The sequence below is a fragment of the Oncorhynchus tshawytscha genome, linkage group LG22 (assembly GCF_018296145.1).
Source record: "Oncorhynchus tshawytscha isolate Ot180627B linkage group LG22, Otsh_v2.0, whole genome shotgun sequence".
NCBI lineage: Eukaryota > Metazoa > Chordata > Actinopteri > Salmoniformes > Salmonidae > Oncorhynchus > Oncorhynchus tshawytscha.
The window spans coordinates 15,340,228-15,482,938 of record NC_056450.1 but is presented as its reverse complement, the minus strand read 5'-3'; the positions used below and the strand labels follow the sequence as shown (position 1 = coordinate 15,482,938).

General features: G+C 44.4%; 5 protein-coding genes and 1 pseudogene across 18 annotated transcripts in view; 2 read left to right on the top strand and 4 right to left on the bottom strand.

Annotated features, from left to right (window-relative positions):
* The window catches only part of LOC112221920 (rap1 GTPase-activating protein 1), a 113,681-nt gene extending 72,810 nt beyond the window's left edge, over nt 1-40,871 (bottom strand). For 6 of the 11 annotated variants that reach the window (XM_042303836.1, XM_042303831.1, XM_024384357.2 and 3 more), the window contains exon 1: nt 13,568-13,717. In XM_042303836.1, coding sequence (XP_042159770.1) covers nt 13,568-13,611 — 44 coding nt within the window. In that variant the 5' untranslated portion in view covers nt 13,612-13,717. Of the gene's footprint in view, nt 1-13,567; nt 13,719-40,769 lie in introns of those variants that run through there. The other 5 variants (XM_042303830.1, XM_042303832.1, XM_024384359.2 and 2 more) reach the window with 2 other exon arrangements.
* Nucleotides 40,872-41,320: 449 nt separating this feature from the next.
* Nucleotides 41,321-56,072, bottom strand: LOC112247169 (5'-nucleotidase domain-containing protein 2). The gene is made up of 14 exons (XM_024415872.2): nt 55,519-56,072; nt 51,446-51,630; nt 51,243-51,317; nt 51,095-51,150; nt 50,925-51,018; nt 48,652-48,780; nt 48,077-48,137; nt 47,844-47,946; nt 47,282-47,383; nt 47,112-47,193; nt 46,938-47,024; nt 42,461-42,601; nt 42,223-42,287; nt 41,321-42,081 (listed from the first exon to the last, which is right to left on the bottom strand). Exons 1-14 carry the CDS (start codon nt 55,874-55,876, stop codon nt 41,820-41,822), a joined length of 1,800 nt encoding a protein of 599 aa, XP_024271640.1. The 5' UTR covers nt 55,877-56,072; the 3' UTR covers nt 41,321-41,819.
* An 8,497-nt stretch (nt 56,073-64,569) lies between these two features.
* On the bottom strand, nt 64,570-89,430 carry LOC112247135 (protein bicaudal D homolog 2). Of its 2 annotated transcripts, none has more exons than XM_024415814.2 (10): nt 89,214-89,430; nt 87,774-88,107; nt 83,481-83,693; nt 83,079-83,231; nt 79,698-80,162; nt 76,403-77,323; nt 75,816-75,992; nt 70,705-70,856; nt 67,453-67,780; nt 64,570-66,322 (listed from the first exon to the last, which is right to left on the bottom strand). In XM_024415814.2, the coding sequence occupies exons 2-10, from the start codon at nt 88,020-88,022 to the stop codon at nt 66,317-66,319; spliced, it is 2,664 nt and encodes an 887-aa protein (XP_024271582.1). In that variant the 5' UTR covers nt 88,023-88,107; nt 89,214-89,430; the 3' UTR covers nt 64,570-66,316. The 2 variants fall into 2 exon arrangements, with proteins under 2 accessions (XP_024271582.1, XP_024271583.1); XM_024415815.2 differs by having other exon boundaries at nt 89,355-89,422.
* A 3,129-nt stretch (nt 89,431-92,559) lies between these two features.
* On the top strand, nt 92,560-103,939 carry LOC112221915 (sodium-coupled neutral amino acid transporter 3). 2 transcript variants are annotated; one of them, XM_024384350.1, is made up of 17 exons: nt 92,560-92,754; nt 95,770-95,859; nt 97,776-97,911; nt 98,103-98,187; nt 98,362-98,477; nt 99,534-99,607; nt 99,799-99,891; nt 100,043-100,124; nt 100,263-100,345; nt 100,492-100,550; nt 100,766-100,924; nt 101,082-101,161; nt 101,284-101,384; nt 101,590-101,714; nt 102,033-102,177; nt 102,419-102,522; nt 102,650-103,939. In XM_024384350.1, the coding sequence occupies exons 3-17, from the start codon at nt 97,823-97,825 to the stop codon at nt 102,752-102,754; spliced, it is 1,500 nt and encodes a 499-aa protein (XP_024240118.1). In that variant the 5' UTR covers nt 92,560-92,754; nt 95,770-95,859; nt 97,776-97,822; the 3' UTR covers nt 102,755-103,939. The 2 variants fall into 2 exon arrangements, with proteins under 2 accessions (XP_024240118.1, XP_024240117.1); XM_024384349.1 differs by having other exon boundaries at nt 95,770-95,887.
* A 197-nt stretch (nt 103,940-104,136) lies between these two features.
* On the top strand, nt 104,137-110,639 carry LOC112221916 (annotated as a pseudogene).
* On the bottom strand, nt 109,831-139,399 carry LOC112221914 (semaphorin-3F). 2 transcript variants are annotated; one of them, XM_024384347.2, is made up of 18 exons: nt 139,013-139,399; nt 137,834-137,958; nt 132,562-132,722; nt 132,160-132,222; nt 131,881-132,000; nt 131,585-131,678; nt 131,334-131,453; nt 130,986-131,131; nt 130,640-130,754; nt 130,441-130,510; nt 130,079-130,223; nt 129,705-129,927; nt 129,496-129,584; nt 129,327-129,368; nt 129,080-129,237; nt 128,175-128,242; nt 127,883-128,010; nt 109,831-111,279 (listed from the first exon to the last, which is right to left on the bottom strand). In XM_024384347.2, the coding sequence occupies exons 2-18, from the start codon at nt 137,943-137,945 to the stop codon at nt 110,809-110,811; spliced, it is 2,325 nt and encodes a 774-aa protein (XP_024240115.1). In that variant the 5' UTR covers nt 137,946-137,958; nt 139,013-139,399; the 3' UTR covers nt 109,831-110,808. The 2 variants fall into 2 exon arrangements, with proteins under 2 accessions (XP_024240115.1, XP_024240116.1); XM_024384348.2 differs by lacking the exons at nt 137,834-137,958; nt 139,013-139,399 and adding an exon at nt 133,195-133,410.
* Nucleotides 139,400-142,711: the final 3,312 nt, after the last annotated feature.

Genomic DNA, 142,711 nt, shown 5'->3' with positions numbered 1-142,711 from the left:
GTGAGTGTCATTATGTGTGTAACCATGGTGACAGGTGTGCACCATAATGAGCCTGGTGACCTAGAGGCCCGGAGAGGGAGCACACGCAATATCCACAGCCTTATTTAATCATGTACTGATATTTTGTTCCATTTGAGGAAAGACCCATGTGGTCACTTTACAGAACTAATAAAATCCTTAAAGCAACTACCTCTTTCTCAGAATATACTGCCTCGCCTCCCGCGTGGCGCAGCGGTCTAAGCCTGGGTTCAATCCCAGGCTGTCACAGCTGGCCGCGACCGGGAGACCCATGAGGCGGCGCACAATTGGCCCAGCATCTTCCGGGTTAGGGGAGGGTTTGGCCGGCCTGGATGTCCTTGTCCCATCGTGCTCTAGCGACTCCTTGTGGCGGCCCAGGCCTATGCACGCTGACTTCGGTCGCCAGTTGTACAGTGTTTCCTCCATCATATTGGTGCAACAGAGTCGTGTTTTGGAGGACGCATGGCTCTTGACCTTCGCCTCTCCCAAGTCCGTACGGGAGTTGCAGCGATGAGACAACACCGTAACTACTAATTGGATATCAAGAAATTGGGGTGAAAAAGGTACAAAAAGAAAAGAAAAAGAAAGAAAATATAGCCTCACTAAGGGGAAAGGGACAATAATCCAGAGGGGTAAGATGATTGGTAAAGGTACTTTCACTAATCACTGTCCTTCTCATTCTTAAAGGAGGACTATTGTCATGTTGTGACAATAGTCCTGAGGGTGCTCTATGCCTGACATGTGTGCTGTAGTTATAACAGTGTATACAGTACAAAAAATACATACATTTCCTTTGGTAGAATAAATTATTTTAAACTGCTTGGAAGGAGTAAGCATTAACTGCATCGGGATAGTATGTTAAGAATTGTAGTGCAGGCTTCATGAGCATCACAAGCATAATATTTTCCAATCTTTAAAAATTGTGGGTCCCACCCATTCTCAGGTTGCCTGGAATTCCCATAAAATGAAATCAAGCCAGGGTGCGGTTAGATTCTTGGTCAATGCAGGCTCCAACCTAAAATACCTGCTGGGAATATGTTCTGTCCTGTTCTATTTTCCATCAGAAAGGGGGTTGCTCAGCTTAACAATGTGAGGAGACGAACATGGGTTGCAAAGCTAGTGCAAACACAAGCTTTGGTTCACTTCAAAACAAGACTCTGACCTCTCTCTAAACACTAAGCTACACACTGTCAAACATGTCGCTAGGCCTACACTAAATATTTGTTAGGCAACATTTGACAAACTGAAGAAGACATGTTGACAGATAAGGACATGAAGCTGCTCATTTTCATTCTTGTTATTGAAGTGTGAGGTGTATGGAGGGGGTGTGAGTGTTTGTGTACATAGCGTGTACTTATGTAGTGTAAGGTGTAGCCTACTTTACTTGACAGGATAATTGCCCTAGTTTTATTAACTGGGTTGAGGGTGAGGCCAATACAAAGGGAATGAGAAACTACTCTGGAGAAGAAACTGTAAACATTTGTTTACTATCATAAATGAAAATACTCGTATTAATATATGATAACATTATAGCTGACATAAGGCTATCATTATGTTGGAGGTATAATGTTATCAACTGAAAAAGTGTAAATGTTCCCACAATAATGAAACCTGACCTTTTATCTGATTCAATATCACTGCTACCAGCACAGAGTGGAATTCCACTAGCAACACAAAGCTAGCCTTACCTTGGGCTGGGTTTCGAATAGAAAAGTGCTGACACTAAATCACATGTGTCAAACGCATTCCACTGAGGGCCAAGTGTCTGCGGGTGTTTGCTCCTCCCTTGTACTTGATTTATGAATTAAGGTCACTGATTAGTAAGGAACTCCACTCACCTGGTTGTCTAGGTCTTAACTGACACTAGGCCCTCCATGGAATGAGTTTGACACCCATGCACTAAATGGTGATACGTAGCCTTCACCTTTATCAGCAGGACAACAGTACTTTCTGTTTGTCTCTCTGACTCCGAGCAGGATGGAGTGTTTTTGGCAAGGCAGCATATGCATTATAATACGAGTCTGAGTCATACTGTATTTTCACATTCTCAGCCCGTTTGCCTGGCCATGTCCAACCTAACACGCTTTGCACCACATGGCCCCCAAGCAAAGATGTACTGTGGCTTTAGTTAAGTCTCTTGTTAAAGTAAGAAGTCATGGTACTGTGGCTTTAGTTAAGTCTCTTGTTAAAGTAAGAAGTCATGGTTGAGTAGAGCTCAGGTAAATACACACATGGACTGCAGATCTGCAGGTGGTGTGAAACAGCTAAGAGGGTGAAAAATACACCTGATCCAAGCAAGAATACTGTTTCTTCATGCCTCTCCTCCACAGTTCGGTATCTTAACCCAATGAGTCCCACCATCATGCTGGTGTGATTTAGGACTTCTAAACCGTCTAAAACATGGGTTGTACCATTAGATTTGTATATTTCTAGCATCTGTTGGTACCAACCAGTGGTACAGTTCAAGTCAGAAGTTTACATACACCTTAGCCAAATACATTTAAACTCAGTTTTTCAAAATTCCTGACAAATAATCCTAGTAAAAATTCCCTGTCGTGTCAGTTAGGAACATCACTGTATTTTAAGAATGTGAAATGTCAGAAAAATAGTAGAGAGTGATTTATTTCAGCTTTTATTTCTTTCATCACATTTCCAGTGGAACAGAAGTTTACATACACTCAAATAGTATTTGGTAGCATTGCCTTTAAAATGGTTTAACCTGGGTCAAACATTTCAGGTAGCCTTCCACAAGCTTCCCACAATAAGTTGGGTGAATTTTGGCCCATTCCTCCTGAGAGCTAGTGTAACTGAGTCAGGTTTGTAGGCCTCCTTGCTCGCACACGCTTTTTCAGTTCTGCCCACAAATTGTCTATAGGGTTGAGGTCAGGGCTTTGTGATGGCCACTCCAATACCTTGACTTTGCTGTCCTTAAGCTATTTTTCCACAACTTTGGAAGTATGCATAGGGTCATTGTCCAGATGGAAGACCCATTTGCGACCAAGCTTTAACTTCCTGACTGATGTCTTGAGGTGTTGCTTCAATATATCCAAATAATTTTCCTGCATCATGATGTCATCTATTTTCTGAAGTGCACCAGTCCCTCCTGCAGCAATTTTTTTTCTGAGGATTTGGCTGATTTCTTTTAGATTTTCCCATGATGTCAAGCAAAGAGGCACTGAGTTTGAAGGTAGGCCTTGAAATACATCCACAGGTACACCTCCAATTGACTCAAATTATGTCAATTAACCTATCAGAAGCTTCTAAAGCCAATACATAATTCTCTGGAATTTTCCAAGCTGTTTAAAGGCAACTTAGTGTATGTAAACTTCTGACCCAATGGAATTGTGATACAGTGAAATATAAGTGAAATAATCTGTCTGTAAACAATTGTTGTAAAAATGACTTGTCATTCACAAAGTAGATGTCCTAACCGACTTGCCAAAACTATAGTTTGTTAACAAGAAATTTGTGGAGTGGTTGAAAAACGAGTTTTAATGACTCCAACCTAAGTGTATGTAAACTTCTGACTTCAACTGTATGTGTGATTAGTGGGGGCTTAGCAAGAGCGGTGTTTGTGAGACAAGGGCGGATCCCGAAGGGGCCCGGGGAAGGTTCTTTTTTTTTTTACAAAAACATCTGTAGAGTCAGAATGGTTTGAGCTACAAACTACTCAAATCTATGAAAAGCTGAGACTCCCACGAACATGCACGTGTAACATGTTTTGTTCTATGATGCTCACAAACTACATAAGAGTCATTAAAAGGTAAGGAGTTCTTCTACATAGAAGATCACAGTATTATAGTGCCTATAATACTGTAATAAGCTCACATAGTTGCTGTCACAAACTCCACACAGTTGTCACTGACTAGTTGGATATTCATTTTCCACTGAGAAAACTATTTTTGTACTTACAGCATTCATATAAATACATTTTTATCAGGTTTTTGCTTTGGCAGACCTCATGTCAATAAAATCATGAATGCAACTGTTGATGTCAAATTGTCTTGTGTTCTACTTGTAGCCCTGGTTGTCCTGAAAAGAAAATAGTTCAACACTTCATTGTGAGGTTAAATATTAAGGCTGGACAAGCAGATAAATGAAAGTCAGATAAATGAAAAGCAGATTTTTGCTGGGGTCTTGGGACTGATAGTGAAAGAACAGCCCTTAGCCGTGGTACAGTATATTGGTCATATACCACACCCACTCAGGCCTTATTGCTTAAAAATAAGCTAGTCGTTTCCATGGAAACAGCGAGGAAAAGACAGCTTGAAGCTAGTCTCACAGAGCGACACTGGCCCAAACCTTGAATGGCGTAGCATCCAAGAAGTTGTCAGTGTTAAAGTTTAGCTCTACATGTCCTTCAGATTTCAACTGACCATTTCCCACCTTGTCTTATATTTGTGAGATGATTCACTGTCCCATAGAGAAACACAGGAGGAGCACAGCAGGACCCTCACATTGCTTCCACCGTGACATGGGATGTCACTTCAGGCAACAGCGTAAATCACACAATTCCACTTGGCAAAAAAAACTGCTTTGCATATCTCTGTCAATTTTTTTAAAATGCAAGAATATAAATGTCATTTTCTAAAATAACTTATGCCAACACTTTATTATAAAGTCAATTTAAGCAATTGAGTCACCGGGCAAGATTGCAAAGGAGGTCGTGAGGGGATTGTAAGAGAATTCAGCTGAAAGCTCAAACACCGGTCTTCCTCTAGCTCCTGTGTATTGGTTACCGAATAGGAACACTACCAGGACTTGTTCCATCTATTTTTCATTTGATGATCATTTGAAATGCAGAATAACATTGGAATAATGCAGTAGTGGTGCATGGGAAAATCACTGGGGAAGCTAATCCAGAAAAAAAGCCATATTACAACCTGTGTTGTGAGAACTGCGTTGTTTGCTCTATAACCTGCTAGTGATATATAGGCCTATAAGGCCGAGACAATAAGAAGACACAGTGGCAGAATAAATTCAACCACACATTTATTTTAGTACAAAATCGGAGAGCAACATCTTGAAGTGAAGTCCACAAAACAGATCGCTTGTAACAAACAGTTACATGACCTACAGCATGGTCAAGCAAGGTAATGTTTCCCACATTTTTGGACTACTAAAACAACTATTGATTTTGAACAACAGAGAGTTACCGCAAGTCGCAGAGAAAACAGGAGCTGCCTCCACTATTCCAGCACCATTTCAACATAAACATAAACAACATTCTCTGTTTAAACATAAACAACATTCTCATAAAAATAGATTGGAAAGAGAAAAAAACACAAAAAGCCTCTGGACAAATGGATGCCACACCATCCTCCCATTCAATGTCTGACAAACAAATATTAGCCAACAACAATAGCGAAAGAGCCCAGGTCCAGGGCCAGCAGGCTGACTGTACTGTATAATGTGGGCAGCTGAATGAGCCCATTGACGGAGTAAATGAGAGTGAAGTGGCTGAATGTGCACATTGATGCTCCAATACAGTGGAGTACAGTGTAGCTGGGACTGTGAACACACAATGGTACCAGAGCAGAGCATGGCGATGCTGATATGGCAGGGCTAGCGACAGCACAGACTAACAGATCAGACCAGTCACCTTTGAGACAGACAGAGAAACACATGCTCTGTTCATCTTTCCCTCTATCCTGACAAGTCTCCTAGTCCCTGCCGCTGAAAAACATCCCCACAGCATGATGCTGCCACCACCATGCTTCACCGTAGGGACGGTGCCAGGTTTACTCCAGATGTTACGCTTGGCATTCAGGCCAAAGAGTTCAGTCTTGGTTTATTCAGACCAGAGAATCTTGTTTCTCATGGTCTGTGTCCTTTAAGTGTCTTTTGGTAAACTCCAAGCAGGCTGTCATGTGGCTTTTTACTGAGGAGTGGCTTCCGTCTGGCCACTCTACCATAATGACCTGATTGGTGGAGTGCTGCAGAGATGGTTGTCCTTCTGGAAGGTTCACCCATCTCCACAGAGAAACTCTAGAGCTCTGTCAGATTGACCATCGGGTTATTGGTCACCTCCCTGACCAAGGCCCTTCTCCCCTGATTGCTCAGTTTGGCCGGGCGGCCAGTTAAGGGAAGAGTCTTGGCGGTTCCAAACAAGAATGATGGAGGCCACTGTGTTCTTGGGGACCTTCAATGCTGTAGACAGTTTTTGGTACCCATCCCCAGATCTGTGCCTCGACACAATCCTGTCTCGGAGCTCTACGGACAATTCCTTCAAACATCATGGCTTGGTTTTTGCTCTGACATGCACTGTCAATTGTGGGACCTTATATAGACAGGTGTGTGCCTTTCCAAATCCTCTCAAATCAATTGAATTTACCACAAGTGGACTCCAATCAAGTTGTAGAAACATCTCAAGGATGATCAATGGAAGCAGGATGCACCTGAGCTCAATTTCGAGTCTCATAGCAAAGGGTCTGAATCCTGATGTAAATAAGGTTTTTTGTTTTTAATAGATTTGCTGTTTTTGCTTTGACATTATGGGGTATTTTGTGTATATTGATGAGGATCAGTTGTTTTATTTCATCCATTTTAGAATAAGGCTGTAAAGTAACAAAATGTGGAAAAAGTCTAGGTGTCTGCATACGAATGCACTGTACAACCAAAATTAGTTTGACATCCCTGCCCTAGAGGCACCATTTCATCCAATTTTGGAGCACCTTGGAGATTATTCCAAAAGAAGGTGCAAAAAAACTCAAATGAGATTTACCTAACTCAGTGGAGATAGAAGGGATCTCCAGAGTTAGCCATCCCTGAGGCCGGGTCTGGTATCTCGTGTGTCTTAAAATTATCAATGAAGTAAGGTACGGCGGAAGTTTATGCTGTATAGGGCTTTTACAGTATAACCAAAAAGAGTGCAATGCATCGATCGACGAGACTTCAAAGAGGGCCAGCCTATTTTCTAATACAGAATTCAGGGATGTCTACTGAACCTATCGCCCGTATTAAAGCATAGTGTGATGAACTGCATCCAATGGCTTCAATACAGTGGCAGCTGAATTCATATAGACAATATCGCCATAGTCTATAACCGGTATGATTTGGCATGACCTATTCCTATGACATAATCCCCTTATAAATAATAATTTCTTAACTAACTCATCAATATTCTTTCTGAAAGATAGATTTTCGTCAATCCAGATGCCCAGATATTGATAAAAGGGGGACACGATCAATGAGGGCACCATCTAATGTACATATGCATAAATCATCAGTTGAACAAAGGCTTTCTGCAAAACAATAAAGGCAGATTGAAGCTCTGAAAGAGCCTGGTCAACCTTGGGGACAATAGTGTACACAACAGTGTACACTGCATACAGGTGTATGTTATACTTTTTTTTGCAGATAGACCAACATTGTTTATATACATTTAAAAGTACAAGACCTCAAATCAATCCCTGTGGGACACCTTTCGTAAAATCAAGGAAACCTCAACACCATCAGAAAAAGCATGTGTCCTTTCTGTCAAGTCATTTTCAAACCAATTACATGACCAGATCCATTTTTATGTTTTATTTTATTTATCCGTTATTTTACCAGGTAAGTTGACTGAGAACACATTCTCATTTGCAGCAACGACCTGGGGAATAGTTACAGGGGAGAGGAGGGGGATGAATGAGCCAATTGTAAACTGGGGATTATTAGGTGACCGTGATGGTTTCAGGGCCAGATTGGGAATTTAGCCAGGACACCGGGGTTAACACCCCTACTCTTAGGATAAGTGCCATGGGATCTTTAATGACCTCAGAGAGTCAGGACAGCCATTTAACGTCCCATCCGAAAGACGGCACCCGACACAGGGCAATCACTGCCCTGGGGCATTGGGATATATATATATATTTTTTAGACCAGAGGGAAGAGTGCCTCCTACTGGCCCGCCAACACCACTTCCAGCAGCATCTGGTCTCCCATCCAGGAACTGACCCGGACCAACCCTGCTTAGCTTCAGAAGCAAGCCAGCACTGGTATGCAGGGTGGTATGCTGCTGGCATAATCCATACTGATTACAGACAATCTTTGAATCAATAAAGAGTAGTCAAAAGCCTTTGATAAGTCAAAGAGGGCAGCACTTCCTCTTATCCATACCCTTTACCACATCATTTAACACCAAAGTCACAGCAGAGATGTTGCTATACATCTCGTAGCGAGGAAGGGTCTAAGCTGACAGTTGATTAATGATTCAAAAAGGTTTTGGCTAGGCAAGACAATTTCGAGAGGGCGCACACGGGCCGCCTTCCAAACCCCAGGGAGAGCACCTGAGATTCAGGTTAAAAATATGTGTCACTGACTCCACAATCAGGGGAGTAGAAAGCTGCAGCAAGATAGAATCAAGCAAATCAGCCCCAGTGGATTTTTTCTTTTTTTACATCAATCTTAAGCAAGGAATCTAGCCCTAAGGGTAGCCTACTGTATGCACATCCTAGTTCAACCTATGCTTCCCCCCTTTTCTCCAAAGCAGGGTAGCTTTCCATTGTGAATAAATATGTGAATGTCAGTGTGAATATGAATACTGTTCACAGTGTTTGAATACAGCCCTCTTGTATGGCCTAGATATCCTGTTTGTTTTGCCCCTGCCCTGAGAGAGCCACTTGAACAGTCTCTAAAACTCAAGAGGCCTTGCCTTCCGGTGTAATCATTGGCTGAGCTTTTGTCATGCAAACTTGACCATCAGGACAAAGAAAAGACGCCCACTCCATGTTGTTTTTGTGTTCTGTAGAGACTAGACAATTTAATAATTTAAAACCCACAAGGTTGGATACAACCCTCTCATAAGGAAGAGACAGGGTGTTCTTGTACTGTAGATGAGTATTGCTCCTAAACAACATTAAATTGTAAGGCATCTGTTCATCAACTGACTGGGAATATCATTGGAGGAAGCTGCTCTACTCAAATCAGCTGACTGCTTAGAATATCATTTGCTGTTGGTCTGATCCACATTCACAACAATGACCCTTTCCACTTGTTTGTTCTTGAACAGAGTCTACACCAGGGATTCTCATGTGCATACATCCACGGGCAGTTTTTTTATTGTGCGGATGATCGGGGGTGCATAACAAAATTACAAATAATTTGTAGACTGCAAATTGACCACAAGAAGCCCAAACGGATATAATATTTGACTAAAGCATATTATAAACTGGGTGGTTCGAGCCCTGATTGGCTGACAGCCATGGTATATCAGACCGTATACCACGAGTATGAAAAAACATGTATTTTTACTGCTCTAATTACGTTGGTAACCAGTTTATAATAGCAATAAAGCACCTCAGGGTTTGTGGTATATGGCCAATATAACATGGCTACGGGCTGTGTCCAGGCACTCCACGATGCGTAGTGCTTAAGAACAGCCCTTAGCTGCGGTATATAAAACGGCCATATACCACACCCCCCCGTGTCTCTTTATTATGTGTGGGAATACTTGCTGCTGATTTTCTGGTGTTTTTACAGTCTTTTATATCCAACAAGGAAAATTCACAAGACCACCAGTTGGAGAAACCTGGTCTACACACACACACTAATCCTTGTCTTTTCTTCCCTCAGTGCTTTACATTGCACTGTAGACAAGCGAACAGGAGAGTAAAAATCCTCAGTGAGTGCATGCAGCCTTTCTGTCTGTGGTTCTGTGATCTTGGGCCATGGGAAGATGACGCACTGGGCACACACTGGTTGAATCAATGTTATTTCCACGTAATTTAAAAATGTTGTTTCCACGTCCTCTTCTGTTAATTTCAATGAAATGATGTTGAACCAACGTGGAATAGATTATGAACTGATGTCTGTGCCCAGTGGGGAGAGAGTGTCCTGATCTGGGACAAAGCCATAGTTCACCGTTTATTTCATGAGTCCCATTAAGACTGTATGTGGAAGGGCCCTTCAAGATGTGTGCTGGAGGTTGAGACCATGGAGGAGACAACAACATGGAGGAGAGTACAGAGAGACAACAAATGTAACTGTCTCTCATTTAGGATATGATTGACGCTCACCATGGCGGGTGTGGGATATATTGTTGGTTTAATTTCTAGTAAGGTAAAGTTTTTACTCAGTTCTGTGTCCTGCGCCTCACTTCGTCCGACCCAGTCACGTCCTGACCTTAGAGAGCTTTTTATGTCTCTATTTTCATTTGGTCTGGGTGTGATTTGGGTGGGCATTCTATGTTCATTTTTTCTATGTTTTGTATTTCTTTGTTTTAGCCGGGTATGGTTCTCAATCAGGGACAGCTGTCTATCATTGCCTCTGATTGGGAACCATACTTAGGTAGCCTTTTCCCACCTGTGTTTTGTGTGTAGTTGTTTTCTGTTTAGTGGTCGGCACCTGACAGGACTGTTTCGTTTCTCATTTTGTTATTTTTGTTCTAGTGTTCAGTTTTCAATAAAATCATGAACACTTACCACGCTGCGCATTGGTCCGATCCTTCTTCATCAGACGACGACCGTTACAGAGCCGCTACACACTGACACTTGACATGTATACTGTGTCATGTACAGCTGAAGTTTACATACACCTTAGTCAAATACTTTTAAAAACATGTTTTTTTTTTTACAATTCCTAACATTTAATCCTAGTAAAAATGTCAGTTTTTAGTTTTTTTTTTTCTTATGTCAGTTAGGATCACCACTTTATTTAAGAATGTGAAATGTCAGAATAATAGTAGAGAGAGAATTATTTCAGCTTTTATTTCTTTCATCACATTCCCAGTGGGTCAGAAGTTTACATGCACTCAATTAGTATTTGGTAGCATTGCCTTTGAATTGTTTAACTTGGGTCAAACATTTCACATAGCCTTCCACAAGCTTCCCACAATAATTTGGGTGAATTTTGGCTCATTCCTCCTGACAGAGCTGGTGTAACTGAGTCAGGTTTGTAGGCCTCCTTGCTCATGCTTTTTTAGTTCTGCCCACAAATTTTCAATAGGATTGAGGTCAAGGTTTTCTGATGGCCACTCCAATACCTTGACTTTGTTGTCCTTAAGCCATTTTGCCACAACTTTGGAAGCATGCTTGGGGTCATTGTCCATTTGGAAGACCCATTTGCAACCAAGCTTTAAGACTGAGGTCTTGAGATGTTGCTTCAATATATCCACATCATTTTCCTGCCTCATGATGCCATCTATTTTGTGAAGTGCACAAGTCCCTCCTGCAGCAAAGCACCCCCACAACATGATGCTGCCACCCCCGTGCTTCACGGGTTGGTGCTTCACGGGATGGTGTTCTTTGGCTTGCAAGCCACCCCCTTTTTCCTCCAAACATAACGATGGTCATTATGGCCAAACAGTTATATTTTTGTTTCATCAGACCAGAGGACATTTCTCCAAAAAGTACGATCTTTGTCCCCATGTCCCCATTTTTTATGCCGGTTTTGGCGCAATGGCCTCTACCTTGCTGAGTGGCCTTTCAGGTTATGTCAATATTGGACTCGTTTTACTGTGGATATAGATACTTTTGAACCTGTTTCCTCCAGCATCTTCACAAGGTCCTTTGCCGTTGTTCTGGGATTGATTTGCACTTTTCGCCCAAAAGTACGTTCATCTCTAGGAGACGGAATGCATCTCCTTCCTGAGTGGTATGACGGTTGCGTGGTCCCATGGTGTTTATACTTGCGTACTATTATTTGTACAGATGAATGTGGTACCTTCAGGCGTTTGGAAAATACTCCCAAGGATGAACCAGAGTTGTGGAGGTCTAAAAAAAAAATACTTAGGTCTTGGCTGATTTCTTTTGATTTTCCAATGATGTCAAGAAAAGAGGCACTGATATCGAAGGTAGGCCTTGAAATACATCCACAGGTACACCTCCAATTGACTAGAATAATGTCAATTAGCCTATCGGAAGCTTCTAAAGCCATGACATCATTTTCTGGAATTTTCCAAGCTGTTTAAAGACACAGTCAACTTAGTGTATGTAAACCTCTGACCCACTGGAATTGTGATACAGTGAATTATAAGTGAAATAATCTGTCTGTACACAATTGTTGGAAATATGACTTGTGTCATGCAAAGTATATGTCCTAACTGACTTGGCAAAACTATAGTTTGTTAACAATTTGTGGAGTGGTTGAAAAACGAGTTTTAATGACTCCAACCTAAGAGTATGTAAATTTCCAACTTCAACTGTAGATTTCTTCCCAATGCCATAAACATAGTTAATGGGGAATCCTGGTGCTGGCTCCACTCTAAATCCGTTAGATTGTGAACAGACCGGTTAAATTCTGAGAGGATAGTATATCAATATCAGTAGCCATGAAATGTACCTCAAAAAATATCTTACATGAAGTTGCAACTAAACACCTCTACAGGATGGGTGTGACAACTGGTGTTGGAAGACCTGGTTTTGAGTTGAGAAGCTGCTCTTCTGACATTTAAATGAGACAAAGTCGAGTCACGGAAATACCACTCTGTAGACAACAGAATAGTTTAATTCCTCACAGTGAATGCCAATGGGATGCAAGCGCCAGGATAAGCTGATGCGGGAAATCAGACAGGCCTATCAAAATGCCAAAAGTACAAAGTGCAAGGCCAATACCAAAAAGAACTATGCCAAGTCATTTTCCTGTCATAGCAAACAGATCTACAGTTAAAATCCTCCTAATTCTTTCCAATCTGTTTTTGACAAGCAAGTGGAATAATCTCTACTCCTCAGGGTTGCCCAGACTGAATGACACACCCCCACAACTTGTCCTTGAGAGAAGCTATTCATACATACCATAGAGCACCTGTTGAATGTGGTGTAAATTCCTACATAGTCTCTGTCTATAGGGGAGTATCCAGTATAGTCAGAGGGGAGACTACAGTCACCTGAGAGCTCGATCTACACTTAGCTGCTATTGGGAAGGATACTGTACAGTACAACACAGAGACATAGAAGACTTTACAAACACACATGTCGACACACAAACTGCATACAGACTCTGTAAGTGAAGCAACGTTTTGCATAAAGAGAGTCAATCAAATGAAGATCGCTTGATAGATTGAGTAAATACACTCTGATTTGTTTACAGTTAACAGCCTGTCCGTGTGTGTGCGTGTTTAACTGCAAAGTGAGCCACACCGTCTACTCTAATTCAATCCAAACTCAATCATACCCTCAGCTCTCATGGGCCTGCCTGCCTCCCTGTTCTTTACACCGTCTTATTCTATCAGAGTTCCTGTCTGTGCAGCTTCTAGTGAAACACTGTTCTCTCCCTCCTCACCACGCTGCACCCTGCCAAGCTTCCTGGGACTATCAGTCAGTCTAGGGTTTAGCTGGTGTTGAGTCTGTCTGTCATAGCTGATGTTAAATAATGCACAACCAGGGTCAACTGCATTGTAATGTACATGGGAGCACGGGATGGTTTTTAACAAGCACAGAGGAAAGACTAATAATCTATTCAAGCAGAAATCACATCCCTCTGTGAAAAGCAGGCAGGCTGACACATGCCCACACACACACACACACACACACACACACACACACACACACACACACACACACACAAAAGTGCTGTGCAGAGGTAGTTTGAGCAGCTCAGCTCTGTAAATGAGAACCGTATTCCCTCTTACCCGCCATACGCTCCAAAAGTGAAACTCCTCTTTCTCTGCGGCATGCCAGCTAATGGGGCGGGAAGTAGACCAACAGTGAGTGAGTCAACTCAGCACTGAATGGAGCCTCTACCTCTGTCACTCACTCCCTCACGCTGACTGTGTGTTAGAGAGAGTGAGTGCGTGTGGCTGTCCACTCAGCTCCACTGCCCCTCCTTCCCTCTCTCCCTCGTCCCCTCTCATGCCTCCTTAACAAACAGGGGGGGGGGATAATGAACAATTCAATAATTTGCTTATGGGTAGAACTAATGAGAGTACTATTTACACAAGGTAGATGAGGACAGAAAATGAGTTTCATTGGAGGTAATGTGATAGATGACAGAAAACAAGAAGTTCAATGTTGTGAGAAACATGATGCAGCTATTTATCTTCACAATCTACTGGGAACTTGTTTTTCACTCTTCTCTCTCCCTCCCTCCCCCTCTCTCTCACCCCCTCTCCCTTTCTGTCTCGCTCTCTCTCTGAGGCAGCTGGTCAAACAACCCAGTGCCGGTGGCTGTACTGATAAGGCCAAACAGATCATTACTCTTCTCACAAAGAGACACCACACACCAGCTCCAGGATATCAACTGTTCCAAGAGCTCCAAGTTACAAGATATGGGTCAAAGCTAGCAAAGAAGAAGTACCATTCTCTCTTACTACTTACTTACTACTACTAGTACTACTCACTCAACATACAGTAACTTCCCTTAAAATGTATACTATAGTACAGGGATCATCAAGGAGATTCAGCCTCAGGACAATTCTTTCTTGAGCGGATGGATGGTCAGGGGACCAGATTTAATCATTTGTAGACTTGAAAATTGTTCGCAATAAGGCCAAACAGATGTAATATTTGACTAAAACATAATAATTTCAAACCTTGCTTGCATTTGTATATACGATCACATCTACAGTATATCTCTCTATTATGTGCAGGAATACTTTGGAACAGTTTTACCAAATTAAACTGATTTGGAACGGATTTGCTGTTGTTTTTACAGTCTTATACGCCCCGCAAAATAAATGTAATCATTTGTTTATATTATTATTTCATTTTTTTGTGAAAACTTTGGGGGTGAAGTACAGTCACTGCAGGCCAAATTCAGTTGGGGAACCCTGCTTTAGTACAACCCTAGTGATACAGAAGGGCTGTTTAGAGTGGATACCAGCCAGTGTTAAAGCCTGTAGCACTGTGTCTCTGTATCACTATAGTGATTGGTTTCATTGATTAACTGCAGTAAATATTTGGCCAGAGTAGCCACCTCCTCTGGCAGACAGTGGCAAAGCAGGATCATTGATACCACAAGAATAGAGTCAAAAACATAACTTGGATCATTATATACACGCAACATTCAAGTTTTGGACAGTATAGAACACTTCATTTTTAAATATGCTTAAGACAACTACATGTACTGTGAATTACCTACAGAATTCAAAAAGCCATCATTGTAAGTGAGATACAGAGACCTTTTCTGTTTGGAATAAGATTCCATCTGACTGTAACTAATTCCATCATGAACCATTTTCCCCTTAGGGCCAGTGAGGTCCAACACTATAACTGTAGAGCACTCATTGTAATTGGATGGATAGGCACTTAATGCATCAATGTAACTGATCAACAAACATAATCAATTAGATAGTTACACCATCTGTTTGCTCCAATAGCGCACAGTGCCTTCAGAAAGTATTCATGCCCCTTGACTTATCCCACATTTTGTTGTGTTACAGCCTGAATTCAAAATGGATGATATAGATTTGTTTTCTCTCACACTTCTACACACAATAACCCACAGTGACAAAGTGAAAACCTGTTTTTAGAAATGTTTGAATAAGAAATACATAAATATCTCATTTACATAAGTATTCAGACCCCTGAGTCTATACTTATGTTTGGCAGCAATTAAAGCTGTGAGTCTAAGAGCTTTCCACACCTGGATTCTGCAACATTTGCACATTATTATTTTCAAAATTCTTCAAGCACTGTCAAATTGGTTGTTGATCATTGCTAGGCAAACATTCTCAGGTCTTGCCATAGATTTTCAAGTAGATGTAAGTAAAAACTGTAACTCGGCCACGCAAGAACATTCGCTGTTTTCTTGGAAAGCAATTCAAGTGTAGATTTGGCCTTGTGTTTTAGGTTATTGTCCTGCTGAAAGAAGAATTAATCTCCCAGTGTCTGGTGGAAAGCAGACTGAACCAGTTTTTTTTTTGCCTGTGCTTAGCTCAATTTTGTTTATTTTTTATCCTGAAAAACTCCCGTCTTTAAGGATTACAAGAATACCCATAACATGATACAGCCACCACTATGCTTGAAAATATGGAGAGTTGTACTCAGTGATGTGTTGTAATGGATTTGCACCAAACATAACACTTTGTATTCAGGACAAAAAGTGAATTGCTTTGCCACATTTTTTTGCAGTATTACTTAAGTGCCTTGTTGCAAATAGAATGCATTTTTTTGAATATTTTTGATTCTGTACAGGTTTCTGTCTTTTCCCTCTGTAAATTAGGTTAGTATTGCGGAGTAACTATATACAATGTTGTTGATTCATCCTCAGTTTTCTCCTATTACAGCCATTAAACTCTGTAACTGTTTTAGTCACCACTGGCCTCATGGTGAAATCCCCCAGCGGTTTCCTTCCTCTCCGGCAACTTAAGTAGGAAGGACGCCTATATCTTTGTAGTGACTAGGTGTATTGATACACCATCCAAAGTGTAATTAATAACTGCACCATGCTCAAAGGGATATTCAATGTCTGCTCTTATTGCACACAGAGTGGATCCATGCAACTTATTACATTTGACTTAAGCACATTTGTACTCCTGAACTTATTTAGGCTTGCATAACAAAGGAGTTGAATACTTATTGACTCGAGATTTCTGCTTTTCATTTTGAATTAATTTGTAAAAATGTCTAAAACATAATTCCACTTTGAAATTATGGGATATTGTGTGTCGGCCAGTGACAAAAAAAATCTAAATCAATTTTAAATTCAGGCTATAACACAATGTGGAAAACGTCAAGGGGTGTGAATAGTTTCTATATTTTGTTGATTCCGAGTTTCCCAATAATTTCCCAATTTCTTTAATTGACGGTTGAGCTACACTAACAGTAATGTGCAGCACTATGGCTGTAAACATTTCACAGTGTAAACTGTAAAGCCAGTGTGAGTAATGACCTCTGTCTGGCACGACAGCACAGAACAGACTGCTGAAACTTCCTCTGGTTTTTTATCAATTCAGCAGCACTACAAGATTTTTGCGAAGTTCTGGTACTCATCTGCTTTTCAGACAATTGTATTAATCTAAGCAGTGTGTGTGTGTGTGTGTGTGTATATGTGTGTGTGTGTGTGTGTATGTATGTATGTATGTATGTATGTATGTATGTATGTATGTATGTATGTATGTATGTATGTATGTATGTATGTATGTATGTATGTATGTATGTATGTATGTATGTATGTATGTGTGTGTGTGTGTGTGTGTGAGAGTGATAGACAGAGCGTGCTATCACAGCAAAAGCAACAGGGCTGGAGCCCCAAAGGTCCTCTGACTGGCTGCTCTTTTGTCTTGAAGCACAAAGAAGCACCGATCCCTCAGTGATAACCAACCTCTCCTTCAGACTCACACGGCAATTGATTCGCTACACTGATATCACCCTCTAGCAAAACAACAAGAACGAAAAAGAAATACAGTACGTTTGACAAAATATAGAGTTGAACTTCGAAACTAAGTGGTGAGCCAGACACCTTAAACTTTGAAGTTAGAATAATGCAATTATAACTTAATCTCAACAGCACGCATTGATCAATGAATACCTTATTAAACAAGTATAGTGTGAACACACTGCATAGACGGTCTTATTACAGTACATCCACTGTTGTAAATGGAGCATCCTGTCTCCTCCTTCAGACTGGCAATCTGTTAATGTGTAAATAAGGCCACATGCATTCAATAATGTATCTCCAATCTGGTCTGGCTGTGTGGAGCAGATAGAGGGAGGCAGGGAGGGTTGAGGCAGATTGGGCGCCAGTTTCAGCAGGCAAGCAGGTCATGTGCTCTTGAGCAGAGTATGTGAGCGGAGTAGAGATGGAGCGGAGTGTGCCCAATTTGACTGGAGCGTGGCACGAGATTCCCAAAAGGTTAGAGCGTTGGCCTTCACGCCCACTCCAATTTCGCTCCAGTAGCGCACACTTCATGAGCTCAGTGCATTCCTGTCCCAGCATGCACTTGTCTGTTGCTATAGCCCCTTGCATTAGCTACTGTCATGGAGTTCGCTAAATATTTTCATAAAGAAACTAATAAAAAACACACAAGTGCAAATTCAAAGTGACTAACAAAGATGAGCAGGACTAAGCGCAAGCAAGGGAGTGCGGTGACGTGGTCTCCACAACTAAATAATAATTGTGAAAAAATCTGAAAAGACACGTATAAAATCAAAATCAAACGTTATTTGTCACATGCGCCAAATACAACAGGTGTAGGTAGACCTTACCTTGAAATGCTTACTTTCAAGCCCTTAACCAACAATGCAGTTCAATAAATCCTGTAAGCATGATGGTGTAATCCTACTTACTATGTGCTATGTGCAGAAAGGAACGAGGTGGGTAGATAAATGACATGCTGACCACAGCGTGCGTTGCAAAATAAATGTACACATACATGTTATTCAATCATTGCACCCACACTGCTCGCAAGCGTCTGCGTAGCCAGGTGATAAAATAGAAGTTGGTTCTATTTGTGATGCTTGAAGCGCTGCAAGTCCCGCCTCTCCCATCTCCTCATTGGTTTTTAGGAGCATTTACCCACATGGGTGAATGAAAGATGACATGGGGTCCACACTCCAGACCATTTGGTGGTGGTAATGCACTTTAAAGTTGGTTGCAGCCTGAAGGAGGAGATATTACTAGAAACAAACTCAGTTTACCATTTTATCTGTGGATTAATTGTCAGAGTAGAGGACCTTGTGCATTTCAGGTAAAATAACAACCCAATGTTTATATCCCAGGACAAATGATCTAGCAACAGCAAGCTAGCTAGCTAAATTGCCATAAATGTTTAATGCTTTTCGACCTGTCCCCAAATTAATATAGCTTTTTCAGAGTTTGTTTTGATATTTCAACCTGCGTGTCCTGATTGTGTCTGGTATGGGAGGACAAAATCAACATGCGATGACACACGTGGACACAAGCGCACAAGCGTTGTGGTCAGCATGTAAGTGTGTCATTGTAGCAAAGTATTTATAAACAAAAAAATCGGATCTCTTAAAAGTTTAGTTTATTTTGTTCTATTATCTATACAATAGGTCATAATTGACTTTGGCCCAATAGGCCTGGCATATTCACACTTTCAAGGAGATTTTCATTTTGATTGGGTTATTTTTGCCTAAAGACCATTAGGACTACCGGCTCTCCAGGCACCGTCACTGCTGGCTGGCTCTCCAGGCACCGTCACTGCTGGCCTCCTCTCCAGGCACCGTCACTGCTGGCCTGCTCTCCAGGCACCGTCACTGCTGGCCTGCTCTCCAGGCACCGTCACTGCTGGCCTGCTCTCCAGGCACCGTCACTGCTGGCCTGCTCTCCAGGCACCGTCACTGCTGGCCTGCTCTCCAGGCACCGTCACTGCTGGCCTGCTCTCCAGGCACCGTCACTGCTGGCCTGCTCTCCAGGCACCGTCACTGCTGGCCTGCTCTCCAGGCACCGTCACTGCTGGCCTGCTCTCCAGGCACCGTCACTGCTGGCCTGCTCTCCAGGCACCGTCACTGCTGGCCTGCTCTCCAGGCACCGTCACTGCTGGCCTGCTCTCCAGGTACACTCACATGAGCCTGAAGACAGACTGGCCAAACCTGTGTTTCTAAAATTGAATTCCAAGGCATTGTGGACTGAACATAATAAGGCATGTTTTGTTTAATTTGCATTTAATTCTAAGCAAGCAACAGCCGTTATGGCCAATTTAGAGACTATAATGATTTAATACAACAAAATGTGGTTTAAATGCTGAGAGCTTGATGTCCCTGCCAGCCTATTGTGTCGCACTCACAAATGCTTTACAATATATTTCTTTGTAGGCTTTAGCCTTGACATAATTGAAATAATATAGAATAAATAATTCATTTTTGTTGCTTTTTAAGCTCCCTGTCTGGCTCCTGACCTATTGTATTTATATGCTGTTTAATATGACATGTAGTTTATTTGAAATTATATGCGCTTCTTACATTCACATTTTCATGTTTATTTCAATACTTTTCACTCAAACCATGTAGTTTGGTTTCAATACTTTAAAACCAAATGGTAGGTCCAGATAGTCCCAAAAATACATGGGTGTTGGTTAAATTGTTATTTTAATGAATGGAGCAAATTTGGAATGACAGTTTGTTTTTTGTGAGTGCGGAGCGGTTTTTAGCAGAGCAGTTGGAAAGGACATGGAGCTCCATTACCGATGAGCGGGATTTCTGACCACTCAACTCTGCTCACATACTCTGCCCTTGAGGAATAAATCAGCATAGGCCTGAGCTGTAGAGAAGCGGACGCTAAAGAAACGAGCAGCTGTGTGTGTACAGCGCCTTTATATCAGGAACCTGCATTCATCATTTCTATCCCTAAGAAATCCAATTTTCCCTGTGGAGACGTTTAATGTGTTAAGAGGCAGGCCAAACAATATCAATCACTTGGGTTCACAAACAAACTTTCAGCACTAGGCTAAACAGGGCAGGCCTGCTGGGACCATTGCATCATTGAATCCTTTAGCCAACAACTTTTTATGTTCTCCAGGTTTAAAGAGTCAAATAGTTGATACATAGACGCATGGGCTCAACACTGGGGACCAGGGGACATGCTGCCCCCCACCCCACATTCTGAAATTGCATTTATACCCCCCTCCCAGTTTTATCATTGGAATGTGATGCAAAACGATGCAACGGTGCGCTTTAGGACCATGCGGACGCCGACGAGCGGTCGGGTAGGCTGTTTGGAGTGTTTATCCAACTGAAGTTATCCAACTTCTAAAACCAAAGTTGTTCCCCTGCACAGACGTATCTTTTCCGATAACCTCCTGAAGTCCTTTTGCCACCAATTTCAACCCAACAGAAGGGTCTCTTTAAAGCACTTCACACAGGGAGCTCTGTCTCATTAAACTTCCTCTCTGGACCCCAGCATGAAGTGGTAAAGTAAGACTCAGCATTACCCTTTGAAGAGTGAGGTTGGTTAATTATTCCAAAATATTGGCCCTGTATCCTGATGAATACACTTGCCTATAGCTGCAGTATAGGCCTACCTTGAAATATTTTCAGCAGTGGCCTGGTAGAACAAGGTGTACATTCTGTATGTACTTGGTTATTTGGAGAGTGGAGGGGGTATTTAAATATTTGAAAGGAGTAAATATTCAAACGGTAATTGTGCTGAGAAGCCATTTGGCCATTTCATTTTAATTACACTTTCATATTTCACAAGCTGCATTTCACTAGCTGCATAGCCAGCAGCATGCCAGCCTGCATCCCACTGCTGGCTTGCTTCTGAAGCTAAGAAGGGTTGGTCCTGGTCGGTCCCTAGATGGGAGACCAGATTCTGCTGAAGTGGTGTTGGAGAGCCAGTAGGAGGCACTCTTTCCTCAGGTCTAAAATAAATCCCAGGGCAGTGATTGGGGACACTGCCCTTGGTAGGGTGTCGTCTTTTGAATGGGATGTTAAAACGAGTGTCCTGACTCTCTGTGGTCACTAAAGATCCCATGGCACTTATTGTAAGAGTAGGGGTGTTAACCTCGGTGTCCTGGCTAAATTCCCAAGCTGTCCCTCATACGGTCACCTAATCATCCCCAGCTTACAATTGTCTCTTTCCTCTCCCCTGTAACTATTCCCCAGGTTGTTGCTGTAAATGAGAATGTGTTCTCAGTCAACTTACCTGGTTAAATAAAAATGTAGGGTGGGGTGAGTGACTTGCTGCATCCATTGAGCAGAGTAGTGCTGAGAGATGCCACCGTTTAAAGCAAAAGTAAACTGTTTGTAATATGACTGATCTTTTTGGGGTGATTCCTATTAAAAAGTGCCAAACCACAACCTGGCGCGATGTCATGTTGGATGAGCCACATACATGTCATTCAAAATAAGATCGATCCCTTCCATCTCTACTGTATAACTACAGTCTCATTTAACATTGTGCATTTGTGACTCAATTCAGGAATCTAGGCATATGTCGCACGTCACTACACTGTGTACAGAATTATTAGGCAAATTGTATTCGTCAGGATTCATTTTATTGTTGAACAAACACAATGCTCTCAGTCAATCCAAACCTGAATGTTTAACAAAGGAAAAGTGAATTTTGTCTTTCTCATGGGAATATAGAAGTGTGCACAATTATTAGGCAATGAAATTACAAAAATCATTTCTCCTAACTCACTTGCTTATTCTCAATTTTTAGAGTAAGTGTAACAAATAAGTAACACAAAATGACAAATAAAAATGTTGCCTTTCAAAAATATTCAGTGACCAATATACTAGCCACCCTTCTTTTCAATAACTGCCATGAGCCTTCCATCCATGGAGTCTGTCAATTTCTTGATCTGTTCACAATCAACTTTCACTGAAGCAGCAACCACAGCCTCTCAAATGCTGTTCAAAAGAGGTGTATTGTCTTCCCACACTGTAAATCTCACGTTTAAGAAGGGCCAACAAGTCCTTAATAGGATCTAAGTCAGGTGAGGAAGAGGGACAGGTCATTATTCAGGCATCTTTGAGGCCCTTGCTGCCAGGCCAAGCAGTAGAGTACTTGGATGCATGTGATGGAGCATTGTCCTGCATAAGGATCATGGCCTTCTTGAATGCTGAGGACATCTTCCTTGAAGAAAGAATCTTCCACAAACTGGCAGTAAGTTTGGGAGTTGAGTTTCAGTCCATCTTCAACCCGAGAAGGTCCAACTACCACATCCTTAATGATAGGAGGCAATATCAGTACCCCTCCTCCACCTTGCTGGCGCCTGACTTGAAGTGGTGCCCTGTGTCCATTACTGATCCAGCCACGGTCCCATCCATCTAGTCCATCAAGAGTCACTCTCATTTCATCGGTCCATAAAACCTTTGAAAATTCTGGCTTCAGCTATTTCTTTGCCCAATCTTGATGCTACAACTTATGAATCTTATTCAGTGTTGGTCGTGTTTCAGCCTTCTTGACCTTGGCCATGTCTCTGGTTGGTTGCAGTTCTGACACCTTGGTGGCACTGGAGGACTGGGTTCCAGGTTTAATTGCAGTTCTGGAATATGGTGCCACTGGAGGATAATGGGTTCCTGGTAGCTTGACATTTAATTCTTCTCAGTTCTGGAATATGGTGGCACTGGAGGATAATGGGTTCCTGGTAGCTTGACGTTTAATTCTTCTCAGTTCTGGAATATGGTGGCACTGGAGGATAATGGGTTCCTGGTAGCTTGACGTTTAATTCTTCTCAGTTCTGGAATATGGTGGCACTGGCGGATAATGGGTTCCTGGTAGCTTGACGTTTAATTCTTCTCAGGTCTTTTGCAGTTAATTTGCGGTAGCTTTTTCTTCTCCATTTTGCAGTTTTTGCGCCTTTTCTTCTCCACCCCTCACAACCAAACGTTTGTTGACTACTCACAAAGGCATTTTAGTGTCAAAATCTCTTTTTTGGCGTTTGATTGTCCACCTTGATAAGTGGTCATTACACAAATACATATCGCCTGAAATTTAAATCCAAAAGTCAAGTTTATATGGTTTGGCGTTGGAAAATGTGCATAGAAATAATGATAAGATCAGAATACTCACTTGCCTGTTAATTGTGTTCACAATGTACTTCACAGGAGAGCCATTTGAAATGTGTTTTTTTGGGGGCAGAAATGCCTTCTGGAACATGTGAACTTTCATGTGCCTTAATAACAAACTTGTATGCAATCTGTAAATACGAATAAAATGGTTAAATTACGAGTCTAGTTGGTTTAGCCACAGAAAGTCAGCAACCTTCCCACTAGCCATGATTGGCTGAGATAATGAGTGGGCTGGACATGCTGAGAGAGGAGTTCAGATTGGTCTGCCATGTAGCACGCTTTTGTCTATTTTAGCTGGTCAGTATGTGTATGCAATACTGTCTAACACATTTTTTTTTAAACATATTGCATAGTAGAACTGCAAAAGTGTTGCTCTCCACTTTCTGGAGGACCGAGTTTTGAAATCAGTGGAATTAGAGTATGATAGCTAAGGAGATGGATTACATCTTCAAACTAAGTAAGGGCAACCACGTCATCCATGATAGGGACAAGTGTCTATCCCATGTAAGGTAGCTAACTATATTTTCAGATATTGCACATTTCTAATTCTGGCAGAAAGTCGTTTTCATTTCAAGTTAAAAGTGTACTGTTAGCTAGATAGCAAACGTTAGCTGGCTTGCTCGCTAGCTAACGTTAGTGTATGATCTGTGTAGTAATATTATTTGTATCTCAGAGCCATTTGCTTTGTTAGTTATAGCCTAATGTTAGCTAGCTAATATTGAACCTGGTTGGTTAGCTTCCTGCAGAGTCATGCAGGGTGGTAACGTCATGAGTTGGGATTATGGTTCATTGTTTAGCTAGCTAGCTAGTGGGAGAGAGAGAGTGTCTGGAAGTAGCTAGCAAGCTAGCCAACATTAGCCAGTTAGCTTGGGAGCTTGGGTGCTTGACTGCTGTTTTTAGGATAGAATGCTCGGATCAACGCTTAATGGGTGGGGCTAAAGCTTAAGAGGGTGTGAACGATGCTGAATGGGTGTAGACAAAGAAGTAGGTCCCAAAACATTCAAAGGCCATTTTCTCAAAAGTGAGGATACAAGTTTAGTAACTTTTAAAGCAGTACTTTCTCATTGTTCCTCAACTATAGTGTATGATTTACAATTTTCTAACTTTTTTAGTCTCTACTTTTATCCAATGTTAAAAACACAATTTCAAATGTTGCTATATAAGACCGAATCGAGCCGGTCGGTCATATTTGTCTTGCCTGAATTACTGAGTGTTCTTAAACATAAAAGGTATTCCAAGGCAGCAAGTGCATAGCTGACCCTTGTAAAAGCAGCCATTTGAAATTAGCTCATGTGTGGCTCTGTGTGTTGTTGACAGTTTGACATGAGTGGTGTTGAGCCCGCTGGGCTGTAAGTGGTGTTACAGAGTCCCACAGGCCCCTCTGAGCTACACACACGGCCCCATGCACACACAACTACAAAGACACACACACCCTTGGCACATGCTCCACACACCCTTTCATAGGGTCTAATTAGAGGGGCAGGATATTATGGCTGACACAGCAGATGAAAAGGAGTGTTGTTCAGGCTACCGTGTGGAACGCTCTCTCTCTCGCTCTAGAAATGGGGGTGAATAACATACAGTCTGAAGTTTACATACTCTTAGGTTGGAGTCATTAAAACTCATTTTTCAACCACTCCACAAATTTCTTGTTAACAAACTATAGTTTTGCCAAGTCGGTTAGGACATCTACTTTGAGCATGACACAACTTTTCCAACAATTGTTTACAGACAGATTATTTCACTTATAATTCACTGTATCACAATTCCAGTGGGTCAGAAGTTTACATACACTAAGTTGACTGTGCCTTTAAACAGCTTGTAAAATTCCAGAAAATTATGTCATGGCTTTAGAAGCTTCTGATAGGCTAATTGACATCATTTGAGTCAATTGGTGGTGTACCTGTGGATGTATTTCAAGGCCTACCTTCCAACTCAGTGCCTCTTTGCTGGACATCATGGGAAAATAAAAAAGAAATCAGCCAAGACCTCAGAAAGAAAATTGTAGACCTCCACAAGGTTCATCCTTGGGAGCAAATTCCAAACACCTGAAGGTACCACGTTCATCTGTACACACAATAGTACAGTATAAACACCATGGGACCACGCAGCCGTCATACCGCTCAGGAAGGAGACGCATTCTGTCTCCTAGAGATGAACGTACTTTGGTGCGAAAAGTGCAAATCAATCCCAGAACAACAGCAAAAGACCTTGTGAAGATGCTGTAGAAAACGGTTACAAAAGTATCTATATCCACAATAAAATGAGTCCTGTATCGACATAACCTGAAAGGCCGCTCAGCAAGGAAGAAGCCACTGCTCCAAAACTGCCATAAAAAAGCCAGACTACGGTTTGCAACCATCGTTATGTTCGTCGTTATGTTTCGCTATGTTTGGAGATAAAAGGGGGAGGCTTGCAAGCCGAAGAACACCATCCCAACCGTGAAGCACAGGGGTGGCAGCATCATGTTGTGGGGGTGCATTGCTGCAGGAGGGACTGGTGCACTTCACAAAATAGATGGCATCATGAGGATGGAATATTATGTGGAAATATTGAAGTAACATCTCAAGACATCAGTCAGGAAGTTAAAGCATGGTCGCAAATGGGTCTTGCAAATGGACAATGACCCCAATCATACTTCCAAAGTTGTGGTAAAATGGCTTAAGGACAACAAAGTCAAGGTATTGGAGTGACCATCAGAAAACCCTGACCTCAATCCTATAGAACATTTGTGGGCAGAACTGAAAAAGTGTGTGTGAGCAAGGAGGCCTACAAACCTGACTCAGTTACACCAGCTTTGTCAGGAGGAATGGGCCAAAATTCACCCAACTTATTGTGGGAAGCTTGTGGAAGGCTACCCGAAACGTTTTACCCAAGTTAAACAATTTAAAGGCAATACTACCAAATACTAATTGAGTGTATGTAAACTTCTGACCCACTGGGAATGTGATGAAAGAAATAAAAGCTGAAATAAATCACTCTACTATTATTCTGACATTTCACATTCTTAAAATAAAGTGGTGATCATAACAGACCTAAGACAGGGAATTTTTACTAGGATTAAATGTCAGGAATTGTGAAACACCTTAGCCAAATACATTTTCTCAGTTTATGTAAACTTCTGACTTCAACTGTATGTTAACATCCTGTATAGATCTATGATTTAGTTTATTAAACTTCAAGATGTGACATGAAAGCAATTAGGCATCATATACGGTATTATATCTGCATTCAGAAATAATAATAACCTCTCTTGGACTGACTCATCGAATTCACTTACTAAACGCTTTCCTATGGGGAAGAGAAACTTCTTCAAAGTAGCCGTCTACTGATCAATGAATTCTGCTTGTCTTGGTTACTTCAGACAAAGACTTGCAAGGCAGGTCTGTGATGAGGTGAGGGCGATCGGGACACATTGCTCCCCGAGCCTGGATCGATCGCAGAGAGAGATCTATTTCAGTTCTAATGGCTCCTCAGTACTATGATATCTCTCCACTCTGGCCCGGGCAGCACTGTAATGGATGGCTTTCTGTGGCCACAACCACTCTCTCTGCCACGCGATCAATAGAGACCCAGCCCAGTGAGAATGGACAGGACAGAACAAGTCTACTTGAATCTTCATGACAGAGGAAAAACAGCAAGTTTTATTCTTTTTACTATAATAGATAGGATGGAGTAGAATGGAAGGGCTGAAATGCCTTGTGTTGGAATAATCCATTCAAAAGGACTTGTTTGGAGAAATTAATAGGCATGCACCGTGGAAAGATCATAATCAGATTAATAATCATTTGCCTAACATTTCATGTTTTATCAAGTGTGACTAAATCAGGATGTACTTTATCTAATTGACCAGTGAAGATGTCCACGGGGGACAGGGCAGGTCAGAGTAAGAGTGTCCTCTGCTGGACAATGGAGGGATTGATACACTTCATCAGCTCTCAAGGAGCTGCCAAAGGGGTGACAGTGGTCAGCTCTCACGTGAAAACCATATAAAAACTAAGGGTGTTTTCACACTTGGTCCCTTTCAGACAATTTTTGTGAACTCAGTTCGCAAAAACTTTTTGTGCAGTGTGAACACTCCAAGGGAACTCAGACCCTCTCAAAAGAGCCCCTGAAGCGAACAAGTTGGGTACTACCAAAGCATCTCCAGAGGGCATAAAAGGAGACTCAATGGTCACGTGGAATTTTACTGCGGTCATGACTCATGATTTGCCCGGTGTACAATTTTCAATCACAGCATTGTTTCATCTGCAGTTCTTCTTCTGCTAGTTATTCCGTGACCAATAATATGTACCTGTTAATAGTATCTTCTTATTACAATTATTATACATTTTAGCCATTTACACTCCAGAGTGACTTACAATTAGTACATTAAGATAGCTAGGTGAGACAACAACACATCACAATCATATTAAGTAAATAAGTACGTTTTTAATCAGCAAAGCCAGTGCTAACGGGAAAAGAGAAGTGCCTTTTTTATGTCTCATCTCTTAACTAAATGCAATCTATTAGCTTCCAAAATGTAAGTAGGTATATCAAGCTGTCCGATAACACAATCTGATGGAATGGCTTGCCCTGCACTTTGTAAAAACCCAGAGTTCATTGAGTGAATGTTGGAATGTTGTGCCGAATGCAGTGAAATGTTTACTTACGAGCCCCTAACCAACAATGCAGTTAACAAAAACTAATACGGATAAGAATAAGTAATTAAAGTAATAAGTAATTAAAGAGCAGCAGTAAAATAACAATAGCGAGACTATATACAGGGGGTACCGGTAAAGAGTCAATGTGCGGGGACACCGGTAAGTTGAGGTCATATGTACATGTAGGTAGAGTTAAAGTGACTATGAATAGATGATAACAACAGAGAGTAGCAGCGGTGTAAAAGGGCAGGAGGGGGGGGGGGCAATGCAAATAGTCTGGTAGCCATTTGATTAGGTGTTTAGGAGTCTTATGGCTTGGGGATAGAAGCTGTTTAGAAGCCTTTTGGAACTAGACTTGGCGCTCCGGTACCGCTTGCTGTGCGGTAGCAGAGAGAACAGTGTATGACTAGGGTGGCTGGAGTCTTTGACAATTTTTAGGGCATACATCTGACACAGCCTGGTATAGAGGTTCTGGATGGCAGGATGCTTGGCCCCAGTGATGTACTGGGCCGTTCGCACTACTCTCTGTAGTGCCTTGCGGTCGGAGGCAGAGCAGTTGTCATACCAGGCAGTGATGCAACCAGTCAGGATGCTCTCAATGGTGCAGCTGTAGAACCTTTTGAGGATCTGAGGACCATGACAAATCTTTTCAGTCTCCTGAGGGGGAATAGGTTTTGTCGTGCCCTCTTCACGACTGTCTTGGTGTGCTTGGACCATGTTAGTTTGTTGGTGATGTGGACACCAAGGAACTTGAAGCTCTCAACCTGCTCCACTGCAGCCCCGTCAATGAGAATGGGGGCGTGCTCGGTCCTCTTTTTCCTGTAGTCCACAATCATCTCCTTTGTCTTGATCACGTTGAGGGAGATGTTGTTGTCCTGGCACAGCCAGGTCTCTGACCTCCTCCCTATAGGTGGTCTAGTCATTGATCAGGCCACTGTTGTGTCATCTGCAAACTTAATGATGGTGTTAGAGTCATGCCTGGCCGTGCAGTCATGAGTGAACAGGGAGTACAGGAGGGGACTGAGCATGCACCCTTGAGGGTTCCCTGTGTTGAGGATCAGCGTGGCAGATGTGTTGTTACCTACCTTTACCACCTGGGGGCGGCCCGTCAGGAAGTCCAGGATCCAGTTGCAAAGGGCGGTGTTTAGTCCTTAGCTCATTGATGGTCCTTAGCAAGGTCCTTAGCTCATTGATGAGCTTTGAGGGCACTATGGTGTTGAATGCTGAGCTGTATTCGCAGAACTCACATTTTTGGCACATCATGTCTAAACTATCCCTTAAAGTCCCGTTGTAATATGTCCTGAGCCACAGATCTAATGGAATACTTTATGAACTCAATTATTTATCTATTCAGGAGGTTAACATATGTTATTCACTCCCATCCCCTTTATATTAGTCCCCTGAGAGAGAGATATATAAGCATAGACCATTTTATAGCAGGAAAGTGAAAAGACAGTACCAGCTGAAGGGGCTGCTACAGCTACTAGCTATTTATTGTTGCATAAAATAAAGAAGTTGGAGAAACTTTCTCTTACACATTTTATATATGGTCATCATGGTCATAATATGGTTTATGCGTGTCCAATTATCATGATACATGTACCGTCACTTATTAAAACCTCTTAGGGATCCCTTAAGCTCGAATCCCGTTACCGGGATAGATTTGACAACATCCGGTGAAATTGCAGAGCGCCAAATTCAAACAAAAACATAAATATTTAACATTCATATAAATACACATGTAATACATCGAAATAAAGCTTACCTTCTTGTTAATCTTTTTGCAATCCCAAATGTCTCAGTGACACAATGAATGGTTGTTTTGTTTGATAAATCCCTTCTTTATATCCCCAAAATGTCCATTTATTTGGCGCGTTTGTTTCAGAAATACACTGGTTCCAACTCGCCCAACATGACTACAAAATATCTAATAAGTTACCTGTAAACTTGGTCCAAACATTTCAATCAACGTTTCTAATCCAACCTCAGGTACCCTAAAATGTAAATAATCAAATTTAAGACGGAATAAACGGTTTCCAATACCGGAGAAAAATAACGAGGAGCCTGTTCACGCGCTCCTGTTCACACGCACCAAAAGACTTGAGTCCATCTGAGTGACACATGGGAAGAATAGGACTACTTCTTCATTTCTCAAAAGAAAAACATCGAACAATTTCTAAAGACTGTTGACATCTAGTGGAAGCCATAGGAACTGCAATCTGGGCCCTAATAAATCAGGTTTCCCATAGAAAATCATTGGAAAACACAATGACCTCTAAAACAATTTGTGTGCTTAGTCTTGTCCTTTGCAGAAGCTTGAATTGTTTACAGCGTGCAAGCATTTCCTGAGTGAGTGTTTGAGACTTAGTGTGTGTTGTTTTTCAAGTGTACTGTGATCCTGCGGCTACCGTTTCTCAGTAAACTATTATGTTTATCCTTAACCAATGATTCCTCGTTTGGTCTCTTCTCTACACCTGGGTCCAACCTCACCACGTCACACACACAAATTCACAGAGGTTTGGTGGTGAGCTACGTCAGCCAACAGAGTATAATTGTATTACGTCATGACTATTGATGGGACTCACTACAGGGGTGTAGGGCTGGGAATTGCCAGGGACCTCACGATATGAGATTATAACGATAGCTAGAGCCCACAGCATGCAGTCAGTCAGCTAGTATAACGATCTGTTATTCGATCGTTATGCATAATCTTTTCCAGCATGTCCATGAATATTTACACACACTCCACATATATGAATAATCCAGTAGAGGCAATTAGTGGTTGCTAAGATGTAAAGATGTAGACATACTTATGGATGCCTAAATGTGTTAGCTAATGAATAGTCTTCAATAGTACAAAATCCATAAAGGTCTTCAATATTTCAGCACCATGGACAGCTGAAGCTATGCAGCAGTGGCTGTGAGGTTGTATGGTTTACTAGTCACTAGTATACAGTACTGCTCTCACCTGTACAGTATTCTCTTCACAGTCAACTAAAATCAGACAACCATTGACCCCTAATTATGGACCCCTTTATAGTGACACTACCACTCTGGCTGCTCAGTGTGCAGTGTCACCATCGTAGAGATAGTCTGACTGTGTGAGGGTCCATAAGCATCAGAGCTCCGCTAAATGACTTTCTTATCTGAAAGACTCCAGAAGCAGCTTGCTATAGGGCCAGCACAGTCAACACTCTTTACCACACTCTCTCTCTCTGTCTCTCTACCACATGTGGATGCTATGCATAATATCTTTAGCAGAGAGGAGCAAGAGGTCCCTCTTCCTCTAGACTACCAGCATACAGGAGAGGAGATATGGCTCAGAGTGGTGACTTCAGACTCGTACTCTGCTGCTGTGCTATGCTGAGGGCGAGGATAAAGCTACTAAGTAGGTGTAGTAAACATGCAATCCATGCAGTATGAAACGCTTGGTTTCAGGTCCACATCACTGGGGCGGCAGTGTAGCCTAGTGGTTAGAGCGTTGGACTAGTAACCGGAAGGTTGCGAGTTCAAACCCCCGAGCTGACAAGGTACAAATCTGTCGTTCTGCCCCTGAACAGGCAGTTAACCCACTGTTCCTAGGCCATCATTGAAAATAAGAATTTGTTCTTAACTGACTTGCCTGGTTAAATAAAAAATTTAAAAACTTTGTCGTACCTTAAAAATCAAATCAAATTTTATTTGTCACATACACATGGTTAGCAGATGTTAATGCGAGTGTAGCGAAATGCTAGTCTCATATTCAATGTGAGAAAGGTGGATTTTGAGGTTTGCAAGTACTATGTACAAACACCCTTGCACAGACAGACAGACACTTCAGTAGGACTTTATGTTTAACCTTCCCCACTCTAAGACACCCTGTCTCCATGACCACACAGAGGAGAGGTGGTCACGGCCATCAACCCTGTTCACATTCTAGCAGGATAAAAACACTTCTGCTTCACTGCTCTCAATCTACACAGAAGTCTTATGCTAAACACACAGATCAGGTGACAGAAACACATTTCATGCTGTGCTATTTCCGACGAGCAGTCTTCCATCAAGACAACTCCTTTTGAAGTCACCTCAGCCAAGTGACAGGGTAAACATGGGGGATATACTGATGATGCCGAGACACATCCATTTACACCAGAGGTGTCAAACTCTTTTTGTGCCCGAGGTCGCAGTCGGTCTTCAATGAGGTGTGGAGGGCCGTACTGAAAACAGTTTTGATTTCCTCACCGTAAAATGTGCAAAATATACTTCTCTATTCATAGTTTTTAGAATTTTCGATGCTCCCTGCCTGACTGTCTAGCTTTATTTCGATAATTATCAGCGAGCTGGACCCAGTCAAGAAACTGTATGAATGTAGGTCCATGATCATTTCTACACCATTGAGTTTGTTTCTCTTCCCCGAATTTGTTTTATTTTTTTGTATTACATTTTTTACTCAAACCACCCGCGGGCCGAATCTGTCCCGCATGTTTGACACCCTTGATTTACACACTTAGGAAACAGCTAGAATACATGATGGGTTATGTTTTTCATAAGGTCTGTGTGCATAAATTACTTTGCAGGGGACATGGTATTTTGATTAATGTATAGGCTATTCCCTGGGGGGAAAAGGGCGTCAGTTTAACATTGAAAGACCAAGTCAGATATGTAAATATATCATTTCATATGTATAGGCTCAGCAGGAATCATGTAATGAAACCAGGCAAACAAAAATAAAAGGCCTGACTCAAAGATTAGCATGTATCCCCAGGAAACACACCTGAATAAATAAGCACCCACAGAGCTAAGCCAGTGATGCAAACATTAGGTAAATATAGCAGAATTACAGAGGCAGAGAGGAGGGTGGTAGTGGTGGGTGACTCATTCCAAAGCCATAAAAGAGAAAGTACTATCTCGCACTCTAATAAGCTGCTAGCTCTAGTCCAGTTGACATCACATCTGCATCCCAAACACTATTCCCTACACTGTGCACGATGTTTGACCAGAGCACTATAGGTGCACCATATAAGGAATAGGGTGCCATTTGGGGCACAGGCCACATCTTTAGCAGTTGTTGAAACAGCAGCACACAGATGCGGTCTCCAGATAAATAATTAATTGCAGAGGAAGCGGATGCATCCATCCCTCATGCCTTCAAAAAAAGCATTAGTACCAACATCCACCTCTAAACAGTGTTTGTGCTACAGTAACTATCTGCCTGGCCTGCAACATCTACAAAGAACACTGGACTATAATTACCACTGCATTGATACCAGTTTCCTTCCAATAACATAGTTATCAGTACACACATGTAAATTACAAACAGGAATAGAAAGATAAAAAAGTAATACAAATGTAATGTTAATCCAGTGTGTTCTACCATTTAGCTCCTGAGCATCCTTGAACAACACTGATCCTACTAATTACAAGCATGTAATTGAGACAACACTGACAGTGCTATAATTTAGATGATGTTCATGGAGAGAGAGAATGAAGGAGAGGGCGTGAGGAAGTGAGAGAGAATGAACATTTTAGAACAAGAGAGAATGAGGGGGGGGAGAAGAGAAAAATATTATGATGTACCCCGACTTCCACAGGACACAGTGTGCTCCACACACAGTGCAGTCAGAACAAATTTGATTTGATTTGAACACAAGCAGCATTATGAAAGAAGCAGAAATCATCATCTCCTGAGCAGCCAGCCAGCCCAGCAGCCTCACACAAACTACTAGCTACCGCATAAATAATTCATGATATAAGATCTGGCGGAGCTTTAGTGGAAATTGACTGGGAGAAGTTCAGAGGCTTTTCTCTCTCTCTCGTCAGCTAGTCCTGATGCACTGGAGGGAGGATAATGAGCAGCACTGAAGGGCTGACTGTCTCCCTGTTACACACACTGAATGTAGGTCTGCTGAATGCTAACTACTGTACTGCTTAAGTTGGAGATAATGGGGAATGGTAGGTTTTATCTTTTGGATATCAATTTTGTAGAGTGCAGTTATATCATTCTACTTGGTAAATAACTATATAGTATTAGTACAAAGCTAACATTATTCCTGTTCTGATATTCTAAATCATTGGCTTTATGCCAACAAAGGTAAATGAGGTCAGGGAAGGGCCCATTAGGACAACGAAACAAGGTAGGAGGTACACTGGTGCCATCCATTAGTGAAACATGAGCCACGAATCAGGTTAACCTTTTTGACCACAGAGCTCCAAAAAATGTACAGTGTGAAGTAGATGAATCAAGATGTTGTGGATTTGGACTCATTTACTGTACATGTAAATACATCAGGAGACCAATAACACTCTAAAACCCATCATGTGCTTATTGGCCTTGTAAAGTTAAAGGGATACTCTGGGATTTTGGCAATGAGGCCCTTTATCTACTTCTCCAGAATCAGATGAACTCGTGGATACAATTTTTCTGTCTCTGAATGCAGTTTGAAGAAAGTTGCTAACTAGTGCTAGCGCAAATGCTAACTAGAGTTAGCACTATGACTGGAAGTCTATGGGTATCTGCTAGCATGCTAATAGATACCCATAGACTTCCAGTTATTGTGCTAATCCTAATTGGTCCACAAAAACTCTCTAACTTCCTTCATACTGGACACAGAGACAAAAACATTGTATCCACAAATTCATCTGACTCTGGGGAAGTAAATGAAGGGTAAAAATCCTGAAGTATCCCTTTCATGTACCACTATATTCAGAAACCATACCACTAATGACATTCAGTTAATATTTAGGTGAGGGCTACATAATTCACACACAAGTCCTATGGGATCTTATCAATAAAAACATCCCTACCTATATATGCAGTGGCACCTGCGGGATATGTTCCCTAAAGTCCCAGATCCCTAGAGACACAGACAGCCAGACAGACAGACAGACAGACAGGAGTCTATTAACAGCTGGCCTCAGGCTACTGTCCCCAGTGTCCGTGTGAATCCACAGGATCCAGGGTGAGAATGGGATTTCCAAGGACACGTTCCTGCAGCTGAGCTCATAGGGAAAGTGCATTTTAAAGAAGCCTTTGTTCCTTTAAGGGGCCAGATAGAACATCCTCATGAATAAACTGAAAATCTTCCCACACAGTGACCATGATGATGACGATAATGATGTTGCTGAGCTGAGCCATAACGTAACTATGTTAAAAAATAATAGAAGACAGTCTGTTTGGAGGGAGTGTCAGAGTAGAGCGAACCCACTCTGCCTCCTCCTGAGTGTCCATACAAGCTCCCAGTGCCAACACAGAAACAGAACAAGGAGAGCAGAGCAGAGTCATTCATCTGGAAGCATAAGGGATGGAGGGACAGAGGATGGAGGGAAGGAGCAAGGGATGGAGGAGTGGTGGCCGGTAAGGTTACTGGGTAGAGTGGCTTAGGGGAGAGATATTTCAGAAACCCTGATATGCAGTCACTGTATTCTATTAGCTCATCAGAAAATAAAAAATAAATTTAGGCAATGGCAAATGCACTTGTTACCCCAAAGGACAACCTTGCCCAGGGATGGGTTGGGACCACAAAAATATGAACTCATCATAAAGGGCCACAGTTGCCAAACTAATTTTATGCAATTCTACAATTTTGCCATGGGGTGGAAAGGAAAAAGAGCTGTTTTATTGCTAATTTCCTGCAATTTGACACATTATGCCATAGGGTGGAGAGAAACATTTGCAGAATGATATCCGAGTGAGACTGACTAACAAAACCGATTGTGGCCCCTGGGCCGGTAATTTGACCATGATAACAAGTTTGGATAGCTGGCCACTAAACGAACTTAGAAATCTAAAAAATGTCAGCTGACATGGGCTAATTAACTGACTATCAGTGACTGACATAAGAGAAAAACTGCTGATGCACAACCAAAATTGTAAATTCTACTTGTGTATTCTACTATTCTACTTGTGTATTCTACTATTATAACTCGCAGCATTTAGTTAAGACCCCGATCCCTGCCCTAGCCAAAGAGACACATGATGTGCACTTTGTTATGTCATTAACAAAAAGCCTCTCTAATTTAAAATTGCTTTGGTAAATCAGGTCTGGGTAGCCTAATTCTATAGATGATAAGATTTAGGGAAAAGAAAGATCTTCTTTATGCAACCAGTGTTGCCATCTGGTGCTCCTGGAACGGATGTGTAGACTTCCCTGAGGACATAGGGTTATGGAAAGGGTCAGACATGCAGTCAGCCCTGCGGCCACACAGAACCATGACACTGAGACCATAATACATATCCTGAGTGTAAAAAAACATTATGTACATCTGCTCTTTCCATGACATAGACTGACCAGGTGAAGCCAGGTGAAAGTTATGATACATTATAGATGTCACATGCTAAATTCATTTCAATCAGAAGGAGAGGTGACAGGTTAAAGAAGGATTTTTAGGCCTTGAGAAAATTGAGTCATGGATTGTGTGTGTGTGCCATTCAGAGAGTGAATGGGCAAGACAATAGATTTAAGTGCGGGGTGTGAACGGGGTGTGGCAGTAGGTAGTAGGCGCACCAGTTTGTGTGCTGCTGGGTTTTTTCAGGCACAACAGTTTTCCGTGTGTATCAAGAATGGTCCAACACCCAAAGGACATCCAGCCAATTTGAGTCAACATGGGCCAGCATCCCTGTGGAACGCTTTCAACACCTTGTAGAGTTCATACCCTGACGAATTTACAACAATTTCTGCGATAATTAGATACTCAAACTCTTTCTTTCACTTGGATTTCAATCAAAATAATCCTTGCCAAGAGAGGAAATCACAAATCCAACTGTCAACAGCGAGATACTGGGGAATCTGTTTTTAGACGATGCCAACCAACTGTCAACCGACACAGTAGGCCAAGGGGAACACTGTACTGGCAGCCCATTACCTATGCTGGAGGGTCAACCTGGGAAAACACACACTGCTCAGCTCTGAAGCAGCCTGAAGAGGAAACATTCAGGATGCTTCCCAAATGGCACCCTTTTCTCAATATAGTGCACTGCACTTTGTAGGAAATAGGCTGCCATTTGGGACGCACACCCAGTTCTTCACTCGGAGTCTCACAGAAAGAGTCTCACATGGTCATCATGGATCGATAAGACACCGAGACACACAGAAAATGTCACATCCAGAAAATGCCACATTTTCTTCGGTCCTATACATTGAGCACAATTATCCATGGCAGTGTATGGAAGGAGACATTAAGTCATTTAGTCAAGGAGACGTGTCCTACAATGGCGTGTATTCATGGATGCCAAGGGAAGGGTTACTCCCCAGAAAATGGACCAATAAATTGTTTTCAAAACATGTAAATCATGTATATTTCATCTCTCTGTGTTTCACAATTTTCCTACAATTCGTAAGAGGCTGAGGAGAAAGCATCCAAGCGAGCGAAACAGCGCCCCTCTGTCTCTCTACGCGTAGGCCATCTATCTGATGTCTGGTCCAAACAGGTATGACATTGTTGCCGTCCCTAGCATTGAATGCAAGGGAAGACAGCGAGCATCTGGCCTACCTTGACAAAAAAAGTATAAAACATTAGCCAATCAGCGTTGAGCTAAACTGAGCAAGCTGTTGTTATCCTCCGGTGGCTAGCTACTGTAGCTACTGCCATGGATGAAGATAGGGATTTGGACTCCATACTGGCCATTGATTTTATAACACGATTCTGAGCCAACCTTTGTTGTGCCCCTGGCCTGAGAGGATGGAAGTTCAATATGTAGCTAGATGTACAGTAGAAGGCTAATGTTAAGTAGCTAACGCTGCCCATGAATGAAAGTTTGGCTAGCGAGCAAGCGTTTTAGCCAGGTAGCCTAGGACAACAAAAAATGAAAATGTGTACTGTATGACAGAGTGATAGACCGTTTCGTCAACATGAAAGAGAGGAGGATGACATTGTAATTTCTCAAGAAGTAGGGTGAGTCAACATATTTTTCTACTTACAAGAACGCACACACACACACACACACACAGAAATCCAAACCATGAGGCTCATCATATTTAGCTTTAGTTGATTGGTGATTTGTTGATGTTGAAATGGTGCTGGAATAGTGGAGGCAGCTCCTGTTTTCTTTGCGACTTGCGGGAACTCTCTGGTTCTAAATCAATAGTTGTTTAGTGGTTCGAAATTTCGGAAAAATGCACTTGCTTGATCATGCTGTAGGTCATGTAACTGTCTGTTACTGTACAGCCCATGTTGCATCAATGAGTCAAACATTTATCCTACTGTTAAAATTGACTACACAGTGTAAATAGGATCATTTTTGTCACAGTCAGTCTCATCCAAAACAGAGTTTTGTGAGACTTTACGTCGTGACTGCATCACAAAGTAAATTAAGGTTGGGTTTGTTTCAATCCTGCCCATATGCCCACAGCTGGCAGCACACAAGTAATCATCAATTCAGAGTGCAGCTGCAGGCGACCCTATCGTCATGCCTGTGGTAAATTTGGGTTGACTTTAAATATCCCTATGGGGCTAATAATGGACCGTTGGTAAATTTCACAATGTACATAATGTACAATAATGTACAATGTACAATATGTTAAAATTCCAATAGCTCCAAATTTCAATGACTTAAAAACCTCAAACCAACGATAAATTTTAGAAATTCATATCAAATATTGAAAACATTTAATGAGACAACGAAAAGATACTGTCCCATTTACATTAAGTAAGTTATTGACGGTCCCTAACATAGCCCCGGAAAGTCAGTCAGGTTGCACACGAGCAGGCTGAAGCTAATTGGCTAAATACTTTGGCTAACTCTTCCCATGTGCGAACACACACACACACACACATCAAACCTCACCCCGAAACCAACTCGCGTTTGAATTCAGTCATAGTCGCTAGCATTTCTTAATGAACCAAATCTAAAACATGCCAAATCAGGAAGTGCAGTCGCCCTTTTAAACAAACTAATGACATGTTGTACCTCTACCTTGCTACATTGGGGATGAGCCCAGGAGGAGGACAGATGAGAATAGCAGGCCAGTGGATCACTTAGGACAGCAACAGCCAGTGGCAACTTTAGGGATGAGGATGATTTAGGTGACCCAGACACAGGCCCAAAACAAGTTAAGCTAACCCAGTATCCCCTTGACCGTTTTGGATTGAAAAACTAAAGAGACACACCAGATACAGAGACAGTAACAGAAAAGTAGATGATGGAAAGAGACACGAGACAAGACAAAGAGATAGCAACAGAAGATAAGGATATGATGGAGAGACACCAAATTAGACACAGAAAGTGGCACAAGAGATGGAGAAAGAACAGAGGTGGGTTGAGCACACATTAGACTGTATCACTTCAAGCTGTTCTATAGATTCTATTTCATTTTATTTATTTGCACAAATTATAACAGGTGAAATACAGACAGTGAAAAATTTAAACATGGTTTACAAAGAATTTACAGGTGAGGTGAAAAAGCCTTTAAAATTACTATTAAAAACAATTGTTAACTTTTACACTTTTTACAACCAGGGCAAGATGAGAGAGGGGGATAGACAAGAGACAGCAACAGAAGAGGGCAGACACGAGGGACAGCAACAGACGACATAGAGAAAGTGATGGAGAGAGGCAGAGTAGGAGTGAGCACACAGCAGACTGTATCACTTAAAGCTGCTCTATGGATTATAATTACTGCACATCTAATCTCTCAATGTTAATTTCAAAGTGCTCCAAATTCATGCATTTAGCTGTTTAAATACATTTTGCCAGGGGAGGATGCCCCCGAACCCCCCTACTGGCTTTGGTGAACATGATGAATGGCCTATAAGCCAGTTTAGTTCCATGATGTACAGCCCCTGTCAGCTCCATGACTGGGTCAATTCCCTTAGAACAGCTGAGACAAGGAGAATATCAATCAATACATCATACATGTCAGAGGAGATAACCTACGCATAACATGCTGCTACAGTCAAAATCAATTTAACCGACATGGGACACAATTAAAAGGCTAATGTGAACAACCCATTCTGACAGATACACCAGCTGGGTAACTACAGCAAGAGTCTTGGGGAATTAAATCAAGGAATAAAATGCCTCTGCTATTGAGAGTTCTGCTTGTGACAGCTCCTCCTTATATTGGTTTACTGGCATGCAACTTCCTAAACCACACCCTGATGTATGTGTTTTCATAAAGTTGTTGTTTACATTCATCTGACATTAATGCTACATGCAATATTTTTGCAGTGTAATTTCAGAAAATTTCCTTGATGCATCTACAGTAATAGTGGAATGATGTTGTGAAACACTATTTTACCCCCACAAATATTTTGCCCCAAATTGCGTTCTAATGGTGCAGCCTTCTTATTGGTCAACAGACCGGCTCTGGTTTTCAACTCAACAACAGACCAGTGAATTCGACAACAAAATATTTTCTGGCCCCAGTCAATTTGACAACAATAGTTTGTTACATTTAGTACCTTTAAATTAAGCTTTAAAATTTATATTTCTCTTAGCTTTCTCCTCTGTGGTAGAAAATATTAAAATAACTGCGACTCCCATTCTCCTTTGCTACAATTCATACACTCAGTATTAGAACTAGCATGATATTTAGTGGCATTTATGAATACAACTTGGCTCCATGGCTTTTATGGAAATGTTCTAGCAGTCTACAGAAGTGAAAACTGAACAAGAAATGTCGCAAAAAAAAAAAAAACATTTCAATGTTCAAACATGTTCACTTTCTAATTCTCACTCCATGCCCGTTTAAACTACACAAACACTGTCAAACGAGTATGTATCCAAATAAACCAGATTCAATACGCAATAAAGCTTTAAATAAGTATCAAACATGCATGTTTTTCAGCGTACCTCTTTCTTTGACAGGAGTGGCAGCCAGGAGTTCGCGAGCTTGCTTGGTCTGTCTCGTGCGCAGCTGAGGTGGCACTGGTACCCTCACGCTGGTGGTGAGGTGCTGCCTAGCGACGTGCAACCACCAGCCAATGAGATCATTATGAAGAAAAATGTGCAAAATAGCCTATGCCTTCAGTTTATATCATACTAGGAGCTTCGAGAACATATGCCAGCTCTTGCCTGGGAACCGTTGTTTTTTCTCGGAAGTTCTGACTGATGACAGCCGTGAAATTAAATGTAAAAATGCATTATGGAAACATTTCCTGGCAAAGTGCTTTCATGATAGTAAGCAGCCTAGACCTAGCCTATGTGATAGCTGAGGAAGTGGTAGACTTGGGAAAAGCTCTAATCCATTCAAATAGATGCCTACCTCAAAGGTTCATACACATTTCTTGATTTATATATTTCATTCTCACGATGCATAATTCCATTTTATGGACATTCAACAATCATAGGCGACACATGCAACATCACGACAAATGAAACTACTGGCCGCCTCGTGTTAGATCAGTGACAAATGTATTTTAATTTGGTCATATACTCTATTGAATGTATACAGGCACAAAAACAGGTTTTAAAAGCAGCTACGGTATTTTCAACATACATAATGAACAACATACATTACTAGCTATGTCTTCTCCATAGAACAGACAGTGTCCATTATGGGCACATGCTTCGTCTGTCTTTGCATGCCGGTCATCAAATGCAACCAGCTGTATTGTGTGCCAGTCTCACAGAGATGGGTGTTACCCATTAGTTAATAACTAATAATGTACAATGAAGGGTGATTAAGGTTTATAAAGTGCAAACATATTCTTTTGTGTCTATGATTAGTTAACTTATATCAGGTCTGCCACAGAGTAACTCCTATATAGGCCATGATAATACTCACAGTGTTCACTTACAGTAAGAGCAATGACCTAAATGTATTTAATCTACAGTTCCCCCTAGTGGTCTGTTTTTTTTATGTCCATGTTGAGAACCCAGTTCTGAGAACCCATTGTTGGCTCAGCGAATGTGGGCCATCTCCTCCAGGAAGGGGGTCTTCATGCAGCCAGTGCAGAGCTGGTCCATCCACAGGGGCGCCTCATGCTGCAGAGGGGTGCGTCGGGGGTAGAAGGTGTAGGAGAGGTCGTAGTTCAGCAGACAGCTGATGGAGGCCATGTAGACGTCTGAGAAGCGACACAGGCGGCGGGAGAAGTAGGTGGGGTTGTGACAGGTGCGGAAGATGCTGCCGAACTGGGGGTTGAAGAGGTTCTTTGTTCTTAGTCTGTAATAAAAAGGGACAAGAGAGGAAGAGAATACAAATACAAGTGGGTCATTTTCAGGCTCTGCAGATATGAAATCCTAATCACTTCAATGTCCAGAGTAAAAGGTACTCAATTAGTACCACTAAATCCATCTGACCAACCTGAGCTCCTCTCTCTCCTTCAGCCAATCCTGCAGAACCTCCCTAGACTGTGAATCCCGATGCATCTACAAAAGGACATGAGAAGAGTCAGCTACTGTATGGGAAGAACTTGACAATCATCCTTAAGATGTACAGATACCGCTCCTTATCAAATAATGAATTCAAAAGAGACCTTGTATGTATGTTAATATGGGGAGAAGGGAAAACATGCCAGTGTCTATTCCCCAGAGGAGTGTACCTGCATGCGTTCCAGCAGGCCTGTGAGGGCCTGAAGCCATGTGAGGCTCTGGGCATATTGTTCTGTGTTCACCACCTTGGTCTCCAGATCCAGCTCAGGCACAATGGCTCCCGTACGCCACCCATGACGCAGCATCAGATCCTTGAAGAGGGAGAATACCATGTAAAGGACAGTAAACCAGCTCCAAGGTTTAATTAGTGAGTGAAAGAATATAATCTTTTGTTCACCAAAGAGTGAGCTTGGGTTTCACCTCTCAGCAGGCAGCATGAACACACATTTAATAATTGTTATGATTGGGTTCATAGGAGTTCAATATGTGTGTAGTATATTGGTTCCTAGGTTATCATTATCATCATTGAAAAATATGGACTTTATGAGCCGGAAGCAATACCTGCTAAAGCCCAAGGATGGCAGTCACCAGAGAACAACTTCCACAAGTAATGTTTCGTCACCTCCATCAGACTCGCTCTCCAAATTGTCTAGTCGATTATGAGGTAAGCTACGAGTCAAGGAAGAGAACACCATACAGACCACCCCAACGAGGGACCACGAGTAGAGGTCACAGTGGGAGGAATTACTTTCTCTCACAACCAGACCTGCAGCAGCTAAACTCCTACAAAAGATGAGAGAAGCACCCGCTCTTCTTCCAGAATGCTCACAACGTGCCTGAAGCTAACTGAAGAGGAGAGTGACAAGTTGAGATAATGGAATTATTAGGAAGAGCTAACCTCATCCGCTTCAATGAGTATCCAGCAGTTCAATTCCCCTCCCAGGCTGTGTCGCAACATTGAGGATGGAGCCTCATTCTCATCGGTTGCCAACTCACCAGCACCCCACAGCAGGCACACCCCGACTCGAGGTCATCAAGATCAACGTCAGCCTGAGCTGGCATAGCTGTTGACAACCAGAGAGGACACACTGAGGTTACAAAGGCAGCGTGATATGATCGAACAGCTCATTGAAGAACTCGGGATCAGAGAGCTCCCCGACCCAAACCAGTCATCATCATTGTCATCATCAACTCAATCAAATCCTCACTAATCGTGAGCCATCGCCTACACCTGACCGCCGCCAGCCGACACCTGACCGCCGCTGTCAGCCGACACCCGACTGTCGTCGGCAGCCTACATCTGATCGCCGTCATCAGCCCTCAACTGATCGCCGCCACTGCGACTACTCTCCTGATCGTCGTTGTCACGCACCTGTCTGCTACCGCACACCTTCTCCGCCCAGCTGGGAGCGCACCTACCGGAACCAACTCCTAACATCCCCAACTTCGTCAAATAAGACCCACGGGAGTTAGCCCTCGAGAATGTGCTGCCCGTAGATGCAACAGATTGCTTCAAGTTTCATATACTTGTTGACCACCTGAATTTGGAAGAGGTGTTGCTAAATGCAGACTCCTACAGCAACAGCACGTACCCATACAGAACCACCTTGGATTCCCTCACAGAACTGAATTGGCCAGCCCCACCAGTTTGCCCTCCAGTGTATCACAGGATTAATGGACAGTGATGACACCAAGGTATTCTAAGATACCCATTCCAACCCTACTTCACCTGGCAGAGTGGCTTGAGTACGAGGTGAGTGTAACGACCGTTGGTGGAAGAAGGTGAGGACCAAGATGCAGCGTGGTAAGTGTTCATCATTATTTTAATAAACTGAACACTAAATATAACAAGGAACAAAAGAAACAACTGAAACAGCTCCGTCAGGTGCAAAACACACTAAACAGAAAATAACTACCCACAAAACCCATGTGGGCAAGAGCTACCAAAGTATGGTTCTCAATCAGAGACGACAGCTCCAGAGTGAAGGGCGGCTCTGTCAGCTCCAGAGTGAAGGGCGGCTCTGTCAGCTCCAGAGTGAAGGGCGGCTCTGTCAGCTCCAGAGTGAAGGGCGGCTCTGTCAGCTCCAGAGTGAAGGGCGGCTCTGTCAGCTCCAGAGTGAAGGGCGGCTCTGTCAGCTCCAGAGTGAAGGGCGGCTCTGGCAGCTCCAGAGTGAAGGGCGGCTCTGGCAGCGCCAGAGTGAAGGGCGGCTCTGGCAGCGCCGGACAGGCGGGAGGCTCTGGCAGCGCCGGACAGGCGGGAGGCTCTGGCAGCGCCGGACAGGCGGGAGGCTCTGGCAGCGCCGGACAGGCGGGAGGCTCTGGCAGCGCCGGACAGGCGGGAGGCTCTGGCAGCGCCCGGACAGGCGGGAGGCTCTGGCAGCGCCGGACAGGCGGGAGGCTCTGGCAGCGCCGGACAGGCGGGAGGCTCTGGCAGCGCCGGACAGGCGGGAGGCTCTGGCAGCGCCGGACAGGCGGGAGGCTCTGGCAGCGCCGGACAGGCGGGAGGCTCTGGCAGCGCCGGACAGGCGGGAGGCTCTGGCAGCGCCGGACAGGCGGGAGGCTCTGGCAGCGCCGGACAGGCGGGAGGCTCTGGCAGCGCCGGACAGGCGGGAGGGGAGGCTCTGGCAGCGCCGGGCAGGCGGGAGGCTCTGGCAGCTACGGGCTGGAGGGAGGCTCTGGCAGCTACGGGCTGGAGGGAGGCTCTGGCAGCTACGGGCTGGAGGGAGGCTCTGGCAGCTATGGGCTGGAGGGAGACTCTGGAGGAAGGAGACGGAGAGACAGCCTGGTCCTTGGAGGAGGCACAGGATAGACCGGGCCGTGGAGGCGCACTGGAGGTCTCGAACTAAGGGCCTGCACAACCCGTCCTGGCTGGATGGTGATTTTCGCCTGGCACATGCGGGGCGCAGGTACAGGACGCACTGGGCTGTGCAGACACACGGGAGACACAGTGCACAGCGCCGACGCAGGATATCCTGGCCCGAGGAGACGCACTGGAGGTCTGGAGAGCAGGGCTGGCACCATGCGGGGAGCTGGGATGTAGCGCACCGGGCTAAGAACACATACTGGAGACACCGTGCGCTCCACCGCATAACACGGTGCCTGACCAGTACGATGCCCGCCATGGTAAGCACGTCTTGGAGAGCTGTAGCGCCGAGCTGGCACAGGACATGCAGGGCTAGGGAGGCGCACAGGAGGCCTGGTGCGTGGGGCTGGCACAATCTTCACCAGACGGCTAGCACGCACCTCAGGACGAGTATGGAGAGCTGAATCAGGTGACATCAAATCCCAGACACGCTCTGTCGGGCGGATGTCGTGCCTCATGCACCAACACAGCAACTCCCTCATTCCTCTCTCCTCCAATCTCCCCATTAACTCCTTCACTGTCTCTGCTTCTCTTCCGTCGCTCACCTCCAATTTCGCCCTGACCGGCTCTGGTTCCATCCTTGGCTCCTTACGATAAGCACGGGGAGTTGGCTCAGGTCTGCCACACTCCCTGTGTGCCCCCCCACTCCCCGTGTGCCCCCCCAAGACATTTTTGGGGCTGCCTCTCAGGCTTCCTTGCCCAGCTGTGCCAACTCCTCATAGTGTTTCCTCTCAGCCTTAGCTGCCTCCAGTTCCTCCTGTGGACGGCGATACTCCCCAGCCTGTGCCCAGGGTCCCTTGCCTTCCAGCTACCAAAGTATGATTCTCAATCAGAGACAACGAACGACACCTGCCTCTGATTGAGAACCATACTAGGCCAAACACGTAGAAAATATAACATAGAAAAAGGAACATAGACAACCCACCCCAACTCACGCCCTGACCAACACAAAGACATAAAAAATAAACTAAGGTCAGAATGTGACACTGTCGCTCGGCTTATTCAGCTGTCCACCTCAAGAAGCTACTGACCCTTAGCTGGCTTTTTTAGTTGAAGCAAATTCGTTCAACACATTTGGGGGCGGCTGAAAAAACAGCCAGCTTTGTAGCACTCCCTTCTGGTTAGTTTAGTCAGGCAGTTTTCAGACCCTAACCACCTTTAGTTTTCTTTTTGACCAAGGTCACCCCAGTCATTCTTATATTAACCAATCAGCAGCCTCTATTGCCAAGACTTTCAGGTTAATTCATTTAGGACCCCTAGCATGGCAGGGCATAAGCCAGATAACATGGCTTTCCATCCTGACAAGCACCAGCTTTTTCACTCAGCTACCTTTTTCCTCTTGTGGACAATGTCCTTGCTATCTAACATTTTATTATGCATGCATCTAAAATGTAAACGCCTAAAGATCTTTATGTCCGTTGGTTTTGGAGCTAAGTATTTCCTGTTGTTGTATTTTGACATTTATGTTGAGTTTGTTAGCTAGCTTGCGCTCCCGCTAGCATTAGTGCTAGCTTTAGCATTTACATTGAGAATGCATTAGTATGCCTAGTAGCATTAGCTATTTGTTAGTGTTTTCCATTTGTGGTTGTGTGTGTGTGTGTGTTTGTTTGTTTGTTTGTTTGTTTTCTGTCCATTACAAACCCTCTAAACTGGAAATACTGTCTCCTCATTGTTTTGGATGGACATTGCTGTAGTGGTTACTACCAACCTGGAAACTGAGTGTTTTTTATGATTTTGTAACCAAACCATATTTTCAATCATAGTGAGATAAAATAGTCACTCACAGCCAAGTCACTGTAGAGATGGTCTCCAAAGTATAGCACACTGGACCCTCTCCAGCCTGTCAGCCTCAGGAAGTCGTACAGGTTTCCCTGAAACACAAACTAAATGCCTCAGTATTCTGTTAAGGGGGAGATGAGGTCATGAGCATTGTAGTTTAATATTGAAGGTGTACACACTTGTTTGTAGATCTGTCCTTTGTCCAGACTGTTTATTTTGTCCCACTGGAGGTCACCATTTCCATCCAGGCGTCTAAATGGTCTGTAAAAGGGGCAACATTGGAGAGCAAATTGAATATGGTCCCAATAAACACATGACAACCTGGTCAACAAGAACACTCCATACTCACTTGACACAGTCATTGAAGAAGTGTGGTTTGTCTGCCTGAACGATGACCACATCAAAGAAGTCCCTCCAGTCCTTCCCAACCATGTACCTCATGCCTTTATCCCTACAATCAGAGATATCAGAGTGACTGGACCACAGGAGGCTGCTGAGGGGAGGGCGGCTCATTATAATGGTTGGAACGGAGCAAATGGAATGGCAATCAAACACGTGGGAACTATGTGCTTGATATATTTGATACCGTTCCACTTCAGCCATTACCAATCTTACAGAGAAAGCAACAGAGGTGTGGCTCATTCCATTCACCAAAATATACTGTGCAGACTGACTGTGAGTGCTTCTGCCCACTCTTCCCATTCGTCAATAGTGTTCTGACTGAATGATACGTCAGTGTTTGTGCTTCCTCTGACAATCATGTTGGGTAACCATGAAAACAAGTAATGGACATTAGAAGAATGACTCATCCTCTTCCACGATCCATCGTAACTGTTGTCGATTTACCAACCAATCAATATGTCATTCAAACCAACATGACCCTGGGTCTTCATCCTTAGATGGACACTCACACAAAGCTGAAGGGGCTGTTGGTGATGAGGAACAGTTTCTTCCCGTGGCTGACCAGGCGATGCAGAACAGCATAAGTCTCATCCCTTCCCAGAATGTACTTCTCTATGGGTGGGAAATGAGGGGAAAAATAACAAGATTAACAAAAACAACAACATGTCAAACTTTAACATTCTGCAGGCTTCTGAAAATAAGGTATTTGACTGGACCACAAACAGAATCCAACATCGCTCACCCAGATCTTGCATGATCCATTTGTACATGTAGCCTTTGATGTGAACCATTCCAATGGCTTCCTGGGGATAAAAATAACATACATTATGCATTATGCAAATAACAAGTGCCAATGAATCTACTTAAATTCAGTTACAACATGTATCTACAGATAAGGATAAATTCAACATGCTCATAGTGCATTTAGTCAGGTTCTGAATATCACACTCTCTACTCCAACCCAGTCTAACAGGCAGAAGAGCTTGGTTACGAAAAGGACGAGGGAGGATAAAGTCAAAGCTAGATCACGTCTGTTTCTTCTGGCAGACAAAGTGAATCTGAAAAGGACAAACTGTAAGCTAAACCCTTTGACCCCCAGTGTGGAATGAGAACAGCTATTGTTCATTAGTCCACATATCTGAATACCTGGCAACCTCGATCTAGGAGGAGGACAGAGATCTGAACCTAGTGCTGAAAACCCCCACTGTGTCCAAACGGTCAAATTAACCTGGCAGAGGGTTTGGAAAACCAGCAAGAGGGAGGGAAGGAACATTACACAAGGTGATAAATGACATGAGAGTGTGCTGAGACACTCACTGAAACGTCTTTGTAGAGGTGCTCGGGATCGTACTCGATGTCGTTGGAGATGAAGAAATCATTGGCCACAGCCAGGAGGGTCATCTCTGGGATGGAGAAGATGTCCATGAACTGCTTAACCTTGGGTCCCTGTGGATGATAAATCAGCTGCTTATTGTATTCTTATTAAAAAAAATATACAGTATTACCATGACTCTAAATTGGGTGTGATTAGAGAAATGCGGTTTCAAAATGTACATGAAATAATTATTTATAAACATTATATTACCACCTAATGCTTCTAGCTCAAATGAGGCACCATGTTTAGAACCAGTTACATTCCATGGAGGAAAAATTTAAACCAGTGTCCACAGGGAGCAAGGCCTGTACACAGAGCTAATCCCTAATTTATAAAGACAGGGATCCCAGTGCCAGACCCAGAGGATTGTGGGTAGTGGGCGTATGTTTGTGATGGAAGATTAGAAGGCAGGGGAGGCATGGTGTGCTCCCTCCACAGTGCTGCATTCAATGTAGAAGAATGTAAAGAATGTGAACCTGTGTGAAAACATCAAAGCCCCTGGCCCTACAGACTGAACCTGATGAACAAACACTATGCCACAGTCAGACTGTCAGACCACATCTAGAGATGTATTAAGATTTGTGCAATAATAACCAGTCATTTTCTTTTAAACTACAAAAAGGCTTTAACGTTAACATCCTGTAGCAGATTAGCTCTTTTAGATGATTAGTGAAATGTTGCTTGTCAGTTGCTAAAAGAGTAATGACAAAAGTCGAGCTTACAAAATACAATGCTTATATCAAATCAAATTGTATTAGTCACATGCGCCGAATACAACAGGTTACAGTAAATGCTTATTTATAAGCCGTTAACCAACAATGCAGTTAAGAAAATACAACAACGACAGAAAAAAGTAAGAGATAAGAATAACAAATAATTCAAGAGCAGCAGTAAATGCTCGGTCTTCCTTTTCATGTAGTCCACAATCATCTCCTTTGTCTTGATCACGTTGAGGGAGAGGTTGTTGTCCTTGCACCACACAGCCAGGTCTCTGACCTCCTCCCTATAGGTTGTCTCATCAATGTCAGTGATCAGGTCTAACCACTGTTGTGTCATCAGCAAACTTAATGAGGGTGTTGGAGTCGTGTCTGGCCGTGCAGTCATGAGTGAACAGGCAGGACAGGAGGGTACTGAGCACACACCCCTGAAGGGCCCCCATGTTGAGGATCAGCGTGGAGGATTTGTTGCTACCTAACCTTACCACCTGGGGGGCGGCCCGTCAGGGAGTCAAGGATCCAGTTGCAGAGGGAGGTGTTTAGTCCCAGGGTCCTTAGCTTAGTGATGAGCTTTGAGGGCATTATGGTGTTGAACGCTGAGCTGTAGTTAATGAAAAGCATTCTCACATAGGTGTTCCTTTTGTCCAGGTGGGAAAGGGCAGTGTGGAGTACAATAGAGATTGCATCATCTGTGGATCTGTTGGTGTGGTATGCAAATTGGAGTGGGTCTAGGGTTTCTGGGATAATGGTGTTGATGTGATACATGACCAGCCTTTCAAAGCATTTCATGGCTACAGATGTGAGTGCTCCTGGTCAGTAGTCATTTAGGCAGGGACTACGGTGGTCTGCTTGAAACATGTTGATATTACTGGCAAATGTCAGTGAAGACACTTGCCAGTTGGTCAGCGCATGCTCGGAGTACATGTCCTGGTAATCCGTCTGGCCCAGCTGCATTGTGAATGTTGACCTGTTTAAAAGTCTTACTCACATCGGCTGCGGAGAGCGTGATCACAGTCGTCCGGAACAGCTGATGCTCTCATGCATGTTTCAGTGTTACTTGCCTCGAAGCGAGCATATAAGTTATTTAGCTCATCTGGTAGGCTCGTGTCACTGGGCAGCTCTCGGCTGTTCTTCCCTTTGTAGTCTGTATTAGTTTGCAAGCCCTTCCACATCCGATGAGCGTCGGAGCCGGTATAGTATGATTCGATCTTAGTCCTTTATTGACACTTTGCCTGTTTGATGGTTCGTCGGAGTGCAAAGCGGGATTTCATATAAGCTTCCCGGAAATCAGGAGGATAGAGTTATGGTCAGATTTGCCAAATGGAGGGCGAGGGAGAGCTTTGTATGCGTCTAAAGCTAATGCCATTTTAAGGACCTGTCCTCATAACTGTTGGCGGCAGATTAAAACAAAATACCTTGATCCTGTCAATGGACTCAGAGTGAATATTTTAACAGGCAACTCCAGAGGTAATATATTCTTCAAGGACACAGTGACTGACCTTTCCATAGAAGCCGCTGACCTGTTGCAAGGGGACATGGTGCGTACCCCCATAGAGCCTCAGGACCTCCTCATCTGGAACTGGGTTCAGTCCCCTATAGGGTCAACACAGTTTTAGTACACTGACTGATATTGCAGAGTGTTATTCACCAACCCATAAACAAAACTCACCGATACACAGTCCCCAGCTGAATGTAATGGAAAGCATCTATCTTCATCAGGAGGCCCTGTGGGAAGACAAAACATATAGTACTGTAAACGCACTGCACCTTGAGATTGGATGTTTAAAAGAGGGGCAGAACTGCTTCATGGGGTTTACCTTTTGAATATCATAGTGAAGACCCCGTGCAGCAAAGTTGGGGATGTAGTCATATTTGCGGATACCTTCAGGGTACTGTCAAACAACAGCAGAAGATGCTCAGATTAGAAGGGCCCATAACTGTACTCATACATGGAATTATCAGGAGAACTGAATATACAATATGTGCTAGTCTATTGGCGGGTTAGTTAGAGAACACACACCTTGAAGTGCTCGATGAGGAAGTCTCGGGCAGTGTTGTAGATCATAGTGTTGAGGGCATCAGAGTAGAGGGCCAGGGTGTAGTCATAGTCAAACCCATAGATGTCCACCTCTGCTAGGCTGACCTCGTTGTTGGCGTAGATAGTGGAGGAGTTGAGCAGGTTACACACACTTGGTGGGATCAGGTCTGGAAAGAGACAGCACAGAGACATACATTGTAATAGAGAGACAACATAATAGACTGATACTATGTTTATAACTACAGCTTTACACCATTTGGGACTTCAATGTTAAGTACTAATGTTTTTTTTAGATGATGCCAATTGCACAGCAGCAGTGCACTGTACCTGAAGCAAAGTACTGAGCCAAGTGAGGCAAGCAACAACAGGATTACAGGGAATTCATAGGGGGTAAAAAATGTGAAACACTGAACAGGATTTAGAGGCAAATTAACTTTTGCACACACACACACACAGCCAAATGTGTTTATAATCTAAATCACTGGACATAAAGATTTAGCAAAATCCCTGATTTTCATGTGAATATTCTAAAATCAGCATAAAAACAATATGCCTATTTCCATCAAAATGACTTGTTGCAGATAAAAGGCTGTGTGTGATGACCTAGGCCTAGCACACATGCAAATACCTTTTGAGGGAAAATTCCCATGGAACAAATAAAGAAATACAAGTTAAATGGGTTTCCATCGAATTTTCAACTCTACGGATGGTTTTCTCACAATGTTTTATAGCGAATGTGCCCAGTCTGGTATTGGCACGTGCGCTCTAACCAACAGCGCTATCTGCGCTTTGTTGGCTACAGTGCACAGATAGCCTACATGATGAGATTATTATTATGGACAAAAGAGCGAGATTATTTTTATTTGTCAAACTGCTGCCAAGCATCGATTATCATGTCACCAGAATAAGACCCTCGATATTTATTGGAAAGGAGCGTCAAGCTCATCACCGTGCACTTTCACCACCCAGTGAAGTTTATCATAATTGATTGAATCTCTAGCCCTCTCGCAAAAAAATATTTTATGGAAACATGGTCAGTGTCTATTTGTGATTGCTCTGCGTGTTTACAACCCGGTTCTTCCAAAACAATCGTAACAGCCACACAGCAAACACACAGACTCAGATTAAAAAGAGGATCACCAACGGTTTCCCAATCTATCACTAAATCCCTGGAATATGACGACGCTACCGTGTTTCATTTTTTAGCTGACAGATAAGTGGGCCAAGGTCTTTTGGATGAGACAAGTGACGGCAGCTGGCCGTCAACGTGATAGATTGACCATATCTAGTTTGTAACCTCATTCTCAAGAGTTGTGTCTCTCCTCTAACTCTGCTTCTACCTACATTACCAAGTACGATCCTTCTTATGTCTTTATAGTGGAGGTTATGGCCATGTGTTTGTGTGCTGACATAATGATGACAATCTAAAGAAGGAGTAGATAATGAATCAGAATATGCAATCGTGTGGCTAGTGGGTAAATGAGAAAGAGTGTGTCAGAGACCATGGCCTGTCCTGTAGGGGTTTGGGATTGGTTCTGAGATCGTTTTTTGAATATAGCCTGTAGAATTATAGAGTATGTTGGCTACAACAATTTGTCTCACTTTCATTTTTTCAAAACAAGACCAATGACAGGATTGCCATCCAGCTGTCATGCTTGACCCACTTTCAAACCTTGGGAAGGGATGAACTGTTACAGCACTGGTCTAGAAGAGGATGAACTCATATAATCCCTGTGCATACGGTAATGTCTTCAACCAGGACATGACAAGACCATCAGTAGCAGATGGGGAGTAGTACTGAATCACTCCCCATCAGCACCCATCACTATAAGTGTACACACATCACAAATTATGGGAATCCTTTGAAGTTTACCGTGCTGACATTGAGCGTATTTGTATGTTGTATTTATTAAGGATCCCCATTGGCTCCTGCCAAGGCAGCAGCTACTCTTCCTGGGGTCCAGCAACATTAAGACAGTTATATACAATTTAAAATATTACATTTCCTAACACTTTTCACAACACATTAAGTGTGTTCCCTCAGGCCACTACTCTACTACCACATATCTACAATACAACATCCATGTGTACGTGTTTGTAGAGTGCGTGTCTTATCATGTGTATTTGTGCCTGAGTGTCTCTTCACAGACCCCACTGTTCCATAAGGTGTATTTTCATGTTTTTTATATCTGATTCTACTGCTCGCAACAGTTACCTGATGTGGAATAGAGTTCTATGTAGTCATGGCTCTATGTAGTACTGTGTGCCTCCCATAATCTGTTCTGGACTTGTGGATTGTGAAGAGACCTCTGGTGGCATGTCTTGTGGGGTATGCATGGGTGTTCGAACTGTGTGCTGGTAGTTTAAACAGACAACTTGGTGCATTCAGCATGTCAACACTTCTTACAAAAGCAAGTAGTGATGAAGTCAATCTCTCCTCCACTTTGAGCCATGAGAAATCTACATGCATATTATTCATGTTAGCTCTCTGTGTACATTTAAGGGCCAGCCGTGCTGCCCTGTTCTGAGCCAACTGTAATTTTCAGAGGTCTCTCTTTGTGGCAACTGACCACACAACTGAACAGTAGTCCAGGTGTGACAAAACTGGAGCCTGTAGGACCTGCCTTGTTGATAGTGTTGTTAAGGTAGAAACTAGGGCCTGTAGGACCTGCCTTGTTGATAGTGTTGTTAAAAAGGCAGAGTAGCGCTTTATTATGGACAAACTTCTCCCCATCTTAGCTACTGTTGTATCAATAGGTTTTGACCATGACAGTTTACAATCCAGGGTTACTCCATGCAGTTTAGTCACCTCAGCTTTCTCAATTTCAACATGATTTAGTTGAGGTTTATGGTTTAGTGAATGATTTGTCCCAAATACAATGCTTTTATATATTTTTTTAATATTTAGGACTAACTTATTCCTTGCCACCCATTCTGAAACTGACTGCAGCTCTTTGTTAAGTGTTGTAGTGATTTCATTCGCTGTAGTAGCTGACGTGTATAGTGTTGAGTCACCCGTATACATGGACACACTGGCATGTCATTAGTAAAGATTGAGAAAAGTAAGGGGCCTAGAAAGATGCCCTGGGTAATTCCTGATTTAACCTGGATTGTGTTGGAGAGGCCTCCATTAAAGAACACCCTCTGTGTTCTGTTAGACAGGTAAGTCTTTATCCACAATATAGCAGGGTTTGTAAAGCCATAACACAATTGTTTTTTTCCATCAGCCGACTATGATCGGTAATGTATGTCAAAAGCCGCACTGAGGTCTAACAAAACAGCTCCTACAATCTTGTTATCATCAATTTCTCTCAGCCAATCATCAGTCATTTGTGTAAGCACTGTGCTTGTTGAATGTCCTTCCCAAAAGCAATGCTGATAGTTTGTTGTCAATTTGTTTACAGTAAAATAGCATTTTAAGAAAAAGGTTTACTAAGGGTTGATTGGTCAGCTATTTGAGCCAGTAAAGGGGGCTTTATTCTTGGGTAGCAGACTTACTTTTGCTTCCCTCCAGGCCAGAGGGCACACACTTTCTTGTAGGCTTAAATTGAAGATATGACAAACAGGAGTGGCAATATCGTCCGTTATCCTCAGTAATTTTCCATCCAAGTTGTCAGACCCCAGTGGCTTGTCATTGTTGATAGACATTTTTTTCACCTCCTCCACACTCACTTTACAGAATTCAAAATTACAATGCTTCTCTTTCATAATTTCATCAGTTATACTTGGATGTGTAGTGTCAGCGTTTGTTGCTGGCATGTCATGCATACATTTGCTATACCTCGCCAAATTATTAAAGTAATTGGCAACATAAGTGGGTTTCGTAATGAATGAGCCATCTGATTGAATGAATGATGGAGCAGAGTTGGACTTTTTGCCCAAAATTTCATTTAAGGTGCTCCAAAGCTTTTTGCTATCATTCTTTATGTAATGTATTTGTTTCATAGTGTAGTTTCTTATTGTTATTCAGTTTAGTCACATGATTTCTCAATTTGCAGTAGGTTTGGGGGAGGAAATATGACAAAGGACGTCTGTGAGGTCAGTCTACTACTTACCGTGCACAAGCCGTTTCATCTCATTATAACGTGCCCATAAGTACGTCCTATGATCTGCTTTTGGGGCAGTGGAGGAGTACGATCGTCCAGACACTGTCAACGGCTCCTCGGGACCCTTCTTGCCCCCAACCTGATGTCTTTGAGCGGCAGGTGTAGAGGAGCAAGCGGCAGGTAAAGGCATCGACGCCGACCTACAATTGGATTCACAGCTTTGATCTTTACATTTCTTCTCTCCACTTTTCAATTCCCTGCTTGTTGAAAAGTTTATAATTTTCGAAGATCTTGAAAGGGGTGGTGTCCTGCTACCGTTTTGCCACAATGCACGGCCCAGTGTAGTACCCACTTTTTTGCAGGCCATTCTAAGAAAAAACTGCGAAACCAATGCGTAAAAATATACCCGTAGAGTTTACAATTGCTTCAACGGAACTTGACGAATGAACTTGGTACCTGCTTACATAAAATAAATAACATGCAGAGATGAAAGGCCTGACTTCTCACTCTCCAAGTACCCCTGACTACAGTGTGCAGTTTGGGCAGGGCTCAATGTGGGCGGAGTCAAACGTTTGACCCCGCCTACCTTTTTTTGTCCATCTGAGGTTTGACAGTCAGACACTGAATAGGAACACACACCTTCGTGCAGGGCACACGTTGAATACAAACGTGTTTCATTTTTGAAGATCGTAAGAAATATTATATAAAGTGGTACCAGCACATGTGTTGTAACACTTTTTGCTTCATGCTATATTTGAGACAAGCTACTGATAGTGTTGCAGTGAACAACATACTTGTTATGTATGTCATGTACTGTTAAAATTGTGTTGATAAATGTTAGAACTTTGTCATTATATTATTCCATTGAGTGTATATACACAGTTACTACCGATCCTGATTTATAATGCTATTTACTTTCCTTATGAGAATGGAGACAGACTATACCAAATAGACATACTGACAAGCTGAATGTGTTTTGTACATTAAGTTATACCAGCTCCAGTACAGAGACCAGAGACTCGGGTGACTTTACATCATCTTTACTAAATAACACAATTAACAATTGAAACAATTAACACAGCAGACAAAAACAAGGTTTGACCACTCCTCAAAAATGGCTTCACTCCTGCTCCTCTAAAGAGGCAAAAACAGTCATTCTGCCTCCACATAGAACATCTCATAATCTCTCTCTAAGTGGAACGAGAACATGAATGGTTCCTTGAGGAGAATATGTTCCTCTTCATCCAGGCCATCATACAACCGTAGTTCTTTAAGGGTTGTAATGCGGTATTACCCATCCATCCCAACACACTAGGGAGGGAAACGGTGCCTTTAAATGTTTGGCGTTCGCACCACCTTGCTGCCTCTAGGGTGTCCCTTAGAAGAACATCTGCTTTCTTGAAGAAAAAGGAAGAATAAATATTAAGACTAGTGCCTCATTGGGTGATCAAGATAAATTACACCCCACTTTCACAATACCACCATGCAAACAAAAGCCACTATTACTAAAGGGGTTTTCAGTGATATCTATAACTACTCAACAAGTCATCACAACTGTTATATCTTGCCATGCATCAAGCCTTCAGCATTACACACAGTAGACGACATACCCAGTCAACAGCTCCCAGTTCGCCGTGCATTTTGTTTTCAGTATCGTCGAGAAAGGACACAGATTGTGGTCATTAAGTAATGTAAGAGAACCTCTAGGGATGTGTGTACCTGAATGCACTTTACTTTAGCTAATAGCCTATACAGTACCTGATCCTGCAGAGGGCCTGTTGTCCGGGCCTCTGGCAGTCTCTATGAGGGTGCCACGGGGTTCAATTCTTGGACCGACTCTCTTCTCTGTATACATCAATGATGTCGCTCTTGCTGCTGGTGAGTCTCTGATCAATCACTACGCAGACGACACCATTCTGTATACTTCTGGCCATTCTTTGGACACTGTGTTAACAACCCTCCAGACGAGCTTCAATGCCATACAACTCTCCTTCCGTGGCCTCCAATTGCTCTTAAATACAAGTAAAACTAAATGCATGCTCTTCAACCGATCGCTGCCTGCACCTGCCCAACATCACTACTCTGGACGGCTCTGACTTAGAATATGTGGACAACTACAAATACTTAGGTGTCTGGTTAGACTGTAAACTCTCCTTCCAGACTCACATCAAACATCTCCAATCCAAAGTTAAATCTAGAATTGGCTTCCTATTTCGCAACAAGCATCCTTCACTCATGCTGCCAAACATACCCTTGTAAAACTGACCATCCTACCAATCCTCGACTTCGGCGATGTAATTTACAAAATAGCCTCCAATACCCTACTCAATACATTGGATGCAGTCTATCACAGTGCCATCTGTTTTGTCACCAAAGCGCCCCATATACTACCCAGCACTGCGACCTGTACGCTCTCATTGGCTGGCCCTCGCTTCATACTCGTGGCCAAACCCACTGGCTCCAGGTCATCTATAAGACCCTGTTAGGTAGAGTCCCCCCTTATCTCAGCTCGCTGGTCACCATAGCAGCACCCACCTGTAGCATGCGCTCCAGCAGGTATATCTCTCTGGTCACCCCCAAAACCAATTCTTCCTTTGGCCGCCTCTCCTGCCAATGACTGGAACGAACTACAAAAATCTCTGAAACTGGGAACACTTATCTCCCTCACTAGCTTTAAGCACCAGCTGTCAGTGCAGCTCACAGATTACTGCACCTGTAATAGCCCATCTATAATTTAGCCCAAACAACAACTCTTCCCCTACTGTATTTATTAATTTATTTAGCTCCTTTGCACCCCATTACTTCTCTCTACTTTGCACATTCTTCCACTGCAAATCTACCATTCTAGTGTTTTACTTGCTATATTGTATTTACTTTGCCACCATGGCCTTTTTTTTGCCTTCACCTCCCTTATCTCACCTCATTTGCTCACATTGTATATAGATGTATTTTTCTACTGTATTATTGACTGTATGTTTGTTTTACTCCATGTGTAACTGTTGTTGTACGTGTCGAACTGCTTTTGTTTATCTTGGCCAGGTCACAATTGTAAATGAGAACCTGTACTCAACTTGCCTACCTGGTTAAATAAAGGTGAAATAAAAAATAAATAACTAAAAAGGTTTGATTAAGATTCGCTTTCGTTGACACCTTAGATGTGAACCTCAACTTGGGTGACCTTGAAAGAGACTAGTGATGGGTTCTAAGAGCCGACTCTTGTAGGTGAACGTTGGGAGCCAGCTCGCATATCAGAGCCGAATCTAGAGTTGAAGTCGGAAGTTTACATACACCTTAGCCAAATACATTTAAACTCAGTTTTTCACAATTCCTGACATCTAATCCTAGTAAAAATTCCCTGTCTTTGGTCAGTTAGGATCACCACTTTATTTTAGAATGTGAAATGTCAGAATAATAGTAGAGATAATTATTTATTTCAGCTTTTATTTCTTTCATCACATTCCCAGTGGGTCAGAAGTTTACATACACTCAATTAGTATTTGGTAGCATTGCCTATAAATTGTTTAACTTGGGTCAAACTTTTCGGGTAGCCTTCCACAAGCTTCCCACAATAAGTTGGGTGAATTTTGGCCCATTCCTCCTGACAGAGCTGGTATAACTGAGTCAGATTTTTAGGCCTCCTTGCTCGCACACGCTTTTTCAGTTCTGCCCACACATTGTCTATAGGATTGAGGTCAGGGCATTGTGATGGCCACTCCAATACCTTGACTTTGCTGTCCTTAAGCTATTTTGCCACAACTTTGGAAGTATGCTTGGTGTCATTGTCCATTTGGGAGACCATTTGTGACCAAGCTTTAACTTCCTGACTGATGTCTTGAGATGTTGCTTTAATATATCCACATACTTTTCCATTCTCATGATGCCATCTATTTTGTGAAGTGCACCAGTCCCTCCTGCAGCAAAGCACCCCCACAACATGATGCTGTAAGTAGATGTCCTAACTGACTTGCCAAAAATAGTTTGTTAACAAGAAATTTGTGGAGTGGTTGAAAAACAAGTTAATGACACCAACCTAAGTGTATGTAAACTTCCGACTTCAACTGTGTTTATACAAATATTTAAAAAATTAAGATATGAATAATCAAAAGATTTAAATGAATAGAATTAACTAATTCAAAGAACGAAGAAAAAAAATATAGGCCTAAATGCTCAAGCGCGCACACATACAGCCTCACTTGTTGTTCCTGTCAATTGGACACGCAGTGTCAACCAATGAACCAACGATGCGTGAGGGAGGGCCGAGCCAACTCACTCACAGTCACACACTTAGCAGCCAAGGAGAGAGAGGAAGGACAGCTGCGAAAACAACAGCTGGAAAATGTGTCGGCAGCACAGTAGCATGTGGATTCATTTTAATAATGTAGACAATGTTAGAGCACAGTGTAGAATCTGCCAAAATCAAATGTCACATAAAACCAATTCTACACACAACATACACCGGCATATGGGAACTGTGAAGCTAGCTGTAGCAGCGCTTCGAGAAACTAGTGGGCCTGCTAGTGATAGTGGTGGAGCCAGCACCTCCACTCGTGGAGATGTATCCACTCAGTCAAGTAGGCCTACTCCGCGACCCACAACAACGCAGTCTTCTATGGACCAGTTTATGCCAAACGTCTATGTCTGTAGCAAAACAAGGCCAAATTGATATTGCATTGGCTAAAATGATTGCCACTGATTTCCAGCCATTTTCGATTGTGGAGGACAAAGCTTTTAGAAATTATAGTAATAGTCTGAATCCAATGTACACAATTCCGAGCAGGAAAACCCTTTCGAAATCCCTTATTCCTGTACGAGAGCACACAGGCTTCAGTGGGGGAAAGAGTCCAAAAAGCTACTGCAGTTTGCCTTACCACTGACTGCTGGACATCAAGAGATAACCACTTCTTACAGGTCAGTTACACGTCACTTCATTGAAGATGGTTTGATGTCTATCTGTCTTCTGGTCTGCTTTAAGTTCAGCGACAGACACACCTCAGAGAACTTGGCAGAGGAACTGTTGAGAGTGGCCAGAGGATGGCAAGTAAATGGAAAAGTGGCCTGTTGTGTTAGGGACAATGCAGCTAACATAACCAAAGCCACAAACATTTTAAAATGGACCCATCATCCATGTCTTGCCCACACAATCAACCTGATTGTAAGATATGCTCTGAAGGTGATGAAGCCCACTATGGACAAAGTGAAAGCAGCTGTGGAATACTTCCACAGGAGCACAGTAGGTGCTGAAAAACTAAAGTCTACACAACGCCAGATGGGGATGCCTGAGCTGAGGCCTAAACAAGACTGCACTACAAGGTGGAATTCAACATTTTATATGTTGAAGTGGTTTGAGTCAAAGGATGCCATCATCTCTACCCTGGCCATTGTCAATGCACCTGTTGATGCTCTGACCCAAGAGGAATGGGAGGTGGTGGAGGAGGTGTGCAGAGTCCTGGAACCCTTTGAGCAGGTCACTGTGGAGATCAGTGGAGAGAGGTACAGTAAGCAGTTATTACTACATCATTATTTAATCCAGTATTATATGTGTATGAGCAGTAGATGAGAATGTAGTATCAGTAGAGAAAACATGAACCTGAACTAATAAGTTACTGTTCTCTCTTTTCAGCTATGTTACAGCCACAAAAATGATACTCCTGTGTAAGGGTCAGCAGCGAATCACAGCCAGCCGTCAGAGAGAAGCAAATGTAACCACAGGACACGTGACAGAGTTGATGGACACCCTATGCTCATCAATGGACAGAAAGTACAACAGAATGGAATATAATCACGTGCTATCAGAAACCGCTGCACTTGACCCCAGGTTTAAGAAGTTAGCCTTCAGTGTTGCCAGAGAGATTGATGAGGCTCTTCAGGGAGCAACAGGGAGAAGAGGGATCAGATAGAGCAGAAGCACCAGCAGTAGTGCCACAAACGTCTGCTGTTTGACAAGAGAGCAACTGGGGATGCAGCACGAAGGAATCCCTCAGCAGATGTCATAACGGAGGTCCGATCCTATTCAGATCCTCTGAGCTGGTGGAAGAACAAGGCCTCTGTCTACCCACTGCTTATTAAAGTCATGACAGGGAGACTGCATAGTGGCCACATCCGTCCCCTCTGAGAAGGTCTTCTCGAAAACGGAACAAATAATTACTGAGAAGAAACCGCATCAGCCTCTCGAAAGTGAAGCAGCTTGCATTTTCTGAATGCAAATCTCACATAAAAGCAAAATATGGTCAGCATTTCTGTGTGCTGCTGGTTATAACATGGCAACAAAGAGAGAGGAGGGACCAGTTTAATGTTTTAAGTGGGATGCTGCAGTTTTGCACATTATTTATTTTTCTTTGATATGGTGCAATATTATATTATGCTGTTCAGATTGTATTCATTTTGGATGGTCAGACTTATATGTACTGTTTATATACATTAAAAGGTTTTTATATGCAAATGATTAATAGCATTCTTTTTCATAACAAACCAATGCATTTTTAAATACATTGTGGTTAAGGTAGAGTATGATTACATTTAATTACAATTGTTTTAACACCAATCATAGTCAAACACGAACCACTGCTTTTAACCAGGGCAAGGTGACCCGAAACATGACCGAATACAAACAGTGTAGCTATTCCCTCCGTAAGGCAATCAAACAAGCTAAGCGTCAGTATAGAGACAAAGTAGAGTCGCAATTCAACGGCTCAGACACGAGGTATGTGGCAGTGTCTACAGTCAATCACGGATTACAAAAAGAAAACCAGCCCTGTCGCGGACCAGGATGTCTTGCTCCCAGACAGACTAAACAGCTTCTTTGCTCACTTTGAGGACAATACAGTGCCACTGACATAGCCCGCTACCAAAACCTGTGGACTCTCCTTCACTGCAGCCGAAGTGAGCAAAACATTTAAACGTGTTAACCCTCGCAGGGCTGCAGGCCCAGACAGCATCCCCAGCCGCGTTCTCAGAGCATGCGCAGACCAGCTGGCTGGTGTGTTTACGGACATATTCAATCAATCCTTATCCCAGTCTGCTGTTCCCACATGCTTCAAGATGGCCACCATTGTTCCTGTTCCCAAGAAAGGTAAGGTAACTGAGCTAAACGACTACCTCCCCGTAGCACTCACTTCCGTCATCATGAAGTGCTTTGAGAGACTAGTCAAGGACCATATCATCTCCACCCTACCTGACACTCTAGACCCACTCCAATTTGCTTACCACCCCAATAGGTCCACAGACGACACAATCGCAACCACACTGCCCTAACCCATCTGGACAAGAGGAATACCTATGTGAGAATGCTGTATATCGACTACAGCCTAGCATTTAACACCAGAGTACCCTCCAAACTCATCAAGAGACCCTGGGTCTCGACCCCGGCCTGTGCAACTGGGTACTGGACTTCCTGATGGGCCGCCCCCAGGTGGTGAGGGTAGGTAACAACATCTCCACCCCGCTGATCCTCAACACTGGGGCCCCACATGGGTGTTCTGAGCCCTCTCCTGTACTCCCTGTTCACCGACGACTGCGTGGCCATGCACGCCTCCAACTCAATCATCGAGTTTGCGGACGACACTACAGTGGTAGGCTTGATTACTCCTAACGGCGAGACGGCCTACAGGGAGGAGGTGATGGCCCTCGGAGTGTGGTGTCAGGAAAATAACCTCACACTCAACGTCAACAAAACAAAGGAGATGATCATGGACTTCAGAAAACAGCAGAGGGAGCACCCCCCTATCCACATCGACGGGACAGTAGTGGAGAGGGTAGTAGTGGGAAGTTAAGTTCCTCGGTGTACACATCACGGATAAATTGAATTGGTCCACTCACACAGACAGCGTGGTGAAGGCGGCGCAGCAGCGCCTCTTCAACCTCAGGATGCTGAAGAAATTCAGCTTGTCACCAAAAGCACTCACAAACTTTCACAGATGCACAATCGAGAGCATCCTGTCGGGCTGTATCACCGCCTGGCAAGGCAACTGCTCCGCCCATAACCGTAAGACTCTCCAGAGGGTAGTGAGGTCTGCACAACAAATCACCGGGGGCAAACTACCTGCCCTCCAGGACACCTACACCACCCGATGTCACAGGAAGGCCAAAAAGATCATCAAGGACAACAACCACCCGAGCCACTGCCTGTTCACCCCGCTATCATCCAGAAGGCGAGGTCAGTAAAGTTGCATCAAAGCAGGAACCGAGAGACTGAAAAACAGCTTCTATCTCAAGGCCATCACCACTAACATTGAGTGGCTGCTGCCAACATACTGACTCAACTCCAGCGACTTAAATAATGGAAAAATGTATGTAAAATATATCACTAGCCACTTTAAACAATGCCACTAAATATGTTTACATACCCTACATTACTCATCTCATATGTATATACTGTACTGTATACCATCTACTGCATCTTGCCTATGCCGTTCTGTACCATCACTCATTCATATATTTGTATGTACATATTCTTCATCCCTTTACACTTGTGTGTGTATAAGGTAGTTGTGAAATTTTTAGGTTAGATTACTTGTTGGTTATTACTGCATTGTCGGAACTAGAAGCACAAGCATTTTGACTTGAAAAAATGCTAAACATATATATTTTTTTAAAGAGCCGTCTCTTTTTGGTGAGCTGAGCCGAACGAGCAGGCTGACTGAAAAGAGCCAGGATGCCCATCACTAAAGGAGACGGGAACGGTTCAGGTTAAACACGTTTTACATCGCCCACATTGGGAACAGCACACTGCAGTCAGGGGCTTCTCACTCTACGCCCCCTGGTGTAGGGGGAAGAGCCTGGACTTCATTCAACCAATCACAATAAGTTGCGTGAATCCAAGGGATGAAACATCAAATGAATTGGCTACATAACGTGCTTCAAAAGTAGCATTACCTCAGCTTCTGAATTGCCAAGTCATTAGGGGAAAGCACTCGAAATACATTTTAAAAAAGGAAAACAGTTTGATATAGAATACCACATGCCCAACGATTACAGACACAGACAGTGGCCTTCCTTAATTCTCCATCACACAATAAGTGGTGCACAGGTCAATAAAATTAACTTACTTTACATACGCAGAAATTGGTGAACACCATTTGGGTTCTATTGACACAAAATCAATTTACAGATGAGACACATTGTCCACATAATACATACTGATGTTGTAGGATGATCAGTTACATTTACAATACATGTACAAACACATTGGTGAAAGAGTGAGAAAATGAGGGCTCAAAGAGCAGAAAAATGTACAAGCTCATACTACTCAACGATGCACCAAAAAAAAGCCTATTAGTTTCCTCAAAAGCAAACAAAGAAAAGCTCCATAATCTTACAAATAAAATACACTACACACATCATCAGTTCAACAGTGTTGAATAATACGGTTCGTCTTTAAAAAGACTTCGTCTAAAATCTACTGACTGGAGGCAACGGAGGAAAAAACCAAGGCACTATTTCAAAAATTACAACCACCAATTAGCATCATGTATTGACCTTCACTAAACACAGGACGGAAACCAATTGTACAGAGTTGACCTCAGCCATTTTTTAGAATATTTAAATAAGAAAGAGAGGCCATCTCCAAAAAACATTTAGGTTAGGCTACTAGATATGATCATATGTGGGTCTGCTGCTCAGATCCTGTCATCCCATTGGCTCTGTACTGAGGCTGGCAGTGTGGTTCCTGCAGGGCCCCTGTAGAAGAAGACCCAAGACCACGGCAGCTCTGCTGCCAGGAGAGAGAAGAACCTTCCAATACAATTAGAATGAATAGATGCCTGTAGTAATAATGACATTTCTATGGAACCATCAGGCTCAGAGGCCCAGCCCTCACGAGGTTATGAAGAACAGATATCTGCAGGGTCTTCAGTCTCAGAACAGCAGTGATATCACACAGGCTATGCGGAACCATGTGCGCAGTTTGGAATGAAGCATGCCAATCACATATCGCCCAAATCTTTTTCTGAGCTAGTTAATTCAACTGTGATATTAACCTTGAGTCCTGAGACTATGGCTTTGTAATTTCAAATCAGCGATATTGATCTCCTGACTGAAGGGCGTGGCTGGTAGGCCGAAGCCGAAACAGTGAGGTACGTCAAAGAAAGACAAGGATTTAACAGTTATCGCCAGTAGGAAATGCAAAGAGCTAGAGGAATAAATAAACATCAAGACAAGAGCGAGACAAGACTCTTCCCTGTGCTTTTAGTATTTCAATATGGTTAGTAAGGCAGCCATTTCTACAGGGGGGAATGCCCATGAAACCTGTGTTGATATGAGGCACGTCCGAAATGGCACACCATTCCCTACCGCCTGCCCTACTTTCGACCAAATCCCTATGAGCCCTGGTCAAAAGTAGTGCACTAATGTAGGGATAGTGGTCAGGAGCAGTTGTCTAAGGGGGATGCGGTCTGACACCACTGGGAGAAGCCCGTTCCCTGTCATGTTGCCAGGCTAAGTCTTCACTAGTGTTAAAAAGACATGCAGCAGCATCAAAGTGGAATATAGAACCTTGCATAAATACACATCAACAGCAGGACAAATAAAGGGTAGATAATACTGTGCCGGTCAGGAAAACAGTCCTTTACTTCATGAAAATAAAATGAGCTTTTTTGCTTCTTTTACAGTCTTTTACTGGTTGCATGCAGGTAGGCATCTTTGGTCGGTACAGAAGGTGGGGAGCAGTGTTCGGAGCAGCCAGTCCACTGGGTCTGATGAGTAGAGTAAGAGAAGGTCTGGGATGAAGAGGATGTCTTGGGAGGAATGATGACATCAGGAGGTCGACATGGTGAACACAGGGGATTGGGGTGATCAGGATGGCTGACTGGTTTCACCGCTGCAGAGACAGGGGGAGGCAGATGCATAAAAACAAAAAGGACATTTAGTAATAAACCAAAGGACCAGAACAAACTGAAAAAGGATTCGGTCACCGATCCAAACAGCACACCAAAACACAACAAATGATTAAGACAACAGGTATGAAGAGGTTGGCAATTGACAATAGTTTCTGGGACTATGTGGTGCTATTAGTACAAAACCTATGCTGAGGCTGGGTGTATTGCATTATGCTAGTTTACTTTCTCTAATCTGGGCAAAATTCTTCAGCACTGCTGAAGGTGTGCAAAGGTAGTTGGTTAATGGTTACGACTATTTGAGACTAGCGAAAACTCATGTTGACGAAACGTCAAAGTGTCATTGGTTGCATGAGCGTGATTCACTGGGCTGTGACCTACGACACCTGGCTGGTTGTGGATCACTGGTGCCTCTAGAACCGGGCCTACTCAAACTACTCTGTGATTCTTCAGTGTTTCTATGACCTGGGGCCTGTCTGGTCTTTCTACCAGCTCTACTGGTCTGTCTAGGGGGAGAGAGGGGAGCTGCTGTAAGGCACCTTGAGGTTGGAGCAGAATTTGAGCGGGAAGAGCTTGTGGATGTCATCTCTGAAGAAATTGATTTGTAAACAACGTTGTGTTGTTTTCTACCAACAGAAACCTCCAAGGTTGGCTTTAACACTGGCTTAACAGTGTCCTGTTGGTCCAATATGTTGACAGAAGGGACACAGCAAGACCTGGAAGAGGCCAGATTCTCTATCGATCTGGAATTGAAAGACTTTACTCTGGAGGCAAAGGACGAGGAGCACAAAGTACGATTGGAGAAAAAGGTGCCTTCACGATTAGGGCCTAAAGCCCCTCTGGCACCACTTACAAAAGCACGGCCAAAGACGGCACTATCCAGGGAGCTGGACGACCCTCTACGGGAGTCAGACTGGGTGTCATCCTGCTCCTCCCAAAGACTCAGCCCTGCTCGGAACACATCAGTGACACTACGACTTCTAATGAACGTGGCATCCCTGGGGAGCTTGGCTGCTCTGCGTGGTCGGGGAGCGGTACAAGAGGAAGAGGTATGTAGGGGAGGAAGAGGGTCAGGATGGAAGGAGGTAGTGGTGGAGGAAGACCGGGTTCTTACAGGGCTGGTGTGGATGCTGCGGGTGAGGGCTCGGAGGTGATGGGTGGCGGTGCTGGGCACATTGTTGGTGAGCACCGGGCTGGAGCGGGGGCTGTTACGGCGGGGGCTCCGGCCCGTCTTGGTGCCTAGCTCCTTAGCCCTGGCGCGGCGGGGGCTGCTGCCGAGGCCGTGGGGGGACAGAGGGGCCTCCAGGTCCTCCAGGCGCTGGGTCAGGGCCAGCTTCTGCTGGATGGCCATGCGGAGCAGGGAGTTCAGGGTCTTCTTCTCATCCTCCGCCACCGCTAGCTGCCTCTGCATCTCGTCCAGCTGGGTGACATACTGGTCACACCTGAAGACACATGCATGTTAGAGCAACACAATCACACATTTAGTAGACACGTTAGACAGTTAAGTATGTTATAGGAACTGTGCAATTAGACAAAACATATCTGAATTATATTTTGTATATCTCAACAGCTATGACGAAAAGACAGAGAGAGGAAGATGACAGACACAGAGTACACAAAACATTAAGAACACCTGCTCTCCCATGACACTGACCAGGTGAATCCAGTTGAAAGCTGTGACCCCTTACGGATGTCACGTGTTAAACCCACTTCAAATCAGTGTAGAGGAAGGGGAGGTGACAGGTTAAAGAAGGATTTTTAAGCCCTTGAGCCATGGGTTTTTCGTGTGCCATTTAGAGGGTGAACGGGCAAGACAAATGATTTAGAGTGCCTTTGAACGGGGTATGGTAGTAGGTGCCAGGCGCACCGGTTTGAGTGTGTCAAGAACTGAAACGCTATTAGGGTTTTCATGCTCAATAGTTTCCCTGTGTGAATCAAGAATGGTCTCCCACCCAAAGGAAATCCAGACAACTTGACAACTGTGGGACGCTTTGTCGTCAACATGGGCCAGCATCCCTGTGGAATGCTTTTGATACCTCATAGTCAATGCTCCAACGAATTGAGACTGTTCTGAGGGAAAGGGGGGATGCAACTCAATATTAGGAAGGTGATAAGACCGACAGTAAGCTCACATGAGACAAACCCAAGAGAAAGAGAGAAAGCCAAGAAAATACACAAAAAAAAGCTACGTTTAGTTTCCGAATTCATTGAATAAGTGTTACAATTTCTGTGTGAGGTCAACATGACACTGTGGGGAAGTTGCTCTAAATGTCCACTTGGTGGCACCATTACACAAAGTTCACCAAGTCATTTCAAGAGGGTCTGTGCTCAATGCAGTCAGTCAGAATCAGACAGGGTCTTTCAAATGCTAGGTCTAATCAAACGTCAGCGCATTTACTGCCCCTAGAGAAGAGACCGAGCTTATTGTAGTGTCCATGCCCCAATGAATTGAAGCTGTTCTGAGGGCAAAAGGGGGTGCAACTCAATATTGTATGTTTTGTACACTCAGAGCATTATGCAATTCTATGATTAAGCACATAAAAATGTCAAGTGCACGCGCGCACACACACACACACACACCACACATAGGTCCCGTACTGGGAAGAAATCTACTTGTACCCCAGCTAAACACCCACCCCTACTTAGGCCAAACCTTAGAAATACAGACACCGTAGTCCCGAACAGTGTAGCCAACATCAAGACACAAAAAACAAATCCCTTTGTCCTGCCACACACTAATTAAGGATATACATGCCAACACTCAAATACTGTATCTGCCTACCAACACACAGAGCACCGCAAGTGAGTCAGGGGCATAGCCTGCATGGGGAGGGAGAAGGATCCCTACACAGAGGGGTGGGGAGGGAGAAGGGAACGTTGCGTGGAGTGGCTGTCCCTGTCCCGACACAGGTCGGTCCAGGGCAGTGCATGTGCGTGCTAATCTGCACGTGAGAAGATGGATTGTTGCGGACTGCAGAGTGGTAAAAGGCCTCTAATCTGATTAGACGACACTGTAGTGACAATGTCTAGTACGCGTCCCAAAATGGCAGCCTATTCCCTATTTAGTGCGCTCCTTTAAACCAACGTCCATAGGGCTCTGGTTAAAACGTAGTGCAGCATAAAGGGATAGGGCTCCATTTGGGACGTAGCCAAACTTTAGTCTACCATGTCATGGCACATCGGACTGTCTCATCTAAACAAGAGCCACAGGAGCACAGACACTAAGCATGACGATTAACTTTAGCTGATTTAAGCTGGAGAACAATTAGTTCCACTGGAGGGAGCCTGTCCACTGCTAGGTCTACATCTGCTCACAGCAGCAGCGGTAGGATAGTCTGGATGAGCAGGCCGAGTGGAAACGAGGCCTAGAACGGTAATGCAAAACAAGGCTGACCACAGGACTTTGGACAAATGTCACGCAATGTGTACATTTTTGATTGTAGCGTAACACTAATTGATGCAGAAAGTGTAAATACTTTTTCCTGTGTTTTCCTCAGAGATTTGAAATGGAGCGTATCCACTTGCCAGGCTGAATTCTGTTTCAGAATTGTCAAAAAGAAGAAATTAAAACAGTGCTTCTCCAACTCAGGTCTCTAGATTGATGTTATTCTCTGTGATTGTGAATATATACTCAACAAAAATATGAACACAACAACTTCAATGATTTTACTGAGTTATGAGTTACAATAAGGAAATCAGTCAATTAAAATAAATAATTCAGGCCCTAATCTATGAATTTCAGGCCCACCCACTTGGGACCCAGGCCCAGCCAATCAGAATGAGTTTCCCCCCCCAAAAATGGGCATTATTACAGACCGAAATACTCAGTTTCATTAGCTGTCCAGGTAGCTGGTCTCAAGACAATCCCGCAGGTGAAGGTGGATATGGAGTTCTTGGGCTGGCGTGGTTACATGTTGACAGTGGAGGCAGCTTATGGTAGAGAAATTAACATGACATTTTCTGGCAACAGCTTTGGTGGACATTCCTGCAGTCAGCATGCCAATTGCACGCCCCCTCAAAACATGCGACATCCGTAGCGTTGTGATGTGACACAAAACTGCACATTTTAGAGTGGCCTTCTATTGTCCCCCAGCACAAGGTGCACCTGTGTAATGATCATGCTGTTTAATCAGCCTCTTGATATGCCACACCTGTTAAGTAGATGGATTATCTTGGCAAAGGAGAAATGCTCACTAACAGGGATGTAAACAAATCTGTGCACAAAAAGAGAGAAATAAGCTTCTTGTGTGTATGGAACATTTCTGGGATCTTTAATTTCAGCTGATGAAACATGGGACCAACACTTCACATGTAGCGTTTATATTTTTGTTCAGTATGAAAGGAGAGTATATAAAAAGGACTGTACCTGCTGGTGAACATGACCCTCAGTGAAGAGAAGGTGGCAGCGTCCTCCTTCAGGGCCTTAAGCTCGTTCCTCAGCTTCACCATGGTCTCAGACACCATGCTCTTCTCCGTCTCGTACTTGGTCTTCAGGTTGCTCAGAGCCAACTCTGCCGTCTGGAATAGAAACATTATGGCTTGTTTGTTTTGTTCCCCAGCTGTAATATCAAGAACAAAACACACTTCAAAGTTGACCTCTCATCTGTCAGTGCAACTGAACAAAGAAAACGACCATGATTGTATGGATGGGGCACTGGTCATTTTGGCATTCTATTTAGATGTAGTCTAGTCGTAGTCATTTTAACTAGATAAGTCTGTCAGTTGAATACTGATTTAGTCCATTTGCAGTCAAACTTACAAAAACAGTGGGCCATTTTAGTCAACTATATTCCCTTTCATTTTAGTCGCATCACATTTTGCATTGCCTCATTAACCTCTAGTAAACAGAAATCACTGACTGCCATGTGCACAAATCTACATAACCTTGTCCTACCAACATATTGTTCTGCATACCACCCTATTTTCTTCCCATCAGCAGAAATATGACAATCGTATGAAAATCATCTGCCGATGTAAATTCATAATTCAGCCTACAAAGATATTGCACATTGCATACAAACCAACCGCGCGTAAGAGAGAGACAGCGTCGCAGTCACCAGATGGTGCCGCAAAGTATTATGGGTTGCACCTCCGTCACTAAACTTCAATTCCGAATAGAGTCCAAAGTCCCCATGCTTGAGTCCAAGTCATGAGTCCCTATGGCTGAAGTCCTGGTCCAAGTGCTCGAGTCTGAGTCACTAGGTCCACATTAACTCAAAATAAAAGTCATATACCCAGTCAGATTAGTGTAGAATCAAGAGGAATTGAGTCAAATTGTTTGCTATCCTTTTCCCTTTCTGTGCCACCAAATGTTTGCATATAGGCTACTGGTAATGTCACCAGGGTCACGTTCAGTTGCATAACATTTTCCAACACTGCAGACAGAAATTCAATGAATCGAACCAACGTTATTCCTTATTCAACATGTCAGAGAGGCATGTTTGTTCTACATAGCCTATTTCTATCTGAATGTTCCAAAACGTTGCGTCCCGCTGAACGCGCCACAGGTTGTTATCTGTAGCTAGCTAATGACGTAACATTACTGAACAAGGTGTAGCCTAAACATATGGTTAAACGGTCCAGTCCGCAAGTAGCCTTGTTTTAGGAACGGCCCGCGATATGCTTTATGAATGTAAAATGCAGGCCTCCCGAGTGGCACAGTGGTCTAAGGCACTGCATCGCAGGGCTAGCTGTGCCACTGGAGATTCTGGTTCGAGTCCAGTCTCAGTCGCAGCCGGCCGCGACCGGGAGACCCATGGGGCGGCACACATTTGGCCCAGCGTCGTCAGGGTTTGGCCAGCTGGGATGTCCTTGTCCATTCGCGCATTAGCGACTCCTGTGGCGGGCAGGGCGCAGTGCACGCTGACAAGGTTGCCAAGTGCACGGTGTTTCCTCCGACACATTGGTGCGGCTGGCTTCCGGGTTAGGTGGGCATTGTGTCAAGAAGCAGTGCGGCTTGGTTGGGTTGTGTTTCGGGGACACACGGCTCTCGACCTTTGCCTCTCCCAAGTTCGTATGGGAGTTGCAGAGATGAGACAAGACAATTGGATACCAACAAAATTGGGGAGAATAAAACCGGGTTAAAAAAATTTAAAAACAAATTACTAAACAAAATTAGATTTGAAAAAATAAAATAAAAAATGTAGTGCCGGTATTACGGGTTCTATCTTTTGAACGGTAAGGGTTAGAATCAATCTGTTTTCCTGAGGCTTGGCTACAGAACCTGGCTATGAAATGCAGTGGGGAAAGTGGGAGGGCTGAGCGAGACTACAAATTACAAGACTGTTTTTCTCTCCCTTGAGCATAGAAAAGCAGGCAGTCTTTTCACATTTTTTAGTCTTACTCTAAAATGGATTAAATCATTTCCCCCCCTCAATCGACACACAATAACCCCTTATGACAAAGCAAAAACAGGTTGAATTTTTTGCAAGTGAAATTCAAATAAAAAACAGAAATACCTTATTTACATAAGTATTCAGACCCTTTGCTATGAAACTCGAAATTTAGCTCCAGTGCATCCTGTTTTCATTGATCATCCTTGAGATGTTTCTACAACTTGATTGGAATCCACCAGTGGTAAATTCAACTGATTGGACATGATTTGGAAAGGCACACACCTGTATATGTAAGGTCCCACAGTTGACAGAGAATGTCAGAGCAAAAATCAAACCATGAGGTCAAAGGAATTGTCCGTAGAGCTCTGGAGACAGGATTGTGGCGAGGCAGATCTGGGGAAGGGTACCAAAACATTTCTGCAGCATTGAAGGTCCCTAAGAACACAGTGGCCTCCATCATTCTTAAAATGGAAGAAGTTTGGAACCACCAAGACTCTTTCTAGAGCTGGCTAGACGGAAGCCACTCCTCAGTAAAAGGTACATGACAGCCCACTTGGAGTTTGCCAAAAGGCACTTAAAGGACTCTCAGACCATGAGAAACAAGATTCTCTGGGTCGGACTCTCTGCAGCATCATGCTGTGGGGATGTTTTTCAGCGGCAGGGATTTGGAGAATAGTTAGGATCGAGGGAAGATGAACGGAGGAAAGTACATAGAGATCCTTGCTGAAAACGTGCTCCAGAGCGCTCAGGACCTCAGACTGGGGCGAAGGTTCACCTTCCAACAGGACGATGACCCTAAGCACACAGCCAAGACAATGCAGAAATGGTTTCGGGACCAGTCTCTGAATGTCCTTGAGTGGCCCAGACAGAGCCTGGACTTGAACCTGATCGAACATCTCTGGAGAGACCTGAAAATAGCTGTGCAGCGACGCTCCCCATCCAACCTGACAGAGCTTAAGAGGATCTGCAGAGAAGAATGGGAGAAACTTCCCAAATACAGGTGTGCTAAACTTGTAGCGTCATACCCAAGAAGACTCGAGGCTGTAATCACTGCCAAGGGTGCTTCAACAGAGTAAAGGGTCGGAATACTTATGTAAATGTGATATTTCCATTCTTTATTTTTAACATATTTGCAAAAGAATCTAAACTACAGTTTTTGAAAAAGTCAAGGGGTATGAATACTTTCCAAATACACTGTAGTGATACTTGTTTTACTATTAAACTCAATCCACTAGGCACAAATGTCAGTTCAGCGTCTAGTTTCGATTTGGTTGTCAACGGGAATTCAACAAGATATGAACCAAGAATTTCACCGCGTCATTGGATTTAGGTTAAATGTTGGGTGAAATACTAAATTCCCTTATGTTGATTACTTTTTGCAAATCCTATCAGTTTTCCACATTGATTCAACGTCATCACATTGCATAGTTTGGTTGAAATGACGTGGAAACACTGGTTCAACCAGGTCTTGCCCAGTGAGAATGCTGGGATTGTTTTTTAACCAGGTAAAGGGTAGCTAACTAGAAGGCAGACTAGTTAGCTACGGGGAAGCAAGAGAGTCGTCTGCGATGTGTAAAATCAGAGGCGGAGCCTGTCCGTCTGTCTGTAGCTCACCAGCTGATGTAGGCTGTGGCGTGGGCTGCGCATCGGTGCTGCTCATTAATTGTGCTCATCACTGGAAAGTTCTCAATCTCTGCAAAAACTCTTGTCCTGTCCACTTAGTACTCAGATAATTTGGTCTAGTCTCATTTTAGTCAACTGAAATGAAAAATAATTTTAGTTTTTTTCTGGTTCTATTTAGCCAGTTATAGTCTTGTGCCTCTGAAAAATAAGTGTTTCACGAATATTTGTCACTATTTTTATTGACAAAATTAACACAGATGGGACATATTTGTAGCGATGAAAATATCAACCCTTTAATTCAACAGAAGCAAGAACTACAACATGTACCCCGTCAAAGCTTTACTGAATGAAATGACTTTTCTAGCAGTGTGCCACTGTGGGGAACAAAGAAAGCTTAAGCAGAAGTGTAATCATATTAAGTTAATAAATATTATAGTTCTGTCTACATTTCTCACAGCAGAAAAGGAGAGAGCCAGACATCTGAATTCAGTGGCTAACCCATGACAGAGGCTACCCTAATCGAGCAAAGATTAGCCTTACAGTGTGTGTTTGCGTGAGAGCGAGACAGAGCAAGACAGAGCGAGCGACAGAGCAAGCGAGAGACAGAGAGGCTACCCTAATCGAGCAAAGGTTAGCCTTACAGTGTGTGTTTGCGTGTGCGTGAGAGCGAGAGACAGAGAGCGAGAGAGACAGAGTGAACGAGCGAGAGAGCGAGAGACAGAGAGCGAGAGAGACAGAGCGAACGAGCGAGAGAGCAAGAGCAAGCGAGAGAGCGAGCGAGACCGAGAGAGTGAGGAGGGGTTGACAGCAGAATCAGGTCAGCCATGTCGGGATGCATACAGAGTAGAGGGGAGAAAGGAGCAGTGTACTGGAAGATCTCTGAGGAAAACGTCATCCTTCTCCAACTACAGCTCTCCATCTCTACACTCAGACCGTCCAATGACGTCTAGCCTACCCCTTCCCCCTCTTCTTAGGGAATATCATTTCAACGGTTCATGGAAAAAATAAATATTGATCTAAAAAAAAAAGATTAAAGAGTGAACTGAACAGAGGAATGTGCCCTGCAGGCAGACTGGTGGATCTAGCAGTCAGAAGGGGTTTATTGACAGAAAGCTGGAGCAAAACTTTACTGTTGTTGCTATGGGTCAGATACCCAAGGAAATAGAACAGGATTAAAACCTTCACAGCAAGCAAAACAATGGAGAAAGACCAGAGGAAGTCCTGTTAAATGTTCAGTTGTTATCAAGTGAGAATGTTCTCTACAGACTTTGGTCTGAGGATTACAGGTCAGAGTGTGAATGAGAGTCATTCAGCCAGACAAACCCTGAATGGAAGAATAGATCCGCCAGGGAATTAAACTTATTTTCAACACTAAAAGAGACACCACTCATTGATGACCGATTTCAAGATCAATAGTGATTTACAGTGACCTTTCGGAGTCTGACTGGTTGTGTGTGTGTCCTGTGTGTGTTCAACTTGGCGTGCCCATTGAGTGATTTGTCTGCAGTGCTGTCTGTACCTGTTTGTTGGCTTTGAGGACCGTCCTCAGAGTGGCGATCTGCTCTCTCTTGGTGCTGAGTAGAGACTTGAGCTTCAGCACCTCCTCCATGAGGGCCTCGCTTTCCAGCTCCCCTCCGCAGCTGATCCCTCCCGAATAGGGCAACGTGCCCCTCTGGCGACACAAATCCACCGCCACCTGGGGCAGGCAGTTCACAAACCATGAGTGATTAGGCTAGTATCGTTATTAGCTATTACTTTCAGTTTCACTAAAGCAATGGACCACTCAGCACAACATGTGTTGGAATTGGTTATCGTCCCAGCCTTTATCAACCCAAAACAAAGCAAGGATTCCAAAATGATCCTCATAAAGGAAGACAAATAACCACAATTGAAATATTATTACATATGTAGTCTTAGTGGTCTACAATCTACAGATATCCGCTTTCCCGATCAATGCCAAGCGCCAGACAAGCTGCTTAAAAGCTTTCGGAGGCCAAATAACACATTCTGTACTGTGGGATCAGAATTCAGCATACTACGACCTTACTGAAGTGTCCATTAAATATGTATGTTGAGTGGAAGACAATATGGCGGCCGCACTCGTACCTGGAGGTGTTTGATCTGGCAGCGGATGACAGCCACCAGGTTGCGGACGTTGGAGGGGTCCCTGAAGTCCATGGTGGGGGAGCTGGGGCAGACTGGGGCGGGGGAGGAGCAGCGTGGCGTGGGGGAGTTGTCACGGGAATCCTGGGGAGTACCAGGCCTGCTGTCTCCATCCCCTCCGTGCACTGCCTTCGCAAACAACTCATTGGAGCGTCGCTTGTTACGTCCGTGATGGGGATGGGGGTGCAGGTGGTTGGACTTCCCTCCACTCCCCCCTGACTGGCCCCTGGCCCCGTCGCGGTAGTAGTCCAGGGTGACGCGTTTGGGCGTGAGGTTGTTGCACACACAGATGTGGTGGTAGAGGTTGGCCAGCTCCTCAGAGAAGGCCAGCAGCTCCTCCTGTGCCACGCTGAGATGACCCTCAGAATCAGTAGCCACTTTCCTCGTCACGCCGATCTCCTTCTCCAGCTCACTGATGCGCTCCTGGTCCTGCCGGCTGGACTTGATGCACTGGCGGATCTTCTCAGCCAGCTCATGGGCCTCTCCCCTCCACCGCTCCTTCTCCTGCCGGCAGCGCTGCTCCAGGGCCGAGTAACGTTTCCCCGCCTGGGACAGCTCCTCACGCAGCTTCAGCAGCTCCTCGCCGGCCGCCTTCATCCGGGCCTCCAGCACCTCTGTGCTCTTCACGTCCAGCTCATAGTCGTAGTCAGCCAACCTGTTCTCCAGGGTCCTGGTGCTCCCGGCCCCCTGGTCTCCCGCTGCCTTCCCCTGGGGCAGGATGTGTTTCTGCAGATGCACGGCCTCCAGCTGCTGGGTCAGGGAGCCCACCTTGTCTTCCTGCTCACTGAAGGCCTGCTGGGACAGCTCCAACTGCCTCTGGAGGTCCTGGACCGTGTTAGCCAGACCAGTCTTATCCCTCTCAGCCTGGGGAAAGAGACATGGAAAAACAGAAAATAAGACAAAAACATCTTTGCTTGAAAGAGGCATTATAGATACAGTACCAGTCAAAGGTTTGGACACACCTACTCATTCAATTGACTATTTTCTACATTGTAGAATGATAGCGAAGACTCAAACCTATGAATTAACACATATGGAATCATGTAGTAACTAAAAAAAGTGTTTAACAAATCAGAAAATATTTTATATTTGAGAATCTTCAAAGTAGCCACTGATGGACATTTTCTACATTTTTCTTATAATTTCTTATTTTACTTGTGTTCTATTTATGTGCTGTTCTATAAACCAATTTCTGTGTTCACGCAAGTGGCTAACTGAACAAATCCTCACTATGAGTAGCTGCAAATTGGCAGTACGCCCTATTTGGTAAAATATCAAGTACATACTATGGCAAGAACAGCTCAAACAAACAAAGACAAACGACAGTCCATCATTACTTTAAGACATGAAGGTCAGTCAATCCGGAAAAAATTTAATTACTTTTAAAGTTTCTTCAAGTGCAATCTCAAAAACCATCAAGCGCTATGATGAAACTGGCTCTCATGAGAACCGCCACAGGAATGGAAGACCCAGAGTCACCTCTGCCGCAGAGGATAAGTTCATTAGAGTTAACTGAACCTCAGATTGCAGCCCAAATAAATGCTTCACAGAGATCAAGTAACAGCCACATCTCAACATCAACTGTTCAGAGGAGACTGCGTGAATAAGGCCTTCGTGGTCGAATTGGTGCAAAGAAACCACTACTAAAAGGACACCAATAAGAAGAGATTTTCTTAGGCCAAGAAACACGAGCAATGGACATTAGACTGTTGGAAATGTTTGATTTTTGGTTCCAACTGCCGTGTCTTTGTGAGACGCAGAGTAGGTGAACGGATGATCTCCGCATGTGTGGTTCCCATCGTAAAGCTTGGAGGAGGAGGTGTGATGGTGTGGGGGTGCTTTGCTGGTAACCCTGTCAGTGATTTATTTAGAATTCAAGGCACACTTAACCAGCATGGCTACCACAGCATTCTGCAGCGATACTCCATCCCATCTGGGTTTGCACTTAGTGGGACTATAATTTGTTTTTTTTTACCAGGACAATTATCCAAAGCACACCTCCAATCTGTGTTAGGGTTATTTGACCAAGGAGAATGATGGTGCTGCATCAGATGACCTGGCCTCCACAATCACGTGATCTCATTTCAATTGAAATGGTTTGGGATGAGTTGGACCACAGAGTGAAGGAAAAGCAGCCAACATGTGCTCAGCATATGCGCGTACTCCTTCAAGACTGTTGGAAAATTATTCCTCATGAAACTGGTTGAGAGAATGCCAAGAGTGTACAAAGCTGTCATCAAGGCAAAGGGTGGCTACTTTGAAGAATCTAAAATATATTTTGATTTGTTTAACACTTTTTTGGTTACTACATGATTCCATATGTGTTATTTCATAGTTTGAGGTCGTCACTATTATTCTACAATGTAGAAAATATTGATATTTTTTACTAAAGAATAACCCTTGAATTAGTAGGTGTGTCCAAACCTTTGACTGGTACTGAAAATATAAATGCAATTTTCTATTATCCCTTTTCCAGGGCATTTCAAAGTGGCAATTATGCGTCAGATTACTCCAGCAAGCATTTGGGTGGCTGAACTAAACGGCACATTCAATACGCGACAAATGTCAGTAATACATTTCTCCAGGTTGATCCATCTTTGCTGAGACAAAAGCAGAGGTTCTCTCTGAGACGGTACACACACACATTTCACCATCCAGTGCCTTCAATCTCACTGCATTATTCATGACGTGGAACAGCACTCGAGACACACCGCCTCAACATGCTCGTTCAGTAGTCCTGACATCTTCTGGGCCAGGGCGGCAGCATACCTACTCCCGGCTAAGTGCTTTATAAATTATACATTTACACAACTGAAATAGGACAATAAATTATTGGTTGGGACAGAGCATACTGTGGAGCTAAAAGAAGTGTAGAAAAGTGGTAATTGAATGCGCAATGTGGTGTTTGATAGGCCGTTTCAAACAGTTACTGACAGTACAGTTACACGAAGTGATCCAATGATATCTGTAGCAGGATGTGGTCTGTAGCAGGAAGCTTACCTGACTGAAACCTTTACAACTCATATATAGGACATCGCCATGGCAAGAAGTACTGCTGATCAGAGACCTAAATCTAGACATTGACACACGTAACTACTAGTCTACAGACCATCTCTGTTACAATCTTTTTTCATTCCAACAATTACTTACTGAAAGTGAAGACCGATGATTACTTGAAATGAGTTAGTGTCCATAGAATATGTACCAGTACGTACATGGTTTTGATCCCATTGCATACCTGCATGAGTTGCTGTTTGAGTTTCTGTCCGTCAGAGAGGTGCAACTCGCTGAGCAGGTCAGACACCAGGCCAGGGGCAGGCCTCAGGAACACGTCACTGTTCCTGGGGGTGGAGAAGCGTTGGACGTGCCCATTAGCCTTGGGATTAGGAGGAGCGCAACCAGACCCCGGGCCGTCGTTGCAACCGCTATCCTTTTCTTGCTCCCGGTCCCCTCCGCTGTCCCCACTGTCATCCAGCTGCATCTCCAGGTGTGTGACCGAGTCGAAGGGGTTGAGGGCTAGGGCCGAGAGCTCCCTCCTCAGGGTGTTCTTCTGCTCCCGCTCCTCCTTGAGGGCCTCCAGGGCCTCGTCCAGCTGACGCTCGGCGATCTCCCTTAGCTGCGCCGCCTCCTCCAGCTGGGCCCGGAGAACATCGTCTTGCTCCTCCTTGTGGGTGAGCTCCAGCTTCACCGCCTCGAACTCCACCTGCAGATGACAAGACGAGAGAGAAGCCATGTGATTACAGAGACTCGGAGTGTAGGACTGAGTGTTACGGGCAGGGTTGGGGATTACATGTACATTACAACAACAAAAAATGGTAACTGTAATCTGTTACGCGACCAGCAAAGATATTTTAATCAGATTAGAGATACTTTTGAAAATCTTGATTACTTAAGAGTATTACCTTTAAATTCAGAAAGGATCTTTGCGGAATTTGTTGTTGTTGACAGTTTCTCAATGACATTCAAATCAGCATTGAAAAAAGGAGCAAGTTTAAGTTTGTTCCACCTGACCGAGTCGGACCACAAATCAGAGACCACTACGATGACACACTAAATACGTTTGATGGATTGTGGGAAAAGAGCAGAAATAGGCTTTTGTAGGCTACAGTCCAAGCTATGTCTTCCAATGGTGGGACTGCTGTCGGCATCCATAGATTATACAACTTAAATAAACGCTTGGAGGTAAGGATGACAGCAGTGGTGTAGTCTACGGCGATACAGATATTACTTATTGTTATCTACATAGCGCATTGATGTGATTCACACTGCTGCTCTCTCATTTAGCTATTTACGCCTTACGGATTGTGGTTGTTGTAGGTGGCTGTTCACAAATCTGTGTATTTGAACCCAATAATGTTTGAATTAAACTAGTTTGAGCTGCCTATTAATCATTGTTTCTGAAACCAGTGGACAGCCAAGTGAACAATGTGCTCTTGTAACAGCTGCACAGTGCGGATCCCAGCCTATGGAATAAAAGAGGGGCTTTTATTGCTCAATTTAATTCAAGCTGATAAAAAAAAAGAAACTCCATAGGAACTTGCACACTTTTGATAGACTTAAAAAGGGTAATCTGTAGTGGCTAAAACTATTTTTGAACTTACAAATTATATATTAATTGTTTCTTGAAGAATAAGTTATATATGCCTCATGAGCTTAGTTCAAATGTCACACTCCATGAAAACCCAAAATATAAGATGGCTTTCCTCCAATGTTTATAAACATTGTAAATGTAAACATTGTCAATGTATAGCCTCATAACATGGTTAAAAAAATAATGTTGATATCATGGATGGTCATTCCTTCCATCCATAGCTGTCTATTAATCGGAGAGTGGTTACATTTCTCCAGGCCCATCCCTCAGCTTTTTGTTGATGAGTAAGATGAGTTTACATCACATTTACAGTATGCTTGTGCGTGACCAGGATGAGAATCAAATCTGTCCCGATTGTTCATAGAGACTTCCCACATCAGAGATGCCTCCCCAACAATGAGTGTGTGTGTCAGACCGACAGGGGAAGGAACTGTCAGCCAAACCCAACACACAAGGCTAGCCCTTATTCATGAACCACTTGGAAAGAATCCTCATCACACACCCTCAGAGTCTAAACCCAGTAGGAGACAGAGACTTAATGGACAGGAAGAATAGAAGCCTACCAAACACAATATAGTGCTGAGCGATTAACAGTTATGTTACCTTTATTTTTTTTAATTAAAATTATATTCAGCTAGTTTATTTCCTGTGAGCTCAAGGTGCACATTGCAGTTTCTATAGAGAGATCAGATCCAGCCTGAACTGTGTGATGTAGTAGGGAGATGTAGTTTCCAACAAGCCAATATTCTACATAATTACCACATTTTATGCACTAAACTAACTACAATGACCATAATCCATTGCACATCTACTTGTCCGTTCTGTGTTTCTTTTACGCCTGTTATGAGAGACAAGAATGTGCGATCATGAGGGATATAGAGAGCAAGTGTCGCTTCGCAAGGTATCTCTACCTGAAAATACATGATCAAAGTGATTGCTAGTTAATATTCAGTCAAAAGTAGGCCTTATTTACAAAGTACTGATTTTGTCAGACAGCATGGGTAGCAGCTCTATAGAGATGAGATGAAATAATAAAGTCATTAAATACAACAAATGTAATATACACAACTGAAATATTTTATTAAAGTAACTTGAATAAATGGTTAATAAGTGATAAGCAGTAATGGGCAGTCACTACCATCATGGGAATGCATTGTTTTATTCTGTGTTACAGCATTAAACCCAAATAATCAAAACAAAAAACAAATCTTTTTTTTAAATAATCGAACCGACCTATAAAAATAAAAAAAATGTTTAAACACTAATTGCTCAGCACTACCACAGAATGATCTGAAACCCCCCATTAAGAAACTAACACACTCCAGGGCCTCCCGGGTGGCGCAGTGGTCTAAGGCTGTGCCACCAGAGACTCTGGGTTCGAGCCCAGGCTCTGTCGCAGCTGGGAGGTCCATGGGGGGACACACATAATTTTCCTAGCATCGTCCGGGTTAGGGAGGGTTTGGCAAGTAGGGATATCCTTGTCTCATCACGCCCTAGCGACAACTGTGGCGGGCCGGGCGCAGTGCACGCTGACCAGGTCGCTAGGTGTACGGTGTTTCCTCCGACACATTGGTGCAGCTCTGTGTTAAGCACCAGTGTGGCTTGGTTGGGTTGTGTTTCGGAGGACGCATGGCTCTCGACCTTCGTCTCTCCGAGCTCGTAAAATTATATTTTTTTAAACTAAAAACACTTAACGTTTGTTATGACGTTGCACATTTTTCAGCGGTTACACAAGGTACTTAGTCATTCGAGGTAGACATTCCATGACCCTTTTGAGAAGAATAGGAGTATTTTGGCCCAACTACTGGCTGTTGTACTGGAGGTGCTGATGGGAGACAGGGTTGTGTTCAGTAGGGCACACTGTAGCAAAACTTCATGCAATAGAAAACTAAAAGCAGTGTTTTTACTGGACAGGTTCAGCTTTTTCCTCCCAGTTTCAAAAACATTCTCCCTACTGAACAAGGCGCTGTTGTGTTAACTGAGTATTATTATCAGTGAGGCGAGTGGTTAGAAGGGAGGAGCTCTGACCTGGTTCTCCTTGAGTACAGACACCTGTTTCTGCAGACAGGTGTTCTCCTCCTCCAGCTCACTGTTGTCCTGGAGCTGACGGAGCTCCCGCACCTTATACTCCTTCATCTCATTCCTCATGTGGCCCTTCTCCAGCTCTGAACACTCACACTCCTGGGAAAAACACACACTCTCAGCATACAGTTGAACTAATAACACAATGTTATGGAAGCACTGCACACTGCTCTTGACACACAAGAGACTAGCAGGAAGTAGAGTGTAAAATGAGCCTATTTAACTGAGACCTATATTTCTCTGTTAGATGGAGAGACGTACAAATGCTACTAAATAGTTACATTCTTCCATAAGTGAATAGTGGTGTGTAAAGCATTAGGTATGTCAGTGAATGATAGCTATTAATACCTTCTTCAGCTGGGAGGAGAGGCCGGCCTGTCGGTCTATCTCAGCGTGAGCGTTGCCCAGAGCAAGGCGCGCCTGCCGTAACTCGGCCTGCAACTCAGCCATGCTGGTTGCCATGGCAGCCTCCTTGCTGGCAGTCTCCTCCAACAGGCACTCCTCGCGGGTCTCCCCATATGCTGTTGCACGCTTGTGGCAGGTCACCGAGTCTGACAGAGCCTAGTTGCACACACAGACAAAGCAAAAAGAGCGGAATTTACTTGGGCGTCATCCAGAGTCTGCCAGAGACCAGACAGACAAAAAAAAAAAAAAGTGCCATTTATTTGGGTGTCCAGTTGTTCGTGTGACCACCATATGGTGGTATGTAAGGCACATGGGTCATCAGTGGGGTGCACCAGGAAAGGCAAGCTGGAAATTAAAACACGGTGCCAAGTGGCACATCTACTTTAGACCCAAGACTACAAAGATGTATATCGGTGGCACTGGTAATAGGACTCCACAGACCAGCTGTCGAAACCTGAGCAGTCTTGAAAATTAAGTACATCACATGCATATCTTATGCCTACGTGTCATCAGTTGAGAATGTGGTACAAACCAGTTTCATCTGAGACAAGTCAAAGAGGAATACATTCTCTCAAATGACAACTTTGTTCACTTTACCCCACAAAATGTAATTTGATAGTTACAACTTCTAAGCAAACAGCCTATACGCATTTAACATCACAACATTATAGGGGTGGTATAGAACCCAAAATCTCTTGATTTGAAGTCATACTGCAATTGGAACTAATTCATATGTGAAATACAGGTATGCCCCATAGCAGCTTTCCTTTCACATGTAACATTGAAGTGAAAAATGTGTGATTAATTATTATTATTTTTTTTTTTTTTAAACATGGTTAGTGAATTAGATTTGGTTGACACTGGGAGTGCAGGTGGAGACAGACTCTCAGAGCACAGCAGCAATCTCAACAAGACCAACCGAAAACAATTGAGGCTTACTTCAGTTTCCTCTACTCATAATGATAACTGCAAGTCACTCTGGATAAGAACGTCTACTAAATTACACAATTGAACACCAGGTTGTTGGGTTCTCGGTCATGTTGTTGCAGGAGGTAATATACAAAAAGAAATGTGCACAAGTCATTCAGTTACATAAAATGTTATATTTACCCAGAACATGCTATGCATATGTACAGTTGAAGTCGGAAGTTTACATACACCTTAGCCAAATACATTTAAACTGAGTTTCACAATTCCTGAAATTTAATCCTAAGAATTCCCTGTCCTAGGTCAGTTAGGATCACCACTTCATTTTAGAACGTGAAATGTCAGAATAATCGTAGAGATAATTATTTATTTCAGATTTAATTTATTTCATCACATTCCCACTGGGTCAGAAGTTTACATGCTACCAAATACTAATTGAGTGTATTGCCTATAAAATTGTTTAACTTGGGTCAAACGTTACGGGTACTCTTCCACAAGCTTCCCACAATAAGTTGGGAGAATTTTGGCCCGTTCCTCCTGACAGAGCTGGTGTAACAGTCAGGTTTGTAGGCCTCCTTGCTCGCACACACTTTTTTAGTTCTGCCCACAAATTTTCTATAGGATTGAGGTCAGGACTTTGTGATGGCCACTCCAATACCTTGACTTTGCTGTCCTTAAGCCATTTTGCCACAGCTTTGGAAGTATGCTTGGGGTCATTGGCCATTTGGAAGACCCATTTGCGACCAAGATTTAACTTCCTGACTGATGTCTTGAGATGTTGCTTTAATATACCCACATCATTTTCCTCCCTCATGATGTCATCCATTTTGTGCACCAGTCCCTCCTGCAGCAAAGCACCCCCCACAACATGATGCTGCCACCCCCGTGCTTCACGGTTTGGATGGTGTTCTTCAGCTTGCAAGCCTCCCCCTTTTCCCCCCAAACATAACGATGGTCATTATGGCCAAACAGTTCCATTTTTGTTTCATCAGACCAGATGACATTTCTAAAAAAAGTACAATCTTTGTTCCCATGTGCAGTTGCAAACCGTAGTCTGGCTTTTTTATGGCGGATTTGGAGCAGTGGCTTCTTCCTTGCTGAGCGGCCTTTCAGGTTAAGTCGTTATAGGACTTGTTTTACTGTGGCTATAGATACTTTTGTACCCGTTTCCTCCAGCATCTTCACAAGGTCCTTTGCTGTTGTTCTGGGATTGATTTGCACTTTTCAAACAAAAGTACATTAATCTCTAGGAGACAGAATGCGTCTCCTTCCTGAGCGGTATGACAGCTGCGTGGTCCCATGGTGTTTATACTTACGTACTATTGTTTTTAGAGATGAACATGGTACCTTCAGGCGTTTGGAAATTGCTCCCAAGGATGAACCAGACTTGTGGAGTTCTACAAAAAAAAAAATCTGCGGTCTTGGCTGATTTCCCCATGATGTCCAGCAAAGAGGCACTGAGTTTGAAGGTAGGCCTTGAAATACATCCACAGATACACCTCCAATTAACTCAAATGATGTCAATTAGCCTATCAGAAGCTTCTAAAGCCATGACACCATTTTTTGAATTTTCCAAGCTGTTAAAGACAGTCAACTTAGTGTATGTAAACTTCTGGAATTGTGATACAGTGAATTATAAGTGAAATAATCTGTCTGTAAACAATTGTTGGAATAATTACTTGTGTCATGCACAAAGTAGAGGTCCTAACCGACTTGACAAAACTATAGTTTGTTAACAAGAAATTTGTGGAGTGGTTGAAAAAGTGTATGTAAACTTCAACGGTACAGGGTCTGTTAGAAGGTAGGCAAGGGGCCTAGTTGGAATGAGTGGTCAAAAACAATATTACCCAAATGTGAATAAATCCAATTACAATATATTCAGATTATTTCTTTATATGAATGACACTTAATAACCTTTATACAGTGATAATGATGTGTGCTTTGACTCTGATAGGTGTTTTTCCCTGGTATGTTTACCCCTAATACCATAATGTTGTCTGCATCAGAAAAAGCATTGGAATTATACTGAACAAAAAATGTTAAATACAACAATTTCAACCATTTTACTGAGTTACAGTTCATATGAGGAAATCAGTCAATTTAAATAAATTCATTAGGCCCTAATGAATGGTTTTCACATGACTGGGTATAAAGACATGCATCTGTTGGTCACAGACACCTTAAAAAGAAATGGGCATCATCTCTACACGGTATTTCTGAGCATTCAAATTGCTTATGCCTGCCCATACCATAACCCCACTGCCATCACGGGGCACTCTGTTCACAAAGTTGACACCAGAAAACCACTCGCCCACATAACGCCATACAGGTGGTCTGCAGTTGTGAGTCCGGTTGGATGTACTTCCAAATTCTCTAAAACAACGTTGGAGCGGCTTATGGTCGAGAAATTAACAAATTATCGGAAAACCGCTCTGGTGGACATTCCTGCAGTAAGAATGCCAATTGCACACTCCCTCAAAACATGAGACATCTGTGGCATTGTGTTGTGTGACAAAACTGCACATTTTAAAGTGGTATTTTATTGTCCCCAGCACCTGTGTAATGATCATGCTGTTTAATCAGCTTCTTGATATGCCACACCTCTCAGGTGGATGGATTATCTTGGCAAATGAGAAATGATCACTAACAGGGATGTAAACAAATTTGTGCACAACATTTGAGAGAAATAAGCTTTTTGTGCGTATGGAACATTTCTAGTAGAGATAAAGTGTAACATATCTATACACATCAACATCGTATGACACTACAGAAGCAGAAACTGACCTGTCCTCCTGATCACACAAACTGAATTATTCATATAAAACACCAGGCCTCGTTTTGAGTCTTGGGGAACTTTCATTCAGCCAAGCTAGTAACATGCAACAACATGATAGAGTATCTTTAAGGGACCTATCAAATGTTCAGTAGGCAATGAATAACTCGCTATGCAACACTGGATTAACAGCTACCTAGCAACATTATGATTGTGATGATTTCTTAGATCAGAACCACTTTGCTAAAAGCTTGGGTACTAACAGCAAGCCCGTTGTTTGGCGAATCCCAGGTTGGTTAATAGATAGACATGTGTGACTGGCACTTGTTCACACCGAAGTACTTAGTGTTAGACAAAGCCATAAGAAACGTATGAACGAGGTCTCAACTCAACCACAGACAATGTCAGCACCATGCACACATAGTAGTAGCTGTACGTGTGCAAGTAAGGTTTATATTAGCTATATTGAACATTTATTTTAATGGCCCGATTATAGTGTTTCTGCTTTTTAGAAAAATGACTGAGATTCTGCTGACCTCTTTTAGCTGCTGCAGCTCATGTTTGAGAGTCTCGTGCTCCTCCTCCAGCTGGGTGTGCTTCTTCTTCAGTTCGGCGCTCTCCTCTAGCACCACCAGGCCATACCGGGCCGCCTGCAGTTTCTCCTCGTTGGCCTCCTGGAGCTCCAAATTCAGCCTCATCACCTCCACTCTCAGGTCACCGCCACACAGCTCCATCTCCTCATCTCCCTCAGCCCCCGTTGGGCCTGACTCCTCTACCTCCAGCATCCTGTCCTCCTCCTGACTGCTGTCTCCCAATGCACCACAAGGACACCTGCTTCTTCCTTCAATCCTCCTGCCTCATTACTGCTCACTGTGGGAGTGGAGGAAGGAAACACACCGACCAGGGGCATTTAGGGATCATCATACTGTTCATTGCCACAAATAGTAACCAATGATGTTACAGTTGAAAGCGCAACTAACCCCAGGTAAAACTATGATTTAATTTGACTCCAAAAGTTGCTGACAGCTGACAACTAGCTAAAATGAAGAGAATACATTTGGCAGCCCAGTCAGTCATCAAGAGTCAGATTAGGTGGTTAGATGAGTTTAACCAGTCCCTCTGTCACTTTCTTGTGATCTTTGTTGTCAGGGTAAAGGCCCGTGAGTGCAAAGAAAAAAGCAACTACATTTGTAAATTATGTTACAGCATTTGTTTACATGCTCAGTTTTTAGCCTAACATTCTCCCACATGAGCAAGAAGCTAGCTATCATGTTTTACATTTAATTTTAAAAATGTAACCTTTATTTTAATTAGGCAAGTCAGTTAAGAACAAATTCTTATTTACAATGACGTCCTACACATCATAATTTATACACTTAAGAGATCTGCATGTCTCTTGGGATATTGTTGCAGCATCTAACGTTAGATAACTTTTACAGTCAGTCTCCTGCTGTAACGTAGACTGGCTGTCAAATTAATTTAAAGTCTGTCCAATGAATTAACGTTACCGACAATTCCCAGACACTAACGTTAGCTAACTCATTGGCTGGCTAGATGTCATTCAATCAACGTTAGATAGGCTAACTTGCCAATCATGTTCTAAGCTAGTTAGGAGTCGTTATCTAACTACGATTAGTAAACTAGTTAGTTCAAAATGGATGAACTATGGTTATGTTAGCAGAGTTGAGTCTACCCAACACGAAGATTATCAACTAGCTAACGGTTAACTACTTTAGCAAGCAAGCGAGCTAAAACGTTCACATTGTCTTGGTTATCCCTAGCTAGCTAGTTGACTTAGGTAGCTAACGTTAGTTGTCAGAACTGTCAAAACAAAGACTCCTACTATAGCTAGTTAGCCATCTGTGATCAAACTAACTAACTAGTTTGTTAGGCAAATTGACGTTAGCAATTTAACGATAGATATCCGCAAGAGCTAAAACAAGTCAAGTGCATCGCTAGCTTGCTAAATCACTCACCTCCAATATCGTTGCACTTGTGTTGCCAAAAGTCAACGTTATTTCATAGTCGTATATCGAAATCAAGCTAACCGGCAGGGTTCAGAGAATTTGACACTTCCCAGTCTGCGTGGACTAGCTAGCTCATCGTTAGCTACCCACCCAGGTTTCCCGACCAATGTGCGCCTCTTTGGCTTGAGCACGTTGAAAGTCATTGCGCACGGAAGCAACGGGAGTAGACTTTAGGGACAGAGCGGTGAAAGACTGCCCCCTACGTCGAGGATCACAACGTTTGGGAGGTGGAATTAGATAGCTACCGTGCACCCGATTTGAGATTTTTTTTGTTTTGTTTTACTTTGAGCAAAAATATTTTCAAAATCTCAAATAAAAGTCCAAAATAACGAGAAGGATATAATTGCAGACTGCAATTAGGGGCGTTTTCAGATGTAGGGTTTCTTGGTATCAAGTTATTTTCTTCCATGCAATATACGTACTTACGGTTTAGTTCCTTGTTATCCAATCCGCACGTTTTTGCAGGCTGCATTTTCAATGTTGTGATCCAAAATGTAAAAAAACGTGAAAAGTTTGTCAAGAGTGCTGTAAAACCATGATTAAAGATTGTCACTTTGGACATTAATGACATACGGTCTCAAAGCTGGAATTAAAAAGGCTATTGTCAAGCTAAACATGTTTGGCATGCCAATGAGTGATAAGGAGTTGTCAGGCATTATAGTAAAAACAGACTGGCACTCAGGCTAGTTTGATAATCTAACAAACTATTATCATAAATGTGCGATTGTACAATACACGTGACATCACTTCTCTACTTCAATTTGAACTCTGGCAATTTAACATTAGCTACTGTATCTGTCATTCTGTGTTTTGTCTGTGAAAGGAGACCTGCTGTTGTTGAAGTTTATAACTCGTATTGAAGGTTATAACTCCTATTTCAGCTTCAGTCGTGGACGCAGCGGTTGGGATCATTCATTACTTTCCAAAATGTTGATCTTCAGGATCACGCAAACCCAGATTCAGTCGTTTTCATCCACGGTTGCCAGGTCTAGCACACATTCTAGACCAATGACTATTCATAACCAGCCAACAAGGCCTGAAAACTAGCACAAAATTATTATTATTTTTCGCAGCAAGGGGAGTTGCCACATTTAGCCAACAAACAATTTTCCATAACAGTATCAACCGAATTAAGGAATTCGTTTTTCCATCAAAATAATAACTGTGAGCTAATGTGACTAATAACCGAATTTGAATATGTTACAAGAGAAAATATCATTCTCCTTTATTAAACTTTAAAAAACGAATGTTTATTACGTGCCAGATGTTAAGACTACAAACCATTATAAATGGCCTATTTGGGAGATTTGTTCTTAACTGTCTTGCCTAGTTAAATAAAGGTTAAATAAAACAATTTTCACTTGTCATTTCAATATTTCAATATTTCAATATCAATTCCATTTACTTTTGATACTTAAGTATATTTAAAACCAAATACTTTTAGACTTATACTCAAATTCTATTTTACTGGGTGACTTTCACTTTTACTTGAGTCATTTTCTATTAAGGTATCTTTACTTTAACTCAAATATGACAATTTAGTACTTTTTCCACCACTGCTAAACATGCCCAATAATAATTGCATAATAACACAAGGCTACAACAACAACAAACTGAAGTTATAGGCTATTTATTAAATCAGTTTGCAAGCTCCAGGTAGTCAACACAAGTGTGGCACAAACTGATTTGCAATGACTCCAGTGATACCGTCATTTCAACATATTTATTGTATAAAATGGTAGGCTACAGTAGCCTGCATAGGCATAGAAATTAACAGGCTAGTTGATGGCCAACAGATGCAAATGTATCAATCTTAACATTTATTGTATAACATGGTAGGCTACAGTAGCCTACATAGGCATAGAAATGAACAAGCTCTAGATGAAGATCAGATCCAATGTTAGTGGTGGCTGTTTATTAACAGTCTGATGGCCTTGAGATAGAAGCTGTTTTTCAGTCTCCCAGCTTTGATGCATCTGTACTGACCTCGCCTTCTGGATGATAGCGGGGTGAACAGGCAGTGGCTCGGGTGGTTGTTGTCCTTGATGATCTTTTTGGCCTTCCTGTGACATCGAGTGTTGTAGTCGTCAGAAACAGGAGAAAGAGGAGGCCCTGGCTTCAGATCCTACTGTGGGGGGGGCTTCTGGAAGACAGTCCTGCGTGGGTCGTCCCCATCGCCCCCCTGTGAGGTACATGGCGAACCCCGTTTACGCCTCACAGTCAAGAAGGCGGGGCCAAACTTTGGCAGGCAGTTCTTTGTGTGTAACCGCCCTCAGGGCCATGCATCCAATCCTGAGGCTTGCTGTAGCTTTTTTCCTGGGTGCATAATAAAGGAAAATATAGCAACACACTGACATTTCCCCCATGTAGTGGTTTATATGTGTTATCAATCTGCGATATGGATTTATTAGTCAAATACAGACACTCGTTTTTCTAAATTGTCAGCATTCTATTGTCTCATACTTCTGTAACATATTTCACATGATCACATTCAGAGGCTGCCTTCTCACCATACGGCAAGCATCCCAAAGCTTACGGTTGGTGTTGTGTAATCAAATGACAGTGGATGCTAAACTCCAACACAGAGTGATCTGTTGCTCTTCATCAATAACGCAAAATGAGCATGAGTGTTTATCATCAGAAAACAGACTGTTGTCAATTGAATAATACTCCTGTATTCATTGTGCCCTTCCGTGCTGCCTTTAGTCACTCTATATGGCATCAGGACTAAAGTATGATCATATAGCAAAATCACCCAAGTATTTTGACGATTGTCAAATTCTGTAGAGATCAAATATGGAGTTGGCTATGCTAAGGTTTCATATACTTCCTATGGTTACTAAGAATTTTTACATTTACATCTGTGGTCGTTCAGCTTTGCATGTCAAGCGCGGAGGAAGCTGTTGCGCAAACATTAGAGTCCCCATATTCTTTATATTTCCCCAATTTGATTTACGACACAAATAGTGCTGATTGATGGCAGCAGTTTCCAGTGAACTTGTTCAGCCTTGCTATGGAAGTTTTAGTTAGATAGCCGAACATTTTTATTTTTTTATGTCTAACGACAACTTTATTCTCAGATCCATGTGGGCACAGAGCTTCAGTGTCCTGTAGTAGAGAATTTGAAAACCTTCTGTAGATAATAGTTTTGCCTCCTGAGTGAACATTCCCCCACTACATACTCCTCATAGTGATGATCTGTTGATTGTGCTAAGGAACAGATCACGTCAAGTGTAGGTACCGGGAGGGGCTAAGTGCAAGTATCTGCCTCTACTCCCGCGCATTTTCTCCCCCCCCTCACTCCTACTTTAGCTCTTCTCGTGCAGTTCCAAAGAGGACTCCCTGGTTTAGCGGCGTCATTTGAAACATGACGAGCAGCTGCATTACCTGCAACTGAAGCATTTACAGTATATTGGCCATCCTTCCTTGGTGGGTCCTGACCTATCTGCTCTTGCGGAGGGAGACCTGCCTGTTACAGACCAGTAGTGAGGTGAGTACAAGGACATGTCCTGCTGTCGACGATCTGACACCATTCCGCTGTCTGCCATGTGGGTCATGAAACATACAGTACTTTTGCTTTTGAATGTAGCGATAGTAACAACATTAAAAGTAAGGTTAAAAGTAAGACGACCATTCTACTGTAAACTTAGTGTTGGGATACATTTAAGACATTTAATTCTTTAATATTTAATTCTTTATTTTACATTTAATTTGGCTACAAGTACTGAGATGACAATCATGCATCATTTAATTGAAATAAGAGTCATTCATCTTCATGGCGTGTTAACCAAAATGCAGTTTTAATTGAATATCAGCCATAGTCGTAGGCCTTTCCTGCAGTGAAATGACCAAATCGCCCCTTTAGTGGCCCTCATGGGTGGAATGTTATTAATATTTATCATAATTTCATAATTAATAAACATTATTTCAAACAACCCGCCGAAAGTCCGGTGTTTTCTTTTCGTCAAACGGTTCTGTTATATTTCAGTCTCCTGTGATGTATATGAAGTGTATTATTGGGATGCAAACTCAAAATTGAATTACATTTTATATCTCACATGGTACACGTGTCTTCTTTTTTTGAGCCCATAACCATGTGTGTGAGGTTGTATACTTTTGTTTCAAAGTACATTTGTTTAAGACTACCAAGAAACACTCTGTGTGACCCTAATTTAGCACACTGCGGTAAAATTAAGAAATACAGTGGTGACATCAGTCAAATTTCAGAAGGATAATTTACAATTGTCAAGTACTACAAGGAAATAATGTACTGACGTTTCAGTCAATGGAAACGTCAGCTCAATGGAAACGTCAGCTTTCTGTTTTCGCGGTAGCTGTGACCTTCCTTTGTGTCATGGTCGATTAAGTAAATGTAGATGTTGGTTGGGGGGTGCATTCCCGAACTCATATACTGCATTCGGAAAGTTTTAAGAACCCTTGACTTTTTACACATTTTGTTACTTTACAGCCATATTCTAAAATGGATTAAATAAATAAAAAATCCTCTTCAATATGAACACAATACCCCATAATGACAAAGCGAAAACAGGTTTTTAGAAATTCTTGCAAATCTATTAAAAATAGAAATACCTTATTTACATAAGTAGTTTGCTATGAGACTCGAAAGGCTCAGGTGCATCCTGTTTCCATGGATCATCCTTGAGATGTTATTCTACAACTGGATTGGAGTCCACCTGTGGAAAATTCAATTGATTGGACATGATTTGGAAAGGCACACATCTGTCTATATAAGGTCCCACAGTTGACAATGCCTGTCAGAGCAAAAACCAAACTATGAGGTCAAAAGAATTGTCCTTCGAGCTCTGAGACAGGATTGTGTTGAGGCACAGGTCTGGGAAGTGTGGCGAAACATTTCTGCAGCGTTGAAGGTTCCCAAGAACACAGTGGCCTCCATCATTCTTAATAGAAGAAGTTTGGAACCACCAAGACTCTTCCTAGAGCTGGCCACCCGCCCAAACTAAGCAATCGGGGGGAAGGCCTTTGGTCAGGGAGGTGACCAAGAACCTGATGGTCACTCTGAATGACCTCAGACTGGGTCGAAGGTTCACCTTCCAACACAACAAAACCCATAAGCACACAGCCAAGACAATGCAGAAGTGGCATCGGGACAAGTCTCTAATGTCCTTTAGTGGCCCAGCTAGAGCTCGGGCTTGAAACCGATCGAACATCTCTTGAGAGACCTGAAAATAGCTGTGCAGCGATGCTCCCCATCCAACCTGATAGAGCTTGAGAGGATCTGCAGAGAAGAATGGGAGAAACTTCCCAAATACAGGTGTGCCAAGCTTGTAGCGTCATACCCAAAAAGACTCGAGGCTGTAATTGCTGCCAAAGGTGCTTCAACAAAGTACTGAGTAAAGGGTCTGAATACTTATGTAAATGTCATATTTCAGTTTGAGTTTTTATACATTTGCTAAAATTGAGTTTTTTTTAAAACTGTTTTTGCTTTGTCATTATAGGGTATTGTGTGTAGATTGATGAGGAAAAACAACAATTTAATTCATTTTAGAATAAGGCTGTAACGTAACAAAATGTGGAAAATGTCAAGGGGTCTGAATACTTTCTGAATGCACTGTATCTAACTGACTTAGTTTGAACTTTATTAACCAACCAGAAAATAGACGTGATCAAACCCATTTTGAACAACTAGTGGCCTACATTTTGTATGTCTTTTACTACACACATTTCTGAGTGTAAACATCAGGCTCAATGAGAGTTGGAATTCTCCCAAGCAGAACCCAATGATTGTTTGACAATTTCCTATGTATTCTGTGCAACGCTGCCTGTCTCTGTCTATGCTGACCTAACTGGTGTCCATCTCTGTTCAGGCACATGATACATTTTTAGCGTTTGGAATGTTTACAGTCTTAAAGCAGAAGCACAATGCAGGTAACCGAAGTGCTTTCACTTACCTCCTAAACTAATTAAGGCGCTGTGGCCTTGAATCGAGCAGGATGCAACTCTCTCGCTGATCCCGTCTACCCCGAATACCTCAACGGCAATGTTAAATAGCCACCCCTAACTACTAATTCTGATGGTCTTACTATGGAGATAGAGAGAGACGGCAACCCATTATTGTACTATACTGTTAGCTTCCACGCTGTTTCATAGTTTGGGACCATAAATGTGAAAAACGTACAGAATGTTTTGCTCACGTCCATCAAGTTAAACAGGATCTCTTGAATGTAGACGTGTAGCTACCACTCGATTCCATTCACAACCAGACTAACTCAACATTATTTGACCGACAGGTTTAACAAAGGGTTAAAGAGGGGAGGTGTGTTATCAGACTCCTCTCTCTCTCTCTCTCTCTCTCTCTCTCTCTCTCTCTCTCTCTCTCTCTCTCTCTCTCTCTCTCTCTCTCAAGCATGTCCTAAGCTCTCTCTCTCTCTCTCTCTCTCTCAAGCATGTCCTAAGCTCTCTCTCTCGCTCTCTCTCTCTCTCTCTCAAGCATGTCCTAAGCTCTCTCTCTGTCTCCCTTCCTCAGCCCAAGGAGCTTTAGAGAGGGGGAAAAAGTCCTCAGTGGATATCAACAACACAGACAGTGGTGGATTCCAAAAATATATCCATCCCAAAGGTAACAGAAGTTCCCCTCCACTATCTGGGTAAGTAGCTGTGTGAGTTGTAGTGTGTTGTAATAGTGTGTGAGCTGTTGAAACAATGGAAGGGCAACTGTCAATAGAGGCAGTTTTGCATCAGACAAGGGCCATGTGGTGGAAGTCTGAAGCACAGTGCTGCTAATGTGGTGGACTGGGAGGCTCATGACACACCGATGGTCAGTTCTACTCAGGTCTAAAAGTTGACTTAAAGGTTTAGGTAAAACTGGTAGTATCAGCCACTGTTTTATCAACGTTTCACTTAGTCTATATGTATGGTCATATTTTTGCAATAGCTATTTAAAGGAATAGGTTATGAGCTATGTAAGTTTCATATGTGGTTGTTTTATAGTCCTTGGGTGATTTCAACCCAACGAAGGGTGGTGGCATTCTGTCTTTCCTGACCAAAACTACTCTAGACAGAACTGGTAGCAAACCAACTGGTAGCAAACCAACTGGTAGCAACCCAACTGGTAGCAAACCAACTGGTAACAAACCAACTGGTAGCAAACCAACTGGTAGCAACCCAACTGGTAGCAACCCAACTGGTAGCAAACCAACTGGTAGCAAACCAACTGGTAGCAAACCAACTGGTAGCAACCCAACTGGTAGCAAACCAACTGGTAGCAACCCAACTGGTAGCAAACCAACTGGTAGCAAACCAACTGGTAGCAACCCAACTGGTAGCAACCCAACTGGTAGCAAACCAACTGGTAGCAACCCAGTTCTGTCTAGTTATTCTCATTCACAAAACAATGTAAAGCACACTGTTTATGACCCATGGTAAACTCACTGTTGACTTTTCAAATGAGTGTTGTATAGCTCATTAATAACAGCACCCTATTCCCGACATTGTGCACTACTTTAACCAGAGCCATATGGGACCTGGTCAAGTATAGTGCACTATAGGGAATAGGGTCCTGTTTGGGATGCAGCCTAGCGGACCCATGACACAGTGGCACTGAGACTAGGGAGTGTGAACTGGGAACACAGAAACTACTCTCCATGTTTGCTTTGTGTTGCCCATAGAAGATTAGCACAACATTAAGTCCGTAGACAACATTTGTTATTTAAAGCCTTTCCTGGCACATAAGATTCAAATAGCTTTACACCCCCCTCTCCCCCACCCCTATGCTTCAACAGTATTTCCCTTTATCCTGGCAATGGGTTTTAAATATTGTGGACCCGCATTGGTTAATTAAGACCATGTGTTTGGTAGTCCTGCTGTAGGTCAACACTGAGAGTAGCCCTTCATGCAGCCTTGATTACATTTCTGGATAAAAAAGTATCTTAAGGTCACACAGAGGACAATGCTGTATTATAGAGGGGAACATAAGGTTATACTGTACAGATTGCGCTAAAATCAATAACACGAATCATGTTTAGCCCCTTTTTCAAGTATTTTTATTGTGCGTTGTGTTCCCCGTCCAGCGTTTCTCTCCGAACCCAGTGGCCTTTCCTCTACCTAGTCATGTCAAGCCTAGTGACTGCATCCATAGTCAGGAGAGTTTAGGCTAACTCCAGTGTCATCAGGTCTGTCCTGAGGTCAGCTGTTATAGTCATCTCATTACACCTGCACCATGCTTTCCACAACAGACTTTCCGTCTGGACAACCCATCAAACGTCTTGTATATTCTAAGAGCCAAATATAGACTGTCAGACAGTTATTCTTCAGGAGTATGTTCAACAAAGTATAGTCCTATCTTATTTAACTTTTAAAGAACCCATGGTGTTTAACATTATTATTATTATTATTATTAGAATTAGTCTAGTGGTTGATGGCACCATGTGTAATCATCAGCATCAGAGTAATGTCTTTAGGACCCCCTTCCAATATTACCGGAGAACAATCTGAGGCTGAATTTAAACTTCAACTCTGTGCTCTTTATTTCCATAGGTTGCATTTGAGACTTGGTCCACAGGATCTTCATCCCCAGCACAGCCATGGATGTTGGGAGAGGTTTGGAGCTCCAAAAGATGAACGGGCAACATAGCAGGGACCTTGGTCCAGATAAGCTCAATTTAGAAGATGGGTGAGTCTCTTGCTTCACCAGAAACCCTAACACATCAACAGGCTACCTGTCTGCATTTCGTTACTCACAGCAATGCTAACGGACGGGTAATGAATATGTGATCTTGCTACCCGTTGATCTTTGTATACGCAAGTTGTGTCACAGTGGTACCACAGCTTTCTTGTTTCTAAATGTGTTTATTTTCTCTCTAGGTTTGACGGGCTGGAGTTCATGGCAGAACGAGATGAGTTCCTGCCAGGGAAGAGCCCAGGAATAAAGGCACCTCAGTTCACTGATGTGAGTGCTCAGCCTTAGTTCAAAGGTCAAATGTGTGCGCATGAGAAATCAGTCTCTTGTTACTAGTGTAATTACATTGTTACTACACAGGTATAAGAGCAAATGTAAACTAAAACTAGATGTTCTCCAGCCCATTCTGTATGTGTAATTCTTTCCTTTCTTTCCGGACCATAGTTTGAGGGGAAGACGTCATTTGGAATGTCCATCTTTAATCTCAGCAATGCCATCATGGGCAGTGGAATTCTGGGACTAGCATACGCCATGTCAAACACCGGAATCGTCCTCTTCCTGTAAGTTACCATGCCAACACAACACAGGCCGCGCTAGTCCTCCTTCTTTGGCAATATCACTGTGGTTACTTAAGGCTTGACGTCACATGCAGCCCTACCATGACCTCAGATCAGACAGATCTGAGCTGAAAGGTGTGTGTGCGTGTGTGTGTGTGTGTGTGTGTGTGTGTGTGTGTGTGTGTGTGTGCGCGCGCGTGTGTGTGTGTGCACGCGTGTGTGTGTGTGTACAGGCTATATACCCAATAGGGTTAAAGAATGACACTGGTTGTGATGACACTATGATAAATACACTATCCAGGCCATACCAGACCCAGTGCTTGCCAGCAGATCCATCACGGGAAACATTTGTTTGTTTTACAAGAAAACAGTAGGGCTATTATGGGTGTGACATTCTGGCTATGTGTGTGTGTGTGTGTACATTATTGAGAAGTCTGTTGTCTGTATAACATGTTCACTTAATGACATAAACGCCCCCCCCTCTACTAGTCACATGCTTTTTAGACGGGCGGAGCCAAGGATGCACACACAAGGTGTGATCGAAGGATACGGTTTAGCCTGATCTGTGTCGTACGGCCGTGTCACCGTTTGTTTGTGTTCGCAGTCGCTTCCCGTGTCTGAGTATGTGGGCTGGCCTATCAGTGTGTGTATATTTGTGTCCTCATACACACAGTGCTCTCCTAAATCAGATTTGGGGTTATAAATAGCTTGTAGTGATCAGATCAAAGGCAGGTCTGCCTGGATCAGTCCTTTGTGTCCATCGGGAAGGGGTGGACTGGCAGGCCAGGGAGCTGTGTCACAAACAAGTCACACCTGTGATGGCCATTCACATGGCCTAGGTATACTGTAGCGGCCAGAGAAAGTGTGTCAGCGATAGATTTACTGAGTCATTAGCCTTAACTCCGGCCGTTAAGCTGTCTGGAACCGCGAGACTACTGAGGCATTGATGAGGCCGTGCCAAATATAGTACTGATATGTTGATTTAGCTAGTTAGACTAATTACAGAGCGTTGTCCTGTTACGAGATCAGTGTTATGATTAATGTGTGTTTTTGTTTCAGTATCCTGTTGCTATGCATCGCCATTTTGTCTGCCTATTCCATCCACCTCCTCCTGAGAAGTGCAGGAGTTGTAGGTAAGATGCTGGTATTTCACCAAGATACCTATCTCTTTATTGAAACCAAGAACGTTTGTAGAACAGCCTACCATTACTTAATATGTCCAAGGAACTAGAGTACGTGGCTGAAAGGATGTGATGGTTCGCCTGAAAGCAACAACCACAGAGACAATATTAACACGCCTGTGTGTGTGTGTGTGTTCTTTCAGGCATCCGCGCCTATGAGCAGCTAGGGCACCGTGCTTTTGGACAACCAGGCAAAGTGTTGGCTGGCTCCATCATCACCATGCACAACATTGGAGGTACTGTATATTATGTGACCGCCAAGCCATGGTTGGCTTATGTTATCATATGTAAGCCTCGTGAATGTTCCCCGCTTAAGTGCAAGTACAAGTGTGGTTGAAAATGCTTCCGTCATAGCGTTGTGTGTCAACGCGTTGTTGTTTCCCGTAGCGATGTCCAGCTACCTGTTCATTGTGAAGTCAGAGCTCCCGTTGGTCATGCAGGCCTTTCTGGGCCTGAAGGACAATACTGGGTAAGTGTCTCTAGAGGGCAGTTGTTACTGTTATTTCATCACGTCGGCTGTAAAACAGGGCCTTTTAAAGTGTCATTTGATGGATTGACATGACAGTTGGCCTGTTCTTTGTTGTCTAATGTCCCTGCTGTCGGTCAGAGAGTGGTACTTGGATGGGAAGTACCTGATCATCATCGTAAGCGTCATCATCGTCTTTCCACTCTCACTCATGCGACATCTTGGTATGTTTCCTCGGTCACTCTGTTTTTTCTCTGTTTTTTTTTTAAATATTTGGTGCTTCTTGTAACATGCTAGTACTGAGAAAGGACACGTGGACAGAGTGACATGGCTCTATTTAACACGCCGTATTCTTGTCATTACTTCACAGGTTACCTTGGTTACACCAGTGGCTTCTCTCTCTCCTGTATGGTTTTCTTCCTCATCTCTGTGAGTCTTCTTTGCCATCAACCTTCTAACCAATCTGCCAACCAACTGAGCAATACATAGCCTGGTCCCAGATCTGTTTGTGCTGTCTCGCCCACTCCCATGGTTGTAATGGTCAACGACCACACAAGTTGGCTATACAAGCACAAACAGACCCGGGACCAGGCTAGTCAGTACGTCAGTGCTTGACTAAACAGTCAGTTGGTCCCACCTACTAGGTGATCTATAAGAAGTTCAACATCCCGTGTCCACTGGAGAAGATAACCAGTCAAGATAACCACTTAGTGTCCGTCCTGGGGGAGAGTCATGATAACCACTCATTTGTCTCCTCTGATGTGGATTTCTGTGAAGCACAGTCCTTCACCATCAACATGAAGGTCAGAGAGGAAAACTAGTTTCAAATGAAATGAGACAACGGTATACAGTATGGAGTTAAGGACTTGTTGTGGCAATATGTGTTTGTTATACTTCAATGAGCTGCAAGTTCTGTTTGTAGTTTTGAACCATTTAATTCATGGTCTGTTTTGTTTTCAGACAGCATATACCATCCCCATCCTGGCTTTCGCTTTTGTCTGCCATCCTGAGGTGCTTCCCATCTACACAGAGTTACGAGAGTAAGTCATGACTTGACACAGTTCCGATTAGAGATGCAACACATATCCACGTGGTTCACACACAGACAGTTACTGCCAAATTCAGCTACTAATCGATCTCTGTCTGTGCACTTTGACCTTAGCGCCACCAAGAAACGCATGCAGACGGTTGCCAACATCTCCATTCTGGCCATGTTCGTCATGTACGGGCTGACCGCCATCTTCGGTTACCTCACCTTCTTTGGTAAGACACTGCTCCTGAGGCAATGAGAATTTTGAAGTACTTATTTATGTTCAAACTGTTCACTCATCTTGTTACCGTGTCGCTACCATTTTGAGAAGTCAGGAATTGGAGCACTGGTAAATGAACTTTTCTTTGTGTTTAAGACCTTTTTAAGGCATCTGTGTCTGGAAGTATAATTACCATTCTCGGTTTCTCTGTGTTTTAGGTGGAGTAGATTCCGAGCTCCTTCATACATACATTAAAGTGGACCCATTGGACACACTGATCCTGTGTGTGCGTATGGCTGTCCTGGTTGCTGTTACCCTTACTGTTCCTGTGGTACTCTTTCCGGTGAGAGTCAAATCTACCTTGTAGCCCTGAACAGTGTCAATGCTGGCTTGTGTTTATGTATTCTCATATTGGCTTGAAGGGCCCAGTAATGTTACTTTAATTCCTCTTTATTCCAATATAAGCACTGAAGTTACTGCAGTATGAGGATAACTAAGCTCTTGATCCCGCAAGACCCCCCCCCTGCTAGGTCGCTAATTGGCTAACAGGTTTCAAGAACGTATTTGACCTGCTTCTCCTGAGACATAGTCTGCGTCACAAATGGACACAGCCATGGTGTGTGATGCAGGCCTGGTGACACCTCTCTGTCCCCCTCTGCAGATCCGCAGGGCCCTGCTGCAGCTGCTGTTCCCAGAGAAGCCCTTCCACTGGGCTCACCACATCTCCATCGCCGTGTGTCTCCTCGTCATCGTCAACCTATTGGTCATCTTCGTGCCCACCATTCGAGACATCTTCGGCATCATTGGTAAGTGTGCCGAGACGGAGACATGTAAAATGACTGGTTGTGGTTTCAGTGCAAACCTAGTTAAGATTCACAGACTATTGTTATACAAAGTAGAAACTAAAATGAGTACTACTTTAATGGCCTCTCGTAGTTTTGTTCCTGTTGAAAATGTTAACATTCGACCACTCCCCTACCTCCTCCTCTTCACCCCTGCATTCCTACCGCTATCCGTTCCTCCACCTCTTCCCCCTTCCCACCCTAGGAGCGACCTCTGCACCCAGCCTGATCTTCATCCTCCCGGGAATCTTCTACATCAGGATTGTTCCTGAAGAAACAGAGCCTTTAAAATCCATACCAAAGATTATGGTAAAACCTCAATCTGTTGTCTCGTCTTGTTTAGCGATGTAGCAGTAAATAGTACAGTCAAGCTTATGAATCAATGTCTGAGAATTTGCTCACATCCCTCTCTTTTTGCCTCGCTCTTTATCTGCAGGCCGCCTGTTTTGCAGCGTTAGGCTTCGTCTTCATGGTGATGAGTACGTCATTCATCATCCTTGACTGGGTGTCCGGAGAGTCTCGGAGCGGAGGCGGGCACTAGCAACAGACCATAATAAACAGTAATACCAGCAAAATGCCAACCAAATCTATCCCAAACATCAAATTCCTCCACGATGTGCACATTATTTAACCATAGCCAAATGAGAGGGCCTTGGCTGGACATGGAAAAGAATATATCATTAAAATTCCCCCACAAGATGGCATTATGTGGTGGTAGGTCTTGTACGGGGTGGGAAACAGAACCAGCAACTCAAAAGCAGCAGCTCTGAGGTGACAAACATTGTGGTTTGCTTTCAGTATGTTGTTTTGAGGCACTAATAAAGTTGTCGCAGAGACAACAGGTTCTGAGGGTAATGATAGCATATGTTCGTATACCAATGAATGGCTTCATCATTTACCTCCCTTGAATTTTCAATGAGATATTTTTTACACATAAAGAAATGAAATGGATCTATTGTTATTTTTCTCTTTATGGGAAGTTTTTTATTTTCAAACAAGATTGTACAGTATGTTATGTAATTTTCTCTATGATTGTCATTTATAAATCAAGGAATATGTGTTATTTTTAATCAAATCCAGAATTTGTACAGTGTTTTTGCCCTATGCCCATACATATTACTAGATGTATTGACTCTATAGAGTATCCTAAGGTTTGATCATTCCTGTTAGTTTTTTTTCCATGGTACCAAGCTCATGTTAGCGTAACACAGTCAGACATTTTCCTATAAGTGCAGCTATCAGCCGTGATAATGACAGAAGGGATGACCCTCCCAATTCCTCATGACTGATTGGTTTAAAAACATTTATGTGAACTTTATATTATATCCAGCAACTTTAAATGGATATTTCAAACTTTTATATTGTTTTGTTTTTTATCTGTCATGTGGTACATACCAAACAAATATATGAAATGTAGTCTAGTCAACATTGAATGCAAATGATTAGGGGCAGAGCGGGCTGTTGGTGTGATCGTACAAACAAATGTCCACTCAACACAAACTCAATACTGACCTCCGTGTCACTAGTCAGTCAGAGAGCAGAAGTAGTATGATGTCATCTGCTATCGTTGGACTTGGCTTTTCTGAGTAAGTCTGAGAAATTCCGAATAGGGGAGGCCTGTATAAAGATGTTGATCAATTGATCTTTTTAAGAGAGCATGGAGACTGTCTTTATTTGGTCTTTTAAAAATGGAGTTATTCGGCCAATAAAGTTTCATGTAATGAAATGTTTTGAATCTGGTTTGTTCTCTTTTATGACATCTGTCACGTTAATGTGTGGTCCAAGTAGAGGAAACTGAGTGCCCGAGAAGAGGTTGACGTTTTAAGAAAAGAAACAATGACTAAAACTTAAAAGAGACTTCTTAGTCAGACCATGAAATAGAAGCAACGCCATTCAAACGTGATCATCATCATGGGCGAGATTAAAGGGGGGGGGGACTGTAATTGTCCATTTCCTGCTTTCTGTGCATATAACACATTGTAGAAGGCAGAAGAGAAACCGCCTGCGTCATTTCAACTTGTTAGTGCCTGTTTGAGGAAGAGGACAGCCAGGCACATCAATGATCAGCTCCTCTTTGGTACTAAGTGGATATTCTGAGAGGGAACTATGAGTCTGGGATCTAAGTCTAAAGGAGTTCAGGGGTACAGTCCCAGCTCTCTGCTGAGCTCACAGGAGAATGAGAGGCTGGAGGACCTCCTGGGGAGGAGGTGTGCTGTAAGTCCTTCCTGGGAATCAAGGAGGGAGGGGAGGATTGGTATATTTGGTTGGTGTTTGGTATGTAGGAAGCTATCCGGTTGAATGATTGGTACTAGGAAACTGGATGGTTGGTATATAGGAAACAATATGACTGGTGTTTGAGTGTTTGGTATGTAGGAGAGTGTTTGGTAGAGGAAACTATATGGTTGGTGTGCTACTGCAGATTGGTGTGGGGTTATGAGGGTACTTTAAAGGCACGGCCACACCGGTAGCGTTTGCCAGCTGAGAGTACTTATTGAGAGAATATGTATCAACTCTAAATACAGGTTATGGTATATCTGTGAATTCTAACCTTTTATCAATTTTCCTGTGTGTCAATTTCCCCAGTCCGTGAATAAAACACGTTTTTTTTACATCTTCTTTGTATACAGTAAGATATGATTGGGCAATCTTCTGGTCGCTTGTGCTTCAGCCTCATCCTTATTGTTTATCTTTTTCAGGGACTGGATGAACCATTCGTACTGTTGCTCTGCTATGTTTATATAGTGCATTGGCAATGGCATTTGATGTAACATGGACATTTGGTAACTTTAAAAGTAATCTATTGTTAGAAATTCAAACAATTAAATGACATTTTGCATGTCCACCAAGAGTCTCTATGCAATGACTTTAAAACAGACATGAGTAAATTACAGGAAATGCTGGTGTAAACCACTTCCTCTGGTGACAGAATCAGAGGCAGCAGTTAAACTCAGTCACATATGAGTATGTGCAGTCTGCTTTTTTTTCACATTCCAACTTCCTGGTTTCTGAAGTAGGCCCAAGCCTGCAGTGGTAGATGATAATTCTAACAAAACACAAGATCTAAAAAGTCCTACTACAGAAAATGTGATGACATTAATGGGGCAGGTGTTTGCTCTGGCAACTACCCAATAACTTTTCGAACCACAACAGAGTACCAAGCAGCAGATTGTAAGCTCGTATCACAGGTAACTTGGCTCTGTATAGTCGACTCCTGATAAATGATAAACTGATAAACTTCCGATTGTCCTAAATGTTTGCACTTAACCTGACCACAGCCTGTCCAGAGTAAAATCATCTATAGTCAGCATTTTAATTGCACTTTTCCGATGTGCACTTATCAGTAGCCAACATATAAACTGCGTGTGGTGTGTGTGTGTGTGTGTGTGTGTGTGTGTGTGTGTGTGTGTGTGTGTGTGTGTGTGTGTGTGTGTGTGTGTGTGTGTGTGTGTGTGTGTGTGTGTGTGTGTGTGTGTGTGTGTGTGTGTGTGTGTGTGTGTGTGTGTGTGTGTGTGTGTGCATGTGTGTGTGTGCATGTGTGTGTGTGCATGTGTGTAGTCCCTGGCCACGGCTGTGGTGCAGCTGTATATGGCCCTGCCACATAGTCCCACCTGCTGGAGCCTGCAGCACACTGGGGTGGCCTGCTTCACCAAGGACAACCCTCGTCGCTCCTACTTTATACGCCTCTTCGATGTCAAGGTAACAGGAATATGTAACGTCAGCTATAATGATGGTCGAATATCTATCTATCTATCTATCTATCTATCTATCTATCTATCAATCAATCAATCATATTTCTTTAAAAAGCCATTTTTACATTAGCAGTTGTCACAAAGTGTGTATAGTAACCCAGTCTAGATAAGGATCCTTTGTTGAGTTTACCATGAGCTGAGAGCCTGAAGGATCAGTTGTAATATTGTCCACTGTTGAGTTTACCATGAGCTGAGAGCCTGAAGGATCAGTTGTAATATTGTCCATTGTTGAGTTTACCATGAGCTGAGAGCCTGAAGGATCAGTTGTAATATTGTCCACTGTTGAGTTTACCATGAGCTGAGAGCCTGAAGGATCCGTTGTAATATTGTCCATTGTTGAGTTTACCATGAGCTGAGCGCCTGAAGGATCAGTTGTAATATTGTCCACTGTTGAGTTTACAATGAGCTGAGAGCCTGAAGGATCAGTTGTAGTATTATCCACTATTGAGTTTACCATGAGCTGAGAGCCTGAAGGATCAGTTGCAATATTGTCCACTGTCAGTTTAAGCTACAGTTATGCTAACAGTTGTTTTTCCCCCCAGAAAGGACAGCTGACCTGGGAGCAGGAGCTCTATAACCAAATGGTCTACCACAGCCCCCGACCCTTCTTCCACGCATTTGCTGCAGATGTAAGCAAAACATGAATATGCCCTGGATGCTCATGATGATGGCTTGATTGTAAATCCAAAGTTGAGTGATTGTCCATTTGTATTTCTCCTTCTGCAAATGTATGCCAAGATATGTCATAGTTCACTCCAATACAATGCAGGACTGCCAAGTGGGGCTGAACTTTGTGAATGAACAAGAGTCTGAAACATTCCTATGTGCAGTGGAAGACAAGATAAACCAGAGAAACCGTCAAGGTCAGGTCATTTGTTGTAGGATCCAGGACAGAAACATTGTGTTTTGCGTTATTTGGTTGTCAATGGTTGTTGTTCGTGGTTGTTATTTGTCATATTTGAAATAATACACACGACTGTTCAAAGTTTGGGGTCACTTAGAAATGTCCTTGTTTTCGAATGAAAAGCCATTTTTTTGTCCATTAAAATAACATCAAATTGATCAGAAATACAGTGTAGACATTGTTAATATTGTAAATTATTATTGTAGCTGGAAACAGCTGATGTTCAATGGAATATCTACATAGGCGTACAGAGTCCCATTATGAGCAACTTCGACGTCAACAGTGAAGAGGCGATTCCGGATGCTGGCCTTCTAGGCAGAGTTCCTCTGTCCAGTGTCTGTGTTCTTTTGCCCATCTTAATCTTTTCATTTTATTGGCCAGGCTGAGATATGTCTTTTGCTTTGCAATTCTGCCTAAAAGGCCAGTATTCCGGAGTCGCCTCTTCACTGTTGATGTTGAGACTGGTGTTTTAGCTAGCAACGTGCCATTGGAACACAGGAGTGATGGTTGCTGGTAATGGGCCTCTGTACACCTATGTAGATATTCCATTAAAAATCAGCCGTTTCCAGCTACAATAGTCATTTACAACATTAACAATGTACACACTGTGTTTCTGATCAATTTGATGTTATTGTAATGGACAAAAAATGTCCTTTCATCTCCTTTCAATTTCTTTCAAAAACAAGGACATTTCTAAGTGACACCAAATGTTTTGAACGGTGGAGTATCTCTGATACTGGAAAACAGAACAAATATTGTAAGGTGTGGTTCCATAGAGGTTAGCTGTGGCTTTTCAAAGGAAAAGGTTGTGTTGGAGATGAGAAGACATTATCTAAACTGACATCCTCTCATTTCCTGTTCCCTTCTTTTCTCCTTCTCACAGTCTCAGAGAAGAAGCAGCGCCCCCTGCCTTCCAATGGTAAGACTGACATACTAATACCACGGACATTTGGATGCGGGTGTCTGAAGTAATCACTAAAGAATCCTTTTTCCTTTTCTTTATATGTGTGTTTTACTTACAGACAGAGGTAAAGGTGAGTATCCCTAATCCCATTGTACGTGTTATACCCCAGGCACCAATACCAACTGACCCAATATGTAAACATACAATGTGTTTCATACATGTACACATCAATTGTAATCCAGGACCTGGGAGTCCCGCTTCTCCCTCTGTGGCAACCATAGACATCCAGAACCCAGACATCCAGGCTTCACGCTACCGCTCCGTCACACCTGTGCCTGCTCCTGCCTTTGTCAGTAAGGGGAAAAAGGACAAGAAGAAGGACAAGAGGAAGGGCAGTAAACTCTCCAAAGCAGACATTGGAGCACCCAGTGGGTTTACGTGAGTGGATACGAAGCACACACATATAAGCAGGCGGTAAAATAAAGCCTTCATAAGCTATCACAATACATGTAGTTACATGACACCTATCATCGAATTGTCTGTCCTCAATTTGTCTAATTTACAAACCAGGACAGAATCCAAGCTTGCCACTCATACCTTTCTGAGGTACTCACTCAGGTGTATGTTCCTCTCCCTCTCTCTCCTCTCCTCCTCAGACACGTGAGTCATGTGGGCTGGGATCCCAACAACCTGGACCCTGACCTGAAGAAGCTGCTGTCTTGTGCTGGGATCAGTGAGGCTGAGTTGAAGGATGAGGAGACCTCCCAACTCATCCAACAAGTCATCGAGAACTCAGGCGGCATGGAAGCAGTCAAAAAGGCCATGCACACTGGTAAGTGTCATTCTGAGTGTCTGTCTCCTGGTCTAGAGTTACCAACTTCCTCACTTTTTTACAACTAACTGTAAATCAATCTCTTTTTGTAATCTAATAAATTGGCCTTTTTTTCATCCCAATGTCATATAGATCCTGAGATTCCTCCTGGTAGACAGGGTTCTCTACCTCCCGTACCAGGCAGCTGTTCCTCCTCTCCTGCTCCCCCTCCTCCACGGGGGGGTCGCTCAGGCCCCCTGCCCCCTCCCCCAGGACAGCCAGGGCGAGGACCACCCCCTCCCATCCCCCTCAATCACGTGGAGCCCTGCCACTGCCACCCCCTCAAGCGACCGAGGCGGACTCCCACACCCTCCACCCTCTGTGTCCTATACTCCCCCTCCCCCTCCCCCTGGCCACCAGCGCTCCATGCCTGCCTCTCCTCCACCTCCTCCCCCGCCTCCCCCAGCCCAGAGCTCTGGAGACCTTCCTTCTCCTCCACACCACTTTAAAGGTCCCCCATCACCTGCTCCTGCATCTACAGGAGGATGTGAAGGAGGTGAAAGAGGAGCTCTGCTGGACCAGATCCGCCTGGGGAGGAAGCTCAAAAACGTAAACTAAACTTTGTTATTCAAATGCAGAAATTGTCTTTGTCAATGAGAGTGAAGTCTATATATTTCAGTTTACATGATCTTTGACCTTTGACCTTTGTGTCCCAGGTCACAGACAGTCCTGAGTCACCTCCGCCTGCTGACACAGACTCAGAGGGCATCGTAGGAGCTCTGATGATGGTCATGCAGAAGAGGAGTAAAGTCATCCACTCCTCTGGTAAACACCTTCTCATCCTAATTTATCATTCATTCATTCATTAATGTATTATATTCCATCTACAAATGTGTCAAATAAACCAAATGCATTATGGTTCATCCTCATGAATCTAAAAATAAATACCAGCATAACAGACATAACTCTCTTCTGTTTCAGATGAAGGTGAAGAAGAAGGAGGTTATGATGATGAAGATGACGATGAGTGGGACGACTGATAAGTGCATTCCATCCTGTATTATTTTCCACTCTGTAACCATGGACTCAACAGTCTGGTTGATCCGGTTAATCTCTTTTGTGTTGGTGTTTTTGTATCAGTTGCTGACTGGAAGGTGACTCACGAAGATTTACATCGGAAGAATGCTACAGATAAGGATTGTGTGAAAGTCCGAAATGTGAGAGAAATCAACGGAACGTAAGACAGAGAAACGATTGATGGGATCACATATCTTTATATTTGCCGTTCAAACGTTTCCAGTGTAGGACTCATGCGGAGTATGTACAACGCATTACAGTATGTTTCTGTACGACGCATTACAGTATGTTTCTGTACGACACATTACAGTATGTTTCTGTACAACAAATTACAGTATGTTTCTGTACAACACATTACAGTATGTTTCTGTACAACACATTACAGTGTGTTTCTGTACAACACATTACAGTATGTTTCTGTACAACACATTACAGTGTGTTTCTGTACAACACATTGCAGTATGTTTCTGTACTACAAATTACAGTATGTTTCTGTACAACACATTACAGTATGTTTCTGTACTACACATTACAGTATGTTTTTGTACTACACATTACAGTACGTTTCTGTACTACACATTGCAGTATGTTGCTCAATATCATTAGAACATATGGTGAGGTCTTCTTCACAATCTTCTTTATACCTGTTCCCATTAAAAGTGACAATTTGATATGGCTGGAATGTAGTATTATAATGTAATACAGAGATTATGCACACATGGGATTTACCGTCTTATTCCTCTACATGTGGAGATGATCTGTTTTGTTGAAAGATCCCTCACGTCCCTTTCAATCCACCACCGTCCACGCACACAATTCAAAGATGTACATCACACCAAAACATTATCGCTCAACGCTGAACAGCAAAATGTACACATTTCCAACCGAATAAAGCATGCAAAGGCAAATGTTTATCAAATGTTTTATGTCATAACCATTAAACATTAATAAACCATGGATCTATTATGATGGTAAAATATATACACGTATCGATATATTACATTTCTATACTGAGATACTGGGTTGTGTGAGGGTCGGTATCACGTCATTCAATGTACAAAGAGAGATGAAACTCATGTTTGGTGTCAAACATGGATCTGTAGTCTACCACAGGAGTGTCCTAGCTGGCTAGTGTTGGAAGTCCAGTCCTCTATCCTCCTTGGGTCTCCTGGCTCTCTGTGTGTCTTCTGCTGATGCGTTTAGGCTGTTGCTCCTCCGGCTCTTGCTCCTGGCTCTCTGTGTGTCTCCTGGAAGTGCGTTTGGGCTGTTGCTGCTTGTGCCTCAGCTGCTCCCAGTAGGACTGACAGTACTGGTGGATCAGCCTGACCTCCGGCTGGGACAGGGTGTCTGTGAAAGGGGGGGTTGGAGGGACCCTCTGCTGCTTGGGGTCATGTTGTCTCCCCCGTCCAGTGGGAGGGCTGTTGGAGGTCATGGGGTCGTTGTCAGGGGAGGTGAGGGCCAGCACGATGTCTCGGTCCAGAATGCGCAGCGACACCCGGGCCACAGTGTGTTTGAAGTTGTTCTCTGTGGCCAGGCAGTGGTAGAGCCCGGCATCCGATTGGCTGAGGGACTTCAGAAGGATCCCGTGGGCTGTCTTCAGATACTCTCTGTCCCGGTTGAGCTGAGGGGTGAGAGGGAGAAAGAGTGTTATGGTCTTGAGGGGGAGAGAGTGTTGTGGTAGTGAGGGGGAGAGAGTGTTGTGGTAGTGAGGGGGAGAGTGTTGTGGTAGTGAGGGGGAGAGAGTGTTGTGGTAGTGAGGGGAGAGAGAGTTATGGTAGGAGGGGGAGTGTGTTGTGGTAGTGATTGGGAGAGAGAGAGTTGTGGTAGTGAGGGAGAGAGAGTGTTATGGTCGTGAGGGGAGAGAGAGTGTTATGGTAGTGAGGGGGAGAGAGAGTGTTATGGTAGTGAGGGGAGAGAGAGTTATGGTAGTGAGGGGGAGAGAGTGTTATGGTAGTGAGAGAGAGAGTGTTATGGTAGTGAGGAGAGAGAGTGTTGTGGTAATGAGGGGAGAGAGAGTGTTATGGTAGTGAGGGGGAGAGAGTGTTATGGTAGTGAGGGAGAGAGAGTGTTATGGTAGTGAGGGGAGAGAGAGTGTTGTGGTAGTGAGGGAGAGAGAGAGTGTTGTGTAGTGTGGAGAGTGAGGGAGAGAGTGTTATGGTAGTGAGGGGAGAGAGGGTGTTGTGGTAGTGAGGGGAGAGAGAGTGTTGTGGTAGTGAGGGGAGAGAGTGTTGTGGTAGTGAGGGGGAGAGAGAGTGTTGTGGTAGTGAGGGGAGAGAGTGTTGTGGTAGTGAGGAGAGAGAGTGTTGTGGTAGTGAGGGGGAGAGAGTGTTAGGTAGTGAGGGGAGAGAGAGTGTTATGGTAGTGAGGGGGGAGAGAGAGTTATGGTAGTGAGGAGAGAGAGTGTTATGGTAGTGAGGGGGAGAGTTGTGGTAGTGGTAGTGAGGGGAGAGAGAGTGTTGTGGTAGTGAGGGGAGAGAGAGTGTTGTGGTAGTGAGGGGAGAGAGTGTTATGGTAGTGAGGAGAGAGTGTTATGGTAGGAGGAGAGAGAGTGTTATGGTAGTGAGGGGAGAGAGAAGTGTTATGGTAGTGAGGGGAGAGAGAGTTGTGGTAGTGAGGGGAGAGAGAGTGTTGTGGTAGTGAGGGGGAGAGAGTGTTGTGGTAGTGAGGGGGAGAGAGTGTTGTGGTAGTGAGGGGGAGAGAGAGTGTTATGGTAGTGAGGGGAGAGAGTGTTGTGGTAGTGAGGGAGAGAGAGAGTGTTATGGTAGTGAGGGGGAGAGAGAGTGTTGTGGTAGTGAGGGAGAGAGAGTGTTGTGGTAGTGAGAGAGTGTTGTGGTAGTGAGGGGGAGAGAGAGTGTTATGGTAGTGAGGGGGAGAGAGAGTGTTATGGTAGTGAGGGGGAGAGAGAGTGTTATGGTAGTGAGGGGAGAGAGTGTTATGGTAGTGAGGGTGAGAGAGAGAGTTATGGTAGTGAGTGTTGTGGTAGTGAGGGGGAGAGAGAGTGTTGTGGTAGTGAGGGGAGAGAGAGTGTTATGGTAGTGAGGGGGAGAGAGAGTGTTATGGTAGTGAGGGGGAGAGAGTGTTATGGTCGTGGAGAGAGAGAGTGTTATGGTAGTGAGGGAGAGAGGTTATGGTAGTGAGGGAGAGAGAGAATGTTGTGGTGAGGGAGAGAGTGTTGTAGTAGTGAGGGGGAGAGAGTGTTATGGTAGTAGGGGGAGAGAGAGTGTTGTGGTAGTGAGGGAGAGAGAGTGTTATGGTAGTGAGAGAGAGAGTGGTAGTGAGGGGAGAGAGTGTTATGGTAGTGAGGGGGAGAGAGAGTGTTATGGTAGTGAGGGAGAGAGAGTGTTATGGTAGTGAGGGGGAGAGAGAGTGTTGTGGTAGTGAGGGGGAGAGAGTTATTGTAGTGAGGGGGAGAGAGAGAGTTATGGCAGTGAGGGGGAGAGAGTGTTGTGGTAGTGAGGGGCAGAGAGGTTGTGTAGTGAGGGAAGAGAGTGTTATGGTAGTGAGAGTTATGGTAGTGGAGGGGGAGAGAGTGTTATGGTAGTGAGGGAGAGAGAGAGTGTTGTGGTAGTGAGGGAGAGAGAGAGTGTTATGGTAGTGAGGGGAGAGAGAGTGTTGTGGTAGTGAGGGGGAGAGAGAGTTATGGTATGAGGGGGAGAGAGAGTGTTATGGTCAGTGAGGGGGAGAGAGTGTTGTGGGTGAGGGGGAGAGAGTGTTATGGTAGTGAGGGGGAGAGAGTGTTATGGTAGTGAGGGGAGAGAGAGTGTTATGGTAGTGAGGGGAGAGAGAGTTATGGTAGTGAGGGAGAGAGTGTTATGGTAGTGAGGGGAGAGAGAGTGTTGTGGTAGTGAGGGGGAGAGAGAGTGTTGTGGTAGTGAGGGGGAGAGAGAGTGTTATGGTCGTGAGGGGGAGAGAGAGTGTTGTGGTAGTGAGGGGGAGAGAGAGTGTTATGGTAGTGAGGGGAGAGAGAGTGTTATGGTCAGTGAGAGAGAACGTTGTAGTAGTGAGGGGGAGAGAGAGTGGTAGTGAGGGGGAGAGAGAGTGTTGTGGTAGTGAGGGGGAGAGAGAGTGTTATGGTAGTGAGGGGGAGAGAGAGTGTTATGGTAGTGAGGGGGAGAGAGTGTTATGGTAGTGAGGGGAGAGAGAGAGCTATGGTAGTGAGGGAGAGAGTTATGGTAGTGAGGGGGAGAGAGAGTGTTATGGTAGTGAGGGTGAGAGAGAGTGTTATGGTAGTGAGGGTGAGAGAGAGAGTTATGGTAGTGAGGGGGAGAGTGTTGTGGTAGTGAGGGGAGAGAGGTTATGGTAGTGAGTGTTGGTAGTGAGGGGGAGAGAGAGTGTTGTGGCAGTGAGGGGAGAGAGTGTTGTGGTAGTGAGGGGGAGAGAGTGTTATGGGAGAGAGTTATGGTAGTGAGGGGGAGAGAGAGTGTTATGGTAGGAGGGGAGAGAGTGTTGTGGTAGTGATTGGGAGAGAGAGTGTATGGCAGTGAGGGAGAGAGAGTGTTATGGCAGTGAGGGAGAGAGAGAGTGTTAGTAGTGAGGGAGAGAAGTGTTATGGTAGTGAGGAGAGAGAGTGTTGTGTGAGTGAGAGAGAGGGTGTTATGGTAGTGAGGGGAGAGAGTGTTGTGGTAGTGAGGGGGAGAGAGTGTTGTGGTAGTGAGGAGAGAGTGTTGTGGTCAGTGAGGGGGAGAGAGAGCATTATGTAGTGAGGGGGAGAGAGAGTGTTGTAGTAGTGAGGGGGAGAGAGAGTGTTATTGTAGTGAGGGGGAGAGAAGTGTTATGGTAGTGAGGGGAGAGAGAGAGTTATGTAGTGAGGGGAGAGAGGTAGTGAGGGGTAGTGAGGGGAGAGAGTGTTATGGTCAGTGAGGGGAGAGAGAGTGTTGTGGTAGTGAGGGGAGAGAGAGTGTTGTGGTAGTGAGGGGGAGAGAGAGTTATGGTAGTGAGGGGAGAGAGTGTTATGGTAGTGAGGGTGAGAGAGAGAGTTATGGTAGTGAGGGGGAGAGAGTGTTGTGGTAGTGAGTGTTGTGGTTAGTGAGGGGGAGAGAGTGTTGTGGTAGTGAGGGGAGAGAGTGTTGTGGTAGTGAGGAGAGAGAGAGTTGTGGTAGTGAGGGGGAGAGAGAGTGTTATGGTAGTGAGGGGGAGAGAGTGTTGTGGTAGTGAGGGGAGAGAGAGTGTTATGGTCAGTGAGAGAGAGAGGTTGTGGTAGTGAGGGGGAGAGAGAGTGTTATGGTAGTGAGGGAGAGAGAGAGAGTGTTGTGGTAGTGAGGGAGAGAGAGTGTTATGGTCGTGAGGGGGAGAGTGTTGTGGTAGTGAGGGAGAGAGAGTGTTATGGTCATGAGAGAGAGAGAGGGTAGTGAGGGGGAGAGAGAGTGTTATGGTAGTGAGGGGAGAGAGAGTGTTATGGTAGTGAGGGAGAGAGAGAGAGAGAGTTATGGTAGTGAGGGGGAGAGAGAGGTTATGGTAGTGAGGGAGAGAGAGTGTTATGGTAGTGAGGAGAGAGAGTGTTATGGTAGTGAGGGGAGAGAGAGTGTTATGGTAGTGAGGGGAGAGAGTGTTAATGGTAGTGAGGGGGAGAGAGAGTGTTATGGTAGTGAGGGGGAGAGAGAGAGTGTTGTGGTAGTGAGGGGGAGAGAGTTGTGGTAGTGAGGGGAGAGAGAGTGTTATGGTAGTGAGGGGGAGAGAGAGTGTTATGTAGTGAGGGGAGAGAGAGTGTTATGTGAGGGGAGAGAGTGCTATGGTAGTGAGGGGGAGAGAGAGTGTTATGGTAGTGAGGGGGAGAGAGAGTGTTATGGCAGTGAGGGGAGAGAGAGTGTTATGGTAGTGAGGGGGAGAGAGAGAGTTATGGTAGTGAGGGGGAGAGAGAGTGTTGTGGTAGTGAGGGGGAGAGAGTGTTGTGGTAGTGAGGGGAGAGAGGGAAGTTATGGTAGTGAGGGGGAGAGTGTTGTGGTAGTGAGGGGAGAGAGTGTTATGGTAGTGAGTGTTATGGTAGTGAGGGGGAGAGAGAGTGTTGTGGTAGTGAGGGGGAGAGTAGTGAGAGTTATGGTAGTGAGGGGGAGAGAGTGTTATGGTAGTGAGGGAGAGAGAGTGTTATGGTAGTGAGGGGAGAGAGTGTTGTGGTAGTGAGGGGAGAGAGAGGTTGTGGTAGTGAGGGGGGAGAGAGTGTTGTGGTAGTGAGGGGGAGAGAGAGTGTTGTGGTAGTGAGGGGAGAGAGTGTTGTGGTAGTGAGGGAGAGAGAGTTATGGTAGTGAGGGGGAGAGAGAGTGTTATGGTAGTGAGGGGGAGAGAGAGAGTTATGGTAGTGAGGGGGGAGAGAGAGTGTTATGGTAGTGAGGGGAGAGAGAGTGTTATGGTAGTGAGGGGGAGAGAGAGTGTTATGGTAGTGAGGGGGAGAGAGTGTTATGGCAGTGAGGGGGAGAGAGTGTTATGGTAGTGAGGGGGAGAGAGAGTTGTGGTAGTGAGGGGGAGAGAGAGGTTGTGGTAGTGAGGGGGAGAGAGAGAGTGTTGGTAGTGAGAGGGAGAGAGAGTGTTGTGGTAGTGAGGGGGAGAGTGTTATGGTAGTGAGGGGAGAGAGAGAGAGGTGGTAGTGAGGGGAGAGAGAGTGTTATGGTAGTGAGGGGAGAGAGTGTTGTGGTAGTGAGGGGGAGAGAGAGTTATGGTAGTGAGTGAGGGAGGGAGAGAGAGTGTTATGGTCAGTGAGGGGAGAGAGTGTTGTGGTAGTGAGGGGGAGAGAGAGTGTTATGGTAGTGAGGGGAGAGAGAGTGTTATGGTAGTGGGGAGGGGGAGAGAGAGTGTATGGTAGTGAGGGGAGAGAGTGTTATGGTAGTGAGGGGGAGAGAGTGTTAGTGGTAGTGAGGGGAGAGAGAGGTTAGTGAGGGGAGAGAGGTTGTGGTAGTGAGGGGAGAGAGAGTGTTGTGGTAGTGAGGGGAGAGAGAGTGTTATGGCAGTGAGGGGGAGAGAGAGGCAGTGAGGGGAGTGAGGGGGAGGGGAGAGAGTGTTGTGGTAGTGAGGGGAGAGAGAGGTTATGGTAGTGAGGGGGAGAGAGAGTGTTATGGTAGTGAGGGGAGAGAGAGTGTTATGGTAGTGAGGGGAGAGAGAGTTATGGTAGTGAGGGGAGAGAGAGTGTTATGGTAGTGAGGGAGAGAGGTGTTGTGGTAGTGAGGAGGGAGGCAGTGAGGGGAGAGTGTTGTGGTAGTGAGGGGGAGAGAGTGTTATGGTAGTGAGGGGAGAGAGTGTTGTGGTAGTGAGGGGAGAGAGAGGTTATGGTAGTGAGGGGAGAGAGAGTGTTATGGTAGTGAGGGGGAGAGAGAGTGTTAATGGTAGTGAGGGGAGAGAGAGTGTTATGGTAGTGAGGGAGAGAGAGAGTTATGGTAGTGAGGGGAGAGAGAGGTTGTGGTAGTGAGGGGAGAGAGAGTGTTATGGTAGTGAGGGGAGAGAGTGTTGTGGTAGTGAGGGGGGAGAGAGAGTGTTGTGGTAGTGAGGGGGAGAGAGGTTGTGGCAGTGAGGGAGAGAGAGTGTTATGGCAGGAGGGAGAGAGAGAGTTATGGTAGTGAGGGGAGAGAGAGTGTTATGGTAGTGAGGGGGAGAGAGAGAGGTTATGGTAGTGAGGGGGAGAGAGAGTGTTATGGTAGTGAGGGGAGAGAGTGTTATGGTAGTGAGGGGAGAGAGAGTGTTGTGGTAGTGAGGGGGAGAGAGAGTGTTGTAGTAGTGAGGGGAGAGAGAGTGTTGTGGTAGTGAGGGGGAGAGAGAGTGTTATGGTAGTGAGGGGGAGAGAGAGAGGTTATGGTAGTGAGGGGAGAGAGAGTGTTATGGTAGTGAGGGGAGAGAGAGAGTGTTATGGTAGTGAGGGGGAGAGAGAGGTTATGGGGGGGAGAGTGTTGTGGTAGTGAGGGGAGAGAGAGTGTTGTGGTAGTGAGGGGAGAGAGAGTGTTGTGCAGTGAGGGGGAGAGAGAGTTTATGGTAGTGAGGGGAGAGAGAGTGTTATGGTAGTGAGGGGGAGAGAGAGGTTATGGTAGTGAGGGGGAGAGAGGTTATGGTAGTGAGGGGGAGAGAGTGTAGTAGTGAGGGGAGAGAGAGTTGTGGTAGTGAGGGGGAGAGAGAGTGTTATGGTAGTGAGGGGGAGAGAGTGTTGTGGTAGGAGGGGGAGAGAGGTTATGGTAGTGAGGGGGAGAGAGTGTTATGGTAGTGAGGGGAGAGAGAGTGTTGTGGTAGTGAGGGGAGAGAGAGTGTTGTGGTAGTGAGGGGGAGAGAGTGTTGTGGTAGTGAGGGGAGAGAGAGAGTTAGGGAGGGAGAGAGAGTGTATGGCAGTGAGGGGGAGAGAGAGAGTTATGGTAGTGAGGGGAGAGAGATGGTAGTGAGGTATGGTAGTGGGGGAGAGAGTGTTGTGGTAGTGAGGGGGAGAGAGAGTGTTATGGCAGAGGGGAGAGAGGTTGTGGTAGTGAGGGGGTGTTAGAGAGAGAGTTATGGCAGTGAGGGGAGAGAGAGTTATGGTAGTGAGGGGGAGAGAGAGAGTGTTATGGTAGTGAGGGGGAGAGAGTGTTATGGAGGAGGGTAGTGAGGGGGAGAGAGGTGTTGTGGTAGTGAGGGGGAGAGAGTTTGTGGTAGTGAGGGGGAGAGAGAGTGTTGTGGTAGTGAGGGGGAGAGAGTGTTATGGTAGTGAGGGGAGAGAGAGAGTGTTAGTGGTAGTGAGGGGGAGAGAGAGTGTTATGTGGTAGTGAGGGGGAGAGAGAGTGTTGTGGTAGTGAGGGGGAGAGAGAGTGTTGTGGTAGTGAGGGGGAGAGAGAGAGTTATGGTGGGAGGGGAGAGAGAGTTTATGGTAGTGAGGGGGAGAGAGAGGTTATGGCAGTGAGGGGGAGAGGTTATGGTAGGAGGGGGAGAGAGTTGTGGCAGTGAGGGAGAGAGAGTGTTATGGTAGTGAGGGGGAGAGAGTGTTATGGTAGTGAGGGGAGAGAGAGTGTTATGGTAGTGAGGGGGAGGAGAGAGAGTGTTATGGTAGTGAGGGGGAGAGAGAGGTTATGGTAGTGAGGGGGAGAGAGAGTGTTATGGCAGGGAGGGGGAGAGAGTGTGTGGTAGTGAGGGGAGAGAGGGTAGTGAGGGGGAGAGAGTGTTATGGCAGTGAGGGGGAGAGAGAGTGTTATGGTAGTGAGGGGAGAGAGAGGGAGAGAGAGTGTTATGGTAGTGAGGGGGAGAGAGAGTTATGGTAGTGAGGGGGAGAGAGGTTGTGGTAGTGAGGGGAGAGAGAGTTATGGTAGTGAGGGGGAGAGAGTGTTGTGGTAGTGAGGGGGAGAGAGAGTGTTATGGTAGTGAGGGGGAGAGAGACTTATGGCAGTGAGGGGGAGAGAGAGTTGTGGTAGTGAGGGGGAGAGAGAGGGGTAGTGAGGGGGAGAGAGGTTGTGGGTGAGGGGGAGAGAGAGTGTTATGGTAGTGAGGGGAGAGAGAGAGTTATGGTAGTGAGGGGGAGGAGGGAGGGGAGAGAGTTATGGTAGTGAGGGGAGAGAGTGTTATGGCAGTGAGGGGAGAGAGAGTGTTGGTAGTGAGGGGGAGAGAGAGTGTTGTGGTAGTGAGGGGGAGAGAGAGTGTTGTGGTAGTGAGGGGAGAGAGAGTTATGGTAGTGAGGGGAGAGAGAGGTTATGGTAGTGAGGGGAGAGAGAGGTTGTGGTAGTGAGGGGGAGAGAGAGAGTTATGGCAGTGAGGGGAGAGAGAGTGTTATGGCAGTGAGGGGGAGAGAGAGTGTTGTGGTAGTGAGGGGAGAGAGAGTGTTGTGGTAGTGAGGGGGAGAGAGAGGAGTGTTATGGTAGTGAGGGGAGAGAGTGTTATGGTAGTGAGGGGGAGAGAGAGTGTTGTGGTAGTGAGGGGAGAGAGTGTTGTGGTAGTGAGGGGAGAGAGAGTGTTGTGGTAGTGAGGGGAGAGAGAGTGTTATGGTAGTGAGGGGAGAGAGAGTGTTATGGTAGTGAGGGGGAGAGAGAGTGTTGTGGCAGTGAGGGGGAGAGAGAGTGTTATGGTAGTGAGGGGAGAGAGAGTGTTGTGGTAGTGAGGGGGAGAGAGTGTTAGGTAGTGAGGGGGAGAGAGTGTTATGGTAGTGAGGGGAGAGAGAGTGTTGTGGTAGTGAGGGGAGAGAGGTTATGGTCGGGAGAGAGGTTGTGGCAGGAGGGGGAGAGAGAGTGTTATGGTCAGTGAGGGGAGAGAGAGGTTATGGTAGGAGTGAGGGGGAGAGAGAGTGTATGGTAGTGAGGGGAGAGAGAGTGTTATGGTAGTGAGGGGGAGAGAGAGAGTGTTGTGGGGTAGGGAGTGAGGGGAGAGAGAGGTTATGGTCGTGAGGGGGAGAGAGTGTTGTGGTAGTGAGGGGAGAGAGAGTGTTATGGTAGTGAGGGGGAGAGAGTGTTGTGGTAGTGAGGGGAGAGAGAGTGCTTATGGTAGTGAGGGGGAGAGAGGTTGTGGTAGTGAGGGTGAGAGAGAGTGTTATGGGAGTGAGGGGAGAGAGAGTGTATGGTAGTGAGGGGGAGAGAGAGTGTTATGGTAGTGAGGGGAGAGAGAGTGTTATGGTAGTGAGGGGAGAGAGAGTGTTATGGTAGTGAGGGGAGAGAGAGTGTTATGGTAGTGAGGGGAGAGAGAGAGTGTTGTGGTAGTGAGGGGGAGAGAGTGTTGTGGTAGTGAGGGGAGAGAGTGTTGTGGTAGTGAGGGGAGAGAGAGTGTTGTGGTAGTGAGGGGGAGAGAGTGTTATGGTAGTGAGGGGGGGAGAGAGAGGTTATGGTAGTGAGGGGAGAGAGAGTTATGGTAGTGAGGGGAGAGAGAGTGTTGTGGTAGTGAGGGAGAGAGAGAGTTATGGTAGTGAGGGGGAGAGAGTGTTATGGTAGTGAGGGGAGAGAGAGTGTTGTGGTAGTGAGGGTGAGAGAGAGAGTGTTGTGGTAGTGAGGGGGAGAGAGAGCTGTGGCAGTGAGGAGAGAGAGTGTTGTGGTAGTGAGGGGGAGAGAGAGTGTTGTGGTAGGAGGGGGAGAGAGAGGTAGTGAGGGAGAGAGAGAGTTGTGGCAGTGAGGGGGAGAGAGAGTGTTGTGGCAGAGGGGGAGAGAGAGTTGTATGGTAGTGAGGGGGAGAGAGAGTGAGTTATGGTAGTGAGGGGAGAGAGAGATATGGGAGTGAGGGGGAGAGAGTGTTATGGTAGTGAGGGGAGAGAGAGTGTTATGGTAGTGAGGGGGAGAGAGAGTGTTATGGTAGTGAGGGAGAGAGAGTTGTGGCAGTGAGGAGAGAGGGGAGAGAGAGAGTGTTGTGGTAGTGAGGGGGAGAGAGGGTGTTGTGGTAGTGAGGGGAGAGAGAGTTGTGGTAGTGAGGGGGAGAGAGTGTTGTGGTAGTGAGGGGAGAGAGTGTTGTGGTAGGGGAGAGGGGGAGAGAGAGAGAGTTATGGGTAGTGAGGGGGAGAGAGAGTGTTATGGCAGTGAGGGGAGAGAGAGAAAGTGTTATGGCAGTGAGGGAGAGAGTGTTGTGGTAGGAGGGGAGAGTGAGTGTTATGGTAGTGAGAGAGTGTTGTGGTAGTGAGGGTGAGAGAGAGTGTATGGTAGTGAGGGGAGAGTGTTGTGGTGAGGAGGAGAGGGGAGAGAGAGAGTGTTATGGTAGTGAGGGGGAGAGAGAGTGTTATGGTAGTGAGGGGAGAGAGAGAGTTATGGTAGTGAGGGGAGAGAGTGTTGTGGTAGTGAGGGAGAGAGAGTGTTATGGTAGTGAGGGGGAGAGAGAGTGTTATGGTAGTGAGGGGGAGAGAGAGAGTTATGGTAGTGAGGGGGAGAGAGAGTGTTATGGTAGTGAGGGGGAGAGAGTGTTGTGGTAGTGAGGGGGAGAGAGTGTTATGGTAGTGAGGGGAGAGGAGTGTTATGTAGGGGGAGAGAGAGTGTTGTGGTAGTGAGGGGAGAGAGAGTGTTATGGTAGTGAGGGGGAGAGTGAGGGGGAGAGAGAGTGTTATGGTAGTGAGGGGAGAGAGTGTTGTGGTAGTGAGGGAGAGAGAGTGTTATGGTAGTGAGGGGGAGAGTGTTGTGGTAGTGAGGGGAGAGAGAGTTATGGTAGTGAGGGGGAGAGAGTTGTATGGTGAGGGGGGGAGAGAGTGTTATGGCAGTGAGGGGGAGAGAGAGTGTGTGGCAGGAGGGGAGAGAGAGTGTTATGGCAGTGAGGGAGAGAGAGGAGTGTTATGGCAGTGAGGGGAGAGAGAGTGTTATGGTAGTGAGGGGGGGGAGAGAGGTTGTGGTAGTGAGGGAGAGAGAGTGTTATGGTAGTGAGGGGGAGAGAGAGTGTTGTGGCAGTGAGGGGGGAGAGAGAGTGTTGTGGTAGTGAGGGGGAGAGAGAGTGTTATGGTAGTGAGGGGAGAGAGAGTTATGGTAGTGAGGGGAGAGAGAGTGTTATGGTAGTGAGGAGAGAGTGAGAGGGGAGAGAGTGTTATGGTAGTGAGGGGGAGAGAGAGTGTTATGGTAGTGAGGGAGAGAGAGTGTTATGGCAGTGAGGGTGAGAGAGAGTGTTATGGTAGTGAGGGGGAGAGAGTGTTGTGGTAGTGAGGGGAGAGAGTGTTGTGGTAGTGAGGGGGAGAGAGTGTTGTGGTAGTGAGGGGGAGAGAGTGTTATGGCAGTGAGGGGAGAGAGTGTTATGGCAGTGAGGGGAGAGAGAGTGTTAGGTAGTGAGAGGAGAGTTATGGTAGTGAGGGGGAGAGAGAGTTATGGTAGTGAGGGGAGAGAGAGTGTTATGGGCAGTGAGGGGAGAGAGTGTTGTGGTAGTGAGGGGAGAGAGAGAGTTATGGTAGTGAGGGAGAGAGAGTGTTGTGGTAGTGAGGGGGAGAGAGGTTATGGTAGTGAGGGGGAGAGAGTGTTATGGTAGTGAGAGGGGGTAGTGAGGGGGAGAGAGAGTTATGGTAGTGAGGGGGAGAGAGAGTGTTATGGTAGTGAGGGGAGAGAGAGAGTGTTATGGTAGTGAGGGGGAGAGAGAGTTGTGGTAGTGAGGGGGAGAGAGAGTGTTGTGGTAGTGAGGGGAGAGAGAGTGTTATGGTAGTGAGGGGGAGAGAGAGTGTTATGGTAGTGAGGGGAGAGAGAGTGTTATGGTAGTGAGGGGGAGAGAGAGAGTTATGGTAGTGAGGGGAGAGAGAGTGTTATGGTAGTGAGGGGAGAGAGAGTGTTGGCAGGGGGGAGTGAGGGGGAGAGAGAGAGTGCTGTGGCAGTGAGGGGGAGAGAGTGTTGTGGCAGAGAGGGAGAGAGAGTGTTGTGGTAGTGAGGGGGAGAGAGTGTGTTATGGTAGTGAGGGGAGAGAGAGAGTGGTTAGTGAGGGGTAGAGAGAGGGGAGGGGAGAGAGTGTTATGGTAGTGAGGGGGAGAGAGTGTTGTGGTAGTGAGGGGAGAGAGAGTTATGGTAGTGAGGGAGAGAGAGTTGTGGTAGTGAGGGGGAGAGAGTGTTATGGTAGTGAGGGGGAGAGAGTGTTATGGTAGTGAGGGGGAGAGAGTTATGGTAGTGAGGGGGAGAGAGAGAGTGTTATGGTAGTGAGGGGGAGAGAGAGTGTTGTGGGTGAGGGAGAGAGAGAGTTATGGTAGTGAGGGGGAGAGAGAGTGTTATGGTAGTGAGGGGAGAGAGAGAGAGGGGGAGAGAGAGTTGTGGTAGTGAGGGGAGAGAGAGTGTTATGGTAGTGAGGGGGAGAGAGAGTGTTGTGGTAGTGAGGGGGGAGAGAGTGTTATGGTAGTGAGGGGGAGAGAGAGTTATGGCAGTGAGGGGGAGAGAGAGTGTATGGTAGTGAGGGGGAGAGAGTGTTATGGTAGTGAGGGGAGAGAGTTATGGTAGGAGGGGGAGAGAGTGTTATGGCAGTGAGGGGGAGAGAGTTTGTGGTAGTGAGGGGGAGAGAGTGTTGTGGCAGTGAGGGGGAGAGAGAGTTATGGTAGTGAGGGGAGAGAGTGTATGGTAGTGAGGGGGAGAGAGAGTTGTATGGCAGTGAGGGGGAGAGAGTGTTGTGGCAGTGAGGGGGAGAGAGTGTTATGGTAGTGAGGGGGAGAGAGAGGTTGTGGTAGTGAGGGGGAGAGAGAGTTATGGTAGAGGGGGAGAGAGTGTTATGGTAGTGAGGGGGAGAGAGTGTTGTGGTAGTGAGGGGGAGAGAGTGTTGTGGTAGTGAGGGGGAGAGAGTGTTGTGGTAGTGAGGGGGAGAGAGTGTTGTGGTAGTGAGGGGGGTGTTGTGGCAGTGAGAGAGTGTTATGGTAGTGAGGGGGAGAGAGAGGTCATGGTAGTGAGGGGGAGAGAGTTATGGTAGTGAGGGGGAGAGAGTTATGGTAGTGAGGGGAGAGAGAGTTGTGGTAGTGAGGGAGAGAGTAGGTAGTGAGAGAGAGTTATGGTGAGGGGGAGAGAGTGTTATGGTAGTGAGGGGGAGAGAGTTATGGTAGTGAGGGGGAGAGAGTGTTATGGTAGTGAGGGGGAGAGAGTTTATGGTAGTGAGGGGGAGAGAGTGTTGTGGTAGTGAGAGTGTTATGGTAGTGAGGGGGAGGGAGGAGAGAGTTATGGTAGTGAGGGGGAGAGAGTGTTGTGGTAGTGAGGGGGAGAGAGTGTTGTGGTAGTGAGGGGAGAGAGTGTTATGGTAGAGTGAGGGGGAGAGAGAGTGTTATGGTAGTGAGGGGGAGAGAGAGTTATGGTAGTGAGGGGGAGAGAGTGTTATGGTAGTGAGGGGAGAGAGAGTGTTGTGGTAGTGAGGGGGAGAGAGAGTGTTATGGTAGTGAGGGGGAGAGAGAGTGTTATGGTAGTGAGGGAGAGAGAGAGTGTTATGGTAGTGAGGGGGAGAGAGAGTGTTGTGGTAGTGAGGGGGAGAGAGTGTTGTGGTAGTGAGGGGGAGAGAGTGTTATGGTAGTGAGGGGAGAGAGAGTGTTGTGGTAGTGAGGGAGAGAGAGTGTTATGGTAGTGAGGGGGAGAGAGAGTGTTATGGTAGTGAGGGGGAGAGAGAGTTGTGGTAGTGAGGGGAGAGAGTGTTGTGGTAGTGAGGGAGAGAGTGTTGTGGTAGTGAGGGGGAGAGAGTGTTATGGTAGTGAGGGGGAGAGAGTGTTATGGTAGTGAGGGAGAGTTGTGGTAGTGAGGGGGAGAGAGTGTTATGGTAGTGAGGGGAGAGAGTGTTATGGTAGTGAGGGGGGAGAGAGAGTGAGAGAGTTATGGTAGTGAGGGGGAGAGAGAGTGTTATGGTAGTGAGAGGGGAGAGAGTGTTGAGTGAGGGAGAGAGAGTGGGGAGTGAGGGGAGAGAGAGTGGCAGTGAGGAGTGTGGTAGTGAGGGGGAGAGAGTGTTGTGGTAGTGAGGGGGAGAGAGTGTTGTGGTAGTGAGGGGGAGAGAGAGTGTTATGGTAGTGAGGGGGAGAGAGTGTTATGGTAGTGAGGGTGAGAGAGAGTGTTATAGTTGTGAGGGTGAGAGAGAGTTATGGTAGTGAGGGGGAGAGAGAGTGTTATGGTAGTGAGGGGGAGAGAGTGTTGTGGTAGTGAGTGTTGTGGTAGTGAGGGGAGAGAGTGTTGTGGTAGTGAGGGGGAGAGAGTGTTGTGGTAGTGAGGGGGAGAGAGTGTTGTGGTAGTGAGGGGGAGAGAGTGTTATGGTAGTGAGAGTTATGGTAGTGAGGGAGAGAGAGAGTGTTATGGTAGGAGGGGGAGAGAGTGTTATGGTAGTGAGGGAGAGAGAGTGTTGTGGTAGTGAGGGGGAGAGAGAGTGTTATGGGAGTGAGGGAGAGAGAGAGAGTGTTGTGGTAGTGAGGGGAGAGAGTGTTGTGGTAGTGAGGGGGAGAGTGTTATGGTAGTGAGTGTTATGGTAGTGAGGGGGAGAGAGAGTTTATGGTAGTGAGGGGGAGAGAGAGTTTATGGTAGTTAGGGGAGAGAGAGAGTTGTGGTAGTGAGGGGGAGAGAGTGTTGTGGCATTGAGGGGGAGAGAGAGTGTTGTGGTATTGAGGGGGAGAGAGAGTGTTGTGGTATTGAGGGGGAGAGAGAGTGTTATGGTAGTGAGGGGGAGAGAGGAGGTATGGTAGTGAGGGGGAGAGAGAGAGTTATGGTAGTGAGGGGGAGAGAGAGTGTTGTGGTAGTGAGGGGGAGAGAGAGTGTTATGGTAGTGAGTGTTGTGGTAGTGAGGGAGAGAGAGTGTTGTGGTAGTGAGGGGGAGAGAGAGTGTTATGGTAGTGAGGGAGAGAGAGAGTGTTGTGGTAGTGAGGGGGAGAGAGTGTTGTGGTAGTGAGGGGGAGAGAGTGTTATGGTAGTGAGGGGGGAGAGAGTTATGGTAGTGAGGGGGAGAGAGTTATGGTAGTGAGGGGGAGAGAGTGTTGTGGTAGTGAGAGTGTTATGGTAGTGAGAGTTATGGTAGTGAGGGGGAGAGAGTTATGGTAGTGAGGGGGAGAGAGTGTATGGTAGTGAGGGGGAGAGAGAGAGTGTTATGGTAGTGAGGGGGAGAGAGAGTGTTATGGTAGTGAGGGGGAGAGAGAGAGTTATGGTAGTGAGGGGGAGAGAGAGTTATGGTAGTGAGGGGGAGAGAGAGTATGGTAGTGAGGGGAGAGAGTTATGGTAGTGAGGGGAGAGAGAGTTATGGTAGTGAGGGGGAGAGAGAGTTTGTGGTAGTGAGGGGTAGTGAGGGTGGTAGTGAGGGGAGAGAGAGTTATGGTAGTGAGGGGAGAGAGAGAGTTATGGTAGTGAGGGGAGAGAGAGTGTTATGGTAGTGAGGGGGAGAGAGTGTTATGGTAGTGAGGGGGAGAGAGAGTTTGTGGTAGTGAGGGGAGAGAGTGTTATGGCAGTGAGGGGGAGAGAGAGTGTTATGGTAGTGAGGGGGAGAGGTAGTGAGGAGTGTTATGGCAGTGAGGGGGAGAGAGAGTTATGGTAGTGAGGAGGGAGAGAGAGAGAGTTTATGGCAGTGAGGGGGAGAGAGTTATGGGAGAGTGAGGGGGAGAGAGTGTGTTGTTGTGGCAGTGAGGGGGAGAGAGTGTTGTGGTAGTGAGGGGGAGAGAGTTATGGTAGTGAGGGGGAGAGAGTGTTGTGGTAGTGAGGGGGAGAGGGTTATGGTAGTGAGGGGGAGAGAGAGTGTTATGGTAGTGAGGGGAGAGAGTGTTATGGTAGTGAGGGGGAGAGAGAGTTATGGCAGGAGGGGGAGAGAGGGTTATGGTAGTGAGGGGAGAGAGAGTGTTGTGGTAGTGAGAGAGTGTTGTGGTAGTGAGGGGGAGAGTGTTGTGGTAGGGAGGTAGTGAGGGGGAGAGAGTGTTATGGTAGGAGGGGGAGAGAGTGTTGTGGTAGTGAGGGAGAGAGAGGGGAGTGTTATGGTAGTGAGGGGGAGAGAGAGTTATGGTAGTGAGGGGGAGAGAGAGAGTTATGGTAGTGAAGGGGAGAGAGAGTGTTATGGTAGTGAGGGAGAGAGAGAGTTATGGTAGTGAGGGGGAGAGAGAGAGTTATGGTAGTGAGGGGAGAGAGAGAGTTATGGTAGTGAGGGGGAGAGAGAGAGTTATGGTAGTGAGGGGGAGAGAGAGAGTTATGGTAGTGAGGGGGAGAGAGAGTAGGTAGTGAGGGGAGAGAGAGAGTTATGGTAGTGAGGGGGAGAGAGAGAGTTATGGTAGTGAGGGGGAAAGAGAGTTATGGTAGTGAGGGGGAGAGAGAGAGTTATGGTAGTGAGGGGGAGAGAGAGAGTTATGGTAGTGAGGGGGAAAGAGAGAGTTATGGTAGTGAGGGGGAGAGAGAGTGTTGTGGTAGTGAGGGGGAGAGAGAGAGTTATGGTAGTGAGGGGGAGAACAAGGTCCACATCTGCCTCATTTGTGTTTCAAAAGTGATTGACTATTTCTCTATAGATATTTTTGAACTGAAATAACATTGGCTGATCATTAATACTATTAATATCAACAAGAAAAACTTTACTTCTGCTCCCGAGTGGAGCAGCGGTACTGCATCCCAGTGCTAGAGGCATTACTACAGACCCTGGTTCAATTTCAGGCTGTATCATAACTTGCAGTGATTGGGAGTCCCATAGGGCAGGGCACAAATGGCCCAGCATCGTCCGGGTTTGGGTTTAGACGGGGTAGGCCGTCATTGTAAATAAGAATGGGTCCTTAAATATCTTGTGTAGTTAAATAAAAGGTTAAATAAAAAATTTACATATGTTTATTTAGTCAATCAAACATGGATAACCCCTGTGTAAACTGCTCCAACAGCTCAAGTGTAACCAATAAATGTGGTATGAATTTGATATTTTAATAATACTGGTCTCTTTTCAGAGAGCAGAAATAGATGCATTTTCCTCCTTACCACTTTCCTCCTTCCTTCTCTCTGATAGAGCCACTTGACTGTAGCCTGGGGAGAGCGAGGCTGACACTCCAGGAAGGTACTGCTCCCCTCCACACCAAACTGGACTGTCTCTCTAGGACGATTCTCCACTGAAGGAGGGAAGGAGGAAGAGTGAGAGAGAAAGAAGGAGAGAGAGACAGATAGGAGATTATCTTAAATGGCAGTTATTTGCTAATGTTTTAGTTATTACATGATTTGATTGTGTCACTGAATTCTACTAATATATATATATTTTTTAAGTGTTTTGTCTAACCTTTGGCATTGAAGCCTCTGCACTGTCGCAGTGGATCCCCATGTTTCACATCCTGTCTTCTGCTCCTCCTGAGTGAGAGAGACAGAGCAGAGTTCATCCAACACATTTCACAAGCACAGAAATGAATTCAGTCACTCACACATTTATTCAGACAGACAGACAGACAGACAGACAGACAGACAGACAGACAGACAGACAGACAGACAGACAGACAGACAGACAGACAGACAGACAGACAGACAGACAGACAGACAGACAGACAGACAGACAGACAGACAGACAGACAGACAGACAGACAGACAGACAGACAGACAGACAGACAGACAGACAGACAGACAGACAGACAGACAGACAGACAGACAGACAGACAGACAGACAGACAGACAGACAGACAGACAGACAGACAGACAGACAGACAGACAGACAGACAGACAGACAGACAGACAGACAGACAGACAGACAGACAGACAGACAGACAGACAGACAGACAGACAGACAGACAGACAGACAGACAGACAGACAGACAGACAGACAGACAGACAGACAGACAGACAGACAGACAGACAGACAGACAGACAGACAGACAGACAGACAGACAGACAGACAGACAGACAGACAGACAGACAGACAGACAGACAGACAGACAGACAGACAGACAGACAGACAGACAGACAGACAGACAGACAGACAGACAGACAGACAGACAGACAGACAGACAGACAGACAGACAGACAGACAGACAGACAGACAGACAGACAGACAGACAGACAGACAGACAGACAGACAGACAGACAGAGAAGGACTAATAAAGCTTTATGACACTCCTTCCCTGTCAATATCAGATGAGGGGTTGTGGTGTGTGTTGTGTTGGTGTGTGTTGTGTTGGTGTGTGTTGTGGTCCTGACCTCTTGGTGGCGGGGGTGAAAGCGGAGCAGCTCTCCCCGTCCCAGGCGCAGTAAGGGTCCCGTGCCAGACAGCAGTCGGAACAGGCCCTCCCATATACCCCACAACGATGCAGAGATACCTGGGTAAGCCCTGCCTCCGATGACACGTACAGCTGTTGCTATAGCGACAGAATGAAAACAAGAGCTCAGCGTCAACAATATCTCTTTAGTGTTTCCTGTCGATGAAGAGAGAGAGAGTTCAGCTTACCCTTTTAGATGAGATCTTCATTGTTTTAACAGCAGCACGTGTCTGTAATTAAATGCATCGTGTCACATAAGTATCAACAAAGTGTAACCATTGAAAGAATGTCCAAGGACAGTGGTTGGAGACTTTTGCTATAACGTGAACAATATTTAGAGAAATCATATAGGCACACCCTGAAAACCTCCACTTCCTCCAGGGTGAGCTCCTCCATGGTGCTCGGGTCCTTGGGTAAAACTATGACCTTTTGGACAGTGCCACGATCTGGAACAAGAGAGGTCTGATGTCACCATGTCAAATTTGGACAAAAGACTAAATGTGAAATTCAAACATGCAATGAAGTCCTTCAGTCAGCCAATTGCCCTGGGACGGAGAGACACTCACCTGTGCCCAGGAAGAGCACCTCGTATCGGCCATCCACGGCGTCCACCTGGTCCACCACCAGGGCTGTGAAGCGGTAGTCCACCCCAGTCCTCACCACCAGGGGGCGACGGTGGATAGGGTACACAGGGTGGTACATGAGGGGATGGGCTCGCATGAAGTTCACTGCCTCGTCTGAGAAGTCCTTAGAGGTGCGAATGCCCGGGGTGAATGTTCCTCCTGGACACTAGAATGATATATCGTGAGTAACACAGAGACAGAGAGAGACAGAGAGACAGAGAGAGTGTAAGCAATGCGTTTCCCTATTGGAAAGAGGTGACAGTTGATGGGATGTATATACACGGATTGTTTTCAGTGAGTAACTGGTCTGAACCTACTGTGCCAGGGCGAGGGTAAGGAATCTTGCCGGTGTAGGCTGTCCACTGGTAGTTATGACCATGTTTGTGGGAGAAGGGTCCATTGAATACGTTGCGGATGTCAGCCATGGAGTACACACAGACTGCTGAGCCCTTGAACACAGAGCTGGGAGAGAAAGAAGGTAAAACAAGGGGAGGGGGGAATGCAGTCAGCATCAACCAGAGAAGTGGAGGAGGGAGGAGAGAGAGGTAAACCAACAGGTCCTAGATGAGAGTAGAAAAGCATTGAGGAGCGAGAACAGGGCAGGCCTTTAGAGAGAAGGGAAATTGGAGAGAGGCTACGTATAACAGGGGATGTAAGACAGATACAATGATGACCGTACCCAGCAGTTGTGAAGAGGGCATAGACCACAGGGTTGCGTTCATCTTGCGTTGGCTGGATAAAAACATCCCCTGAAAGGATGACGAAAGAGACAGAAATTATTTTCCTGTAGAACTGGTGAAGGATTCACTTCCATCGACAACTAATGATCTCTAAATCTTTATCGAAATCACTAAATCTTTCACTGAGGTTTATCTCACTCAATTCGTCAAACAAGGTCTCCACCCCATCGTCTCCGATCACAGAGCACACCAGGCGGGCTTTCAGGAAGGTGGTCCATCTGTTCACCAGGGACTTCTGACCCCCCTCATCATTCTGGGAAGAGGGAACGTAAAGGATGGAAGAGGTAAGGGAAGCCTGTTTCCGTGGAAGACATTTTTTTTTACCCTTAACAATCCCCCCAATCACAATGTTGTCCATAATGTTGCAGTCAAACTATAATTATGTAAGTCATTCAAGTAATAGAGTTAATAAGAGTCTATACAAGAGTGGCGTAGCTCAGTTTCACAGGGCCACCCTGCTAGGTCCGAGCAAAGGCCTTCTCACCAGACACACTCGTCCCACTCTGGCCAACACACTGGGGCTGGCCCCTCCCCCTGTATCCAGACTCTTCTCCCGGAAGAAGAAGTAGAGTTTATCATCATTCCTCTCGGAGCTGTCAGGAATCTGCTGGATCTGAATGAACACGGGCTCTGAGACGGACAGAGAGAGAGAGAGGAACGGAGTGATGAAAGAAAGAGAAACCCGCAGCAGTAGCAGCAGTTTGCCATGATTTCTTAAGAGTCAGATCGAGCTGGTTCGTATCTGACTTGAAGGACCATGGGGAAAAAATGGCAACATTTTTGGGAATCCACCCTTACAAGATGGCAGTCTTTTTCAGGCGTAGTAACTCACCATTGAGCCATTTGGAGTCATACTGCTCTGTCCTGACTGTTGTTCTGCCCCCCATGGTCCTAAAGAGGGCTGCGTCTGTCCCCATGAAGTCTACATGGACCCCCGCATACAGATTCCCATCTGCAGATGAGAAGAGAGGAGGAGGAGAAAGAGATGGAGAGGAGAGGTTAGGAAACGGTGAAAGTGGGAGGGGAGACTGCCCCAATTTTGGGCAGTCTACTAAGTGAATGCACAAGTGAGGTGAAGCTTACCGATAAGAGCAGCAATATTCTCCTGGGAAGGGTCGTAGGAACATTTTCCCTTCCCTGATTCCGTAAATCCAGGAACTAGCCTGAACACATAGTCCTGGAAAGAGAGAGACCAGAAAGGCCATATAATGATCAAATGTTTTGAAATGGCAAAATGTATAGTGAAAAATAGCTCAAATCTGAGCCCTAGTTTTGAGTACCACAGTTTTGAGAAATCCGGGCTGCTGGTCGTGAAGATGCACAGATATGCTGCAATTAATTGTCTTTTACAATGATTTTGGGCATATTGAACCTCTCACCTCTGCCTTCCAGCCCCTGTTGATAAAGGTGCAGATGGGTTGGTAGGCTCCAGTCCCACAGGTGTACAGGTGGGTGCGGTTCCATGGCTCTATCATACGCACAAAGTTTGCACACTCACCCTGGTGTGTGTACACAGACATGGGAATGCTATCAATTGTTGGTGTAAAAAAAAATATCTTTCAAAACTGTGAAATAAGACCCATGAAAGTATGACATCATTAGTTAATACTGAAAGGTAGAGGGGCCAGGGTTCTTTTACAAAGACAAGGCATTCCCACCTGTCCTCCTTTTCCTGTCATCCGACACTCCCCTCTTCTCTTGTCAGAGGTTGGCCAATGGATCTGTCAGGGACAAATGATACCAGACATTACAGGATCATTTTACTTGAGGTGTTTTACTACGCAGTGGCAGGTAGCCTAGTGGTTAGAGCGTTGGTCGAGTAACCGAAAAGTTGCTGGATCGAATCCCCGAGCTGACCAGGTAAAAATCTGTCGTTCTGCCCCTGAACAAGGCAGTTTCCTGGTAGATTGTCAATAAGAATGTACTCTTAACTGACTTGCCTGGTTAAATATAAAAAAAATACTACCACATTAAACTGTGGTAAAGCTATGCATACACAGGAACGATTCCTCCAGTCTCATTGGCCTTTTTGAGGGAGTTGTGGTTATGTGTGTTCTTACTATGAGGGGCTCCTTGTTGACGTTGTGCATGTCCAGGGCCACCAGGTACTCCCGGCTGCCCAGGTAGAGACGGCCCTGGTCCTGGTCCATCAGCAGGATGCGGTAGTCACTGGTGTTGAAGGAGAAGGAGAAGGGACGGACTGCTCTGGTGTCCAACAACTCTGCGGAGGAGAGAGACGCATAGACGCACAAATATGCATGGACACACACAGGGACACAACGTTAGTGTAAATCATATGCAAAATGAGTTCTGTAGCAGATGAGAATGGTAAAATCTTAATATCCAGCAGGGGGAGCCATGAGCTCTTTCTGTTTATTGCCTTGAATCTTTCCCATGCAGTTTCCCTGATAACGACTACAAGTGCTTTATTTCTCACTATCAGCAGCATTTACAGAACATAGACTACTAACACCAAGAGAAAATGTGCGAATGACTAAATAAGTAACTTCTCAGGACGTATTCCAGAGGCTTTTAAGATTTCAATATTTCATGTGTTCCAAGCTTCTGATTGAGTTTGTGGCATCGGCTGAATGTACTGTGCAACTTTATGGATGCTAATGCAGGTCTCTGAGGACACACGGTATGAGGAACTCTAAGTAAACCCTTTAAACCAGGTCTGTTCGGTGACCCACTCTCTGATGGCGCATTTCCCCCGCGTGTTCCGTCTCTCTCTTCCACCCGAGTGATTTACACAAACGGCTCCAAATGTTCTCTTTCCTCCTATGCGGAACGGCACCCGTGTCGCACTGGGTCATGGCTCTGGCAGACCTGCTCTGACTTGGAGCCAAGGCAGCCTGCATTTACATAACAATGACCAGCTGAACGTTAAAACCTTCTCGCAAAGCAACCGTCTTGAACGATGCAGAGGTTGTTGATTCTGCTCGCCACAAATCTTTAGCGTCACACTCCTGAGGGAAACACAATAGCACTAGAGCTTACATGAACATAAAACACTGGTGTGCGAGTAAATCTTAATGGAAAAGCACCATGAATGAGTTTTACACCCATTCATTCATTCATTCATTCATTCATTCATTCATTCAGAGACGTCACATCTCCCCGTAAAAGCCTTGATGTTCATCAGTCAACGGTAAGACAAAAATGTTTTGCACCTTTATTTAAACAGGTAGGCCAGTTGAGAACAAGTTATCATTTACATCTGCGACCTGGCCAAGATAAAGCAAAGCAGTGTGACAAAAACAACAACACAGACTTACACATGGAGTAAACAAACAGTCAATAACGCAACAGAGAAATCTATATACAGTGTGCACAAATGTAGTAAGATTAGAGAGGTAAGGCAATAAATAGGCCATAGGGGCCAAATAATTACAATTTAGCATTAACACTGGAGTGATAGATGTGCAGATGATGATGTGCAAGTAGAGATACCGGGGTGCAAAAGAGCAAAAATAAATAACAATATGGGGATGAGGCAGTTGGGTGGGCTATTTACAGATGGGCTGTGTACAGGTACAGTGATCGGTAAGCTGCTCTGACAGCTGATGCTTAAATTTAGTGAGGGAGATATAAGTCGTGAAACTGCCTATAAATGAAGAAAGTTCAGCACTGAATGCTCAATGAGGTTAAGAAGAATCCTAGAGTATCAGCTAAAGACTTACAGAAATCTCTGGAACATGCTAACATCTCTGTTGATGAGTCTACGATACGTAAAACACTAAACAAGAATGGTGTTCATGGGAGGAAACCATGGAAGAAGCCACTTGCTGTCCCCAAAAAACATTGCTACATGTCTGAAGTTTGCAAAAGTGCACCTGGATGTTCCACAGCACTACTGGCAAAATATTCTGTGGACAGATAAAACTACAGTTGAGTTGTTTGGAAGGAACACACAACACTGTGTGTGGAGAAAAAAAGGCTCAGCACACCAACATCAAAACCTCATCCCAACTGTAAAGTATGGTGGAGGGAGCATCATGGTTTTGGGCTGCTTTGCTGCCTCAGGGCCTGGACAGCTTGCTATCATTGACGGAAAAAATGAATTCCCAAGTTTATCAAGACATTTTGCAGGAGAATATTAGGGTATCTGTCCGCCAATTGAAGCTCAAAAGACGTTGGTTGATGCAACAGGACAAAGACCCAAAAGACAGAAGTAAATCAACAACAGAATGGCTTCAACAGAAAATATACGTCCTGACCTCAACCAGATTGAGATGCTGTGGCATGACCTCAAGAGAGCAGTTCACACCAGACATCCCAAGAATATTGCTGAACTGAAACAGTTTTGTAAAGAGGAATGCTCCAAAATTCTTCCTGACCGCTGTGCAGGTCTGATCCGCAACTACAGAAAACGTTTGGCTGAGGTTATTGCTGCCAAAGGAGGGTCAACCAGTTATTAAATCCAAGGGTTCACATACTTTTCCCAGCCTGCACTGTGAATGTTTACACGGTGTGTTCAATAAAGACATGAAAACATATAAATGTTTGTGTGTTATTAGTTTAAGCAAACTGTGTTTGTCTATTGTTGTGACCTAGATGAAGATCAGATCAAATTTTATGACCAATTTATGCAGAAATCCAGGTATTTCCAAAGGGTTCACATACCTTTTCTTGCCACTGTATGTACAATAGCTTTTAAACGTGTATGTGCTATGATGTATTTACTAAGTACCGTGGAAACACGTGTGTAATCTATACAAAATCCCTCAGTTTGTCCATGTGGGACATATGATGAATGTCCCATGGCATTTGACAAAGGTTTGTGAACAAACATCAGCATATGCACGTACTGTTTTAGCCTGGCCAGCGTAAGGACATCTGTGTTTACATCAAAGTGCTCTGCCGTCTTCCTTTGAGGTGACTGTTTGTCTGAATACTGTTAACAGGATGCAGTCAATGTGCCGCTAAAATAAGCTGCTGCGCAATCGGATCTGCTCCTGGCTGACACGGGATGGTTCTTAAAAGGTGGGGCAAGGTCCGGTTCTGTTCCTCCAAGGTAAACACAGGATAACAAGCCTCTCTGGCAAACGTCCATCTGCTCCGTCCACTGGGGTCATGTGGACAGCACAGGCTAAAACTAGCAACATGCCAACACACACCCCCGAGTCACGACACAGTGCCTGGCCGCGCCCATCCTCATCGCCATAACAATGTGTTGGCACTATCTGATGAAGAAAAAACACTTCATGTATCTTCATACCTCATTTGATTCAGGTAAACCAGGTCCAGACATGAAAGACCTGAGACAAATGTCCCCATCTGACCCTTTTAAAGTGTAAAATAAGTCCAAGTGAGGCTTTAAACCATTGCCTCCATAATGCAGAAGACAACCTAAAATCCATATTTCTCTGCCTCTATTTCTACCTGCCATTCTAAGTCACACATGTCAAACTCAGGTCTGAGTGTCTGCAGGGTTTCCTCCTCCCTTGTAGTTAATTGATACATTTAGGTCACTGATTAGTATGGAACTTCCCTCACCTGGTTGTCTAGGTCTTAATTAAAAAGGAAAAACTAAATCCAGCAGACACTAGGACCTCCATGGAATGAGTTTGACACCCCTGCCCTAGGTCACTGGAAACTTTTTTGTTTTGTCCCTTCCTCAGACACAGTTCCCATCAACCAGGAAACACGAAGGGCCTTGATCATAGATCATATAATTTACAATCTTGATCCGGCATCATTTCAGTGGTCCTCCTCTCCTCCTGCCCCCCTCACCCAGTCCCAGTCTCTAAATCACGTCCATGGGAGGGAGTCACATGCAACCCTCCCCCGTCCCACCCCAAAAACCCTCCTCCACAGGCGCCTTATGGAACAAAGAGAGTCCCTGTCGCAAACAATGAACAATCAATCTTTGGAATGTCAGAAAACACAGAGCAGGGGAGCAAATCCCAATTTTCCACCTATTCTTGGAAATAAAGTGGAGATGATTGGGTTTTAGGGGTGAGTGGGTGGATATGACTGACAAACGATATCAGTGAGGTCTTTACGCGGATTTGACTGACAAAATATATTTGAGATTTTTACATGTTGGTTGCATTCATTGTGAAATCAACACCACTCTGTGAATGATGGAAGAGAACGTGAGACAGTTACAGCAAGCAAACAATAAATGTCATATCATCCACAGCAATCTGATACAATTCAATATGCCAGCAATCTAATATAATACCATTTGGTTCATTTACCACCAGTTCAGGCTTATGCTTACTATTGGCAACCATTATGCAAACACTGGTGTGTGGGCTTAGCTTCTGTGGCAGACTCTACCACATCACATTGCAACCAACTAAGCTTATATGTACTTGACCTACCGTAACATTTCAATGAATACCCCGAGAGTTTATTTGCTTAAATCCCTGAACACAACAGGAGCTTATTAGAGACAGGCTTCTATTTGAGCCAGGCTTCTATTTCCTTAATTAATGCACACAGCTTTTTCAAAAAAAATAAAATCCAGCATTCACTTCCAGCATTTTAATCAATTTACACACTATGTCAAGTTTATTTTGTCTTAGTATCACTCTATTTCAAATATATATATATTTCTTTACAGAATAATTATTCTCCTCTTTGACTGTGCATTTTCAGCAGTTATTACTTTCGCCACTGATCGCCAGACTATTTCTGTGGGTCTGTAGTCCCGAAGTTGTTGAGTGTTTTTGTGGTTACCAGTTAGCCAGCAGTCCTCAGCTGTTAGCAGCCAAAGGCTAGCAGTTTCTTACTGGAGATTACTTAATTATTTAATGTAACAAATCGAACACTAAACCTTGTAAACAATTCATGGAAATGTATGGTAACAATTCCTTTACACCCAGCAGTTATTTGAATAAGCAGATCGAATAATCGATTTTGGAGAATCTTTCTCATCTCCGTAGTTAAATGTTGTCATTGAATCATTAACATAGTACAACATTTTTCTTTGATTTATGTTAATGAGGGCTTAGGGTGTGGGCTCAACTGTTATGAAGGGCACTAGAGACCACCACTTCCACCCCCCACTCAATGGCAACATCCACCTTTTGTTTTCTCTCATTAACTTGTTGCCAGTAGGCAGGATATAAGCTTTTTACATATGTATAAAAGAGGAAACATATGTGTGTGTATTTGTGTGTGTGTGTGCATGTGTGCGTGCCTGCACGTGATTGTGTGCATGTAAACCACAAGACTTTCTGAGATCGCTGACAGGTTCGCTAAGAACAACAAAAGCCAAAATAGAAAATATCTGCTACCAAGCTATCCTGGAAGCCATGCCAGTTGACATATGAGCAGTGTCTGTGTCTGAGAGACCTATGTTCTGGTCAAGTGACTCACCTTTGAAAGACAGGCGTATCCTCGGAGCAGACTGTTGGAGGCCTGAGGTACTGCAAACACAGAAACTCAACAGGAGGAGTAGGGCTCGAGTCGCTGTCTTGGCACTATCCATAGTAGAGACAGGTCTGAAAGATAATAATTCATTGTCACGTTTGTGTGTGTGCGAGAGAGGGAGACAGAGAGAAAGAGACCACTGTGTGATGTGAGATTGTGAGTGTCTGAGTGAGGGCATGGGAGACAGAATTCCTAGACCTGTTTGTGCTAGACAGTCATACTGAGACACACAGAAACAGTGAATTTCCTGCCTCATGCAGGAAATACAAAATACATTGCTAAGAAAATAATGTGAAAACCATTTCTGACAGTTTAGGGGTGTTGTCAGATAACTGTTTTACTTTTATGTAAGCATTCATTATGTAGTATCTGCACTTTGCTGGATAGGATTGTTTATAAATTATGAATACTAAAAGCTGAGTCCATAACGTCCATTAAATTCTCTCCCCAAAGGAGTACTTATCAGATGCGCCCTGGAATGCTCTTATTTTTCTAACCAAATCAAGTAGGCCACAGAGTACTTCTGCATCTGCTACAATAACTTGCAAAAGGGAGGAAATTAAATAGCAAGTTATTTAAAGCACTTCATAGAACTTCATATATAGACTGTAAATACATTCATAAAAATATGTTCCCTTGAGTGGGGAAATGTGTGCCCAGCAATACATTTCAGGTTGCTGTTTATAAAGCACTTATTCTACAATTATAAACCTAACCTTTGTCACAGCCCCATTTTTTTTCCTCTGCCTACAAGTTTGACTTGTGTACATTTGTGTCCTGTGAACATTATAAAAACTATTTATTTCTAATTTGAAACTGTTTATATTCTAAATGTTTTCATCTTGTAATTGTTTGAGGGGGGGGGAATCATGAACTGTCGACTGTGCATATTATGTAGGAATTCATTTCATGACCATGACGTCGATCAATGGCTCCTGATAACATCGCAGTTACCTGTGAACTCACACATCAAAAGAGAGAGCGAGTAAACGTTCTCTCCAGATGTAGGCTACCCCTTCGTTCTTGGTAATTACATTGGTCCCTCAACACACTGACTAAAACAAACAAACAAATACTTGTGATTTTGAAAAAAGTGTCTAGAGAGAACTTGCCAACGTAGCCTACCTTTTTCTTTTTCTCGTGTAGGAGACCAGAAATAAGATAATAAGATGTTATCGCTACATTCCTTGGGCGTCTCGCTCAACAATTTAAGATACTGAAGTTCCACACGAAAACAACGAAAATCCGGTTGAAAAGGTCTTAAATGCTTAAACGTTCACTCAGTTATAACCCTATAGCCTAGAGCCGCAGAGTTTCTTAATCTCTCTCGAATTATTTCCAAACCACAAAAAAACATATCCCATAGATTTCAGATCAAGATTTATAGAATGATAATTTCAACAGTTTATGTCATATTCCCATTGCCCCCGTCCATCTGAAAATAAAATAATAATATAGGTCCGTATGTCGTCTCCTCATGAGGGTCCTATGCTGTGAAGGTCTGTGACTGCAGGTGTTTAGAGGGCTGGCCCCCTCTCCTCCTCCTCCCCCGTCTTCCTGCTCCCTCCCTCCTTCTCCTGTCATCATTACAGTACTAGGGTAAAGCTCAGGATGTCCCACTTTTAACCCACTTGATCCTGGTCCACTTGATCCTGGTAAGGGGAAACGTCTGATTTCGGCTAATGTAGATTAGGCTAAAATAAACGGGGAATTGAAATGAACTTGAATTCTAAATTATGAAAATACATTAAATTCTAAAATGTTATTATATCACATTAAATTGATTTAGAGATGAAAATACAATTTCAGGCTAATATTTCAAATGATATACTGTACATTGCCACTATATACAGTACTTTCCCATCTGTACAACTAGGCTAATGTATTATACACCTTGGTTGTGAATCTACAATAGCCTACATTCCGATGTCACCGTAAATTGAGGCCCTGTGCTGTGCCCTGAAAGATGTCTCCATCTCAGAGCTGTTTAGCTCCACATGAGAGCCAGAAGAGTCCTACAGATTCCTAAGATTCCTGATGGACCGACTCCTGGGCTCACGACAACGGTCACAAAGTAACCAGGAGGGGGATTTTTTAAAGAAGACATTCATTCTATCAAACCAGCTCTATGCCTGAAATTACCAAGCACCGTTCTCCTCTCTCCACCATTGGTTTTGTGGAAAGCTGGCAAATCAGGCATACAGAAGATGAAAAGGCACAGGGATGTATTCAGATAAGTAGCTTAAGGCCAGGATTTAACCGTTTCAGACGGCGTGTTTGATTTGCACATCAGTGTGTCATGGGTGGAGGGAAACGAATCAGTTACTTGATTTAAACATTTAGACAGTGCCATTGTATATGCCGAATAAGATGTCAATCGTATGCACTGTCCGTTCCGAAGGGTGCTGCGTTTCATTCAGGGCAATGTTCCCTTTCATCTGGCCTTGTTCCCTCCACAGATCGGCACACTTGGAACCTGCATTTATTTACACTCTCACTCATCCCCATTGTTCTGGCTGGCTCATCGAGCAGGAGAGACCTTTGGGTTACTTTCATGTAAAGTACATCTAGGTTAGGAGTGAGCAATGAGGTCTTTGTGTTATTTTTTTCTCTAGCTTTCTGTGGGAGGCATCCTTCTCTTTCCAGCTGAGGAAATGTGTCATGAGTCAGCGCTGAGCTCGGGTTTCCGTACTACGTACTCTGTACCCCGAGCAGCCATAGACACCGTCACACTGACCGGCTCCCACTGCTTTACAGGGCACCAATAACGTCACTGATATGGCTTTTTAATGGTCTTATCGGCCCCGTGCCCACCCACTATTGCCTAAACCCGCTGAGTGCGATAGTTTAGCTCTATTGTTCACCACCACCACTTTCATAGTGGGAATTATGTTTTTGCCTTCTGTGAATGTCCACAGGAAGACCTTTTTCGATTTGCTCTGATTTGAAAGGACACTTCTGCGATATGATTCAATGGAAGAGCAGGTTCTGCCATAATTCGTAAAACACATGATCAAAAGAGACTTGCTGTACAACAATTCCACATCTCAAGTACATAAGACGGTCTCCCATTGTAGGCAGTCTCTTACAAAAGTAGGAGTACATCTGCAAACACAACACGTACGATGTGGCCCATCTGAACATGTACTGAATTCGTAGTCTGTCTGTCTCTGGACCTCTCCATCTGACCCTCAGGTAATGTGCCATGTGATTACTATGGAATTGAAAAACCTTGTAAGACAGACAGCCCACAGAGCCTCAAGCAGCACCTCTTACCCTGAGAGGGGGCCGAGATACATCAATCAAAACAACATGTCCAAGGACAAAAGCAAGGCCCTAAGAGGGAATAAATCCTGTTATTACACTGACGGATGGTGTGAATATGAACCAGATTTATTTTCTGAAGGACGATATTTTATTCATGTTTTTATCATTTCGGACTGTTCAGAATATTCACACCAACAGGAGCTACACACTTGGCAGAATGCAAAAGAATAAAAGGTGTTTGCCTAGAAGAAGAAAAAGTACCCTTCAAACAAAAGTAAAATGACAATTAGATGGTAGGGGAGCAGGTGCTGTAAGTGACATGCAAACGCTGCATGCTGAAATGAATATCAAAAGAGAACAAGTTATGAAAACATCCCTGACATGAAGAGTGCATACATGGCGCTCAAAACATTTCAGTCAGTATTGGAACTGGAAGCTGGGTTGTTCTAGGTTTCCATGGTGAAGGAAGGGGGCAGCTTCCCTCTCTGAAGCTGTCTTTCTGCACATGTACGGCCGGCGCTATGACATGTGTTCACCAAGCCGTAGCCAGCCATTCAGTCACCATCTGCACAGAAGACAACACTGGCACCGTCCCTCACTATAAAATGCAGCTGGGTGACTAGACAGCTGATTTAGAATAATTCATTTTAAAGGAAAAAAAATACGTGAGGAATGAAGGATATTGGAAAATGCTACAGGGATGAGTAATGTACAGTGCATCTGTCTTGGGAGATACATCTGTCACCACTTCGGTAAGAGCAGAATGGATGAGCGTGCTAAGGCTCATTAAATATGGATTCTCTATGGCAGATTTTTGGGCAATAAAGGGTTTGAAGGGACTGTTATTTTTGAACAGTCATTAAAATCTTCACTTCTTCTCCATCTTTTCCTGGTGGGATCATAATCACCTCCCATGTTTGTCTTTCTCTTCTTCCATTTGGAGAGTGGAGATCCACTTTGTGAAGTCAGTCAAGCTGTTGAAGTGAGAACCGCGCTCACTTGCATACACAAGACACCAGACATACTCAGTCAGATTCTCAAACAATATTGAGCAGTAGGCACACATAAGCATATTCCACTTCAATCAGCTCTCTTCTCATCTACTTCCATTCAATTGAAAATCAACCAATTATTCCTGGGTAATAACGTCTCTGTCTCTCTCCAATCATCCCTCCCCAGGTGTTTCATTGTTATGGCGAGACCATAGACCTTGCATTGTAATTTGCGTAAATTCATTGCCCTCCAACAGAAATCAGTGAGGGCAAACCAAGGAGTTATTGTGGTACAAAGATGCTTCTTTCTTTGTGTACTACAGCCTGTGGTGTGCACAGCATGTACTGTAGGAGGCTGTTAAGCCTGTGTGTGTGTTCATTTACATTTTATTTAACTAGGCAAGGCAGTTAAGAACAAATTCTTATTTACAACAACCCCAGCCAAACCCTAAACCGGACGATGCTGGGCTATGTGTGCGCCATCCTATGGGACTCCCAATCACGGTCGGTTGTGATACAGCCTGGAATCGAACCAGGGTCTGTAGTGACACCTCTAGCATTGAGA

Excerpts from the sequence above, each read along its gene's own strand:
- LOC112247169 (XM_024415872.2), bottom strand. The coding sequence starts at position 55,876 with ATGGCCTGCAAAAAAGTGGGTACTACACTGGGCCGTGCATTGTGGCAA. Across the intron at positions 51,019-51,094 it reads CAGCTGGGGACTGTGTATCG|GGGACTGAACCCAGTTCCAG; the intron begins GTGAGTTTTGTT and ends TTGACCCTATAG. Across the intron at positions 47,025-47,111 it reads AAGGACAGATCTACAAACAA|GGAAACCTGTACGACTTCCT; the intron begins GTGTGTACACCT and ends TTTGTGTTTCAG.
- LOC112247135 (XM_024415814.2), bottom strand. The coding sequence starts at position 88,022 with ATGCTGGAGGTAGAGGAGTCAGGCCCAACGGGGGCTGAGGGAGATGAG. Across the intron at positions 83,694-87,773 it reads AGCTGCAGCAGCTAAAAGAG|GCTCTGTCAGACTCGGTGAC; the intron begins GTCAGCAGAATC and ends GTGTGCAACTAG. Across the intron at positions 70,857-75,815 it reads TCCTCAAAGCCAACAAACAG|ACGGCAGAGTTGGCTCTGAG; the intron begins GTACAGACAGCA and ends TTTCTATTCCAG.
- LOC112221915 (XM_024384350.1), top strand. The coding sequence starts at position 97,823 with ATGGATGTTGGGAGAGGTTTGGAGCTCCAAAAGATGAACGGGCAACAT. Across the intron at positions 100,551-100,765 it reads TGGTTTTCTTCCTCATCTCT|GTGATCTATAAGAAGTTCAA; the intron begins GTGAGTCTTCTT and ends CCCACCTACTAG. Across the intron at positions 101,715-102,032 it reads TTCCTGTGGTACTCTTTCCG|ATCCGCAGGGCCCTGCTGCA; the intron begins GTGAGAGTCAAA and ends CCCCCTCTGCAG.
- LOC112221914 (XM_024384347.2), bottom strand. The coding sequence starts at position 137,945 with ATGGATAGTGCCAAGACAGCGACTCGAGCCCTACTCCTCCTGTTGAGT. Across the intron at positions 130,511-130,639 it reads GACCTTGTTTGACGAATTGA|GGGATGTTTTTATCCAGCCA; the intron begins GTGAGATAAACC and ends TCATCCTTTCAG. Across the intron at positions 129,928-130,078 it reads CTTACCCTCGCCCTGGCACA|TGTCCAGGAGGAACATTCAC; the intron begins GTAGGTTCAGAC and ends ATATCATTCTAG.